Genomic DNA, 109,828 nt, shown 5'->3' with positions numbered 1-109,828 from the left:
TGGGTGACAGTCCCTTAGCCAATCTGGGCACAGCACATGATGCGAGGTTTGGGAGACGGGGTACACCCTGAACTGGTTGCCAGCCAATTGCAGGACACATAGAGACAGACAACAGTCACAATCACACCTAAGGGCAATTCAGAGTCCCCAGTTAATGCATGATTTTTGGGATGTGGTAGGAAACTGGAGTGCCCAGAGAAAAATGTGTGTGTGTGTGTGTGTGAGAGAGAGAGAGAGAGAGTGAGTGAGAGAGAGAGAGAGAGAGAGAGAGAGAGAGAGAGAAGGGTTTTTCCAAACCAGAAACTCTGGATGACAAGCCAGGTCCAAACCTCAGAGCTGTGATGTGACACAAAGAGACACAAGCAAGTCATTGGCAGAGGAGGTCAACAGCTTCTTTGCTCACTTTGAATCATCACAGCAACACTTAGCTGCTCCAACACCCCATCCACCCAGTTCTAATAAATACCCAGTGTACAGGAGCACGATGTGAGCTGTTTGCTCCTTGCAATGAACCTCAGGAAGGCTGCTGGCCAGGATGGAAAACCAGGCAAGGGGCTTAGAGTATGTGCCCACCAGCTGTTCAGTGTCTTCTGTGAAATGTTTAACCTCTCACTGGTCCAAACAGTCATCCACACCTGTTTGAAAACCTTGACAAGCATTCTCATCCCCAAAACAAAACCCTTGTTAACCGCTGGGCTAATGTGCAAATAGAGGGACAAAAGAGATCTTTAGTTTTCTCATGAGTGGAACGGGTTTGGCTGACCAATTACACCTCCAAACCACGTTCTGAGTCAGGCTCACCATTATGCCTCTTTTTATTGCTTTCTCAGGTCAAAAGGTTATATAGTTACAAGTTCACTCAGGGCGGCACGGTGAATCAGCTGGTAGAGCGTTGGCCTCACAGTTCTGAGGTCCTGGGTTCAATCTCGCCTGTGTGGAGTTTGCATGTTCTCCTCGTGCCTGCGTGAGTTTCCTCCGGGCACTCCGGTTTCCTCCCACATGCAACAATAATTGAACACTCTCAATTGCTCCTAGGTGTGATTGTGAGTGCAGCTGTTTGTCTCAATGGCTGGCAACCAGTTCAGGTTGTTCACTCTGTACAAATGGTGAAACAGATGGCTACACCAACATAAACAATAAGGTAAATATTTCTTCAAGGCTGCAAGAAGTGTCCTGATAAACCCACTAGAGATTAGCATTGTATTATTTTAAGATATGTTTGTGGTGTTCAGGAGCATCCACTTGAGGTTAGAAAGGGGACATCGCCTCCCAGTGTTCGGGAGTATCTGCTTGAGGTCAGAAGGCGGGTATCGCCTTCCAGGCGTTTCTGGGTCACACTCGAGAGGAGAATAATTCAGAGCAAGACTAATGGAAACAAATACATGATAAAACAATAACTATAACATTAGGAGATTCACTCACATTGTGCTAGTCCAATCAGTATTCGTATTAATAATTTATTTTGTAGACTATTGCACAATTCGTCATTTTTAACTGCTTCCTTTGCACACAGGTCATTGCACTGGTCTATAATGGGAACCGCGAACGAGTTAAGGCACTCTGCACAAGCTTAACACAATGTGGGACGTTAACACACTTATCTCATACCTGTTCTAAAGGAGGAAGATTTTACATCTTGTATGACTCTTATAAGGAATAGTTCCTATTAACATAAATGTCTCTTGTTCTTTGTTCTTGTTGCTTTGTTGTTCTTTCTTTGTTTTTCTGTCATAGCAGGGCAGCGCCGACTGCCAGAGAAAAAGTCCTTGTCTGTTTTTACACACTTGGCCAATATATCTGATTCCGACTCTGATAAACAAGCCTCAATGACTATTGCCGTTGCCTTTTAGGTGACAGCAGGAGAGATACAGCCCAGTCAAAACACAGAGAACTGTATTCAAACGATATTTAAATGAAGTAAATATACCTTGTGTGCCACAGACTACTCCTAAGCACAAGGGTAAAATAATAATTCTAAAACACTTAAGTTGGATTTATTAAGTGTGAGCTCTTTAACTGCAAAAAAAAATCTAATCAAGGACTTTATCACTGAGCACACCCTAGATCAGGGGTGCCCAGATTTTTTTTTACCCCAAAAGCTACCGACGGCGCGGGGGTCACCACTTTTTCTTCTATTAATCACATATGTCGACATTCATGGCATCTTAAAGCAACAGGATTTCTTTTTTTACTTTTGCCATTATTATCGAGAGTAAACATAAGCAGCATGTCTAGTTTGTCTTTGCTCTACGTTGCCCAGACTGTGTTGCTAACTAAAGCAGCGGTGGTGGGTGGTGCATAAGGACGCTGTTATTATAAACCACATTGATGCGCTGTGTAAGTACTGTAACATTTGTAATTATGAGTGGACCACTTTAAGAGCGAAGGGGACGGTTTAAGGTTAACTAGGCAGGAGAGTGTCTCGCCGAGCAGCAGGTCATTGTTAGAGAGTGTGCTGCCAAAATATTCATTAAACATCGCCTAAAAGAACCCAGTGACTTCTCCATTTCATTTTTTACAGTACGTATGTAAATTGTGCCACTGGATGTAGAAACTAGTCATCACTCACTCATTGAATCACATTGCAAAATACCACAAACTAAATAGCTGTATGTTATACTTTCAATTGGCATTGGATTTTATTTTATTTTTTTTTTTTGCACACAATGCAGAATACTGTACCTGTGCGCAGAGACAACTTCAGATGTGGGCAATTGCACGTGCGTGGAGTTTAGAGGATTGGCTGCCTTTTTTTTTTTTTTTCATGCCGTCACATGATCAACCAAAACTGCCTCTCGATCGACTCATTGAACACCCCTGCCCTAGATTTTATCTTTTTGAACTTAAATTTGGCTTGGCCGAAATAACAATCCAGCTGCTCTTATTGAGTCAAGTCTTCCTGGTTATACTTTTATCAGGTAGGCCAGAGTGAGCAGGAGAGAAGGTGGAGTGGCAGTCTTATTTAATGAATCATTTAAATGTCAGCAGATATCGCCTGGAAGTTTTCAGTCTTTTGAATATGTGGCTATACAGCTGAAGGCCTCATCCAGAGTCCTGCTTCTCAATGTTTACAAGCCCCCTAAATAATGTGCAGACTTTTTTTATGACGTCAGTGAACTGCTGTCTGTGATCTGCTGTCTGTGATCTGTGTTGATTTTGAATGTGTGATTATTGTTGGTGATTTCAACATCAATGTGGATACCCCCCAGGACAAAGGGACTAAAGGCCCGAGTAACACTCTGGACAACTTTGGTGTGGCTCAGCATGTAACAGAGGCTATGCACAATACGGGACACACGCTAGACTTCCTGATCTCAAAGCGTCTGAGCATTTTAAAGGTTAATGTATCCGATATGGGCCTGTGTGATCATTCCTGTGTTTTCTTTAAGATTACAATTTCAGTTCACACAAACGTCTCAACAGCAGTAATCATAAAATGGTATTTAGCTGAAAACAGCAGAGTTTTCTCTTGAATACCCAGAGGTTCAGTCAATGACCTTGTCAGTAGCTTCAATACTAAAATGTTGAATGCTACGGACACTATTAATCCCATTAAGGTGAAGGTTATCTCTCAAAGGAAGAAGTCTCCATGGCAAAATTCTACGTTGGTGAAACCTGGAAATAGTATCAAAAAGTTAAACGTCGATGGAAGAAAACAAATCTCCATGTTCATTATGACCTCTATAATGATAAACTTTACTCTTATAATCTACAACTGAGAAATGCAAGCAAGTCCTACTTCTGTGATATCACCCAAAACAGTCGTGTCATCATGCTCGAGCCTTATTTGCTACAATTGACAGGCTAACAAACCCTCATGTGTCAGTGGCAATTGAACTTAATTCCACCAAAGCCTGCAATGACTTTGCCAATTTCTTCACAGACTAAATCCAGAACATTAGACAAGCAGTTACTACACCAGCAGCAGGTTCAGCAAATCTACTGTGTCCACCAAAAAATGTTTTAAACACCATGACACAGTTTCAAGCAATTAACTGCAAAGACTTGGAGGATACCTTACATCAGCTGAAGTCCTCCTCTTGCTGTGTAGACATCCTGCGAACAGTTGTTTTTTTGTTTTTTTTTTTAAAAAAAAAAAGGTCTCAAAGATTTTGGAATCAGACCTGTTAATGATTGTGAATTTATCCTTAATGTCAGGTGTGTTTCCAGAGCCATTAAAACCAGCTGCAATTAAATCTCTGGTGAAAAAGGACAATCCCGACAAGACACAGATGAACAACTGCAGGCCAATCTCAAATCTCCCATTTTTTAAGATAATTGAAAATGGTTTTTCAACAACTTAACTACTTTCTAACTCAAAACATGCTGCCATCCAAGAAACACATTTTTTGGGGCACTCCTGTTTATTTCAGTAAGACAATGCCAAACCACATTTTAAAAGTGTTACAATAGTGTGACGTCATAGTGAAAGAGCGGGGGTATTAGACTGGCCTGCCTGCTGTCGAGACTTTTCTCTCCCATTGAAAATGTGCTTTGCATTATGAAGCGTAAAATGGGACACCGGAGACCACGGACAGTTTAACAACTGAAGCTGTGCATTAAGCAAGAAAGGGAATTAATTCCACTGACTAAGCTTAAAAAAATCCGTGCCCTCAGTTCCCAAATGTTTGTTTTATGTTGTTAAAGAAAAGGTACTGTAACACAATGACAAACATGATTACCTGTCAGCTTTTTTGAAATGGTTTACAACCATAAAATTCGAAGTTAATGATTATTTGTTAAAAACAAAGTTTATCAGTTAGAAAATTAAATATCTTGTCTTTGTAGTGTGTTCAATTAAATATATGTAGATTGAATAGGATTTGCAAATCATTGTATTCTATTTTTGTTCAACACAATGTACCAACTTAATTGTAATTGGGTTTGTGCTTGTATAAGATTTTTGTTTTGTTTAATTTCTGTGGAGCGAACATGAGACATGAAGATTGCATCCCACATTTCGGGACTCACCCTGTGTTCCCACGGGAACACAAGGACAAGGAGATGGTACATTTCTTGAGGCACTCCAACGTGAAGTTGATTGCCAAGAAAAACATCAGACAAAAGATTGGAGAGCCATGGCCAGCATGGTGGCGCTAAACTAATTAATCGCCTCTATGGATGGACCCTGCAACCCAGGGGATCTCTTATCCCCTTGAAAGATACAACTTTTGAGCCTCTGAGTCGGGACAAGAGCGACGTCTACAGGCAATGGAGCGCCATGACAGACGAGTCTTACTAATATTAAGAGGGGAGGACAAAAATATTGTATTTCGCTTTGAATTTTAAATTATATATTTTGAACACTGGAATGAACATCACTGGTGACAAACTTGAATATCTGATGTTGAATCTGTGTCAATTGTGCCATGAAAGGAAAGCAAAGAAACGCATGTATGTCATTGTAAACAGTGAGATCATCACAACAATCTAAAGCCATATAACATATGAACATTCAACCATGGAACGAGTGAATGCTAGAGGAAAAATATTCTCATTATCTGAAACCAAATAATACATACTTTATCTACATTTCTATATTTATAAATATATTAAGTTGGACCAAATTAATCTTAACATGAAAACTAACTCCAGACTTTCTTTCAGCAACTTTGAAAAATCGATTCAGTTAGTCCTCAGGAGTTCCTTACCTGGTGAGAGGCCGCAGTCCGGGGTGCATGGAAGAGGCAAAAGCGACGGGAATCGTGGTGGAGTGGAGGTCAAGCTCTCGGAAAAGTGGATTCATAAATATATCTCCTTTCCCAAAAAAATGGACAAGATTCATCTTCTCACAAAGATCAGTAAAGACTTTAGATGTTGAAAATTTCAGACCCCTCCATGATTTCTAAGTGGGAGAACTTGCAATATAGCAGGGTGTTCAAATACTTATTTCTACAACGCTACTGTATTTTGATGTTGTTCATTGTTGATTGTGGTACTTCGAGAGCCAAGAATGTTTTGAGTTGGTACTTGGTGAAAAATGTTTGAGAACCACTTTATTCCATAGAATGCAAAAAAAAAAGCAGCATAGAATCAAACTGTTTTTATTTTCTTGCTTGCACGAATAGAATTTGACAAAATAACCAAACTCCCATTGTGTAGTATCCATGAGATAATGCTCAAATAGGCATGAAAATTAAATTGGTGGGTTGTACTTCTAAATGGATATAGATTTTATTTTGAAGATAACTTTTCCGATATTGTGGAGTCTTGTGGTAATTACCCACTACGTGTGACGTCACGGTGACGATCGCTATTGGTCATTGAGAATGGATGTTGTGTCTGGTAGTAACTAGCTCAGCTCAGTAATAATCATGTCTTGGTGCTGGCTCTTCCCTGTGGTGTTGGGTGTTTTTTTAGCTCATCTTCTGCAGAGACTTTTTTTTCCGTATTTTTGGAAAGACTTCTTTTTTCTGTTACGTTTGAGCCGATACAGTCTGAAACTGGAGCTGTTCAGGCTGACTTGTGGAGTGTGCACCGTCCTGGACAGGTTCATCCAACAGGCGCGACGCATCCCCGACAAGCCTTTTCTGATCTACGAAGGGAGGATCTACACCTATTATGACATTGAGCGGCGCAGCATCATACTGGCAAATGTTTTCCTCCAGAAACTCAATGTGACCAAAGGGGACTGCGTTGCCTTGCTCATGAACAACGAGCCCGACTTCCTCTGCGTTTGGTTCGGCTTGGCAATGTTTGGATGTCCTGTTGCTTTTCTCAATACAAATATAAAATCGAAGGCGTTGTTACACTGCTTCAACTCCTGTGGAGCCAAAACTGTCGTGGTGGGCGCAGGTAAATATAGTCTTTCTTATACATCGCTAATTCAAATACACTGTCTCTCCAACTGTCAACCAACACTGTCATTTCTGGAGGGAAAATGATCAGCAAAAAGACAAGTTTTTCCAAGAGTGATACGGCAGGTCTTGTTCTTTATTTTGAATTCCTCTTTTTGACAATAGTGACATTTCAGGCATATTTAAATAAAGACGTGTTATATAAATCGAAGCAATAGAAGATATAGTTGCAAAAATTCACTTTAGTTTGGTAACTTTTAATCTGTGGCATGCATTTATTTATCCAGTTATTCCACTTATCCGAAGATCCATCCACAACTCTAGGCCTGGCTCTAGAAGGTGGCCCCTGTGACCTGTGTCCAGAGATGGGAAAACTGTTTGCAATGTTTTTATACATCATAGGAGTCTTCTGAGCTGTGTTTTCTCTGGTCCCTCACCTAGGACTTGTTTGTCATGGGTGACCCTGCCAGGGGAATAACGCCCTAGAAAATTTTGCTCCTAGGATCATTGGGACACACAAACCCCTCCAACACGATAAGGTGACCGTAAATGGAAGGGCTGTGTCTTTCATAAATCTGCCATATTATAACTGCGGATGAGATGCCCATTGAGTGCATTCTGCTGGGCAACAAAAAACATGTTCACGGACCATTCTTACCGTGACAGGTCCAGCAAAACGTTCATATATAATTTGTATTGAAACAATCTGCTTCTATCTTGGTTTAGAATTACCTTGCCGGAAACCAGGGGTGTCAAACTCATTTTTGTCGTGGGCCACATTGTAGGTACGGTTTCCTTCAGAGGGCCGTTGTGACTGAACCCTAAAAATCATGAATCACCTCATCATATTTACACATGAAATGTATGAACTTGTTCTGGTATTAGAAATCAAGGGTAATGTCTGTTTCAAATACTGTTGATGTTTGGTAAAAAAAAAAAAAAAAAAATGCTTGGAATATCTAAACATTGTCATTCATGATATGAGAATTACAAATTTTAAACAAAATTAAAATTAAATAAACACAAACCATGGAAGTTTATACACATGATTCGCCTTTACGGCCCACATAAAATCATGCAGTGGGCCGGATCTGGACCCCAGGCCTTGACTTTGACACCTGTGCTGTCCATGTGAGAAGAAAAGGTAATTGCTGAACTAAACAAGCATGTATTGGGTTAAAAATCTTTTATCATTTATTAACTGCATACACTGCGTTCCAAATATACAGTCAGTATATTATAGTACAGTAGCAATTTTACAACTCTACAGGCATTAAACGTGCCTTTTTTAGAGACACTGCTAGAATTTCTTTTGAAGAGTGCATTCCCATGCTTAAACATGAATTTGTTAATGAAACCATGATTCTTCTTTTGATAACATGGAAGAAAGTAGTCAGCTTGACATTGCACACACATTTCAGAGGTCATATTCTCACATTCGGGGACCCAAAAGAGGCAAAAAAAAACGCTCCCCTTGGCCTGTTTCCGGCCAAATACATGACTTTGTGACCACTCCGGAACCTCCTTGGTGACGATGCAGCCTTGTTGCGACCTTCCACTGACCATCCACTACTCGTATTATATTTCTAGTTGTTGTTCATTTGATTCCCTTGTCTTCCAGTTCCCTTGGTTATTGTTAGTGAGGGGGGCTGGCTGAGGTGCATCTACAAGCAATTGTAATATGTAGACTTTACATTGTAGTTTAAAACCCAGCAGCAGTCGAAAGGATTTGTCAGATTATCGCTTTTGCCTCTTGCCCTCGCAATCTTGCTTTCGTTCACAAAATCATCTTCAAGCATGGAAATGCACCAGCTGAAAGAAATTAAAGTCGAAACTCTACCAAATCAAAAATTTAATGGCTGTAAGAATTGTAAAGTTGCTATCAAAAAGGGGTCCTATGTCAAAATGTAACTTCACTTGTGTTTTTTATTAAAATAGCTTTTGATTTAGCTAAATATGACTTCCTAATGCTGCAAATAAAAACAAATTTAGTATCAAATATCTTGAAACTTTTTGTTATAATGTGGAACATTACATTTTATTATTTTTTTTTAAGTTATCATTTGGAGTTTTTTTTCAAAAACATTTGAATTGCAGTATATTCTGATGGTTGATGACTTGAAAATTATTCCGACTGTGTCATTTGCAGCAACTATTTCAGAAATCTGAGGAAAAATATAATTTGCGTAATAATTTGTGATGAAGTTATGTATGAGGGGTACCGATCAATTCAAGATGAAAATCCTTGAAATTGACTACACCTCAAGGCAGATCAACAAAGCGCCGAGCTCAGACCTTGTGTTCCCATCCTGGCTCAAAGTCTGCGCAAAACAACTTGATCCTGTCTTCACAAAGATCTTCAACAGGTCTGGAGAACTGTGTGAAGTACCAACCTGCTTCAAACGCTCCACCATAATACTTCTCCCCATAAAAGCAACAGTCTCAGGTCTTAATGACTACAGGCCAGTTACCTTGATACAGTGAAGAAAATAAGTATTTGAACACCCTGCTATAGTCCAAGTTCTCTCATTGAGAGATCATGGAGGGGTCTGAAATTTTCATCGTAGGTGGATGTCCACTGTGAGAGAGATAATCTAAAAAGAAAAATCCAGAAATAACAATGTATATTTTTTTCAAAGACTTATTTGTGTGATACAGCTGCAAATAAGTATCTGAATAGCTGAGAAAACCAATGTTAATATTTGCTACAGAAGTCTTTGTTTGCAATTACAGAGGTCAAACGTTTCCTGTAGTTGTTCACCAGATTTGCACACACTGCACGAGGAATTTTGGCCCACAAATCTTCGATAGATTAGACAGGTTTCTGTGCTGTCGTTGAGAAACAGAGTTTCAGCTCCCTCCAAAGATTTTCAATTGAGTTTAGCTCTGGAGACTGGCTGCCACGCCAGAACCTTGATATGTTTCTGACGGAGCCACTCCTTGGTTTTCCTGGCTGTGTGCTTTGGGTCATTGTCATGTTAAAAGACCCAGCCACGACCCATGTTCAATGCTCTGACTGAGGGAAAGAGGTTGTTTCCCAAAATATGACAATACATGATCGCGGTCATCCTCTCCTTAATATAGTGCAGTCGTCCTGTCTCATGTGCAGAAAAACAGCCCCAAAATATGCTACCACCCTCATGCGTCACGTAGGGATGGTGTTCTTGGGATGGAACTCGTCATTCGTCTTCCTCCAAATACAGTTAGTGGAATTTTGGTCCATTTTGGTCTAATCGGACCACAAAACTTTCTCCCATGACTCCTCTGTATCATTCAAATGGACATGTGCTGGTTGAAGCGTGCATGATTTCAAACGTTGATGTCTTAGTGTATTATCAACAGTCACTTTGGAAATGGTAGTCCCAGCTCTTTTCAGGTCATTGACCAAGTCATGTCGTGTAGTCCTGGGCTGATTCCTCACCTTTCTAAGGATTATTGAGACCCCACAAGGTGATATCTTGCATGGGTCTCCACTCCAATTGAGAATGACCGTCATGTTTAGCTTCTTCCATTTTCTAATGATTGGTCCAACAGTGGACCTCTTGTTACCAAACTGCTTGGCAATTTCTCCGTAGCCCTTTCCAGACGTGTAGAGTTGTACAATTTCGACTCTGGTGTCTTTGGACAGCTCTTTGGTCTTGGCCATGTTACAAGTTTGAGTCTTACTGATTGTATGGGGTGGGCAGGTGTCTTTATGTAGCTAACGACCTCACACTAGTGCATCCGATTCATGATAATACATGGAGTGGAGGTGGACTTTTAAAGGCAGACTAACAGGTCTTTGAGGGTCAGAATTCTAGCTGATAGACAGGTGTTCAAATACTTATTTTCAGCTGTATCACACAAATAAATTGTTAAAAAAAAACATATATCGTGATTTCTGGTTTGTTCTATTTAGATTTTCTCTCTCACAGTGGACATGCACCTACAATGAAAATTCCCCCCCCCCATGAATTCTAAGTGGGAGAACTTGCAATATAGCAGGGTGTTCAAATACTCAATTTCTTCACTGTATCTGTCATCATGAAGTCCTTTGAACCCCTTGTGCTGGACCACAGCATCACAGGCGTCACAGGTCCCCAGCTGGACCCACTGGAGATTGCCTATCGAGCTAACAGGTCAGCGGATGATGTCGTTAAAATGGGTCTGCACTTCATCCGCGAACATCTGGACAGCGAGGGTACTTATGCGAGGATCCTTTTCGTGGACTTCAGCTCTGCGTTTCACACCATCATCCCTGACCTCCTCTCCTCCAAACTTCTCCAGCTCAGGGTCTCGCCTGCCATCTCTTGGTGAATCTACAACTTCCTGACGGGCAGGACACAGCAGGTGAGGCTGGGGGACACCACCTCATCCACGTGCACTATCAGTATCAGGGCACCCCAGGGTTGTGTCCTCTCCCCTCTGCTCTTCTCGCTCTACACAAACGACTGCACCTCGAGGCATCCGAGTGTCAAACTCCTGAAGTTTGCAGATGACACCACAGTCATCTAGGTCATCAAAGACGGTGATGAGTCTGCGTATCGACAGTAAGTGGAGAGGCTGGAGCTTTTGTGTGGCCAACGCAACTTGGAGGTGAACACACGAAAGACTATAGAAGTAATTGTGGACTTCAGGATGCATCCTTGACCGCAGCTGCCCCTCATGCTGTCCAACTGTCTTGTATCAACCGTTGAGACCTTCAAGTTCTTGGGAATTACAGTCTCACAGGACCTGAAGTAGGAGACAAACATCAACTCCATCCTCAAAAAAGGCCAGCAATCGATTTACTTCGGCCTGCCACGAGAGCTACTGAGACAGTTCTACACGGGGGTCATCAAATCAGTACTCTGTACCTCCATCATAGTCTGGATTGAGGCTGCCACAAAAAACGACAAACTCCAACTGCAACGGACAATCAAAACTGCTTTATGGATTGTTGGCACCACCCTCCCCAATCTTGAGGTTTTGCACGGTACCCGAGCTAGAACAAGGGTAAGCACTACCGATTAAGACAAACCAAAACGAGCTGGCATTCCAACAGCTTCTTGCAATTAAGTACTTAAATTCTTGCACAGCTATCTTACAATTCCTCTGCAATATGCTGCCAGTTTTCTGCCTCAAATTGTTGTTGTCACACACTGCTGGGTCAATCAGTCTTCTTCTTCTTTTCCTTTCGGCTTGTCCCGTTAGGGGTCGCCACAGCGTGTCATCTTTTTCCATATTAGCCTATCTTCTGCATCTTCCTCTCTAACCCCAACTGCCCTCATGTCTTCCCTCACCACATCCATAAACCTTCTCTTTGGTCTTCCTCTCGCTCTTTTGCCTGAGAGCGCCATCCTCAGCATCCTTCTACCAATATACTTACTCTCTCGCCTCTGAACATGTCCAAACCATCGAAGTCTGCTCTCTCAAATCTTATCTCCAAAACATCCAACTTTGGCTGTCCCTCTAATGAGCTCATTTCTAATCCTATCCAACCTGCTCACTCCGAGCGAGAACCTCAACGTCTTCATTTCTGCTACCTCCAGTTCTGCTTCCTGTTGTTTCTTCAGTGCCACCGTCTCTAATCTGTACATCATGGCCGGCCTCACCACTGTTTTGTAAACTTTGCCCTTCATCCTAGCACAGACTCTTATGTCACATAACACACCAGACACCTTCCGCCAGCTGTTCCAACCTGCTTGAACCCGTTTCTTCACTTCCTTACCACACTCACCATTGCTCTGGATTGTTGACCCTACATATTAGAAGTCCTCCACCTTCGCTATCTCTTCTCCCTGTAGCCTCACTCTTCCCCCTCCACCGTTCTCATTCACGCACATGTATTCTGTTTTACTTCGGCTAATCTTCATTCCTCTCCTTTCCAGTGCATGTCTCTATCTTTCTAATTGTTCCTCTGCATGCTCCCTGCTTTCACTGCATATTACAATATCATCTGCGAACATCATGGTCCAAGGGGATTCCAGTCTAACCTCATCTGTCAGCCTATCCATTACCACTGCAAACAGGAAGGGGCTCAGAGCTGATCCCTGATGCAGTCCCACCTCCACCTTAAATTCTTCTGTCACACCTCACCATTGTTCTGCTGCCATCATACATGTCCTGTACTATTTTAACATACTTCATAACGTTACATGTTAGAAAGGGAAATCTGGGTAACACTGCTAAAGCTAGCCACGTGACCCGACCCAGAAAATCGGTAGATAATGGATGGTTACGTTTTATCTTAAATATTAAACTAGGGAAATTATACAAACATTATTTGAGAATGGGCAGATAATTTTTCCAAAGGACAGTATCCCACTTGTAGTTACATGACAATGATTATTTATAAAACATGGTGGAAACCTATAAAAAAACACCAACTGCTATTCTTTTCAACAATCTATAACACCGTGAAGGAGCACAATGATGGTCGAGAGCTCTCAATCAAAGTGTGAGAAAGCAGAACGCAAGTGGAGAAAAACTATGACTTGACTATGACCTCTACAGACAGTCTCTTTGTAATTTTAACCAAGAGTTAGTTCGGGCTAGACAGCAACACTTTTTTTAAATCATCAGTAAGAACCTCAACAATACTCGCGCTCTGTTTGTTGTAGTTGACAAGCTCACAGCCCTCCCTAATCATATAGACCCAGAACTCATAATAGCTGAAAAATGCAATGAGTTATTTTAGTGAAAAAATACAATCCATCAGGTCAAATGTCAGTACAAATCAGCAAAATGTTAAAATGATTTTACATCTGAAGCCACCCAGGGAAAACTGTGTTTTGTCAAAACCTGTCACAATTTCATACAGTTGACCAAAAAACTGGAGAGAAAACTGTTCAGCAGCTGAAACCATCAACAAGCTGTATCGACTCAATACCATCTGACTTTTTCAAAACTATTGTGAAGTCATTGCTACCTGATTTGCAGCAAATACAGTGAAGAAAATAAGTATTTGAAAACCCTGCTATATTACAAGTTCTCCCACTTAGAAATCATGGAGGGGTCCGAAATTTTCATCGTAGGTGCATATCCAATCTGAGAGCAATGAACTAAAAAGAAAAATCCAGAAATCACAATGTATGATTTTTTTAACGATTTATTTGTGTGATACAGCTGCAAATGAGTATTTGTACACCCAAGAAAACCAATGTTAATATTTGGCACAGTAGCCTTTGTATGCAGTTACACAGGTCAAATGTTTCCTGTATTTGTGTGCACCAGGTTTGCACACACTGTTGGAGGGATTTTGGCCCACTCCTCCACACAGATCTCCAAATCAGACAGCCGCGGTCATCCTCTCTTTAATACAGTGCCGTCGTCCTGTCACATGTGCAGAAAAACACGCCCATAGCATGATGCTCCCACCCCCATGCTTCACAGTAGGGATGGTGTTCTTGCGATAGAACTCATCATTTATCTTCCTCCAAACACGGTTAATGGAATTATGACCCAAAAGTTCCATTTTGGTCTCATATGATCACAAAACCTTCTCCCATGACTCCTCTGTATCATCCAAATGGTCATTGGCAAACTTAAGACGGGCTTTGACATGTCCTGGTTTAAGCAGGGGAACCTTCCGTGCCATGCATGATTTCAAACCATGACGTCTTAGTGGATTACCAACAGTTACCTTGGAAACGGCGGTACCAGCTCTTTTCAGGTCATTGACCAAGCCCCGTCGTGTAGTTCTGGGCTGATTCCTCACCTTTCTAAGGATCAATGGGACCCCACGAGGTGATATCTTGCATTGGGCTCCACTCCGATTGAGAATGACCGTCATGTTTAGCTTCTTCCATTTTCTAATAATTTCTCCAAATGTGGACCTTTTTTCACCAAGCTGCTTGGCAATTTCTCTGTAGCCCTTTCCAGCTGTGTGGAGTTGTACAATTTTGTCTCTGGTGTCTTTGGACAGCTCTTTGGTCTTGGCCATGTTACAAGTTTAAGTCTTACTGATTGGATGGCGTGGGCAGGTGTCTTTATGCAGCTAACAACCTAACACTAGTCCATCCGATTCAGGATAATACATGGAGTGGAGGTGGACTTTTAAAGGCGGACTAACGGGTCTTTGAGGGTCAGAATTCTAGCTGATAGAGAGGTGTTCAAATACTTATTTGCAGCTGTATCGCACAAATAAATTGTTAAAAAAAAAATCATACATTGTGATTTCTGGATTTTTCTTTTTAGATTTTTCGCTCTTACAGTGGATATGAAACTGCAATAAGAATTTCAGTCACCTCCATGATTTCGAAGTGGGAGCACTTGCAATATAGCAGGGTGTTCAAATACTTATTTTCTTCACCATAATCAATTGCTCACTTCAGTCTGGCGAGTTTCTCAAAGCTTTAGAGTAGCTGCTGTTAAGCCTCTTCTAAAATACAGCACTGGACGATTCAATGTTAGCAAGCTATAGACCCATCTCAAATCTCCCGTTCATAGCCAAGATTCTTGAGAAAGTTGTTTTTAATCAACTCAGCAATTTCTTGAATTTAATTTGGACTTTTTGACAAATTTCAATCAGGTTTCCAAACACATCACTGTATAGAATCTGCTCTTATCAAAGTGCTAAATGATATAAGGGTAAATAATGACCCAGGAAAGGTGTCAATTTTGGTCCTGTTGGATCTCAGCGTGGCTTTTGATACGGTAGATCACAATATACTGCTAAACAGCTTGTAAACGTGGGTAGGACTAAATTGAACTGTCCTTAAGTGGTTTAGGTCCTACCTGGAGGAAAGGAGCAACTTTGTGACCATCAGAGGTGCTCGGTCTCAGTGAATGGCCTATGGGGGTCCCTCAAGGGTCTGTTCTTGGACCTCTTCTGTTCAGCCTGTATATGCTCCCCTTGGGTCAAAGGGTTATATGTTGACTCTCATGGCAACAAATACTTTCTTCTGTTGTTTTCATGAGTATGCAGCATTTACATGCACACCTGTGGATATGATAAAAAATAAATATTCATATTCACAAACTTCTGCTCAAAGACCCATATCAGCACACAGCCACCATCCGGCCCATTTACACATCTATTTTAACCATTTTGTGCTCAAACAAAACAACAAGATCCCGATTTACAGCTTTCAGTATAAAGTTTTGCAGTTTTGCTCATGACATCTTGGGAAAATTGTGACTAAAATGGGGATGGATCTTTGTGGGGAGTGTCTGGTTATGGCTCTAAGACGAAGTCCCAAGATTTTCACCACATGAAAATATGATTATGGTGAAGTCAGGTATGAACAGCTATTGCACTCAAATTAATGTGACAAATTTTTAAACGGGTTTTGTTCGTTAAAATTCTTATTTTTCTTGCATTATTTTAAAACAACATTGAAAACTTTAGATGTTCATTCAGGATAAGGAAGCCATTTCAATGTATCAGTTTATGGCTAAATAAATAAATAAAAACAACTTCACAAATGTTTACCAGTCAATGTTTCTAACACGAAGCATGTCCTCCTCCCTGGGTCTGACTGCTGTCTTTGCATTTACATTGCCAGCTATTTCGTCTGCATTTTAACATGTGTTCTGTCTGACTGGCCCAAAATTGATACCCTTTAACGCCTTTATAAACCTCGTATTTTTCACCGTCTTTATGGGACCCTTCAGAATCATGTTCATCGCTTGAATTATCGGAAAATTCATTGTCATTCTCACATTGGTGTCAAACGGCAGCCATGTTTATGTGTCTTGTTTTCACGTCACGTTCCTTTTTTTTTCCATTTTCCGCTGTGTGCTCGGGTTTTTCCGGTGAATTCAGCAATGTGCGATTAATTATTGCCAATAATCGAAAACTACAAATGTTTCCTTCATAACTGATTTCAGATTTGAATTCAGCATAAAATGTAAAAAAGTAAAAGGTGCTTTGAAGATTTTTCATACCCTTTAAATGGTTTAGGTCCTACCTGGAGGAAAGGAGGTACTTTCCAACCATTGGAAGGGCTCAATCTCAACAAATGGCAATGACCGATGGGGTCCCTCAAGGGTCAGTTCTTGGAGCCCTCCTGTTCAGCCTGTATATGCTACCCTTGGGTCAAATTCTTCAAAACTTTAATTTTGACTATCATATTTATATTTAGTAGTCTCCAGATGACTACAGTTTAATTGGGGTATTTTGCCACTGTCTAAAGCAGATAAATAACTGGATAAGCCAAAATTTTCTTCAACTAAACCACAACAAAACTGAGGCAATTGTTTTTGGCACTAAAGTAAATAGAATTGCTGTTAGTAATCACCTGGATTCTCCATCTTTAAAAATCATAGACCAAGTCCTAAACCTTGGTGTAATTATTGATTCCGAGCTGACTTCGTCTTCTGACTGGACTCCCCAAAAAGAGTATTAAAGAGCTGTTGCTCATTCAGAATGCTGCAGCTCATTCAGAATGCTGCAGCTCGCATTCTGACCAGAACAAAGTTTCCGGAGCATAGAACTCCAGTCCTAAAGTCCTTGCACTGGCTTCAGGTCAGCTTTAGAATAGATTTTAAAGTTCTGCTACTGGTCTATAAATCACAAAATGATCTAGGTCCTGAAAACATGAAAGAAATGCTGACGGAATACAAACCCAGGAGAGCTGTGACATCAACTGACTCAGGTCAAATAGTGAATCGCAGAGTTAGTTCAAAGCAAACATGATGAAGCAGCATTTAGCTGTTATGCTACACACAAATGGAATAAATTGTCAACAGAGTTGAGGTCAGCCCCGAGTGTGAATATTTTTAGATCCAGGTTGAAAACTCTTCTTTTTACTCGTGCTTTTTAGAGTACAGTAATCCCTCATTTTTCGGGTTAATTGGTACCAAACCCACCCGCGAAAAGTGAAAAACATTGAAGTAGGGGTAAATGGCGTTTTTTTTTTTTTTGCTTCATTGGTTCATGCCGTCACGCCGGGGATGGCGCATTGCCTTCCCCCCATAATATACAGTACAGTACTGTTCTGTCACGACCCATCGGAACGGAGGCCGGACCCAAATGCAGGAGTCGGGAGATCTGGCAGGCAGTCAGGTGCAGCAGCGGTAGTCAGGACGTCGGCGTAGAGAGCAGGTCAGCGGACAGGCAGGAGTTGGTACACGGGAGATCGATCAAAGCAGGCAGGAGTATTAAAGGAGTCAGGCTTACGGGGTCGGTCGGAGAACAGGCGGAGGTCGGTACACACGGGAATATGATCAGAGATATGGGAGTGCTGAACGGGGCTTGAACTGCAACGATCTGGCGCTGGACCAGTCGTCCCCATGATCCTATATACACCGGGGCCAATCAGCCAGCATGAGGCACAGGTGTGCGCCTCCCAATCAGCGCGGCCGTGTGGGAACCCGCACAGCCAGGGCTGGACCGGAATGACCATGACATGTACTAACGTATGCTGGCTTTTTTTTTTTTACTTTTTTATTTTTATTATTATTATTTTTGTTTTGGTTCATTGGTCCATGTCATCTTGCTGGGGATGCCGCATTATACCCTATCAATGTGGCTTCCCTCAACAGTACTGTACTAATGTATGCTGGCATTTTTTTTAATGTTTTTTTTTTCATTTATATTTTTTGCTTCATTGGTCCATGTCATCTTGCTGGGGATTGCACATTATACCCTATCAATGCTGCCGCCCCCCCATATTTATTTATTTATTTATTTATTATTATTATTTTTTTTTTCTTCATTGGTCCATGTCGTAGCGCTAGGGATTGCGCATTACTACGTAGTGATCCGGCTGTTTTGTTTTGTGTGTGGGAGGGGGTTCCAAAATCCGCGATCCACTGAATCAATGATAGGTGATCTCCAAAGTAGAGAAGATTACTGTCTTTTCACTTTTTAGTCCTATTTCTTGCACTGTACACGCTTTTAATTGTACTTATTTTAATATATATATTTTGTTGAGGGCGGCACATTTGGAGCAGCTGAAAAGCATCGGCCTAACAGTTCTGAGGACCCGGGTTTAATCCCAGCCCTCCCTGTGTGCATATTCTCCCCATGCCTGTGTGGGTTTCCTCCTGGCACTCCGGTTTCCTCCCATATCACAAAAACATGGAATATTAATTGGACACTCTAAATTGCCCCGAGGTGTGATTGTGAGTGTTTGTCGTTATGTGCCCTGCGATTGGTTGGCAACCAGTTCAGGGTTCACCCTGGCTCCTCCCCGTCGACAGCTGGAATAGGCTCCAGCACTCCCACGACCCTTGTGAGGATAAGCAGCTAAGGAAATGGATGGATGAATGGATATTTTGTTGTCATTTTTGTTCTTTTTATCCCATTTTAAATTTTTTATCTCTTTGTTTTCAAATACTTTTAATCATGTGAAGCGCATTGAGTTACCTCATATGAAATGCGCTATACAAATAAATTTGCTTTGCTTTTCGATCCCAGTGCAGTTGCTAATCTTGTTGAAGGCATCAAATTGGGGCCAGCTTTATAGTTCTTTGTCCTCCGGATGCTAAATCCACGAATGGTAAACTTTAGACGGTAATACCAACCATGAGAAGTTTGATTACTAATATTCTGTTCCTAAATTAAAGCAAATAATTCTTCTATTTGTGATATAACTTTTCCCTATGTTTTTATTTGCTCTCACATACAAATTCTAATACAAAAACTAAAGTCTTGTCATTGTCTCTGATGGGGTAGTTTCTGTGTTGAAACAGGACAAGGTATAGTGTTTAGGACTTAGTGATGGATTAAAACTAAGGTCAGTTCTAAGGACAGAACATTAAAAATGGCCTACAGTGGAACCTCAGTTCTTGAGGCCCTGTCCACAGACAAATTGGTTTACAAATGAGAATTTTGGATTGACATTGTTTCAGTGCACGAACTATGCTTCATTTGGAGAAAAGTCAGAGCGATCATCCACGATGAATGCTCATTTGTAATTTCTCTCACACTGTCAACATCATTTCCTCCTACTTAATTTCAGGTATCTTTTCTTTTTTGTGTAAAATAGAGCACAATATGTTTCCCAAAAAATTTAAAGGTGCAAGTTATTTGTGCAACTGTGATCCCCTGGAAAGAGCTGGTGGGGCTGGTCGAGTCCCTGGTTGACTTGGTCCATGGGATTTGAATGAATTCATTTTTATTCACTTTATTGGAACATGGTTTTAATTTCACAGAACAAATTAATTATTGAATCAAGGTTCAATTGGACCCATGTTTTTATCAATTGTGACATGGGTGTTTCCTTCTCTTAGATTTAGTAGAGTGTCTTCGTGGCATCATGAACAACCTACTGCGGAACAACATTCAGGTGTTGGCAATGACAAGCCATTGTGAGGACACAAACGTGAAATCCGTGCTGGATCACATAGTTGCTGCACCTGACAAACCTTTACCAGCAATTTTACGGACTGCCACCTCTCTCAAATCCCCTACCCTCTACATCTTCACTTCTGGAACCACTGGTGAGTATCCCCTCCAATGATGTGATGTCAATAGACATGGGAGAACTGTAAGGTCAAACACAATCTTTTCATGGATGTGGGTTGATTTAAAATTTCACAAATATTTACACTGAAGAAAATAAATATTTGAACACCGTGCTATATTGCAAGTTCTCCCACTTAGAAATTATGGAGGGGTCTGAAATTTTCATCGTAGGTGCACATCCACTGTGAGAGGGAGAATCTGAAAAGAAAAATCCACAAATCACATTGTATGATTTTTTTAAAGCATTTATTTGTGTGATACAGCTGCAAATAAGTATTTGAACACCTGAGAAAGCCATAATAATATTGGGTACAGGAGACTTTGTTTGCAATTACAGAAGTCAAATGTTTCCTGTAGTTGTTCACTTTCAATTTCAATTAGCAGCACGTGATCACAAAACCTTTCAAGTTAATACAGTGAAGGAAATAAGTATTTCAAAGCCCTACTATATTGGAAGTTCTCCCACTTAGAAATCATGGAGGGGTCTGAATTGTCATTGTAGGTGCATGTCCACTGTGAGGGAGATAATCTAAAAAGAACAATCCAGAAATCACAATGTATGATTTTTTTAACTATTTATTTGTGTGATACAGCTGCAAATAAGTATTTGAACACCTGTCTATCAGCTGACCCTCGAAGACGTGTTAGTCCGCCTTTAAAAGTCCACCTCCACTGTATTATCCTGAATCAGATGCACTTGTGTGAGCTGCATAAATACACCTGTCCACCCCAAACAATCAGTAAGGCTCAAACTTGTATCATGGCCAAGACCAAAGCGCTGTCCAAAGACACCAGAGACAAAATTGTACAACTCCACATGGCTGGAAAGGGCGACGGAGAAATTGCCAAGCATCTTGGTGAAAAAAGGTCCACTGTTAGGGCAGTCATTAGAAAATGCAAAAAGCTAAACATAACAGTCAATCTCAATCGCAGTGGAGCCCCATGCAAGATATCATCTCGCGGGGTCTCAATGATCCTTTGAAAGGTGAGGACTACACAGCAGGACTTGGTCAATGTCCTGAAAAGAGCTGGGAGCACCGTTTCCAAGGTGACTATTGGTAGTACACTAAGACGTCATGGTTTGAAATCATGCATGGCCCAGAAGGTTCCCCTGCTTAAACCAGCAAATGTCAAGGCCCGTCTTAAGTTTGCCAATGACCATTTGGATGATACAGATGAGTCATGGGAGAAGGTTTTTTGGTCAGATGAGACCAAAATTGAACGTTTTGGTCATAGTTCCACTAACCATGCTTGGAGGAAGACAAATTATGAGTTCCATCCCAAGAACACCATCCCTACTGTGAAGCATCGGGGGTGGTAGCATCATGCTTTGGGGGTGTTTTTCTACACATGGGACAGGACGACTGCACTGTATTAAGGAGAGTATGACCGCGGCCATGTATTGTGACATTTTGGGGAACAATCTCTTTCCCTCAATCACAGCAATGAAGATGGGTCGTGGTTGGGTCTTTCTACATGACAATGACCCGAAGGACAGAGCCAGGAAAACCAAGGAGTAGCTCCGTAGGAAGCACGTCAAGGTTCTGGCGTGGCCTAACTGTGTTTCTCAGCAACAGCCCAGAAACCTGTCTGATCTAGAGAAGATCTGTGTGGAGGAGTAGGCCAAAATCCCCGCTGCAGTATGTGCTAACCTTGTGAACAACTACAGGAAACGTTTGACCTCTGTAATTGCAAACAAAGGCTACTGTACCAAATATTAACATTGGTTTTCTCAGGTGTTCAAATACTTATTTGGAGCTGTATCACACAAATAAATTGTTAAAAAAATCATACATTGTGATTTCTGAATTTTTCTTTTTAGATTATCGCTCTCAGAGTGGACATGCTCCTACGATGACAATTCAGACCCTTCCATGATTTCTAAGTGGGAGAACTTCTCATATTGCAGGCCTTTCAAATACTTATTTCCTTCACTGTATTAACTGGAAAAGTTTTGTGATCACGTGCTGCTAATTGAAAATGAAAATGAGAAGTCGGTGCTTGCAGCCAAATGTCATGTGCAAAAGCCGTATTTGCTTCAATTACGTGGCTATTCAAGGTTGCACTCTGTAATAGCATATTTATTTGGTTATCCCTCACTATTTAAAATTCATCCATCTATCCATTTTCTGAGCCACTTATCCTCAAAAGGGTCACGGGAGTGCTGTAGCCAGAGTGTCCTGTGTCAGAGTTTACTTCCTGTGTGACATGCCTGGCAGGCATCCGAATCAGATGCTCCAACCACCTCATCTGGCTCTTCTGGGGAGCAGCAACGGCTCTACTCCGAGCCCCTCCCGGATGACCGAGCTTCTCACCCTATCTCAAAGGGCGAGCCCGGACACCCTGTGGAGGAAACTCATTTCGGCTGCTTGTATCCGGGATCTTATGTTATAACCCACACCTCATGACCATAGGTAAGGATCAAAACATTGATTGAAAGGTAAACTGAGACCTTTGCCTTTCAGTTTAGCTCCCTCTTCACCAGACCGATGCAAACTCTGTATCACTGCAGACGCTGCACCAATCCACCTGTCAATCTTGTGTTGCATTTATCCCTTGCTTGTGAACAAGACTCCAAGAAACTTGATCTTCTCCTCTTGGGGCAGGATCTCATCCCCAAACTTGAGTGGGCACGCCACCATTTTCCGACTGCGGACTGTCGTTTCAGATTTGGTGGTGCTGATTCTCATCGTAGCTGCTTCACACTCTGCTGCGAACCGTTCCAGTGAGAGTTGGAGATCACGGCTTGATGAAGCCAATTGAACCACATGCTTTGCAAAACGCAGAGATTCAATGCTGAGGACACCAAACCGAACCCTTCTAGACTTCAGCCGTGCCTAGAAATTCTGTCCATAAACATTATGAACAAAATAGGTGACAAAGGGCAGCCTTGGCGGAGTCCAACTCTCACCGGAAATGAGTCCAATTTATTGCCGGCAATGCGGACGAAACTCTAACAGCAGTCATACACTGCTCGTACCAGGGGGTTTGGTACCCCATACTCCCGAAAAACCCACACAGGACTCCCCAAGGGACACAGTCGAACACCTTCCTTAAAACACATGTAGACTGGTTGGGTGAACTCCCATGCACCCTCGAGGATCCTGCCGAGGGTGTATAGCTGGTGCACTGTTCCATGGCCAGGATGAAAACCACATTGTTCATCCTGAATCTGAGATTTGACTTCTCGACGGGCCCTCTTGTCCAACACCCCTGAATTGACCTAACCAGGGAGGCTGAGGATTGTGATCCTCCCTGTAGTTGGAACACACCCTTTGGTCCACCTTCTTGAAAAAATGGGACCACCACCCCAGTCTGCCAATCCAGAGGCCCTGTCCCCGATATCCACATGGTGCTGCAGAGGCATGTCAACCAAGACAGCCCCACAATCTCCAGAGCTTTTATGAACTCCGTGCGAATTTCCTCCACCCCCAGGGCCTTGCCACGGAGGAGCTTTTTAACCACTTTTGTGACCTCAACCTCACAGATGGGATAGCCCACCTCTGAGAACCCAGACTCACAATGTCCCGAGAAGAGGTTATCAGCACCCAATCCTTCCTACACACAGTGTTGACGTTGCATTGTTTCCCCCTCCTGAAACTCAGGCTGGTGGACCAGAATTTCTTCGAAGCCATCTGGAAGTCTTTTTCCATGGTCTCACCAAACTCTTCCCATACCTGAGTTTTTGCTTTAGAGACCACCAAAGCTTCATTCCACTTGGCCAGCAACTACCCATCAGCTGCCTCAAGAATCCCACAAGCCAAAAATACCGGATAGGACTCCTTCTCTTCGACATCATCATTGGTGTCCACCAACAGATTCGGGGATTACCACCACGACACGCACTGAGCATCTTATGGCCACAGCTCTAGTCTGCCACCTCAGGAATGGAAGCGCCGAACAGGGTCCACTCGGACTGAATGTCCCCTGCGTCCCCTGGAACATGAATAAAGTTCTGTCAGAGGTGGGAGTTGATGTGCATTCTGACAGGGGATTTTGCCAGACATTCCCAGTAGACCCTCACAATATGTTTGGGCATGCCGGATTGAACTGGAATCTTCCCCCACCATCGTAGCCAACTCACTACCAGGTGGTGATCAGTTCGCAGCGCCGCCCATCTCTTCACCACAGTGTCCTCAATATGCAGTCTCAAGTCTGACGACACAATCACAAAGTCGATCAACAAACTGTGACTTGGAGAGTCCTGGTGCCAAGTGTACATGTAATCATCCTTATTATGAACATAGTGTTTGTTATGGACAATCTGTGATGAGCACAGAAATCCAGTAACACAACACCGTTCGGTTTATGATCAGGGAAACTGTTATTCCCAATAACGTCCTTCCAGGTCTCGCTGTCATTGCCCACGTGAGTATTGAAACGCCCATCAGAACAATGGAGTCCCCAGCTGAAACGCCCTCCATCACTCCCTTTAAGGACTCCAAAAAGAGTGTGTGTTCTGAACTGCTGTTTGGTGTATAGTCACAAACATTAGTAAGGAACCTTCCTCCCACCCGAAGGGGGAAAGGAGGGTACCCTGTCTAACACAGAGGTAAACCCCAACGTTTGGGCACCCAGCTCAGGGGCAATAAATATATCCACACTTGCTCGACACCTCTCATCATGGGGAAATCCAGAGTGGAAGACATTCCAACCTCTCTGAAGAGGACTGGCACCAGAGGCTAAACTGAGTGTGGAGGCGAGCCCGACTATATGTAGTTATAACTTCTCAAGCTCATATACAGGCTCGGGCTCTTTTCGTGCCAGAGACATAACATTCCATGTCCCTACAGTCAGCCTCTGTAGCTGGGGATCGGCTCACCAATGTCCCTGCCTTCGGCCACCACGCAGCTGGCACTGCACCTGACCTCTCTAGCCCCTCCCACAAGTGGTGATCCCATGGGAAGTGGGAAGCATGTTCCCCTCTCGGGCTGTCCCCGCCCAAACCCAACTGTCTTTACCACTGTCTTCTAAACTTTGCTGTTTTTACTAGCAGACTCTTTTGTCAGCTAACACACCTGACACCTTCCGCCACCCGTTCTGACTTGCTTGGACCTTTTTATTTGATTCCTTACCACACTCACCATTGCTCTGGACTGTTGACCCAAAGTATTAAAGTCCACCACCCTTGCTCTCTTCTCCCTGCATTGTAACTCTTACCCCTCTGCCCTTCACGTTCATTTACATATTTTACCTTACTTTGGGGTAGCGTCTATTGAGTTAAATAAAACAATTATTTCAGAGAAAAAAATAAGGCGGAGGTGGGGCCTTGTGTTACTTCCGGTTTAGTTTTATTATAAACTCTTACCATTATAAATCAAGCTATTTTGTCTAGTAAAGAGGCAGCATGTCACTTTTCATATGTATAACATTTAGAAGAAAGTGATAACATTTCACTACATCAATCAGGGCGAATCTACAAGGGAACTCTTAGGTGCTCCAGTGCTCCCCCCCCCACCCCCACCAAGCTCAAATAATTCTCCACTTACTGTACAGGAGCACAATGTGAGTCATTTCCTCCTTGCCATGAACCCTGCTACCTGTACTGAGTACCAGGCAAGGTGCTCAGAGCATGTGCCCACCAGCTGTCCAGCATCTTTTCCAAGATCTTCAACCTCACACAGGCCCGAGGAGTCATCCCTACCCGTTTGAAATCTACAACAATCATTTCTGTCAGGTTTACCAGTTAGACATTCATTAAACAGAACAAAAAAGGAAGCAAAGACACCAGTTCAACTTTGACAGCTCGCGAGGAGAGAGCAGAGGCACTGTCTCCTACAATTCGCCATTGCACTCTCTGATTTCCTCTCCTCAGCACCTCCATTTATTTTGTTTCAAAACTCCCCTTATTTACATGGATGTTCAGAAAAGGAGACCGGCGAGCAAAACTTTTTTGTGCGCGTGTGTGTGTGTGTGTGTGTGTGTGTGTGTGCATGTGTGCATGTGTGTGGAAGATTGGTGAGTACATGTGTGGTCATCATTTCTTTAACAGACAACAGGTTCCAACAGTTCTGATGATTAGATGTTTTTGTTCTTGTTATCTCCTGCTAGGCGGCTGCCACGTTATCTAGAGCAGAGCAAAGCATTGTTCATTGCAGGCAGAGCAAAGCATTCTTCATTGCAGGCAGGAACAGTAACTGAATTGGACCAGAGCAAAGCATTTCTTCATTGCAGGCAGAAGCAGTTACTTAATTATATTTACAATTATTTCTACATTATCCCCCTGTGTATCCTACATTTGTTCAAATCATCACATCATCTAATAGATCACCCTTTCGGCTTTATTCTACAGAATCATATTTATGGAAACAAACATAGTTACATTCATAGGAAAATATAGTACTAATTACTTCTAATCTTCTGGATCAGAGAATAGGTCTGGAAGAGAAGTCATAACATCATCATCGTGGTCAACAATATCACTGTCATTACCCTGTTGTGCCAATAGTGGATATATTTCTGCCAATTTTGAATTCATCGGGGCATTCGCAGCGGTTACAAGTCAGTTAAGTGATACCCTTATGCAGGGACTACAACAACATCCACACAATGTAATAATAGCTGCAAACACAGCTATAGAAACTAGGACAGAGAACACCAAATTTTTAGATTTGGCAAACTTTTTTTTCCACCACTCAGACCAGGCTGATGTCTTCACACAAAATTGCGCCGTCATCTTATAGTTAAGGGTACGGAGGCCTTGAATGGCCCTTGTGAGTGAACCATCAGGTGCTGTGATATTTGGAATAAAGAACACTCATCACCGAACATTGAGTAGATGCCTCCCTTCTCGGCCAGGAGCATGTCGACCGTTATGCAGTTCTACGCCATGAGTGAGGTTGCAGGTTTTTTTTCCCTTAAGGCAATAAAGCCTGCTTCCGTATAATTACAGTACCTAGTTTCTGTACATTGTAATGTATGTAGTTGATTCTGTCAAAGTTTTTATTCGGGGTTATCCATAACAAGATGGATTCCTATACTGCAGCAATATGGTTCGCCAACTTATACACATCTGGTATGCCTCGTGGGATGCCAATTGCATCAATGTATCTCGGATCTCCATCTTTCCAAGAGGACCTTCGCCTTCGAGAGAAACCGAGGGGAGACCCAAAGATGGATGCGGCCAATTGTATATCCTCTGCTTTGGATGGAAACACAGTCACAGATAAGAGCAGTGATACCAGTGTACACGTTCCTGCTGCATTTACCAGTGTGTCATACAACTTTTGACCAACACACCACCACCATATATCACTCCATGGGAGCAGTGGGGCAGTTTGCAGATGGATATCATGACACCATGTTTTGTTGAGACTTCCCAATTTAACACCTGTCCCTGTAAAGCTAACAGAGGAGAAATTAGCCAATGCAACATTAGTAGAAAATATCAGTTTATTATTTACTGCTTTCGTTGTTGGATAAACACTAATCCATATCTGACAAGTGGTGTTAGGAGTTGTTTTAGTCCTTAACTCAAGGGTACACTGTTTTGGGATTTCTGCGAGAATGACACGTAGTAGTGCCCTAGGGCCCATGCACATAACTCTAATTTACCCTGTTAGCTGCATTCTACATGAATAAAAAACAGTTGTTTCCTATTTGTAAAATAAAGTTCCTCACGCTTTTTCAGTTAAAATACTTCAACTCCCTCCATAGTATACGGACTCTTTTGTATGGCATTCAGGTTTAAGGTAGCATTTAATTGGCAAATGGTGAGAAGAAAATGGGGGTTTCCTTTAGCATAAGCCCATAGATGGAATCCCCAGCACTTAGACTTGGCCAAGGAATTAAAATAGTGTATAACTGATTCATTGGGAGGCACACATGGAGTTGGAGTCAGGTTGTTTAGCTGGTAATATTTCTACGCATTTTGAAAGAGCATTGACAATGACTTAAGCAGGATTGTTTTCCCTCACTTTTGTTTAGTTCAATGAAATCCAGGTCTATTTTCTGAAATGGATATGTAGCCTGAGGTAACCGACCACGTTTTGGATTTACATTCCCTTGTGGATTATGTCAAGCACAGGTCAAACAAGGCCTACAAATTTTTTTTGCATACAAGTTAAATCCATGGGTTTTTTAATGTCTTTGTACGAGGGCTACCATTCTTGCTGTTTAGAAATGAGGCTTCCCATAGCTCAATATTGTTGCCTACTTAAAAAGATTTTTGGTAGAATGGATTTTGTATCTGTGCTGACATAAATCCCACTTTGTAATGTAGCACCTTTATTTTTCTACATTTTTAGTTCTGCTGGTAAGCTTTGTTGTTGCATTTTGTTTAACACATCATCTGAAAGTATGTGTTCATTTCTTACATGATCAGCTAATCCCATAAAGGTTTTGGCTGCTACTTCTTTTGCTGTTTTATCTGCAAATGCATTTTCTAATGATACTTTGTATTTGATGTGTGTTTTTGGGTGTGTGTTGAGCTGGCCAGCAAAGCCATATTGTCTTATCCACAAATTTAGATAATTATTTTATATTATTTTAGTAGGACATTGGCTTTCTACAAACTTCTACTCCTTACACATTATTATTTTTTTCAGATGTTCTGTATCAACTATTTTGCTACGTATCAATTATTTTGCTATTTGATTTTCCCCTGTTGGAGTCAGTGGACTTCCCCCTGAACAGGGTGACAATTACTTTCTGTTTGAGGTAATTCTCAAGCTTCTACCACAAGTGGCGTAGATTTCTTACCTCTGCATCGCCTCAAACAGTTTTCACACAATTTCCTCTTCAAATGAGGTAGCGAATCTCCGCTCACACTTTTCCACATGCACACGTTTCACAGAGCTCAAATACGTACAGGGCACATGTTGCCCTTTTCTCAGTTTTATAGACTAATTTGTCTACTCAACAGGGACTAGTATTCTCGAGGTTTGGTTCTGCCGCAGTCACCCAGACGCGCATTCACTCATTCCTAATGAGTGTGTGAGTTTCCTACTCACCAGAGATGTCTTTACTTCCATTGGCTTTTCGTCAACCCTCAGCCTACAGACGCAAAGTCAAGGCCCAGTCCCGGAAACGCTCTCGAGTGCCGTGGCCACGGTCTTTGACTGGACATAGACTCAGCCCCTGGAAAACCTCAGGTATCTAGAGATTTGGCTCGAAGGACCAAGTACAGCTCACAAGGAGAGGAACTGTTTCATACAATTCACCACTGCACTCTCTGATTATCCTCTCCTCAGCACCTCTATTTATTTAGCTTCAAAACACCCCTTATTTACATCGATGTTACAAAAAGGAAACGGGCGAGCAAAACATAGTTGGAAACAAAGTGTACTTGTTTGTGTGTATATATGTGTGTGTGTGGGGGGAGGGTGCATGTGTGTGGAAGATTGCTGAGTACATATGTGGTCAGCATTTCGTTAATGACAAAAGGTGCTCCTATTTCTAACAGTTCTGATGATTACATGTTTTTGTTCTTGCTATTTCCTGCTAGGTGGCTGCCACGTTATCAAGAGCAGAGCAAAGCATTTCTTTATTGGAAGCAGATATATGATAATTATATTCACAATTATTCCTACAATTTCCATTCCCAAAAAGAAATCCTTAACTAGCGTCAATGACAATCACCCTGTTGCATTCACACCTGTTTTATGAAGTGCTGTGAGAGGCTGGTTCTCAAATACATCAAAGACGCTCTCCCCTATAAGATTGACTCACACCAGTTTGCATACCGATCCAATAGATCAAGAGAGGACACCATTGGCATAGCAACACTGTTGAGTCACCTGGAACAAGTTCAATCCTATGCTAGGATGCTTTTTATGGATAACAACTCGGACTTTAATACAATTATTCCAGACATTCTAATGGCTAAACTGGACATTTTGGGTGTCCCTCCTCTCACATGCACCTGGATCAAGGACTTCTTGACAGACAGACCCCAGACTGTGAGAATCGGCTCCCACATTACCTCCACCCATACACTAGGCTCAACACAGGATTGTGTGTTAACCCCCCTCCTGTAATGTCTCTACTCCTTCGACTGCAGCCCAGTCCACAAAAATAACAATCATTAAATTCACTGACGACACAATAGTGGTTGGTCTGATTTCAAAGGTAGATGAGGGACCCTACAGGAAGGAGGTCCAGAAGCTCACAATCGCATCCACAGAAAATAATCTGATACTGAGCACTATAAAAACAAAGGAAGTAATTGTGGACTTCAGGAGGAACAGAACTGAACTGGCTCTGCTCTTCATCAATGGCGAGCGTGTGAATAGAGTATGCACATTCACGTTCCTGGGAGTCCTGATTTCTGAGGACAGTCTCCTGGACAGAAAACATCAGAACGGACATTAATAATGGTGAACAGCGTCTACAGTTCCTGAGTCCTTAGAAAGAATAAACTGGACACAAAGTTGTGGCTGGCCTTGTACCGCTCATCTATCGAAAGCCTGCTGATATACGGTGTCTCCGTTTGGTAGGGAAACTGCACTGAGTAAGATTATTCGTCGTGACCCATGGGCGTGTTGAAGGCGGTTTTCCACCCGTTCCCCTCCCTAATGCACACCAGGTGGTGTGTGTTCTGTAAGTCCAATTTGGTGAAAATCCGAGCCCCTTGCAGCAACTCGAAGGCCGTAGCAATATAGGGGAAGGGGATACCTGTTCTTAACAGTGATGTCGTTTAGGCTCCGGTAGTCGATGCAGGGGGACAGGGTTTTGTCCTTCTTATTGACAAAGAAGAAGCCAGATTTGGCGGGTGAAGATGAGGGTCGGATAAGGCCCGCTGCCAGCGACTCCTCCACATAGTCCATCATGGCTTGGTGTTCTGGGCCTGTAAGAAAAAGCAGTCTCCCTCGCGGGGGTGAGAAGCCGGGCAATAATTCAATGGCACAGTCATACGGCCGGTGAGGCTGAAGAGACTTAGCCTTTGCTTTAGAGAATACTTCTATTAAGTCAGAATAGCAGGGAGGCACGAGTGACAAGTCCGAATCCAGTTGCAAGTCCCGCGGTACTATCGGAGCAACCGGCGGTTCTCCCTTCTCAAGAGGTGCAAAGCACGCAAGGCCACATTTCAAACCCCGTGGTTTGATTTGACCAGAGCACCAGTCAATGAGGGGTTTATGCTCTTGGAGCCAGGGCTCCCCAGAATGATGTCACTATTCTGGGAGTCGAAGACATGGAAGCTGAGACGTTCGCCGTGTGCGTCAGGAAATGTCATGTCCATAGTATTTGTACGGTGGGTCATACGGCACAAAAACCTGCCATTCGCCGCATAAGCGTGCCAAAGTCGCCGTGTCTTGGCCCAATAAGTCAATTACTTGCGGGTTCAGAAGGTTCGTGTCTGAGCCGGAGTCGATTAACGCTTTAGCCGTATATGACCGTCCGCGAGCGCTTAGAGTAACCTGAAGCAGGGACAGCATCAAACCACCTTCGGTTTAGTGAACACTCACCGCGTGGACACCTTGAGTGCACGTCAAGCGGGATTGAAAGGACACCGAGCCACGAGATGGCCCAACTGCCCACAGTAATAAAACCGACCCTCTCACCGGCGTTGTTGCCATTCCTCGGGGGAGCCGTGGATCCCCTCGACTTGCAGCAGCCTGGATCGGTTGGCTCGCGGCCTGTGGTATGATATTCCGTTGGGCATGTCCCTGTAGCGCGTCAACCCTCCCCTGTATAGCGAGTCTCTGGTTGATCCTCAGAGCAAGGGCGATGATCAATTCCAGGTTGGTGGGCAGTGCCACTGCGACGAGATGAATCCCGGGCGAGAGCCCCTGACAGAACGTGTTGAGGAGTGCTCCCTCGTTCCACTGGCTCTCGGCCGCTCGGATGCGGAATTCAATGGCGTAATCTGACACTCTACGTTTCCCCTGCCGGAGCGAGATCAAAGAACCTGCTGCCTCATGCTCCGGGGACGCGAATCGGAATACCTACGTCATCGCACACAGAAAGGAGGTCCAAGTGCGGCAGGTATCGGAACCGCGGCTCCATTCGGCTGTGGCCTAGGCCTCTGCTCTTCCCGTCAGGTGGGATATCACGAAGGCTAGCCGAGAGTGGTCATTGGGGAAGGCGGAGGACTGCAATTCAAAATGGAGATCATACTGGGCGAGGAAGGGTTTAATATTACCCGTGTCTCCGTAGAACTGCTCAGCCCGGGAGAGTGGCTACACTTGTTCCGCGGACAGACTTGGGCTCGGGGTGGCGGTGGCTGACGTTGAACTGATGTTGGCAGCGCTGGACATGGAGGTGAACCAGGAGTCCAGCCAAGCACATATCTCCTGTAACCGGTTATTAGTCACTTGGAGAGCGCCTTCCTGCTCCGCGATACAACTGACTTGAATCTACAGGGACTGACAGACTGCAGCTGATTTGGCTAGGTCCATGTTATAGCCAGATCATCTTGTCACGACATGAACACAATAAGAGAGACAAGCAGGAGAGTACTTGGTCTGTCTTCTGGTAGGAAAGGGGAGAAGGAGACTTGGTGGTGGAATCCCAAAATACAGGAGGTTATACAAGGAAAGAGTTTAGCAAAGAACAAGTGGGACACTGAGGGGACTGAGGAGAGGCAAAAGGAATTCATTGAGATTTGACGTACACCAGGATGGACACAAAAGAAGGAGAAAATGATCTATACAAGTTGGTAGTGTGGTAGTAGTGTGCTAAATAGATGTAAAGAATATTTTGAGAAGTTGAATGAAGAAAATGAGAGAGAATGAGGAGTAGAAGAGGCAAGTGTGAAGGATTAGGAAGTGGCAATGATTATGAAGGAGGAAGTTAGAAAGTCACTAAAGAGGTTGAGAAATGGAAATGCCTTTGGTCCTGATGACATACCTTTGGAGGTACAGTGAAGAAAATAAGTATTTGAACACCCTGCTATATTCCAACTTTTCACACTTAGAAATCATGGAGGGGGCTCAAATTTTCATCGTAGGGGCATGTCCACAGTGAGAGAGAGTATCTAAAAAGAAAAATCCAGAAATCACAATGTATGATTTTTTTTTAACAATTTATTTGCGTGATATAGCTGCAAATAAGTATTTGAACACCTGAGGAAACCAATGTTTATATTTAGTACAGGAGCCTTTGTTTGCAATTACAGAGGTCAAACGTTTCCTGTAGTTGTTCACCAGGTTTGCACACACTGCAGGAGGAATTTTGGCGCATCCAAGAGAGCAAGTGGAAAGGGAGTAAGGCTAGAAATTTCAGTGCAAGGTTTAAATAATTTTTATCATGGAGTAGATGTGAAGAGAAATGGAGTAGGGGTTATTTTAAAAGAAGAGCTGGATAAGAATGTCTAATAGTATCAGATCAAGTGGTGAGGCTGAAATTTGAAATTGACGGTATTGAGTATAATGTGATTCGCGGCTATGCCCCACAGGTAGGATGTGACCTCGAGTTGAAAGAGAAATTCTGGAAGGAACTAGACGAAGTACTCCTGAGCATCCCAGAGAGAGAGAGAGAGAGAGAGAGAGAGAGACTGTAAGGTTGTGGTGGGGGAGAGTGTAGCTCGACAGCATAGGATGGTGGTGTGTAGGATGACTCTGGTAGTGGCTAGGAAGACTAAGAAGACAAAGGTAGAGCAGAGAATCAAGTGGTGGAAGTTGAGAAAGGAAGAATGTTGTGTGGCCTTCCGGAAAGTGGTGGGACGGGCTCGAGATGGACAGGAAGAGGTGAAGAGAGAGCTTATAACCTTCAAAGACTTTAGATGTTCTGTGGTTCTATGCTTCACGGAGAGTTGGCTTTGTGTACGAGTGCCCGATGCCGCCATCATGCTCCCCAGCTTTAACCTCCATCGTGTGGACCGTGACACCGAGCTAACACGGAAAACGAAAGGTAGTGGAATATGCTTTTATATCAATGAGAAATGGTGCACGGACGTTACACAGCTCAGCACACACTGCAGTCTGCTTTTAGAGTCACGGTTTTATTCGCCACGTGCGCTTGTATCTTTTATCCGAGTCAGTGTTTACATACCACCTCAAGCTATCATGAGTGCCGCGTTGCTAACGCTCGTCAGGCAAATTAACGAGATTGAGAAAAGACACCCATATTCGCCGCTCATTATACCAGGAGATTTTATCACAGCTAAACTTAACCACGAACTCCCTAAACATAAGCAGCACGTGAAATGTCTAACGAGTGCAAATTACACCCTAGATCATTGTCAGCAAAGATGAGAATTTTCTGCGGATTCGCGGAATTCATAGTTTTTTCATCTTTCATCATGTATGTATATATATATATATATATATATATATATATATATATACACACATATATAGTGTAACTTGGAAGTGTAGAAGCCTATTTGATATAAATTTCACTCAGTATACATTTTTATTTGAAGTTTGGCAAAATTATTTTGGTTGTTTCATTTTAAGTTTTCGAAATATTATCATTGCCCTGTATTTACACTGTTAGAAGTGACCAGAGGTCATCATTTAACAGTGTGTTTTATAAAAAAAAAATTGTACCCGAGGGGGAACATCCCCCCCTTTGAGCCCCCCCCGAGGCAGACATTGTCAGTGTTTTTCCAGATTGGTCATTCTCATCCCTTTGTTCTATATCAATTAAAATGGTAAATTGGTAATACACAAAGAGTTCATGGTTTGAAATCATGCATGGCACGGAAGGTTCCCCTGCTTAAACCAGCACATGTCAAGGCTCACCTTCAGTTTGCCAATGACCATTTGGATGATACAAAGGAGTCATGGCGGAAAGTTTTGTGGTCAGATAAGACCAAAATTGAACTTTTTGATCATAATTGCACTAACCATGTTTGAAGGAAGACAAATGTTGAGCTCCATCCTAGGAGCACCATCCCTACTGTGAAGTATGAGTGTGGCAGCATATTTTGGGGGGGTGTTTCTGCACATGGGACAGGACGACTGCACTGTATTCAGGAGAGGATGACCGTGTCCATGTATTGTGAGATTTTGGGGAACAACCTCTTTCCCTCAGTCAGAGCATTGAAGATTGGTCGTGGCTGGGTCTTTCAACATGACAATGACCCAAAGCACACAGCCAGGAAAACCAAAGAGTGGCTCCGTAAGAAGCATGTCAAGATTCCGGCGTGGCCTCGCCAGTCTCCAGACTTAAACCCAATAGAAAATCTTTGAAGGGAGCTGAAACTCCGTGTTTCTCAGCGACAGCCCAGACACCTGTCTGATCTAGAGAAGATCAATGTGGAGGAGTGGGCCAAAATCCCTCCTGTAGTGTTTGCAAACCTGGTGAACAACTACAGGAAACGTTTGACCTCTGTAATTGCAAACAGAGGCTACTGTGCCAAATATTTACATTGGTTTTCTCAGGTGTTCAAATACTAATTTGCAGCTGTATTACACAAATAAATTGTGAAAAAAATCATACATTGTGATTTCTGGATTTTTCTTTTTAGATTATCGCTCTCACAGTGGACATGCACCTACGATAAAAATTTCAGAACCCTCCATGATTTCTAAGTGGGAGAACCTGAAATATAGCAGGGTGTTCAAATACTTATTTTCTTCACTGTATCTGCTTTTGCGTCTGAACTCTTCATCTGTTGTTGACCAATACTTCCCAATCATGTGCTTGACATGTAGCTTCAACATTTGCACGGTTGACACTGTTCCTGATTATCGCACCACTACTTTAAACGGCATAATTCTTTTTTTAAAGGCTGTGCTATTTGCAGAATGGTCACTGGACCAGGCTATTGTTTTGTCAGTTATTTCAAAGGGCTCTAAATTGCTGGAGGACTCTGCATCATTTGCATGGTTGTCCAAAAAAAATCGGCAAAACCACATCACTGGGAACCTTTTATTGCTCAGTGACTATGTTTTTACGTCTCATAAGTATTTTCTGTCAATTGAAAGACTGTAAAGCCCATGGGAACATTTTCACTGAAGGAGTCAGTATCTCTCACTACATGCACTTATAAGTTAGTGTATTAGTCTGTTTAAATATATGACACACCGATATACCCCCCATCCCACCAGTCAAACTGGACTTCATGAAAAAATATTCCTGAGGTCACCTACATTTTGGTTATCATGGTGGAGCAGGTGAAGCATTGGCCTCACAGTTCTGAGGTCCAGGATTCGAGCCCTACCTCACCTGTGTAGAGTTTGCATGTTCTCCTCGTGCCTATGTGGGTTTTCTCCGGGCACTCCGGTTTCCTCCCACATACCAAAAACATGCAACATTAGTTGCACACTCTAAATTGCCCCTAGGTGTGATTGTGAGTGTGACTGTTTGTCTCTATGTGCCCTGCGATTGGCTGGAAACCACTCCAGGGTGTACCACGCCCCCTGCCCGTTGGCAGCTGAGATAGGCTCCAGCACTCCCCGTGACCTTTGTGAGGATAAGTGGCTAAGAAAATGGATGCATGGACATACATTTCAGTTATCCAGCCATCCATCTTCTGCTTCTTCTGCTTCAGATTTACTTATTGTATGTTTTTACCATAAACTGCAGATGTTCGACTGTTAGTAATTTTGAGGAGCGCACATGGAGTAGTTAGATTCTCATCATGCATGAAATTATGCACTAGTAAATTCTTACTTTTCATTAATAAATCTAACGGGGCACAATTGCTGCTGCTGAATTTAATTTTAAAAATGATAATGAAGGCCAGTCTATGTGTGTGTGTGTGTGTTTTTCTCCACAGGGCTTCCTAAGGCAGCAGTGATCACTCACCTCCAAAGCTTGAAGGCAGCAGGGGGATTCTGGGCATTTGGGGTGACGGAAAATGACGTGACGTATATCCCTTTACCGCTTTACCACAGTGCAGCATCACTGATCGGAATAGGGGGAACGATTGAGCTTGGTGAGTAAACTGGTCACAAAAATAGGAGCTAAAGTGGATGAATAATTTCACAATGGAAGTATTGATTGTCATTTGTCATTTAGTTGATAACATGCAAGATGATAAAATACAACAGAGATGTTCTGTGTTTTTAAGTATAGGCTATTTTTCTTCACACAATATGTGCAGGTATTGTCACCATCCATCCATCCATTATCTCCGGCTTTTCCAGGTCAGTTCGTGGGGGAAGTAGCTTCAGCAGGGATACCCAGACTTCCCTTTCCCCATCCACATCTTCCAGCTCTTTCGGAGGGATCCCGAGGCGTTCCCAAGCTAGCCAAGAGACATAGTCTCTGCAGCGTGTCCTAGGTCGACCTCGGGGTCTCTTTCCGGTGGGACATGCCCGGAACACCTGACCAGGGAGGCGTCCGGGAGACATCCGAATGATATGCCCCAGCCACCTCATAAGGCTCCTCTCAATGCGAAGGATCAGTGGCTTGACACTGAGCCCCTCCTGGATGACCGAGCTTCTCACCCTATCTCTAAGAGAGAGCCCGGACACCCTGCAGAGTAAACAATTTCGGCCGTTTGTATCCGGGATCTTGTTCTTTCGGTCACGACCCACAGCTCATGCCCATAGGTGAGGGTAGGAACGTAGATCGACTGACAAACTTCGCCTTTTGACTTAGCTCCCTCTTGACCACAACGGACTGATACAAAGTCTGCATTACTGCTACACATCTAGACTAGTCAGGCGAACTCCCATGCACCATCGAAGATCCGACTGAAGCTGTAGAGCTGGTTCCATGGCCAGGACTAAAACCAGATTGCTCCTCCTCAATCTGAGATTCGACTTCCCGATGGACCCTCCTCTCTAGCACCCCTGAATAGACCTTACCAGGGAGGCTGAGGATTGTGATCCCCTATAGTTGGAACACACTCCCCCTTCTTGGAATGGGGGACCGCCACCCCAGCCTGCCAATCCAGAGGCACTGTCCCTGATGTCCACGCGATGTTGCAGAGATGTGTCAACCAGGACAGCCCTACAACTTACAGAGCCTTTAGGAACTCCGGGCGAATCTCATCCACCCCCGGAGCCCTGCCACCAAGGAGGTTTTTAACCACCTCGGTGACCTCAACCCCAGAGATAGAAAAGTCTGCGTCAGAAAACCCAGATTCTGCTTTGTCATGGGAAGGCATGTCAGTGAAATTGAGGAGGTCTTTGAAGAGGCTGGTGAGGAGAACTATTCTCCCCACTGACTCATAATGTCCCCAGTTGAGGTCAGAAGTGCACCATCCTCACCATACACAATGTTGACAGTGCACTCCTTCACCCTCCTGAGATGCCCCACCATCAGAGCCAACTCACCACCAGGTGGTGATCAGTTGACAGCTCCGCCCCTCTCTTCACCCGAGTGTCCAAGACATGCGGTCACAAGTCCAATGACAAGACCACAAAGTCGATCATCAAACTGCGACCGAGGGTCCTGGTGCCAGGTGGACATGTGAACACCCTTATGCCTGAATATTGACTACGTTATGTACAATCTATGATGAGCACAGAAGTCCAGTAACAGAACACCGCTCGAGTTCTGATTAGCGGGGGGGGGGGGGGGGGGGGGTCGCGTTCATCCCAATAACGCCCTTCCAGGTCTCACTGTCATTGCACACGTGGGCATTGAAACCCCCCAGCAGAATGATGGAGTCGCCAGAGGGGCCCTACCTGCAGGCGGAGGGAGGTTACTCTCTCATTCACTGGGGTAAGCCTCAATTTACAGGCCCTGAACCAGGGGCAATACGCATACCCACACCTGCTCTGTGCCTCTCCCCGTGAGCAACTCCAGAGTGGAACAGAGTGCAACCCCTCTCAAGAGGAGTTGTGCCAGAGCCCAACCAGTGCGTAGAGGCGAGTCCAACTATATCTTGTTGAGACTTCTCAACCTCACGCACCAACTCGGGCTCCCTTCTGCCAAAAAGGTGACATTCCATGTCCCTTGAGATAGTTTCTGTAGCCGGGGATTGGATCGCAACTACACCCCATGCCCAACTCACTTCGTACCTGACCCCTATGGGCCCTCTCACAGGTGAGCCCATGGGAAGGGGGACCCATGTTACTCTGTCGGGCTGCGCCCGTCTGAGCCCCATGGGTGCAGGCCCACCAGGCGGTCGCTTTTGAGTCCCACCACCAGGCCTGGCTATAGAGGGCGGCACCGGTGACCCACATCCGGGGAAGGGAAACCAAAATCCAATTGTTTTTGCTCATCATTGGGGTTTTGGAGTTGTAATTTGTCTGGTCCCTCACCTAGGACCTGTTGGCCATGGGTGACCCTACCAGAGCCATGACACCTCAGACAACTGAGCTCCTAGGAATATCGGGACACAGAAACCCCTCCACCACGATAAGGTGACGGCTCAAGGAGGGGGTTTGTCACAATAGTACTAATTACTTATGCATTTCCACTTGGGAATTCGGCACCCGAGAGTTATTCCTTTGTTCACATCAGAAGCGTTTGTCCGATACAGCTCCACTACATTCAAAAGAAAATGAAAGTGCATCCAAATATACATATATATTAAATAAAAACAATAATTTTTCTAATTTGAATAAAAGTAACCCAACTTGTTTTTTTTTTTTGGAACTACAAATCTAGTGCACCAGTATCTCAAACCACTTAAACTAATAATAATCTTTTTACGGCACAGCAGTGTTGAAGCACAAAATGACGAGGCATCTTCTATACTGCTAATTAAAATATGCAGCTGAGCTGTAGCCCATTCCATCAGCCTTTTGACGAAAAGTGTGGTACAGTCTATGAAGGTCAGCAGCCAAATACTCACACTCAAACCCACGGAGGATTTTCAATTAACCTACTATGTAATGATTTGGGAATGTGGGAGGACATCTGTATCCCAGGAGAAATCCCTCACAAGCACAGGGAAAGCACAGGAAGTCCACACAGAGACTGGATACAAACCCATGACCTCTGAACTGTACAAGTTATGTTTAATATCCTGTCTTAAATGTGACAAAGCCAATTTATCTTAAAATTGTAGCAAGATTTGCATCAAGCCTCACTTGAGTCTCTGCCCCAAACCCCATCTCTGTTCCAGCCAGTGTCCATTGGGTCGTGTCTCTGTACAAAGAAACCTTCCCTGCTCACTCAAAAAAGAACCAAGAAGACATGAATTGTTGTACTTGGCTGGCTGTCTCAAAGTAGTCTTCAGTCAGCCTGACAAGTGTGACAACCGGCTGGAGGAATGAGGAAGGCACCTGTGTCTTCCTCACCTGCAGCTGCCTCACTCTGAGGGCACTGGGAGCACAGAGTGATTCCTTTGTTTCAACTTTCATTGAATTGGAGCAACAGTAGCCCCCTTTTGGCCAACCTGTCTCTTTGTGGAATCATGACCAAAAAGTTCCATTTTGGTCTCATCTGACCGCAAAACGTTCTCCCATGACTCCTCTGTATCATACAAATGGTAATTGGGAAACTGAAGACGGGCCTTGACATGTGCTGGTTTAAGCAGGAGAACTTTCGGTGCTATGCATGATTTAAAATCATGACGTCTTAGTGTATTACGGTCACCTTAGAAACGGTGGTCCCAGCTCTTTTCAGGTCATTGACCAAATCCTGCCGTGTAGTCTTGGGCTGGTTCCTCACCTTTCTAAGGATCATTGCGACCCCACGAGGTGATATCTTCCATGGTGCTCCACTCCGATTAAGATTGACTGTCATGTTTAGCTTCTTCCATTTTCTAATGATTGCTCCAACAGTGGACCTTTTTCACCCTGCTGCTTGGCAAGTTCTCCGTAGCCCTTTCCAGACGTGTGGAGTTGTACAATTTTGTCTCTGGTGTCTTTGGACAGCTCTTTGGTCTTGGCCATGTTACAACTTTGAGTCTTACTGATTGTATGGGGTGGACAGGTATATTTATGCAGCTCACACAAGTGCGTCTGATTCAGGATAATACATGGAGTGGAGGTGGACTTTGAAAGGCGGACTAACACGTCTTTGAGGGTCAGAATTCTAGCTGATAGACAGGTGTTAAAATACTTATTTGCAGCTGTATCACACAAATAAAGTGTTGAAAAAATCATACATTCTGATTTCTGGATATTTCCTTTTTAGATTATCTCTCACATAGTGGACATGCACCTACGATGATTTCTAAGTGGGAGAACTTGCAATATAGCAAGGTGTTCAAATACTTATTTTCTTCACTGTATATATATATATAAAAAAAATAATCAAAACCACATATAGTGCAAGTAATATGATTAAAAATGTGGAAAGACTCTAAAAAGCATGAGAAAAAAGAAGAGATTTCAACCTGGATTTAAAAACATTCACAGTCGAGGCTGACCTCACCTCTGTTGGTAACTTATTCCATTTGTGTGCAGCATAGTAGCTAAATGCTGCTTCACCATGTTTGCTTTGGACTCTGCACTCCACTATTGATATGAGTCAGTCGATCTCAGAGGTCGACTGAGTTTGTATTCCGTAAGCATTTCTTTCATGTATTCAGAACCGAAATCATTTAGTGATTTATAAACCAGTCGCAGAACAACTAAAATCTATTTTCAAGATGACTGGAAGCCAGTGCAAAGATTTTAGGATTGGAGTTATATGCTCTGACCGCTTTGTTCTGGTCAGAACTAAGGCATCATTTAATCAAAGGTTTGTTTGTGAACTGAATTTTGCATGAACCAAGGTGCATACATGTCGAGGAAAAATAATGTGTCACAAATACACATCCACAAGTAGCCAGGGACACAAAGTCTGAATTGTGCAAATAGAGGGTGATTGCTGTTTAACAATGTTATCTTTGTCATGGTGAATATAATGGTGTTGATATATTACAGGTGCAACATGTATTTTAAAGAAGAAGTTCTCAGTATCACAATTCTGGAGTGATTGTCGACAACATAAAGTGACAGTTTTCCAGTATATTGGTGAACTGTGCAGATACCTCTGCAACCAACAAAAGGTAACAATCTGTTTGTTATTTTACTGTGAGTGTTGTAAAATATAGATGGTGTAGTCCACAGGTGTCAAACTCAAGGCTCGGGGCAAGATCTGGTGCTCCACATAATGTTATGTGGGCCATGAATGCAAATCATATGTGACAACTTCCATCATGCTGTATAAAAGCATAAAATTGTATGAATAACAACATTGTTGTCAAATCATTTTTCGAAGTAAAATACATTGAACAATAGTTGAACAAATATTATCATTTGCTTTATTTCATAATATGAAGTGAAGAGAAATTTCTTTAGTTAATATTAATGGCCCTCAGAGGGAAACAATCATACAATATAGCCTGTCACAAAAATCAGTTTGTCATTCCTGTTCTCTCCGTGGCATCGATAGTGCAAAGAGCAACAAAAAACCTTTTCTTTGGGTGTAAGTATATGCTGTATGTGTCAACAGTAGTCAAGTCGAATAATTTTTATGTATGGTTTATATATGGTTAAATAAAATGAGTCATCGAGCGGCTGGTGGGACTGTAGAGCGTTGGCCTCACAGTTCTGAGGACCGGGGTTCAAATCCCTCTGCCTGTTTGGAGGTTGCATGTTCTCACCATGCCTGCGTGGGTTTTCTCCGGGCACTCTGGTTTCCTCTCACATCCCAAAAAAGTTTAATTAATTGGGAACTAGGTGTGAGTGTGAGTGTGGCTGTTGTCTGTCTCCATCTGCCCTGTGATTGGCTGGCAACCAGTTCATGTTGTACACCGCCTCCTGGCCAGCACTCCCGCGACCCTAATTAGGATTAGCAGCTCAGAAAATTTATGGACCTAAGGGGGCCTCCATTTTTGAGTAGGTTCACCCTCTGTTGTTGATCAGAATTAATGTTACGATGACACTGTCAAATGTTGCTTCTCCATATGTATAACATCACGTGGCCAAACTTGGAAAGCAGGTTCGTGGACTCCCCTAGTATGCTGTGATAACTAACCTCACAACAATGGCTGTAATGACACACTATGGTCTCGATTTGATCCATGTCACAATTTCTTTTGTTTTTCTTTAACCTTTCCTTTACATGGCCATGACAATTGATGGATGTATATGTCACAACCCATCAATACAGAGGGAGGACCCAAATGCAGGACTCGGGAGACACAGAGGTAATTCAGGAAAAACGTTTATTGTTCCAAGGTCGGGGATCAGGCAGGCGGTCAGGTGCAGCAGCGGTAGTCAATACGTCGGGTGTAGAGAGCAGGTCCGTGGGCAGGCAGGACTCGGTACACGGGAGATCGATCAAAGAAGCCAGGAGTGTCAAAGGAGTCAGGCTTACGGGGTCGGTTGGAGAACAGGCGGAGGTCGGTACACACGGGTTAACGATCAGAGATACGGGAATGCAGGAACGGGGCATGAGTTGCAACGATCTGGCGAAGGAGCAGTCGTCCCCAAGGTCCTATATACACTGGGGCCAATCAGCCAACATGAGGCACAGGTGGGCGCCTCCAAATCAGTGCAGCCGCGCGGCAACCCGCACAGCCAGGGCTCGACCGGCAGGACCATGACACTAAATGCCTTTTATGCCGGAACTGTTTTGTTGTATAACAGATTTGGAATACTTCTACTTCCAAAAAATCCAAAGCACGCTTTGCCATACTAGACACATTTGACCTCTCTCAACTTATTAAGCCTCACACTCAAATTCACATTTTAGACCTGGTCACCTCTAAGGATGCTGAAATTCAATCAATTGACATATAGGATGGCTATTTCTGACAATTTTTGTGTATTATTCTTAACTACAAATTCTTCCAAAAGTTCAGACAACCTCAATGTTTAGTAAGAAAAGCTATATAAATGAAAGTACTGCCGCTAAATGTATGGAGACTGTAGCTGCGCCACAAATTGTGAATGCTGGGAAAATTGAGCAATTTCACCTCGAAAATCTTAAATGGAACTGTTGCTCCTGTTAAAACCAAGACCATCTTGAGAGCTCTAAATCAAACTGTACGAAAGCAGAAAGCAAGTGGAGAAAAAATAAACTCCAAATTGACTATGACCTCTACAGCGTCTTTGTAATTTTAACCAAGACATAGTCAGGGCTAGATAGCTACACTTTTCTGAAATCATCAGTAAGATCCTCAACAATACTCGCACTCTGTTTGCTCTGGTTGACAAGTTCACAACCACCTGAATCAGATGGCTCCAGAACTCAAAACAGCTGTTAAATCCAAAGAATTAGCCTGTTATTTTAGTGAAAAAATACAATCCATCAGGTTAAATATCCGCACAAATAAGCAATATGGTTGAATGATGCTTCATTTGAGAGCACCCAGGGTAAGCTCAATTACCATGTCAGAATTTGATACAATTGATCAAATAACTGTAGAGAAAACTGTCAAAAATTTCCCAACACCATCTCACAATCTGTTTATAAGTAGTATGTCGCATTAAGCTGAAAATAAGAAAATATGACAATTTCCCAGGATGGGACTTTGTTTGAACAAGCATTGATTAGACACATACTGCTTTTAGTAGGGCGACTGGGAGGAACAGCTGTAAAGCGTTGGCCTCACAATTTTGATGACTCGGGTTCTATCCCAGCCCAACCTGTATGGAGTTTGCATGTTCTCCTGGATGTCCAGTCGGGAGCCCCTTTCCTTTTGCTTGATGACAGCTGGGATAGGTTCCAGCACTCCCGTGACCCTTGTGACTCTAAGCGAAAAAAAAAAAAATGGATGGATGAATGTAAGTGGCAAAAAGCGGGGCTGATTAGGAGAAATGTTTTTTCATTTATTTATTTATTTGTTTGTTTATTTACAAAAATAGGGGCCCTGTAGCTCAGTGGTCAGAGCACTGGTTTGGTAAACCAGGGGTTGTGGGTTTGTATCCCACTGGGGCCTCCACTCCCTGAGAAGGGTTGCGTCAGGAAGGGCATCCGGCGTAAAAATTGTGCCAAACATATGTGCGTTCATCTGAGATGACACGCTGTGGTGACCCCGAAAGGGACAAGCTGAAAGAAACTTACTATTTACAAAAATAGCTCTTACTCATGTTGTGGAAAATCCAGTGGCTGCCGATACTGTTCCTGGAATTGTAAGTTGGCAATGAAATTCCTCTCTCATTTAATAGTGTTTTGAGAAGATTTTTATGGCCAATTGAGAATTTTCAGGGGCACTGGCTTTTTCGCGAGTAACATGACCTACATGTGCGGATGAGATGTGTACCATGCCGCAACAAAGGCTTGATTACAGAGGACACCATTTATGCCCAGTGCTGATTTCTCGGATTTATCCTCATCTGATGAAGAAATAGCAGTATTGGTTGATCGGGAAGATGGAGGAATACTTCTATACACAGCTGTGAGCGGCACAGCCGTGAGCGGCTTGGCCGCTCGGTTGATCAGGATGACGGAGCAATACATCCATACACTTTCCATACACAGCCGTGAGCGGCACAGCTCCGGGATTCGGGGGAACCGTGAACTTGCTCCCCAGCGAGCGAGCTCCATGGCATCGGGGAGGGAGCTCACGGCTCGGCCGCTCGGTTGATCGGGAAGACAGAGGGAAACTTCCATACACAGCCGTGAGTGGCACGGCCACTTTGTTGAGTGGGACACGGGCCGTGCCGCTCACAACTGTGCCACTCACGGCTGTGTATGGAAGTATTCCTCCTTCTTCCCGATCAACCAATACTGCTATTTCTTCATCAGGATAAAGGATAAATCATGAGGATAAATCCGAGAAATCAGAGCTGGGCATAAATGGTGTCCGATGTAATCGAGCCTTTGTTGTGGCACAGTATACGTCACATCCGCGCACATGTTACACTTTAAGGACTGGGGTCATCCAATTATTTGTGCAGCATATTAAAGTTATTTTATATCTGTAAACAGCAAAGAGTACACGTTTTGCTCGCAGCACATAAATAGCATCCGCTCACAGTTCTCACACGCGATACGTTTCAATGTACTGCAGCTTCTTCTGCAAATGAGCTGGCATTGGCCGGCAGCTGCAACACAGCGCCTTCCCCTGGCGGATTACTGTTACTATAAAAACAAACACACTTAAACGAAGCAAATGTTACACATCCAATCACACAAGAGTTGAATTTGAGGGCTAAAGTATTTTTAAAAATGTTGTGTGTTGTGTAGTGAGTGAGCCAAAAATAATAATGTTTCTTACTGTGCATGTCATTAATGTCCAAACACCATGTGCCACACTCTCCCCCACAAGTTTTAATGTCTCCCGACATTCTAATCATTAACACACCAAGGTCGCCATAAACATGTCTGCTCATTACACGGAGTCTCTATTACTTGGCATTGTCTTGAGATCAGTGATGGCTAACTTAGAGTCTCGTAGCTTAACACTAGAGGTGGCTGTCTGTGGGTGTGCTCATACCATCTGGGGTGACTGCTCTCCTGACTCACTGCATTCATGTCGCAGATGTTGCTGGGACTGGTTCATGTTAGTCAAGTAGCACATCAGCGACCCCTTTGCTCCATCGTGGCACATCTTCTTCACCTTGTAGTGGTACATCCTCTTCGCAACGTAGTGGCAAATCTTCTTCGCAATGTAGTGGCACATCCTCGTTTGGAGATGGGGAACCCAATGGAGGCCGGAAAGGTTCGGCCTCAGGATTCAGCACTTGTCTTTGTTGCTTTTTCCCACCGGACCGGAGATGCCACTGGTAGTCGCCGCCGCTGTCGTCATCCTGCTCTCCTGACTCACTGCATTCACGTGCCGCAGATGTTGCTGGGACTGGTTCATGTTGGTCAACTAGCACATCAGCAACCCCTTTGCTCTTTCATGGCACATCCTTTTCACCTTGTACTGGCACATCCTCTTCGCAATGTAGTGGCAAATCCTCTTCGCAATGTAGTGGCACATCCTCGTTTGGAGATGGGGAAAGGAAAGGAAAGGAAAGGTTCGGCCTCAGGTTTAATCACTTGTCTTTGTTGCTTTTTCCCACCGGACCGGAGATGCCACTGGTAATCGCTGCCGCTGTCGTCATGCTCTGACCTGCTGTCCAATGCTGTCTGCTGCTAGTGGTCATGGTGCGATGCTCTCCCTGTGGATCTCAGCACCTTCCTTGGCTGCAGTGGAGGCTGTGTTGGAGGCAACTCAAGGGGCAGATGGTCGCATGGCAGTAGTAGGTTTCTGTGGAAACCCTTTCCCTTCCAACTCCGGTTTCTGGGTTGATTTGGTAGACTGGACTGTCTTCGCCTTTTCTGTTTCTGCAGTTTCTTGTCATAGTTGGCTATTCCACGGGCTGCTCCTTTATTTGCATTTTTGGCAGCAATCTGGTTGGCCTCCTGCATTTTCTCGTTCCACTGAGTCACACAGTCCTTGTAACTTCCATGAGCGTTGTCTCGTTCAATGCTAAAGAGGAGGTCAATTGGTAGGCGAGGTGAATGTCCAAAGATGAGGTAATAAGGGGTGTAGCCCATACTATCGTTCTTTGTGCAGTTGTATGCGTGGACCACCTTGGACATTGACTCCAGCCAATCCTTCTTTTCCTCTTCCTGCATGGTGCACAACATGGAGAGGAGAGTCCAATTCAATCGCTCCACATGTCCATTCCCCTGAGGGTGATACGGCGTGGTGTGCGAGCCTTGGATACCAGAGAGTTCCTTCAGCCTTTCCATCAGTCTGTTCTCGTACCCCCCCCACCGCCCCCCCATGTTGTGGTGCAGCTTGCTGTGGAAAACAAAATTCAGAGTAAAATCATTGAGTTTGTCAGCCATAGTCTTTGCTGATGTGTTCTTTGTGGCGTAGGCCTGTGCAAACCTCGTGAAGTGATCCATAACCACTAATAAGTACTTGTAGCCATGTTTGCACTTGTCCAGATGGGGAAAATCAATTGAGGCTAGCTCGAATGGATAAGTGGTCAAGATTGGGGTCAGAGGTCTGCCTACATGTTTTTTTTTTTTTCTTCACACACTCTCAGACTTTGGTTACGAAGTGCTCTACGTCCTGAAGCATTTGTGGCCAGTAGAACCTTTCTCGAATCAGGTCAAGAGTCCTTTCAACCCCCAAGTGATCCATTTCTTGGTGCAGTTCTTTGAAGATCAGTGATTGGTAGGACTCGGGGATGACAAGCTGTTCTCGTCCAGGGGTCCTACAGCACAGGATGCCGTCTTCGTCCAAGCTGATTTTGAGCCATTGTTTTAGCAGCGTTACAACTGCTGGCTTCTCTACTTTTATATCTGCCCTACTTGGTCTGTGTCTATGGCTCTCGTACCAGATGACCCGTGCCAGTGCTTCATCCTCTTCCTGAACCTCACGGACCTGTGACGGAGTGAGAGGCTGACTGATACTGCTGTTTCTGTCTCTTTTTAGGTTCAAAGCACAGGTCTTGATAACTCCAAAACCCTTGCACAGGTTTCCTTTTTCAACCTTCACATTCTCCATGAATGCACCGACAGTCTCTCCACTGACCTCTCTTGTACAGCTGTTCACGTAGTCCTCAATACCAAGTGGTATCCTAGACAGTCCATCAGCATCATTGTTGTTGTTCCCTGGGTGATAATGTATTCTCAATTAGTCATCGGGCAGCTCCGCCACCCACCTGTGTCCAGCAGCATTGAGTTTTCCAGTTGTATGTACATACGTCAATGGGTTATTATCCGTATAAACCACAAACGACTGGGCATGGGATAATTACTCGCGGAAGCGTTCACAAATGGCCCACTTCAAAGCTAAAAACTCCAGCTTCCCTGAGTGATACCTTTTTTTCTGACAGACTGAAGCTGCGGGAGCCATACGCAATGATTCTCATCTTACCTTGCTGTCGTTGGTACTGCACTGCACCCAACCCATTCTGTGAGGCATCACAGTGAAGTGCAAAAGGCTGGTCGAAGTTAGGATAACCCAGGATTGGGGGTTTAATGAGGGCGTTGATCAGATGATTCAGGACTTCTGGGTGCTCTGAATTGGTGTGCCAGAGGGTAAGTGACCTTTCTTTGTCTTTCTTGGTTTCTTTTGGTTCTCTGATGGTAGTTCTGTGTCTTGTTGTTCAGATTTGGGTGGAGTTAGAAGGTTATCCAATGGCTTGGCTTTCCAGGCAAAGTGAGGAATGAAAGATCGGTAATAGGACAGGAAACCTAGTACCTGGTGCAGACCGCTTACCGTTGCAAATGTCCTCTCTTTCAGGGCCATCACAGGTGCAATCTCTGCTGGGTCCGTGGTGTAGCCCTCTTCTGTTACCATCTTGCGCAGGAACCTCACTTTTCATTTGAAAAGTTTGCATTTCTTTGGTGTCAATTTCACACCATGCTCCTTGTAGTGCTTGAGCACCAGGCGGACATGGTCCAGATGTTCATCAAAACTGCCACTGTGCACCAAGTTATCATCAACGTAAGGGAGGAAGACTGTGTCCCTCAGGCCTTTTAAACAGGGCTCCATGCTTCTTTGGAATTCAGCGAGTGTAGAGCTCAGACCAAAGGGGATGCGGACCCATTCGTACAGTCCCCAGGGTATGATTAAGGCTGTTAATGGACGGCTCTGTTCATCCAGGAAGCCCTGGTGGTACGCCTTCCCTTGGTCCAACACTGAGAACCACAAGCTCCCACCAAGTGTCTCCAACATGTCCCATATTCTTGGTATTGGATGGCGATCAGGCACTGGTATGCCATGCAGTTCTCTGGAGTCACACAAAGGTGGCGAGTGCCATCTTTTTGTCGAAAACATACCACTGGTGACGAGTACAGTGATCTTGAATGTGTGATCCAGCCCCTGTTCAACAAATCATGCAGGTACTCCTTCACTTCTTGATGAAGGGGTCTTGGAACAGCCATGTAAGTCTTTTGCACTGGACTGGTGTCATTAAGAGTAATATGCATCTTTGACGATGGAATACAACCTATATCATTATTGTTGTATGCAAAGGCTTCACATTCTTCTCTCAACATTGTCTTAGCAGCGTCTTGCTGGGCCTCGGGAAGATGGCTGAGGTCAACTGGTGGGTCCAATTCCTTAGGTCTTTCAACCCTGCCACCCTCTGGTTGTGTTTTGCTCAGTGTGTCTTTTTGATTGTTCTCCTTTTGACTGAAAGCCTGAATACACTGTCTTTACAGTTTCTAAATGTCCAATGACTTTGTGTCGATTCAGGTAAATGATGTGGTCAGTCGTGTTGGTGATGGGGACTGGTATGTATCTAACTTTTTGTTCAGGAATACGCACCAGAACTTCACTGATGGACACACCTTCTGTTGGAGGATTGAGCAGGTCTGGTGTGAACATCATGTTCAATCCTTGTGTTTGTGCATTCCCATGTGCTCTGACTTAAATAGTGGATACTTGGTTCGCTGGTAAGGCAATTATTTTTCCCCTAGTGCAGACAACACCTGTGTCTGGACCTAAACCACATTGCACTAACTTGACCAGTGTCAGGTTTACTAATTAGACATTCATTAAACTGGACAAAAAGGGAAGCAAAGACACCAGTTCAACTTTGACAGCAGGAGAGTGGAGAGGAACTGTCTCGTACAATTCGCCACTGCTCTCTCTGATTATCCTCTCCTCAGCACCTCTATTCATTTAGTTTCAACACGCCCCTTATTTTCATGGATGTTACAAAAAGGAGACGGCAAGTAAAACATAGTTGGAAACAAAGTGTACTTGTTTGTTCATGTGTGTGTGCATGTGTGTGGAAGATTGCTGAGTACATGTGTGGTCATCATTTCTTTAACAGGCAGCACCTGCTTCTGGTTCTAACAGTTCGTTTAGATTAGATGTTTTTGTTCTTGCTATCTCCCGCTATGCGTCTGCCACGTTATCTAGAGCAGAGCAAAGCATTCTTCATTGCAGGCAGGAACAGTAACTGAGTTGGACCAGAGCAAAGCATTTCTTCATTGCAGGCAGAAGCAAAGCATTCTTCAATGTAGGCAGAGCAAAGCATTCTTCATTGCAGGCAGGAACAGTAACTGAATTGGAGCAGAGCAAAACATTTCTTCATCGCAGGCAGAAGCAAAGCATTCTTCATTGTAGTTAGAGCAAAGCATTCTTCACTGCAGGCAGGAACAGTAACTGAATTGGAGCAGAGCAAAGCATTTCTTCATTGCAGGCAGAAGGAGTGACTTAATTATATTTACAATTATTTCTAAATTATAATCCTGTTTATCCTACATTTGCTCAAATCCTCACATCATCTAATAGATCACCCTTTCGGCTTTATTCTACAGAATCATATTTATGAAAACAAACATAGTTACACTCGGAGGAAAATATAGCACTAATTATTTGTAATCTTCTGGATCAGAGAACAGGTCTGGAAGAGAGGTCATAACGTCATCATTGTGGTCAACAATATCACTATGCGCTATGCGGTTCTGGAAGCCATGAGTGAGGTTCCAGGCTGTTGTTCCCTTATGGCAATAAAGCTTGCTTCCGTATAGTGACTTAGTTTCTGTACATTGTAATGTATGTTGTTGATCCTGTCAATGTTTTTATTCGGGGTTATCCATAACAAGATGGATTCCCATCCTGCAGTTTGCCAACTTATACTCATCTGGTACGTCACCTGGGATGCCAATTGCATCAATGTATGTAGGATCACCATCTTTCCAAGAGAAACCAAGGGGAGGTCCAGAGATAGATGGAGCCAATTGTATATCCTCTGCTTTGGATGGAAACACAGTCACAGATAAGAGCAGTGATACGAGTGCACACGTTCCTCGTGCATTTATTAGTGTCATACAACTTTTGACCAACACACCACCACCACACATCGCTACACGGAAGCAGTAGGGCAGTTTGCCGATGGATATCATGACACTATGTTTTGTTTAGACTTCCCACCTTAACAACTGTCCCTGCAAAGCTAAGACAGGAGAAATTAGCCAATGCCACAGTAGAAAATATCAGTTTATCCTTTACTGCCTTAGTTGTTGGATAAACAGTATTCCATTTTTGACAAGTGGTGTTAGGAGTTGTTTTAGTCATTACCTCCAGGGTACACTGTGTTGGGATTTTTGCTGGAATGACACGCAGTAGTGGCCTAGGGCCCATGCATAAGATGTAACTATAGTTTACCTTGTTAGCTGCATTCTACATTAATTACAACCAGTTGTTTCCTATTTGCAAAAAAAAATGTTCCTCAGTTTTTCAGTTAAAATACTTCAACTCCCTCCATAGTATACGAACTCTTTTGTATGGCATTCGGGTTCAAGGTTGCATTAAATTGGGAGATGGTGAGACGAAAATGGGCGTTTCCCTTAGCATAAACCCATAAACGGAATCCCCAGCAAGATGTGGTAGATAGCTTAAAAGCCGGGGGAATAATTGAGCATTTAGTTAAATTTACCTGTATTGTAAGGCCTATTTTTGTCTAAAGCAAAGTCATTAGTTGTTTGTGATGCCAAGAATATGATGATGTTCGCCAGGAGGGGGTCCATCTGTTACCTTCATCCGCCACCAGGGTGTTCTACTTAGAGTCTCGTACATTATTTGTCAGATACCATTTATTTGATCTATACCTTATTTTTTTATTGAGTCACTTTGTTTGAGTGTTACAACTTGAATCGGCCAAAGAATTAAAATCGTGGTTAACTAAAATTATCATTATGGCCGTCAACGTTGCAGCCCAACATGCTATCATATTATTTAGCAATTTTAAAGTCATGTCGACCAAGTCACCCCTAAATGTGTCAAGTGTCTTTTAAATCTTCACCAGCCTTCAGGTATTTTCAGATACTATAAATCTGCACCCACCTTATGCTGGACTTAGCTCACCTTTCCCTTTGGGTGACTCAGCTGAGATGATCTTTTATAGTGTGTAAGGTGTATCCACGTGTTTCTTTCTGCTATTTTGCCCATATCATTCAGCTCTTCCTCAGTCTATTCCAGTGTTCAGATACAACTGCACATACAGTAGATGTTAATTCATAAACAGACATAGGATGAATAGACATGTGGTAATATCCATCCATCCCTTTTCTTCACCGCTTATCCTCACAAGGGTCGCAGGGAGTGCTGGAGCCTATCCCAGCTGTCAACAGGCAGGAGGCGGGGTATACCCTGAACTGGTTGCCAGCCAATTGGAGGGCACATTGAGAAAAACAGACACTCTCACAATCACACCTTGGGGCAATTTAGAGTGCCCAATTAATGTTGCATGTTTTGGGGACGTGGGAGGAAACCGCAGTGCCCGGAGAAAATCCAAGCAGACACATGGAGAACATGCAAACTCAACAGAGGTGGGGCCGGGATTGAACCCGGGACCTCAGAACATTGAGGCCAACACTTTTGTCTTAAACCAGTGGATAAAATATAAATTATTATGTTTCAGGTAGTGAGAGAATCTCTCCTCGAACAATGACTATTCCTACGCTCATGTCGAATTCCAGTGATGAATGTTTGTACATTGTAAGATTGTAGAATATCACAATTACAGCGAAGAAAATAAGTATTTCAACACTCTGCTATATTGCAAGTTCTCCCACTTAGAAATCATGGAGGGGTCTGAAATTTTCATCATAGGTGCATGTCCACTGTGAGAGAGATAATCTAAAAAGAAAAATCCAGAAATCACAATGTAGGGTTTTTTAACAATTTATTTGTGTGATACAGCTGCAAATAAGTATTTGAACAACTGTCTATAAACTAGAATTCTGACCCTCAAAGACCTGTTAGTCCGCCTTTAAAAGTCCACCTCCACTCCATGTATTTTCCTGAATCAGATGCCCCCGTGTGAGGTCATTAGCTGCATAAAGACACCTGTCCACCCCATACAATCAGTAAGACTCAAACCTGTAACATGGCCAAGACCAAAGAGTTGAACACAGCAAGCCATGAACTGGGACTTACCGGTTATAGAGATGGTGAGGGAAATGTGTGCATAGTCGATCCACAGAAGGAACGAACTCCACAAAGCAGGGTGTTAAGCGGCAACAAAGTGTATTTATGTGTAAAATGTGTTTCTACTTACAAACGTTTCATGTTCCTTAGTGACTTCCGGAAGGGATTAATTTCGTAAGTAGAGGTACTACTGTACATGGTTTATTAAAAGATTAAGATTCCAGCATTTACATTCCCATCAGAACACCTTTAAGAAAAAAGGTTTTTTTTGCAAACTTACAATGAAAATGTTGACAAATTTATGTTCTTTTAATTATACAAAAAATAATTGCTAACCAAACCAAGCCGACTGTGAACGATAAGTTTGAAAGGCTGCTTCCAACTGTATTTAATCTATTTATTTTTTTAATCGACAATGATATCCCTGTTCATTTTTCTTGGTGTAAAATTGAATTATTGCTCGCATGATATATTTTGCAATGGATGCTGACAGCTGAAGGATGCTCCCAAACAGTCTTAAAGTTAACATTATCTTGCTCCTTATATTTAAATTTCACCATTTGCTTTTTGTGCACTGTATTGTCTGTGCTTTCACCCTTGATGAGGCTGTGCCAATGCAGAATTTTAACACTACAGACCATCTCATCCTGCACTTTCTACTATGGCTTAGTAATGCATTTTTCAGACCCGACCTTTCTCACTCAAAAACGAAACGCTCGTCCAGTTTCACCGTTTTCAGTTTTGGATTTTTTTGTGGCCCTTTTTGACCACCTGCTCAATTTCCCACATGGCAGCTCCCATGAAGGAGGTGGGCAGAAGGATGAGTTTGGGTTCTGCTCAACTAGAGGGTGGTGAGTGGATACGGGACAGGCCATCAGTATTAGCGTTAGTGGAAATGGGATGGAAGGAGGGACTGAAAATGAACCTGCTGAGGAAGAGGGCCCAGGGAGCTTGTTGGGGATTGAGGCGTTTAGTTGAATGGAGGTAAGCAACGTTTTTATTGTCAGTCCAAAGGATAAACAATTGTTCAGTCCCCTTCAGTCAGGCCTCCACTCCTCCAGATCCAACACTATGGCGAGTAATTGCCAGTTGCCGACGTCATAGTGTCTTTCTGCTCAATATATACAACAGGAAAAGAAAGCACAAGAGTACAATTTCCGGGTTGTGGCGTCCCGATGTGAGAGGACAGCTCCAGCTCCAAAGTCGGTGGCGTCAACCTCCACTACGAACTGGGAGGAGGAGTCAGGGTGCCGCAGAATGTGAGGGTAGGTGAATAGGGATATGTGCTTATTGAATGCTTGAGAGGCTGCTGCGGTCCACTGAAAGGGGAAGCTGTCAGATTGAGGCTGGTGAGGGGAAGTGCGACTTAATTGTAGTAGTGGATGAATACAACGATAGAAATTTGCAAATCCGAGGAAGTTTTGTAGTTCTTTCCGATTCGTGGGGATGGGCCAGTTGATGATAGCTTGGATCTTGGCGAGGTCCGGTTGTAATTGTCCATTTACAATGACATCCAATGATATATCTGGAAAAAAAAGTACTGAGGACAGGTGGAATTTGCATTTTTCCACTTTGATGTATATCTGGATATCGAGGAGGTCCTGGAAGAATTGGCAAACATTGATGAACACGGTTCTTCGGGGGAAAAGGAGAAGATGAGGAACACAAACACAAACTGGTTGAGCATGTCACATAGCGTGTCACTGATTAATATTTGAAAAACTGCAGAGGCGTTGGTTAGACTGAATGACATGACCAGACCCACGAAAGGTCTTAGAGGGAAATTGAAGGGGGTCTTCTATTCGCCCCCGTCTCAGATACGGATAAGATGGCAGGCATTCCTGAGGTCCAATTTGGTGAAAATCTGAGCATCACACAGGGGTTCAACCGAGGGGTCGATGAAGGGAAGCGGAGATTTATTTTTTAGCATATGATTTCATCCTCAGTATCACTGGATAGGCGGAGAGGATTATCTTTCATCTCAATGAAGAAAAATCCAGTCCCGACAGGTGATGAGGGGTGTATGAAGCCAGCTGTCATGGATTCATGGATGTAAGATATTTGGCTTTTTACTCAGGACTGGTGAGATTGTCCAGTCAGCTGGTGGGAAGTGTGGCCCTCTGCAAGAGGTCAATGGCACAGTCATATGTAAGAGGGGAGGGGTGAGAGAAATAGTTAAATCCTTATGGAATGCTGGTGAGAGGCCATGATATTCTTGTGGAACTTGTAAGAGGTCTACTCAGGCGGCAGCAGGTGGTGTGTCTTTGGAGGGTGTAAAGCAGAGAGCAGGCAGTGGGATTGACAATGAGGACTCCATCCAGGGATAAACTAATCCATTTTATGGTGGGGTTGTGAATATGGAGCCAGGGAATACCAAAAAGCAAGAGTGTCTCAGGAGAAGGAATGACAAAGAGGGATTGGGTTTTGCAGTGATTGTCAGAAATGAGGAGTGTGATAGGTACTGTTTGGTGGACGAAAAGGAGATGACACTGCCATCCAGGGCAATGGTACTTTTCAGGAATGGGAGTTGGAGTTTATTAATTCTTCATGAATGAAATTGTCACTGGCACCAGAATCAAGGAGTGTAGTAATTGGATGGTTTTTAGCGGAAACCATAAATCAAGCAGGAATGGTCATGTGGGACAGGGAGCTCGGGGGAACAGATGTTTGGCTCATTGCGACTCGAGCCTTGTCTTTTGTGTTGGAGAGGGAGTGAGGATTTATAATAATCAGGGTGTCCACAATAAATGCACAACTGCTGGGTGACATGATGCTGACGCTCTTGACGGTTTAATCGTGATTTTGCAATTGGCATAAGTTTATCGGATTCAATTGAGTGCAATGAAAGAGCAAAAGGTAACGGAGGAAGCGGATGAGCAGCTGACGACGTGGTACTTAGTATGACTCAGAAACCTTCCAGTATTGCTGGAGTTAACTCTGAAAGAAAAGTGGGAAAGAGAAACCCCTAACCCTTTGGCAGTTACAGTGAAGAAAATAAGTATTTGAACACCCTGCTATATTGCAGGTTCTCCCACTTACAAATCATGGAGGGGTCTGAAATTTTCATCTGAGGTGCATGTCCACTGTGAGAGAGATAATCTAAAAAGAAAAATCCAAAAATCACAATGTATGATTTTTTTTAACAATTTATTTGTGTGATAGAGCTGCAAATAAGTATCTGAACACCTGAGAAAAACAATGTTTATATTTGGTACAGTAGCCTTTTTTTGCAATTACAGAGGTCAAACGTTTCCTATAGTTCTTCACCAGGTTTGAACACACTGCAGGAGGGGTTTTGCCCCACTCCTCCACACTGCAGGAGGGATTTTGCCCCACTCCTCCACACAGATAGATCAGACAGGTTTCTGGGCTGTCGCTGAGCAACACGGAGTTTCAGCCCCCTCCAGAGGTTTTCTATTGGGTTTAGGTCTGGAGACTGGTTAGGTCATGTCAGAACCTTGATAGGCTTCTTAAGGACCAACTCCTTGGTTTTCCTGGCTGTGTGCGTCAGGTCATTGTCATGTTGAAAGACCCAGCCGTGACCCATCTTCAATGCTCTGACTGAGGGAAAGAGGTTGCTCCCCAAAATCTCACAATACATGGCCGCGGTCATCCTCTCCTTAATACAGTGCAGTCATCCTGTCCCATGTGCAGAATAACACCCTCAAAGCGTGATGCTACCACCCTCATGCTTCACAGTAGGCATGGTGTTGTTGGGATGGATCTCATCATTCGTCTTCCTCCAAACACGGAACTTGCAATATAGCAGGGTGTTACTCATACTAAATACTCATTTTCTTCACTGTATAGCAAAAGTTTGATTTCTGTTTATGCTGCTGAGGGTAGCACAACCAGTTGTTAGATTTAGTGGGCAATTAGTTTTTTTGACACCAGTCCAGGAAGCTTTGAATGCTTTTTTTATTTAACAAATATAATAATGGTTTCAAAACTGCATTTTAATTTTCCTTGGGGTATCTTTGTCTGATTTTTACATTTGTTTGGTAACATGAAACATTAAATTGGGGAAATAATGAAGAAATATGACTTTCAGAAGGAGGGAAATGCTTTTTCACAGCACTATACATTTTCTAAGCAAAGACCACTGGGATTTTTGTTTTTCTATGATTCACAATGTTTGAGTTTCCAAGGATCAAGGTTCATATCATATGTTGTTACATTGTGCTAACAATTATTTATTTTGTGAAAATTATGCACTATCATCCGTTTTCTAGTCCATGATCACTGATTCATGAATCACGCTATTCCCTGCCGAGGAAAGAAAAATGTCCTTTGTTGCCTTTGATTGCCTTCCCACAGTGGACACGACATGCACATACACGTAATATGATGGCAGACCTCCGTATTGATGCAAGACTGAAAGTCCTCTGTCCTTGGTTGCTCTACCACTTTGTTGTGTGGGTGAAATCTTGGCCATGGTACTGTCCTCATTAGTGGTCATCTGAGTATCGGTAATTAGAAAATTAACGATTACACACATGAATGAATCCCAATTGAGTTCTAAGCAGGACACCCTCCGCTACAATACAACTGGTCACACAGAACACACTCATTCTTGCTTCTTCTGTGTGGATGTCAACCTCGACAATATAGAATCGATATAGAAATCTTAAAAAGACGACCCATTATTTTGTAAACCCCAGATAGCGTTTGCTGCTTTCACATTTTAGTCACTGTCTCTGTGAGCAGCACCTATCCACCTCTTCCCCAGCTCACCCATGTCTTTCCACACTCTTTTTGGTTTCACCTACTTCTTTGGAGTGAAATATGTCAGCAGGAATTGAGTTTGAATCATCGACGGTATCATGAATTTGAATTGCCATGCTAAAATTGCATCAAAAACAGAATTTGGAAACCATAATTGAATTTCTATTGTTTAATTTGAAATGTACCATTTACAAATGAAAATCAAATTGCAAATTAAAGGAGTCCATGATGGTTTAGTGGTACACATCCCTGAGTTTGATGTGTGCGTCATAGAATAAAAGATCAAGGGCACAATACTGCGCCTTTGTGACGCAGCGCTGAGTCCCATGATGTGTGTATGCCAGTTAACCGAGATGTCGGCTCCGGCACTCCCTGCGACACTTGTGAGGATAAGCGGCTAAGGAAATGGATGGATGGATAAATCTTTATTTCTAAAACTTTGTGGTGCACAGTAACGTTTCTATTGCAGTACATACGTAATTAACATTCATCACTCTGGGAATCTTCTGCTGGAGGTGCTGATGGTGTAACTGAGGTTTTTTTCCTTGAGAAAAATGTGGTGATGGTAGTTGTCTGTGTTATTTCTTCTGCTTCAAAATTCCCCTGTACAGGACATAGTCCCGTCAATACGATTGCTAAACTTGACAGCTTGTACCATATTGTTGTATTGTGCAATTTATATATATATATATATATATATATATATATATATATATATATATTGTTGGAGGACGCTTTTTTTCCTTGCCGCGTGTTCGTTTAATTTCGGGTAGTGAGAATATTGGTTATCCAAATACAGGCTGGAGATGATGAACAGTTTCTTCAAAGCTTTTACTTACAGAATATTCTGGGCACAAATGAGTGACAGACAATGGCTGCAGCAGATCAGAAGTGCAAAGCTTCAGAGGACCTACCGCATTCCCCCAATATTCAGCAGGGTCCACATCACAAACACATAAAGGAAAATAAAGAGCATCACAAATAAACAGCATCACAAAGAGAACCGCATCATAAAATGAGAGCACCACAAACTATCCTCATCATAATGACCAACGTGGTAATAACTGGCACATTCCCATGCCCCGGTCTCTCCAGTAAGGTTAACTGATTTGGCATGTGTGAGCAATGTGAGCAAAAGATACGCATCAATAAAGAGATACACATCAATAATAAAAGAGGTACACACCGATAATACACTTAAATCCCCCTTTCGGACTCAAAAGAGTCCGACACCTGAAATAAACAGAAAGAAAAGTTCCAGCCGCGTCATCGTCTGGAGCTTGTGGTTCAACGAACGGGCCGGAAGGAGGAAGCAATTCAGCCATCATATAGGGTGGAGGAACATAAATGTCCTTTTTCTCAATGGCAGCAGTAATCACCAAGAACAAGGGTAAAATTTGCATGCATTGAATTCGAACGTAACTCGAACATTTCCCGTAACCATGACCCCTGACCGCACCAGGATGGCTACGACCCAGACGATGGCCATCCCTGCCAATGTCTGTGTCGAAGAGGGACTCATGTTGAACATCACGGAGATGGGACCTTTTCCTCTGGGATGAGTCGAGCTGGGGCACACTCGGCTTCTTCAGGACCTTGGGGTTAGACTACCTGGTCCCAGGTTGATTCACCGGGATTATTGTGCCCATGTACCGTGAAATCAACCCTTATAGAATGATGTCATCAAAGGGTGCCAGGCGGCACTGGAGACGCGGTTTTCCGGTTGTCGTCAGGTGGAGGGATTGCTCAGCCTGAGGCGGACCTGGCGGGTCGTGTAGACGAGATGTGGAACCACGTGTCCCCCTTTCCTTCAAGACGTACAGCAGTGGCTGTCCGCTCAGTAACTTGAAAGGGACCTGTCCACCTAGGTTCAGACCATTGTCGTTTAATCACTTTTAACCAGACAGATTCACAAATGTTCATTTCGAGGGAACCGTCTGGTAGTCTTTCTGTTAAATGGGAGAAATTAATGGTTAGTTGCCTGAGCCCAGGTGGGCCTGGAATGTCACCCACAGCCTTTGGAGTTGTGGGTGCAGGAAACGGTCTGTTAGTATGACACTCGAATGGAGTCCACCCTTTAGAAGAATTTAATGACATCCGAATGTTCATCAATGCCAATGGAAGAGCTTGCAACCAATTGAGTGTGGATGAAGCTAAAGCCTTAGCTATGTTTTCCTTCATGTTCCTGTTCATGCGCTCAACCTGACCTTGCGATTGTGGATGATACACAGAACCAAAATGATGTTTCAAACCTAATGTTTTTTCTACAGCCTGGAGATGTTTGTTTTTGAAATGAGTTCCATTGTCTGATCTAATTTTCCTAGGGAACCCGTACGTTGGAATGTAATGATGAACCAAATGTTTTACCACTACGCTCGCTGTTTCAGATTTGCAGGGATATGCTTCCGGCCATCATCCTGAAAAGGAATCTACTATAACTAGCAAATACCGGTAACCTGACACTGTTTTAATCATCAGTAAATCCTCAGTAAAATCCATTGAAATCACCTGACCAGGAGCATCCACGTCCGGATCGTGTACTCCCTGCGGTGGTTTTGTTGTAGGTCTACTGTTATACCTACTTTGCAGTAGGTTTGCACGCTGCAGTCCTGCAGTTCACCTTTAACAATTTGTCTCATAAAAGGATGCCACCAGCAGTGGAGTCATCTCAATGTTTCATCCACACCTTCATGGCATGTTCCATGGTCTTCAGAAATTAGATTTTTCAATTGTGGCTGAGATGGAATGCATTTACCTTCTTTTCGCCATATGCCATCCTCATCTTTGACACCCCCTTTCGACTTCCACACACTCTTTTCTTCTGGACTTGCCTTTTCCTGCCACACCTTAACTGTTTGTACTGTCACCTCCTGTTGATTTTCACATTCAGACTCACTTACAATTAGTTGGAGTGTTGGTCGGTACCCTGCAGCCTTTTTTGCTGCTTGATCTGCTGATTCGTTACCTGCTGACACAAAATCATTAGTTCGAGAGTGACCTTTGCATTTTATTACTGCTCCCGCTGTTGGGAGCAGTAAAGCATCTCGCAATTTGAGAATGTCGTCCTGATGTTTTATGGGTGTATTGGTTGCAGTTTGGAAATTGTTTCGCTGACATTCTTTTAATGCAACATGAACTTTCATGTGTGCATACGCTGAATCTGTGTAAATGTTTACTGAGTGGTTTTCTGCTAACCTCAAAGCTGCTGTCAATGCCAAAATTTCTGCTCTTTGTGCTGAATGTGAGCCTAAAATTCTTACAGCTTGGACTTCTTCAAAACCTGTTTCTGTGGGTTGGGTTACTGCAAATCCAGATTGTAGGCCATCGTTGCCCTTGAAGCAACATCAATCTGTGAAAAGAATGAAGTCCGGGTACTCAAGCGGTGTCTCATAGAGTTCAGTCCGAAGTGAGTCTTCTTCCTTAGTTCTTTGTACACAACAATGTGGTTCTCCTTCAAGCAGACCTTCAGCCATGTTTACTCCTTCATGTGGTTGTGTTAAAATTGCCTGAATTTTCCTCTGTCTTCCTCCGGTCATGGTTGCTTGACTTGTGACGTACTGGACTGTACTGTGTGATGTTCGCACAGTCAGTGGGTGATGGAGAACAATGTGAGATGTTTTCTGAATCACTCTGGCTAGAGCAGATGCAAAAGCAGCACATATTGGATGTCTTTGCTCGTATTTTTCCAATGGAGTGGATGCATACATACAGACTTGTCGACTTCCTCCTTCCCCCTTCTGATAAAGGGCAGCAGACAAACTGCTGACCTTTTCAGATGCGTCTAGATAAAACATGCGGTTGTAATCAGGAATCGCAAGAGCCGCAGCAGCGGAAAGATGCTGTTTCAAGGAAATGAAGGAAGTATCTGCTTCCGTGGTCCAACAAAGAATATTAGAAAGGTTCCGCATACCCTGGTCATTTACCATCTGTCGGAGCGGGTAAGTAAGTTCAGCAAAGTCTGGAACATGATGTCTGGAGTAGTTGCAAAGAACAAGAAAGGCCAGCATAGTTTTGACATTCATTGGTTTTGGGTGATGAAGGATGTCGTCTTTGTGAGAGGGAGACATTCCTGTGCCGTGGCGTGAGATCAGTCGTCCGAGAAAGGAAACCTGTGGTCGGGCAATCTGAAGTTTGGACTTGGAATACTTCAGGCCAACAGAGGCCAAATGAGAGAGCAAAGACCTGCTGGCTTCAAGACAAGAAGTTTCAGATGGAGCTGCCACCAAGAGGTCATCCACATACTGCACCAGGAGAACTCCATTAGGCAATTCAAGCGGAGACAGGAACTGACGAAGACAGTTGTTGAAGAGTCCGGGGGAAAGGACAAAACCTTGAGGCAGGCGATTGTAGGAGTAACAAAAAGTGAAAGCAAAAAATTGCCTCATTGAAGGATCGAGAGGAATGCAAAAGGAAAGCATTAGCCAAGTCAATGCAAGTGTGAGTGTGGGCTGATGTAATTTGGAACTGTGTCGAGTGAGGGTTCGGGACTGGCAAAGTGGGAGTTAAAACAACCGCATTAATTGCTCGCAGGTCATGGACCATGCGAAACTTTCCAGTGTCTTTCTTTTCAACGGGTAAAATTGGTGTGTTATAATCAGATTCAGGAATTTCACATAACACCCCTGCTTTGAGCAGGCCGTCAATTGTGTCCGAAATGCCAACCATCCCGGCCTCTTTTACAGAGTATTGGGGAACATATATTCGTCCTGGTTTCATCAGAAACGCAACAGGTGAGACATTGCAGAGACCAACATCAGTGGGATTCGTAGACCACAGCAACGCAGGAAGGGAATCAAGAAGTTGACCAGCAAAGTCACTGTCGGTCGTTTCACGTCCATGGTGCCTATCCAGAAGCTTGTGCTCCAAAACAGAAATTGGCAAAAATGTGTTAGACTGAATCCAATAAGCGTCAAGGGATGAGGAATAGAGCAATTGAGAGTGAAATGAATTTTGCCAATCTGTAGCCTGTGTCCATGTCAGGACAAACGGACCAAGATCCTTCGCTGTGTGCTGAGGCGAAACCATCAAGGAGACATGTGGGTGACAAGGAGGCATAGAAGGATCCGGAGGATCCGCCATCTTATACCATTCTAGTTGTTCAGGAGTCAAAAACACCGAAAAGGCAACACCTGGTTTGCCCACAAACAGATCACCCATGTTCAATTCCCATATGTTGTTATCAATGTCCTGAAATGCCTCGCTATAGATCTCTTCTCCTGATCTGTCATAGTACAGAGTGCAATGCATACAATCAGTTACCATATCTGAGATTAGGGACCCAAGGTGACCAGAGAGTCCAAAGTGCTCAGCCTCGAGCCAACCACTGGAGTCAATATCCACTCTTACCCAATAGATGTCGGCAGTGGCGCATGCCACAGGGCGTTGTTCAACAAGCGGAAACTGGGAGTTGGCACCAGAGGCAGAGGCGGCAGAGCAGCAGTACGTGTTACCATCCGGAAATTCCAGGATAAGTCCATCAGGGCTGCATTTGATGAGAGGGCACGTGCCGATGAGGAGATCTCTGCCCAAAAGATTGACTGGACAGTTAGGTGCAAACACAAAAGAATGCAAAAAAGTCCGTGAAAAACATTGAACAGTCACTGCAGTGGTCAATTGCAGGGCAGTTTCTTCACCCTTGAATCCAACAAGTGAGATGGTTTTCCTGGTAAGCGAGGTATCAGGTGGCAGGGTTGTGATAGTAGAATCCCGAGCTCCTGTGTCAACCATAAATGATAAAGTTAATCCTCCTACCGTCAGGATCATCAAAGGCTCCTGCAGGCCTAAACATGTGAATTCAGGGCACCATCATTGCGGAAACTGTCCACCAGAGGGCGGTAGATACTGCTGGTTTGGCACTGAGGGATATCCCTGTTGCTGCTGCGGTAGCTGCTGCTGCTGTCCAAGATGTCCTTCATCTCGGGATTGGTTGTAACCTCGTCGATTGTAGCCACGTGCAGGTTGTTGGCCTCTGCTTCTGCCTCTCCATCCGGACACTTGAGGTCACTGTCTGCAAGCACGGGTCCAATGACCGGCTGTCCACAATTGAAGCACATGTCATGGCCACCAGGGGGCGCACCTCGACCTATGAATGAACCTGCTTGATACATCATGCACTCGGAACCAACAGAGGGAGATAAGATCACAGCATGAGTGGTTTATTCCTGATTTTTCAGATATTGCAACTGCAACATAGCAAGTTGTGTTTCTGTACTTTTATGTTTGTCTACCTTAGATTCTTTCTCTTTAGCATATCTCCTCAAATGATGTTTAAGATGTGACAACCACCGGTCAACCTCAGCACCAGGAAGGTCTGGATTGGCCTCCATGGCCTGCGCCACAGACTTGGGAACGCCCTTCAAAATAGCTGCTCAAAACACTTGCGAATGCAAGGCAGAGGCCGTAGGAGCGTGTCCTGTTTTCAGAGAATAATCAGTGAGGGCATGGACAACAAAAGCCGCGGCCTCCTCATCTGCTTTGGGAGCAAACACAATATCTGAGATAACACACTCGGGAAGTGGAAACAAAGCGTCCAGTGCTGTAGAAAAGGTCAAATAATTTTCTTGTGTAAGAGTCTGATGATCGGGGAGAGAAGAAAAACCTGAATTTTGCATCAGAGTATTCAACTGTGAAAGTGGACATGATTCTGTAAGAAGGACACGGATATCACCTACTGTTAGCATTTGTCCTGTAACCGCTCTCTGCACTGCTTGAAGCCAATTTACACCACCAGATCGCATAGGTGCAAGTTTCTGCATCAGCACACTCACATCAGTGGGAGAGAAAGGATTGTAAAACATAGCAGAGTTACCAGTAGCCGGATCAACTTTGGCCAACATGGGAGCCTGTAAGATTTGGGAATGAGTCACAGGCCGATGAGGAGAAGCTGGACCTTCGGAAGGTTTCTCGGGGTCTTCAGGACCTCCGGTTTGATCCAGAACAGAGTCGTGGTGGGAACCTGAAAGATTCTGGACATGACACTTTAAATCTGTTACTTGGTTCTGTAACTGATCAATGTACAACCTGTTTTCCACTTCCCCACTTGAAGGGCCTCTATGAGCGTAGACAGCAAATTCCTGTTCTCTCTAAAGTCGGGCTGCTTCTTGTTCTTCACTTCACCACTTTCATGTTTAGTGGTGATTCTCTCAAGTTGATCTCTAATATTTTGTGGAACCTCTTGGTGTATATTTAATTCCGCCTTGTACATCCTAGCTGATTCAAACGTGTAAATGGGTTAGCTCTTAAATCTACAACTTTGTCCAATTTTCCTTCTAATTCTTTAATGGCGGCGGTCACTCCAGCAGCCAGAGTTACTGCAACCGTATTCATGTTTGATGTTTGTTGTGAGTGAGTGAGAGACTTTTGATCATCTACATCTACTTCAAGTCGACCGGCAGTTACATTCATCACTGGAGACTGAAATTTCCTGGTAAGGTGTTACATGGTTAGGTGTCATGATAAGGTGTTACACATGGGTCATTTGGAGACAACGCCCAAGGTCGTTTCTCCTCCAAGTAAGGAGGCGGCGCGGAGGGCAGTTTGGGTGTTGAAGGTACCAGACCAACACTCTCTTCCTTGACAGCCAAACGGGACAACTTTAACCCACATCCCATCGCCATCATCTTTGCTCTCACTTTCATTTCCACAACTTTCTCAGCATTCTCTCTCACCTTTCTACCTTTTGGAGACAACCTGTTAGTTTTTTCCACTTCCAATTTGAGAGCTGCCACTCTTTTAGCACAAGCCTTTTCCGTTTCCCTCATTAATGTCACCAAACACGCAGTTGAAGACATTGGAGGAAGCCATCCATTCTCACAACATTTCCTCATCCATTCTTTCAACTGTTCTTTCTCTCGTTCATTTTCAGGCAATCCTCCTACAAACACATCACATGCATTCCTCACTTCTTCACTTAGCACCACTTGCTCAGAATGGTTTGGTATTTGCCGCAAATCAAACCACTCACTTTCCCTGTCAAACTCTCCCTGCATTTCTGTTTAAATTGTCTTTTGTCAAAAGTGGTCGAACCTCTTTGATTTTTTTTTTCAAAAGTACTCTTAAAATCTCATTTTATTTGAGGAATTCTAGTTTCTAGGATTCTTGAAAGAACGAAACAACCTCTCCTAAAAGAAAATTACAATGCGCAATTCACTGTTCATCCGGGTATCTCTTCTCAACTTTTTATAGTGCACACTTTGTCCTTTGATTCGGAATGAAGAATTCTAGTCTCGGGGATTCTCCGAAAAGAACGAGACAACCTCTCGGTTCAGAAAGTTTTGTACACGCTCCAACCCACTGGTCTGTCTGCCAGTCACGGGATTTACAACCTTTTCGTGTCGGATCAACCTCCGATCACAGGGCACTTCTAAACCCTTCTTAGAGTGGTACGCCCACACACTCTACGGCTTTTCAACCATTTAGGTGGGACGCGACGGTGTCCCACCAGGGCCTCTAACCCAGGACTATACCACCCACAATTTCCCCACTGTTCAACCAGCCAGAAATTTCACACTGACACAAATTCAAATGTGACACGGACCTCAACACCAGTTAACAAACAGAAGATCACTTTTGGAGGATAAATGTCCTCTCACCTGTCAATTGTTGGCCGGCCGATGTTCTGTCTGTCAACCAACACCTCAGTCCGAAATCACGTCAGGGTCACCAATTGTTGGAGGACGCTTTTTTTCCTCTCAGTGTGTTCGTTTAATTTCGGGTAGTGAGAATGTTGGTTATCCAAATACAGGCTGGAGATGATGAACAGTTTCTTCGAAGCTTTTACTTACAGAATATTCTGGGCACAAATGAGTGACAGACAATCGCTGTAGCAGATCAGAAGTGCAAAGCTACAGAGGACCTACAGCATTTCCCCAATATTCAGTAGGGTCCGCATCACAAACGCATAAGAGGAAAATAAAGAGCATCACAAATAAAGAGCATCACAAAGAGAAGTGCATCATAAAATAAGAGCACCACAAACTATCTTCATAATGACCACCGTGGTAATAACTGGCACATTCCCATGCCCCGGTCTCACCTGTAAGGTTAACTGATTATTTGGCATGGGTGAGCAATGTGAGCAAAAGATACGCATCAATAAAGAGATACACATCAATAATAAAAGAGGTACACACCGATAATACACTATTTGCAATGCCCTTGCCATATTGCACAATTGTTGCATGTTCTCCAGGGTAAGGCCACTTTTCACTTTCTTCTTCATCTTTGATCATGATCATGTTGGTGTTCAAACTCACCGCCTTTTTTCTGCAATCCACTATCCACAAAGTTCATGCAGCTTCCAGTCAAACAATTTTCTTATTTCACATGGTCACCACACATTTCGCTTCCTAATTAAAAGTTGTTGAAGCGGTTTTACAGTTGTTTGCCTCATCCCTCTTTATGTAGCGCACCATGGATTCATTCATGCCATAATGGCGTACCACAAAAGCGTAACATCTGCCGTGTTTGATCATATCCAAAAATTTTACTTTTATGCTAATTGTCATTCTCTTCCTCTTCCTCTTCCTCTTGGTGCTTCGGAGGAAGCTTTTGCATCAGCACAGTACTTGTGCTTGTGAAGATGAGTTTATTGCGCAGACAGCGTAGAAAAAAATGGTGGAAAGGAAGGATGAAGAAAAGTATGGGACAAAGCTACAATGGAAGTTGTAGGGTGAGGCTTCGATGATGCGCAGCCAATAATCTTACGAGATAAATCCACACATGCTCTCAGTGGTCGATGTCACGCCGGGGACCAATCACCGCACTTTGTATCAATGCGTCTTCCCACAATATGCCAATATGGCTGTATTTTTCCAAGTTTATTTTTATTAAATTTTTTTGGGCGGGGGGTTGAAAAAAACACGACGCACTGAAGCCGCAAAAAGTGAAGTGCAAAGGAAGCAAGGGAACCCTGTATTTGGAGAAGTGATCAACAATAGTAAGAGTGATCGAGTTACCTTCAGAGGGCAGTAGGCCGGTAATGAAGTCTAAAGTGATGTGGGACCAAGGGAGGCTTGGGATGGCCAAGGGACACAGTAGACCAGCTGGGAACAGGTGTGAAGACTTCTCTGCCACTGAAGGAGGAGGCTTGGACAAACCCCTGGGGCTGTGCAACCTGAAGGGCTGCTGGATGAACTGAGTGGTGCGGGTGATGCTGGGATGACAGATGAGCTTGGAGTTGTGGGCCCACGTAAGGATGTTAGACCATGCAGAATTATGTAAAAACAGACAGTTCGGAGGTCCGGTCTTAGGATCTGTTTGAGTCTTTTGAGCCTCTTTCACCACCTGTTCGATCTTGTAAGTGGCTTCTCCAATGAAGCACGAGGAAGGGAGGATGGATTCTGGTTCTGCAGGACTGTAAGGGCATCAGAAAATTTGTGACATGGTGTCAGGTTTGCTGTTGCGGGATACAGGATAGAAGAAGTAGAAATTAAATTGCCTCAAGAAGAGGGCCCAATGAGTTTGCCAGGGCTTAAGGTTTTTGGTGGTATGGAAGTAGGCAAGGCTCTTGTGGTCACTCTTGTGGAAAATAAATGGTAAAACCATCCCCAGCCAACCAGTGCCTCAACAATTCCTCTAATGCCCAGATGATGTCCAACAGCTCTTGGTTTGCAGATTTTGTGATTCCATTTGGTGGGGGATAGACAATGGTTAAGGAAGGCACAGGGATGAAGTTTTTTTGCTGTGGAAGAACGCCCCCGGCCCTAGTGTCTGAGGAGTTGACCTCCACCATGAACGGGGGGAGGGGTCAAGGTGGCATAGGATGGGAGGACTGGTGAAAAAGATCTTAAGTTGGGCAAAAAACTTGAGATGCTGCCGGGGTGAATGTGTTAACAATTGTCCAGTATATCCGCTCCTAGTAAAGATGACTGAGCCTTTTTCCACAAACTGTTTTCACACAATTAATTTGTTAGTGCAATTCCACAATTATTATGGGAGGTGACTTTAATCCCATTCGGCTAAGTCAAACAAAAAGTATCCCTTTTATGACAAATAGTTTTACTGTAATGTAGCAAAGTTTTTAAAATGTCAACAAATAAAGATTTATCCATCCATTCATTCATTTCCTTAGCTGCTTATCCTCACAAGGGTCGCAGGCAGTGCCAGAGCCTATCCCAGCTGTCAACGGGCAGGAGGCGGGGTACACCCTGAACTGGCTCCCAGATAATTGCAGGGCACATAGAAACAAACAGTCGCACTCACAGTCACAGTTGTGGGCAATTCAGAGTGTCCAATTAATGCTGCACGTTTTTGGGATGTGGAAGGAAGAGAAGAGAAGAGGAGGAACCAGAAATGAAGATGCTGAGGTTCTCGCTTGGAGTGAACAGGTTGGATAGGATTAGAAATGAGCTCATTAGAGGGACAGCCAAAGTTGGATGTCTTGGAGACAAGGTTTGAGAGAGCAGACTTCGATGGTTTGGACGTGTTCAGAAGCGAGAGAGAGCGTATATTGGTAGAAGGGTGCTGAGGATGGAGCTGCCAGGCAAAAGAGCGAGAGGAAGACCAAAGAAAAAGTTGATGGAAGTGGTGAGGGCGGACATGAGGACTGTGGGTGTTAGAGGAAGATGCACGAGATGGGCTTAGATGAAAAAAAGATGACACGCTGTGGCGACCCCTAACGGGACAAGCCGAAAGGAAATGAAGAAGAAGATGCAAAGTATAAATACATATTGTACGTTTAACATATTTTAAACATTTTGGTACCTACATACACACACAAAACAACTCCCAATCTCAAAGTTAAAATCGAAGAGGCAGGTTCATTCGATCGTGACGGCTTGCCAAGAAAAGAAACAAAAAGAAATCAGTCGTATTTTTTTTACTTTAGCTCACTGTGCATCTGCAAATAACGACTGTAGAGGAAAACACGCTGTCAGTGTGTCTCTCCCCTCCCCCCTCCATTTTAAGCTCTCACTTAAGAAATCTTAACAAACATGAGTATGGATACTACTACTTTACTACTACTGCAGTAAAGAAGACAAAAACGTATCACTTTCATACAGAATTGGAGGCTGACTTTTTTTTTCACTTTGTCATTTTCGAAGTCCGTTTGCCTCATCTGCCAGTGTAGTGAAATGCGGAACGGCATTTTCAAAGTGTTTAAGGAAAATACGACACAGACATTCCGCCGAAAAACAAGGTGAGAATGAGAAAAGTGAACGAACTAAAATCCGAATCTGGCACACTGCAGTAACCGAAACACCGTTTTCCGGGTTCGTCACATCACACAAAAAGGGGCATAGCTGACTTGTTGTTCCGATCTTTTAAAAATAAGGCGGGAATATTATCTTCAATAAAATTTCTGCAGCTGTAAAGGAGTACAGTTACACTGTGAAGCCATGGCTGATGTGTGGATCGACATCGGAGATTGTGTTTCTCACCGCAGTTGGACGAATCCACTAACGTGAGTGACACAGCCCAAGTGTGCATTTTCATTCGTTTGGTGTTTAGTGATCATCAACGTCAACTCATGTCATGTCATTATCCAAGCTGCTTATCCTCACAAGGGTTGTGGGAAAGCTGGAGCCTATTCCAGGTACCTTTGGGCGAAAGGCATACTACACCCTGAGCTGGTGGCCAGTCAGTCACAGAGCAGAAATTGAGACCATCACTGAGCGGGAATCGATCCCACGCTGCCTGCACCAAAGGCAGGTGTGTGTACCAATACACCATCAGTGACTCTACCAAAGTGAAAGTAACATTAAGCTAAGCACTACTTAGCTACTTAGCTAAGTGAAATGATACAAAATAAGTCCAGCAAAAGTGAAAGAAAAACAAACTTGTTGCAATTAAGTTTACAGACAGTGTAAAGAAAAGACTGATAAACCATCTCCTCCACAAACATCCTTCCTCTCCCTTCTTCACACTCCACCTCCACCAGTATCTTCTGTAAAAGTAATCTCATCTCCAAGCTATGTACACATAATAAAAGCAATTCCTTTCTTTCCATTTTCTTTTATGTTTTTATACAATATAAACAATATTTGTTGTTTAAAAATACACTTTTCTTATTTAAAAATGTAGAAAAAATGGGGTGGCATTTTAGGGGCTCGAACGGATTAATGGCATTTACATTAATTTTAATGGGGAAATCTGCTTTTTCATAAGAGCAACTTCAGATAAGAGCACAGTCTTGGGACGATTCAACTCATATCACAAGAGACTATAGTACTGTTAATATTTAAACATTCTGGTACCCGCATAAACATACATGTGAATTCCTAGACGTAAGCAAATATTACTTTGCGGTTTTTCACTTTTCGGGAGTGGTTCTGGTCCCAATGAACCACTAAAAACAAGGGGTAACTGTATGTCCACTATGTACCCCTTCCCAAACTATCATCTGCATTTGAAACTGCGAACCTCCTTACTCAACGTGTCTTTAAACTCCACAGAGTCTCCATCAATACTGTCTCTGTCCAAGAACTGCAATTTTCTTCCCTTTTCTGGAAGGAATTCTGTAAAGTGATTGGCGCAGCATCCTACTTGTCTTTGGAATATTATCCACACAACAATGGGCGGATGAAGAGTGCAGATCAGTCCCTGGAATCGGCCCTTCGCTGTTGCCGCATGCAACCCCTCCTCCTGGAGCTCATTCCTCTGGTGGATTGAATAGCTGTATAAAAATTTTTCCTGGCCAAAATCACAACGTCATAGCATGGAAAAAATGATTTTACAGAGATAAAGATGTCACAGACAAGGAAAGAGTGAATGCAAGATTGCAAGTTAAAATGAATATATTTGAAGATAGCTGAGATAGGCTCCCCACGACTGTTGTGTGGATAAGTGGTTCAGAAAATGTATAGATAAAATATGGATACCTGTGATGCAAGAAACTGAACATTTATTTAAACCTAAAGTTTTATTATATTTTGTTTTGGTACTTTGAGTTTGCTTGGCGTTCAATGGTTATGTAATTAGGGTTAGAAAAGATTGTTTCAAAAATGTATAGATACAATAAGCTGGATAGAGAATGGATGGATAATTAATTGTGATGTTTTTGTAATATTTTGGACTGTATAAAAATAAAGAAAACAATCTTGAAGTTTTTGTTTTTGAGTTATAAAGTATATAACTTGGTATATTTACTGCTTCGGCCAGCTTGATAATAGATTTTCCTCAATGTGGCTCCTCTAGAGCTAGAATGAGTTTGACACCCCTGCTAAAGATAATTGTGTATCCTCTACCCTGTAAATGTAAAAGGAGGACAATGGAAAAACAGATTCATAATTAGATTCATAGATAATTTTGAATGGCAATCAAATGTACGTTGATTATAACATGATTTTACCACCCTCAGACAGAGATGGACAAGGTTCACACAGTCCGGATGGGAGTCGGGAATGGGTTGCGTCGGGATGTCTGGCAGGAGTTCCAGAGGCGCTATGGAAACATAAAAATGTGTGAGGTATATGGCTCCACTGAAGGAAACCTATGTTTCATGAATCACATTGGCAAGATTGGCACAGTGGGGCGTTCCAACTTCTTCTACAGGGTGAGTTGAAGGTAATTCAAATGTCTGTTGGAGTTGTACATTGGTATACTGTATATTATTGCGCCCCAACACATGTATGACTATAAACTGCATTCAATAAAGTGCAGGATCAGCTTCATTGACTAAAGTTGTTTCTTAATTCTGAAAAGATCAAGATAATGTTACAGTATTTGCAAATGCCAGAAGGTGGGGAAAACAACAAAATGTTAATTTTTCAGATAAAAAAACCTTTACATCTCACACTGAAAAGATTTGAATAAGGTTATCCTTTCATAACAATTTTTCGCCCTTTCAGACCATTATCTTAAGAGAATGACAAATTGCTCACTTACAATTGCACATACTGTATAATCACAGCTTAACTGTCCTTTTTGTCAATTGAACAACTGGCATGTTTTTTCTTATTCTGATAACACCTACTTAGAAATCTAATTTTCAGAGCTTATTGAAAATCATACACAATAAAAAAAAATACATACTTTAACTATCGTACAAGCTAGTGGTGTGTGGTGAAGGCTTCCGAGCATAGATAGATCTATTCATCCATCCATTTTCTGAGCCGCTTATGCTCACTAGGGTCGCGGGAATTCTAAAGCCTCTCCCAGCTATCTCTGGGCAGGATATATATATATATTTATTTATAGTATTTGACTCCCTTGAACTTTTCAACCTTTTGCCACATTTCAGGCTTCAAACATAAAGATCCATCCGTCCATTTTTTTAGCCACTTATCCTCATAAGGGTCGCGGGGGGTTCTGGAGCCTTTCCCAGCTGTCAATGGGCAGGAGGCAGGGTACACCCTAAAATGGTTGCTAGCCAATCGCAGGGTACACCGTAAAATGGTTGCCAGCCAATCACAGGGCACATGGAGACAAACAGCCACACTCACAATCACACCTAGGTTAGACCATTAATGGTGCATGTTTTTGAGATATGGGAAGAAACAGGAGTGCCCGGAGGAAACCCACGCTGGCATGGGGAGAACATGCAAACTCCACACAGGCGGGTCCGGAATCGAACCCAGGACCTCAGAACTGTGAGGCCAAGGCTTTACACCTGAGACACTGTGCCACCAAACATAAAGATATTAATTTAAAATATTTTGTCAAGAATTAACAGCAAGTGGGCACAATCGTGAAGTGGAATGAAATTTACTAGATATTCTAAACTTTTTTAAACAAAAACCTGAAAAGGGGGGCATGCAATATAATTGAGCCCCCTTCCATTAATACTTTGTAGCGCCACCTTATGGTGTAATTACAGCTGCAAGTCGCTTGGGGAATGTCTCTATCAGTTTTGCACCTCGAGAGACTGAAATTCTTGTCCATTCTTCCTTGAAAAACTGCTGGAGCTCAGTGAGGTTGGATTGAGAGCGTTTGTGAACAGCAGTCTCCACCTCTCCCCACAGATTCTCTGTTGGATTCAGGTCTTGACTTTGACTTGGCCATTCTCACACCGGGATACATTTGGGAACCATTCCATTGTAGATTTGGCTTTATGTGTTGGATCATTGTCCTGTTGGAATATACTGTATATGTCATAATAATATTATGTCACATTGTAGGGTTTATTGTACATGTGAATTTTGGGGAGAGTCTTCCTTTTAGTTCCGAACCATCCATCCATCCATTGTCCAAGCCGCTTATCTTGACAGGGGTCACAGAAGAGCTGGACCCTATCCCAGCTAGCTTCTGGTGAAAGGTGGACAACACCCTGAACTGGTCATCAGGGTTGATATCGACACCAACACTTAGCGAGAATCGATCCCACGCTGCCCACACTGTGGCGTTTACATCGACAAGTAACGCAAGGTGGACAACATTATGTTTCTAATTGCATTCATTGAAGACAAATACTTATTTTCTTCACTGTAAATCTCTGTCCCAGTCTCAGGTCTTTTGCAGACTCCAACAGGTTTTCTTCCAAAATGGTCCTATATTTGGCTCGATTCCTCTTCCCATCAATTTTAACCATCTTCCCTGTGCCTGCTGAAGAATAACAGGCCCAAACCATGAGGCTCCCACCACCATGTTTGACAGTGGGGATGGTGTGTTCACGCTGATGAGCTGTGTTGCTTTTATGCCAAACATATTTTTTTGCATTGTGGGCAAAATATTCGATTTTGGTTTCATCTGACCAGAGCACCTTCTTCCACCTTTGGTGTCTCTTTCAGGTGGCTTATGGCAAACTTAAAACAAGACTTTTTATGGATATCTTAACGAAATGACTGTTTTATTGCCATTCTTCCATTAAAGCCATATTTGTGCAGTGTACGACCGATTGTTGTCCCATGGACAGACTCTCCCACCTCCGCTGTAGGTCTTTGCAGTTCATCCAGAGTGATCATGAGCGTCTTGGCTGCATCTGAGATCAGTCTTCTCCTTGTTCGAGGTGAGAGTTTAGAGGGTTCGCCAGGTCTTGGTATATTTGCAGTGGTCTGATACTCCTTCCATTTAAATATGATTGCTTGCATAGTGGTCCTTGCGATGTTTAAACCTTGGGAAATCTTTTTGTATCCAAATCCAGCTTTAAACGTCTCCACAACATTATCTCGGACCTGTCTGGTGTGTTCCATGGTCTTCATGATGCTCTCTGCACTTGAAACAGAATCCTGAGACTATCACAGAGGAGGCGCATTTATATGGAGACTTGATTACACACAGGTTGATTCTATTTGTCATCATCAGTCAACATTGGATTATTCAGAGATCCTCACTGAACTTCTGAAGTGAGTTTGCTGCACTGAAAGTACAGGGGCCAAATAATGTTGCATGAAATATCTAATAAATTTCATTCCACTTCACGTTTGTGTCCCACTTGTTGTTGATTCTTGACAAAAAAAAATAAATGTTATATCTTTGTTTAAAGCCTGAAATGTGGCGAAAGGTTGAAAATTTCAATTGGGCCAAATACGTTCAGAAGGCACTGTATATATATATATATATATATATATATATATGTATATATATATATATTCTTCTTTTCCTTCCAGCTTGTCCCGTGAAGGGTCGCCACATCGTGTCATCCTTTTCCATCTAAGCCTATCTCGTGCATCTTCCTCTCGAACAGCCACTGTCCTCATGTCTTCCCTCACAACATCCATCAACCTTTTCTTTGGTGTTCCTCTCGTTCAATTGCCTGGCAGCTCCATCCTCAGACCCCTCTACCAATATACTCACTCTCTCGCCTCTGGACATGTCCAAACCATCGAAGCATGCTCTCTCGAACCTTGTCTCCAAAACATTCAACTTTGGCTGTCCCTCTAATTAGTTCATTTCTAATCCTATCCAAACTGCTCACTCCGAGCGAGAACCTCAACATCTTCTTTTCTGCCACCTCCAGTTCTGGTTCCTGTTATCTCTTCAGTGCCGCTGTCTCTAATCCGTACATCATGGCCGGCCTCACCACTGTTTTATAAACTTTGCCCTTCATCCTAGCAGAGATTCTTCTGTCACATAACACACCAGACATCTTCCGCCAGCTGTTCCAACCTACTTGGACCAGTTTCTTCACTTCCTTACCACACTCACCATTGCTCTGGATTGTTAACCCCAAGTATTTGAAGTCGTCCACCCTCGCCATCTCTTCGCCCTGTAGCCTTAGATTCCCCCCTTCCCCTCTCATTCACTCACATATATTAAGTTTTACTTTGGCTAATTTACATTCCTTTCCTTTCCAGTGCATGCCTCCATTTTATTAATTGTTCTTCCACCTGCTCTCTGCTTTCACTGCATATCACAATATCATCTGCGAACATCATGATCCAAGGGGATTCCAGTCTAACCTCATCCATCAGCCTATCCATTACCACAGCAAACAGTATGGGGCTCAGAGCTGATCCCTGATGCAATCCCACCTTCACCTTAAATTCTTCTGTTACGCCTACGGCACACCTCACCACTGTTCTGCTGCCCTCATACATGTCCTGTACTATTCTAACATATTTCTCCACCACACCAGACTTGCTCATGCAGTACCACAGTTCTTGTCTTGGTCGGCTGTCATAGGCTTTCTCTAGATCCACAAACACACAATGTAGCTCCTTCTTCTCTGTACTTTTCCACTAGCATCTTCAAGGCAAATAATGAATCTGTGGTACTCTTTCTAGGCATGAAACCATACTGTTGCTCGCAGATAATGAGTTCTCCCCTGGGTCTACCCTCCACTACTCTTTCCCATAACTTCATTGTGTGGCTCATCAACGTTATTCCTCCATAGTTGCCACAGCTCTGCAAGTCTCCTTTGTTCTTAAAAATGGGAACTAGCACACTTTTCCTCCATTCTTCAGGTATCTTCTCACCCACAAGTATTCTGTTGAATAAATTGGTCAAAAACTCCACAGCCACCTCTCCAAATTGCTTCCATACCGGTATGTCATCAGGACCAACCAACTTTCCATTTTTCATCCTTTGTCATGCCTTTTGAACTTCCCCTTTGCTAATCATTGCCACTTCCTGGTCACGCACACTTGCCTCTTCTCCTCTTCCATCTCTCTCATTTTCTTCATTCATCAACTTCTCAAAGTATTATTTCCATCTATTTAGCACACTACTGGCACCAGTCAACACATTTCCATCTCTATCCTGAATCCCCTTTACCTGCTGCACATTCTTCCCATCGCTATCCCTCTGTCTGGCCAACCTGTAGAGATCCTTTTCTACTTCATATGCCTCCTGTTTAGCCTTCGCCACCTCTACCTTTGTTTTACGTCGTATCTCAATGTATTCCTTTCGCCTCTCCTCAGTCCTCTCACTGTCCCACTTCTTCGCTAATCTCTTTCCTTGTATGACTTCCTGTATTTTGGGGTTCCACCACCAAGTCTCCTTCTCCCCTTTCCTACCAGAAGACACATCAAGTACTCTCCTGCCTGTCTCTCTGATCACCTTGGCTATAGTCTCACCTCTTTGCAGAAGGCTGCATAGCATTCTTCCTTTCTCAGCTACCACCACCTGGTTCTCTGCTCTACCTTCCTACCCACCACCAGAGTCGTCCTACACGCTCCCTACCACTACTTTGCAGTCAGTAACCTCCTTCAGATTACATCACCTGCACAAAATATAATCCACCTGCTTGCTTCTACCTCCGCTCTTGTAGGTCACCATATGTTCCTGCCTCTTCTGTAAAAAGTGTTCACTACTGCCATTTCCATCCTTTTTACAAAGTCCACCACGATCTGTTTTTCAAAGTTCCTTTACTGGATGCCGTACTTACCCATCACTTCTTCATCACCAACTCTCTATCTGGGATGCTCAGAACTACTTTATCTAGTTCCTTCCAGAATTTCTCTTTCAACTCTGGGTTACTTGTGGGGGATAGGCGCTAATCACATTTTACATAACACACTCATTTTCAGATTTCAGCCTCATCATTCTATCTGATACTCTTTTCACCTCCAAGATGTTCTTTGCCAGCTCGTCCTTTCAAATGACCCTACTCCATTTCTCTTCACATCTAATCCATGGTAAAATAATTTAAACCCTGCTCCAAAACTTCTAGTTTTACTACCTTTCCATCTGGTTTCTTGGATGCACAATATATCAACCTTTCTCCTAATAAATATATATAGTTTTATATATATATGGGGGGGTGATGCTGGGAGGTATCCTATCCTCTCAACGTGGAGGAGCATTGGCTCGACACCGAGTCCCTCCCGTATGACCAAGTTTCTCAACCTATCTGTAAGGAAGAGCTTGGATACGCTGCAGAGGAAACTCATTTTGGCTTGTATCCGAAATCTTGTTCGACCCATAGCTCCTGACCATAGATGAAAGTAGGAATGTAGATTGATTGATAAATTGAGAGCTTCACCTTTTTTTGACTTTTTCACCTTTTTAGCTCCCTCTTGACCACAATGGACTGATAAAAAGGCCACATCACTGCAGATGCTGCACCAATCCGCCTGCCACTTCATTCTTCCCTCACTGTGATCAAGACTCCAAGATACTTGAACTTCTCCACTTGGGGCAGAATTTCATCCCCAACCCCGAGAAGGCACGCCACCCTTGAGGGCATTCTGTGCATATTCAATCCATCGCTCCACCAATGAAACAGAGGCTGGAAGAAGGTTCAGGCTCTGCTGCACTGGGGGGTGGGGGGTGAGTGGATATGTGAGAGGGCATCTGCTTCTGTGTTCCGCGAACCTGGACAGAAAGAGAGACTGAAGTGGAACCAGATGAGCTATAGTGCCCAGTGAGCTTGTCAGGGGTTGAGTCGCTTCGCTGAGTGAACATAAGATGTGGTCAGTCCAAATGATGAAGGGCTGTTCAGTCCCCTCCAGCTAGTGGCTCCGCTCCTCCAGTGCCCAGATTATAGCTAGCAGTTCACAGTTACTGAGGTCGTTATTTGGCCCAGCAGCTGATAGGTAATGGGAGAAAAAGGCACGGGGATGTAGTTTCTGAGTTTGTGGTTTCGCTGCGAAAGGACAGTTGTCAGCACTGGAATCCAAGGCATTGACCACTACAAAAAACTCGAAATTTTTCCAGTTTCACAGATAGCTGGTTCTCAAGAAGACTCCGGAAGACTTGCCGTTCATGGGAGCGGTTTTCTTCAGGGGAACAAGGAAATATCTCGGAGGACATCAGTAATCAAAGTTTGAAAAAGAGCAAGGGGGTTGGTTAACCCAAACAGCATGAATATGACCGAGAATGGTATGGAAGGGAGTTCTCCATTCATCCCCCTCTCAGATACGGATGAGGTGGTAGGCATTACAGAGGTCTATTATGGTGAAAATCATCATAAAGGGGCTCAAACGAGGGGTCGATGAGGGGAAGTGGATATTTGTTTTTCACTTTGATGTCACAGTTACCTTGGTAGTGAAATTATGGCTGTAAAGTAGTGTCTTTTTTACCGCACAACGAAGAATCCAGCCCCAAACAGTGACGAGGAGGGCCGTATGAGGCCAGTAGCCAGGGAGTCATGGATGTAATCCTCCATGGCTTTCTTCTCGCGACAGGTGAGGTTACAGAGTCGGCTGGTGGGAAGTGGAGCTTCTGGCAAGAGGTCAATGGCACAGATGACTGCTAAATCCTTGCTGAATACTGGTGAGAGGTAATGATATTCAGCCGGGATTTGTGAAAGGTCCACTAGGGTGGCAAAAGGTGATAGGTCTTCAGAGGGTGTAACAGTGGATAGAAGACAGTAAGAATGGCAATGAGGACTCCATCAGGGACTGATTAATGGGTTCAGTCAATAGTGGGGTTATGAATCTAGAGCCACGAAATGCCATAAACTAAGGGGGCCTCGGGAGGAATAAAGTGTTTCGTAGATGACAGATGAGATGACTCTGCTATTCAGTTTTGTGACAGTTTGATGATGGGAGTGGTGGGAGCGGTAGTGGGGTGTAATTTGGAGGTTTTGTATTAATTCTTCTTGAATAAAATTATCATCGGCCCCGGTATCGATGAGGGCAGTAATGTGGTGGCTGTTGGATTAATTGAACATAAAGTTATCAGATATTTGCTCTCGGTTTTTATTTTTGCTCTTTTGCTTAAACAATGTGACGCAATCAAGAGGTACATTGGGTGCCACGGAAACTTTTGCTATGATGTTATTAAACAATGTGATGCAATCAACAGGCACATTGGCTGCCATCTAAACACCAGAAATTTGGTCCTTTGGAAACACCAGACAGTGATGCAGCAGAAAGACTGGCGATCTCGAGAGGATGGTGAAGACATCTCAAAGACTCTCATTGGCTATTTTTGTTATGGTTGCTTTAGGTTGGAGATGGTGAAACAGACACATTCCACGTTCGCCTCGCAAGCAAAAGTTCCTCTTGTCTTCCTTCCCTGTGAAAGCGTACTTTAAATGTCCTAGGTTGTGGCAACCTGGCACACTGCTGACGTAATCTCTGATATTGTTCCACTGTCATCGGTTGCATAAACCAGACATTGGTTTTGAGTGGAAACTAATGCAAGCGGGAATGATCATGCGGGAGGGAGAGCTTGGGGGAACTGTCTTTTGGTTGGAGAGGGCACAAGGAAATTATCAGACTGAGCACAATAAATGCACAGCTGCTGAGAGAGACAACGCTGACGCTTTTGGGGATTTAAATGTATTTTGCTAATTTATGTGGGCTCTTTGGGTGCAACCGAGTGTGACAAAAGTGCAGAGGACAACAAAGGAGGCAGGTGCACATCAGGTGCAACGGAGTGTGAACAAAGTATCCAGCTGATGTTGTGGCGCTAAATGTCAAAAAGTTTTCTCGCATAGCCTATTATCTCCAGCAGGGGTGCTCAATGTGTTGATTGTGAGGCAGTTTTGGTTGTTCGCGTGATAGTGTGCCAAAAAAAAAAAAGATGTCAGCCTATCATCCATCTTGTCGCTTCATTCAGGTGTGGCAGATACTCGATCACACACACATCAAGGTGCGTTCTAGCAAGATAGCCTCCTATTTACGGTCTCTCTTTTGCTTTGTACACAGCAGTTGCGGCGATGTGCGTGTCTCCCCCGTCAGGAGAGCGCAAGAGGCTGGCTGCTTGAAAAGTAGAGCTTTGGGTAAAAAAAAGTCCTGGCACCCCTGATCTACAAGGATAGCAAGTGCAATTATAATCTCAAGCAAGAGGTGGATTCATTCCAGACAGTGAGCTCGTCTTTTATTTGGTGGGTCCATTTTTATTTATTGGTAGCGGCATTGTGGAGGTTGGGTGCGGTCAGTATTGCCTCCGGGGGTTGCTGGGTCCATGATGGCCAAAGTATTCTGTCATCGAAGGAGAGGAGCTGGACCCAAGAGCAGGGGGAGGCAGTTATAATGTGATGAACAGATAATTAATGGAAGATAATCCGGGATGTGTTGGGAGGTGGTGGCCTGGATAGGTTGGCAGCGGTGGTTTGACCAAGTAGATGGGTAGGTGGCAGGAATGATGTGGGACAGGAACACAGGGGAGCACTAGGAATATGGAGACACAAGAGTTACTGAGGCAACAAGGAGTGGTGAGACCTCCAGAGTATGTGGACTGTGGTACCACTAGGAGAGACTGCAATACTTTAATGAGCATCTCAGGAAACAGGCAGGCTGATAGACACGCGAGGTAACGAGGTAATCGCTGACAGGGGCTGGAAACAGAGAGGGGAGAGAGAAAGAGGATGCAAACGGACGCTCCAGGCGCCAAAAGTGGAACTCCATGGCAGAATATGACAAGAGTATTTATCCTAAAAGGCATATGTTATAAGGATGTTTTTCCACTGTGACCATGTCTACACAGTTCTTATGTACCGTATAAACAAACAACCATTCGTGCTCACATTCATACTTAAGGACAATTGATAGTCTTCAGTTAACCTATCCTGCATATTTTGGGGATGTGATAAGAAACTGGAGTACCTGTAGATAACCCACGGAAGCACAAGAAGAACATTTAAACTCCACAAAATTGCTCTAGATTTGAACCCGAGTTAACAGAACTATGAGACAGATGTTGTAACTGGTTTAAAAGTATGTTACCTATGATTAATTATTTTAAATATGATCTTAGATTTCACATTTAGTGACATTTTCTCTTCTAAATAAAACAATGGTCAAACAATGCTATTTCAGAATCAGAATCGGCTTTATTGGCCAAGTGTGTAAAAACAGACAAGGAATTGGTCCAGCAGGATGTGAGGGTGTCTCCCAACAATGGCACAAGGCAGAAAATTGTAGAAAACAGTTTGAATGACTGCTAGTTATGACTTGCATTGATTGGTAGAGCTTACCCGACGGAAGGAAGTGGAAGAGCTGGTGGCCAGGATGTGAAGGATCCGAAAGGATCCTGCCTGCTCTGGACCTAGTTCGAGTGGCGTGCAAGTCTTCAAGAGTGGGAAGAGTGGTGCTGATAATCCCTTCAGCGGTTTCGATTGTCCATGGCAGACAAAGTTTGTCCTTTTTTGTGGAAGCCCCAAACCAGACTGTGATGGAGCTACACGGTACTGATTAGATAACCGCTGTGTAGAACAGTCTCAGCAGCTCTTGTGACAGGCCATGGTTCCTCAGAAGCCGCAAGAAGTACATACTTTGCTGGGCTTTTATGAGGATGGAGGTTAACTGAGACTGTAATTCCCAAGAACTTGAAGGTCTCAACGTTTGACACAAGACAGTTGGACAGCGTCAGGTGCAGCTGTGGTGAAGGATGCCTCCTGAAGTCAACAATTACCTCTTCAGTCTTTAGAGTGTTCAATGCCAGGTTGTGTTGACCAGCCCAAGCCAATTCCTGTTAATATGCAGAATTGTCACCGTGTTTGACCATCAGGTGTCTCGAGGTGCAGTCGTTTGTGTAGCGGGAGAAGAGCAGAGGGGTGAGGACAGAACCTTGGGGTGCCCCGGTGCTGTTAGTGCGTGTGTTGTGTCCCTCAGACTCACCTCCTGTGTCCTACCCATGAGGAAGTTGTAGAGCCACTGGGAGATTGCAGGCAAGACGCTGAGCTGGAGAATTTCGGAGGAGAGAAGTTCAGGGATGATGGTGTTAAACGCAGAGCTTAAGTCCACAAACAGGATCCTTGCACAGGTTCCCTCGCTGTCGAGATGGCTTGGTTGGTGTGGTGTGAAACTGTCCTTTTCAAATCTGCAATAAAAGCTATTGAGTTCATCGGCTAGCCCGCTCTTGTTTTCTACGGTGGGGTAAAGTCGTTTGTAATTAGTAAGCGATTGTAATCCATGCCAGACTGATTTGGAGTCATTAGTACCAAGATGTTTTTCCAGTTTAGCTGCATAGTCCCTCTTTGCTATGTTAATTTCTTTAGTCAGCTGGTTGTGAGTGTGACTGTTGAGGGCCCTATCCTCACTACGATATACAACCTCTTTAGCCTGGCGGAGTTGCCTAAGTCTGGCTGTAAACCACGGCTCATTGTTATTGAATGTACGAAAAGTTTTTGTTGGTACACAACCTCCTCACAGAGGCTGACATGCGGGAACAGTATCCTTAAATTCATCAAGGCTGCTTGCTGAATTTTCAAAGACAGTGCTTGGACAGGGACAATGCCTCATTTCTCCATTTACCAACTCCAGTTTTTAATTATAGCGTGAAAACTGATTATGGGCACCAGCAGGATCCTGAGGTTGTTAAAGCCCAAAATAAGTTCATTGGGCTCTGACATTTCAGCATTTCCTTTGGTGCCAGACCATAAGACCACCAAAGTACACAAGTAGAGCTGTTTGAAGTCTATGATCCGAGAAACACACTAAGGCCATACATCTGAGTGATAAAGAGGAGGTTTCTGTATAATCTATAAACTTCTTAGCGCTAATTTTAGCACATGTAAAGAGATTGGACAAGGTATGATAGATACAGTAGCAAAACCCACAGTATCTGATATTAAGTGATCAAGCTAATAGAGCAAAAAGGCGAACACACAAAAATTATGTTGTCGACGAGTCTTTCTGCTTCATGTTCCAGTCAAAAAATCTAAAATGTTAGGGCAATCTTTGATTTAATATTTTCAGAGAGTGAAGTGGGCTAGAGTACAGATGTCCACATACATTTAGGTGACAACTGATTGCAGTGACATTTAGCTTTTGAACTCTCAGACCGTCCATTTGTGTCATGTCACTTGTCCTTACGCCTTTGGAAACACTGATTACTTTTTTTTTTAAAGCAGCTGAGTAGCTCTTTTATAGATTTTTTTTTTTTTAGTTACGGTATAAGATCGTAAATAAATTCACGTAAATGTGTCATTTCTCTGGTGCAGTAACAACAGATATGCTAACAATATCATTATGGAGGCATGCAGAAGGAAGTCGTGCTTCTTGGGTGAACAGCAAAGATTTACTGTAACATTATATTGGAATGAAGTTCAGTTTCACAACCCTTATTTACTGATGTTTATACAATGTGTAAGATTTTTGTTTTTCTGTACCTATGTATAGGTATCGAAAAATACTTGTGTACCAATACCTATATATGTATATATAATGTGATTAAAATAATTAATTCACATTTTATTATTCATTAATCCAAATTCTAATGTGATTTAAAATGAATACAAATTTAAAATGTACAAATGTTTTCATTTTACAATTTTAAATACATCAGAAAATAATTGACCAGAGATTTATTCATATATACAAAGCATTGTTAAATGTACACGTATTTCATTAATATTCAAATAGTCAGTCAATCACCCTATTTAAAAAGAGAAATTATGATAAAAAATGTAAAAACATTAACTCATTTTAGGAAAATTACTAACATAAATTATTAATCGCTCACTAACTACAAGCGACGTTCTCCCCCGGTAGAAAACATGAGAGGGCTAGCCGATGACCTAAATAGCTTTTACTGCAGATTTGAAATAGACATTTCCACACCACACACAAACCAAGCCGCACCCCAAGCCCCACCACCTTCCACTCCACCGTTTAACATCCATGAAAGGGACGTTCGACAGATCTTGGATGGATGGATGGATGGATGAATTGATTTCTACATCCATCATTTGCAAGCCTGCGGAATTGTTTTCCTCACACCATTACAGTAAGCAGGTGTACTTTTATGCAGTATGTGCTGCATCAACACAAACCTCCAGGGGAAAAAGAAACCCCAACCTCCAATCAGCAAAAAAAAAAACCCAACAGTTTTCAATTATTATAAAAAAAAAATATTCTCTTGAGGTCAAGATACATAGAGGAGTTTGCTTAGTGAATGAAGGTGAAATCTTCAAAGACGCACAGAGGTTAGATCAGCAAATGCCATCGAAATATATAGTTTGGGAAGTTCTCCTGTTATAGAGTGAAAACAGTATCAATCTATAAATTTTAATGTAAAAATCAATTTTTACCTTATGAGTCATGTCTTAAACAGCTATTGAATCATTTTTATTGTAAGCATCTACAGGGATGTAGCCCCCTTAGAAGATTGCAGCAATAAAGAAAAAAGGAGACGCAAAACGAGAAAATACCTAACAAGTTTCAAACAAAAAGAAACATACAAAGCTCAGAGAACATTAGTAACAGGTTCAAAATCTTTTATCGTAATTACATTTTTTTAAAACTTTTTTTTTTCCCAGCTGCACGGTGGTTGGCTGATTAGCACATTTGCCCTCACAGTTCCGAGTTCTTTAAGGGTTCACATCCTGGCCCCCCTTTCTGTGTGGAGTCTATATTCTCTCCCCATGCCTGCATGGGTACTCTGGTTTTCTCCCACATCCCAAAAACATGTATTAATTGAAGACTTTATATTGCCTGTAGGTGTGAATCTGTGTGAGAATCGTTGTTTGTTTCTATGTACCCTGCAATTGGCTGATGATCAGTTCAGGGTACACCAATTCTTTTGCCTGAAAAGAGCTGGGATAGGCTCAGGCATGCCCGCAACCCTAGTTCCAGTGATTTTCAGTATTCGCCAGGTTTTACGTTGTCATTATTAGGATCATTGAGACCCCACAAGGTGATATCTTGCATTGGGCTCCACTCTGATCGAGATTGACTGTCATGTTTCCATTTTCTAATGATTGCTCCAACAGTGGACCTTTTTTCACCAAGCTGCTTGGCAATTTCTCCGTAGCCCTTTCCAGCCATGTGGAGTTGTACAATTTTGTCTCTGGTGTCTTTGAACAGCTCTTTTGTCTTGGCCATGTTACAAGTTTGAGTCTTACTGATTGTATGGAGTTGACAGGTGTCTTTATGCCGCTAACGACCTCACACAGGTGCATCTGATTCAGGATAATACATGGAGTGAAGGTGGACTTTTAAAGGTGGACTAACAGGTCTTTGAGGGTCAGAATACTAGCTAATAGACAGGTGTTCAAATACTTATTTGCAGCTGTATCACACAAATAAATTGTTAAAAAATCATACATTGTAATTTCTGGATTTTTCTTTTTAGATTATCCCTCTCACAGTGGACATTCACCTACGGTGAAAATTTCAGACCCCACCATGATTTCTAAGTGGGAGAACCTGCAATATAGCAGGATGTTCAAATACTTATTTTCTTCACTGTAATTGTTACTCGATAATATTTTTTTTCCTGTAGCTCCTCTTCAAGTATGATCTGGTAAAGTATGACATGATGAATGACAAGCCAATAAAAGATCAGGATGGGTTCTGTCAGCGAGTGAGAACGGGTAAGATTTGGTAAGATTTCAATTCACAGTGTGGCTTTCATCTCATTTGCTTCACTACTGAGCTGTATTTTCCTTTTCTTATTTCACAGGTGAGACAGGGCTTTTACTTTCTAGAGTAAGTGCCCTGACCCCTTTCTTTGGGTACGCTGGAAGCAAGCAGCTGACCGAAAAGAAGCTGATAAGGAATGTGTTTGTCAAGGGAGACACCTACTTTAACACAGGTGACCTGATGGCTGAAGACCACGAGGGCTTCATCTCTTTCAAAGACAGAGTGGGAGACACATTCAGGTACAGTTGTATGATTTGATTTGATTTTTAGTCAAATGAAACTTTTTCATCAACAATTGTATTAGCGTCTCTAACAGTCCAGATTTCATCAAAGAAAATTATGGGTGGATGGAAAAATCACAATGTCAACAGCATATTGTTAATCAGTCAGAAAATACAGTTCAAAATTATTTTCCACAACAACCAATTGAGATGAAAATAAAGGCAATAGAGGAAAAAATGGATTTCGGAAGGGTGAAGCAAGTAATGTCGAACAAACATTGTTTGCGTGAGCAACAATAATGTAATGGCCAGGAGCAGTATTGATATTATTAGCATTTTACAATTAAGGATAGGAGCTGTAATAGGAGATGTAAAATGTTACGCTGAGGGTGTACCTCTGGAAGTGCAGCCGTCCTTTAAAAGGGATCGTGAAAAAACGTACTGTAGTAGACTGTACTGTAGAAGTTGTATTGTTGCTGTCTGCCACACAACAGTGGCAGTTCTAGATCATTTACAATGAGAGATGAGAGAAGGGTCATCACAGTAAATTGTGAAGAACGTGTCTAACCACAGTGACAGAAATCACAAGAAAATGTGTTAAATGTCCATCATCACATAGATTAAAGACAAGAATAATAACATATTTTCAGATGGTGTGGGGGGTGAAGATGGCTGTCTGAATGTGGATAGTCAACTCTCTGGTAGGTAAAGAGCCTGAGTTTGTCTGTGATTTCAGGTCTTGGGGTCTGATACTCTCTAGTAGTGTGGTACTCAGAGGAGTTGGACTCTCCATTTTGGATTTTCCCCCGGTGAGAGGTGCTGTGCAGGTGTGGGCATACTTAGTGCCCTTTCCAGGTCAGGAATGAGATCCCTGCCCAAGTGAAAGAGTTCAAGTATCTTGGGGTCTTGTTCACATGTGAGAAAAAAATGGAGCAGGAAAGCAACAGGTGGATTGGTGCAGCGCTTACAGTGATGATTAACATTTAAAACCCATCTCAGACATGAGTCCACTAGTAAAAGAGTCCAGTGTGAAATGCTCACTGCATAAAACAGACTCCTGACTGTGTTTAAAATTAGCTCTCATTTGCACATACCTGGCTTCCTCATTTCTGAAGCTGGAGACTTTGGGAAAATAATGTAAACTTTGACCAGAATCATTCAAATTGTGACAAAACTGAACTACACACTTCTTCACCATTAATAAGGATTGATTGTAGCTGACAATCACTGAGAAATGAATGGGTTTTTCTTCAGCGTCAACAAGCAATGCTACGAGTAATAAAGCCATTGCACAAATCCTCGTTGTGACATCAGAGGTAACCCACACGAAAGGGGGTGTTTGTCAGATACAGGAAACTAGGTCAAAGTTTGCAGACTTTTATTAAAAATACTTGTGTTTTTTGATAAAACAAACAAATATGCATTTTATGGTACAGCTGAACATATATTTTCGTCTCGATAAGATAACTTGTGCTCGAAAATTGACGTTAAGTGCACTTGAAGTAATTTTTTTCTCATTAACAAACAGAGACCACTCCATTATGACAGAAATATTGAATTGTTGAAATATTTGCATTTATTAAAAAATTAAAAACCGAAATAGACGGCGGCACTGTGGGAAGCCCCCTAGCTCAATTGTTAGAGCACTGGTTTGGTAAACCAGGGGTTGTGGGTTCGTATCCCACTGGAGCCTCCACCCCCTGAGAAGGGTTGCGTAAGGAAGGGCATCCGGCGTAAAAATTGTGCCAAACATATATATATATATATATATATATATATATATATCTATATATGCGTTCATCTGAGATGATACGCTGTGGCGACCCTGAAAGGGACAAACCGAAAGGAAAAGCAAGACGGCGGCACTGTGGCTCAGCTGGAAAACATTGGCCAACAGTTCTGAGGTTCAATCCCAGACCCACCTGTTTGGAGTTTGCATGTTCTTCCCGTGCCTGCGTGGATTTTCTCCTGGCACTCCGCTTTCCTCCCACATCCCAAAAACATGCATTCATTGCAGACTCTATATTGCCCCTGGGTGTGATTGTGTGTCCGGCTGTTTGTCTCTATGTGCCCTGCGATTGGCTGGCAACCAGTTCAGGGCGTACCCCGCCTTCTGCCCGTTGACAGCTGGGATAAGCTCCAGCATTCCCCTTGACCTTCGTGAGGATAAGCGGCAAACAAAATGAATGGATGGATGAAATATCAGACAGCCATAAGTATTCAGACCGTTTGCTGTGAAACTCAAATATTTAACTCGGTGCTATCCACTTATTTTTTATCATCCTTGAGTTTTTTTTCCACAGCTTCACTGGAATCCAACTGTAATACAGCCCTATGAGGGTACAACCCAGTGCATGAAGGTGATCCAGTGTAAAACTGTGCCAAACAAATGTGAGCGTTAGTATTTCATAATACCATACCGGATCGGTCGTGGCCCGGGTTAACAATGCCCACCTCCGGCACCGTTAACCTGCAGGGCATTGATGGAAATTCAGCTGTGGGTCGAAGACAAAGAAGAGGAGGAGAGTGGATTCGTTGGCAGAAGAAGAGGAGGAATGCACAGAGCCTACAACTGAGTAAAGGGACTTTGAATATTGGAACTATTACAGGAAAAACTCGGGAATTGGTTGACATGATGAGAAACCTTGACATATTGTGCATCCAAGACAGCAGGTGGAAAGGTAGTAAGGCTTGAAGTTTGGAGGCAGGGTTTAAATTATTTTACCATGGAGTAAATGGGAAGAGAAATGGAGTAGGGGTGTTTTAAAGAAGGAGCTGGTTAAGAATGTCTTGGAGGTGTGTTAAGTTTATTACCTAATTGCTGGAAATTACCCGAATTGAGGTCAAGGAGCCATCATGTTTCTCATGAGAGAGAACATGAGAAACCAGTAAGTTATCAAAGACATTCTTTGATCACAATGTGTGTGCGTTGATTAACTTGTCTTTGGCCACTTCTCGGAAGATCAGGAGTCGGCTGGTGCACTGGGTTGGTGCTGCGCATCCTGTGTGCAAAGAATCTTTGAAGCAAGGATAATACTTTGGCTTTGTTGTAAATCCATAATAAATATATTAACAATTATTCTAAAATTTCCCTCCCGTTTATTATGTATTTCCAAAAATTCTTGTATCATCTAAGAACTTCTAACGATTTTCAGTTACTGAAACATTTTTATGAAAACAAATACACGCACACTCAGAAAAATGTTTTTACTCATAATCTGGATCTGTAAACAAGTCAGGCAAGTTTAATGGAAAATTGTCATCGGTGTCACTGTCATGGACATTCTTCATTAAAGGCTACATCTCCGCCACCTGTTCTTTGTGGGTAAGATAGCAGTATTAAGTTTAGCTCGCAGACAAGGAATACATCAACATCCACACAAGGTCAAAGTTTCTGCAAAAACAGTGACTGACACCAAATTTGAGGACAACAGGGCTTTGTATCTTCCAAAGGCATTCATCCAGGTCTCTCACACACGGAGGTGTCAATATTGGAATGAGCCGTTAAGGGTTCAAAGCCCCTCGGTGGCATGGCTCTCATCCGCGGCTGTGTGTTGGGCTTCACTGTGCAGCAATGTTCTCTGAACATAGCACAGAGTTTTCATCTCAGCCAACATGTCAACAGCGACTCTGCCTTGGAATGCGATAAATGAGCAGATAGCTGTTCACGTAAAGTTTCAAACCCTCTCTGTGTCCAATTGCCCAATTTTTGTACATTGTAATGATTGTAGTTGATTCTGTCTACGTTTTTCAAATCCTGCTGCCAATTGATCAGACAATTTATACTCATTTGGAACATCAGTAGCGTCGATGTATGTTCACACTTTTGCTGTTCCCATTCTGCTGCTCTTTCGTCTATGCTGGTGTTTGGGTAAAATTGCATGTACAGTAGATTTTAATTAATAAACAGACAGACAGATGACTGCACAAATGGAAATAATTTACAATAACAAACAAAAGTAACCTGAAGCTTTTTTTTTTATCAAGGTCAATTTATCAAAAAGACTGTTAGCGCCGCATTACCACCAGATGTCAGGACACGACAATCGCTTAAATGAATTATCAACCACAAAAATTGTTTTGCAAATCAATGCTGATAAATTTCCCAATTTGTTTCCAGTTCCTATTTGATTGATGTGAAATTTCCTGGTGAGACCTCATTAAAAAAACTTTTTTTGTGTTTGTTTTTCAAAAGTATATGGATACACATGGTCTGGGATTCTGGGATCTTTTGAAGAAGCTGCTTGTTTTAGCATTCATCCATCCATTTCCTGAGCCACTTATCCTCACAAGGATCATTGGAGTGCTGCAACCTATCCCAGCTGTCATTGGCAGGAGGCAGGATACACCCTGAAATGGTTGCCAGCCAATCACAGGGCACATAGAGTCAGACGACAGTTGCACTCACAATCACACGTAGGGACAATTTAGAGTGTCCACTTAATGTTGCACATTTTTAGGATGTGGGGGGAAACCAGAGTGCCCAGAAAAAAACCACGCAGGCAAAGGAAGAAAATGCAAACTCCACACAGGTGAGGCCAGGATTTGAACCCCTGTCCTCAGAACAGTGAGGCCAACACTTTAGAGCTGTTCCACCGTCCCAACTTTGTTCTACCTTGAGAAGCCAATTATTATTTTGTCCGGAAATGCCTGTTGGAATTTGAAACCAATTTTCTACATCTAATTTAGTGTTTAAATAAGCAGTCACACCCTTTTGTTCTCAAAACTGTCACAAAGGGAGGTTATTGTAGTTTGGGAACTTCACAAATCTACACAGGGAATTGAGGATTTTTGAAAGACACATAAGCCCTAGTGCATTTCTGGGTAGGATAGGTTTGTTGTTTGGTCATACATAGATGTCTTAATGTAATGCTGCACCATTTTTCTTGTTCAGCTTTGGGATTTAGTTGTTGCATATCTTCTTAATGTGCCTTTTATACAAATTTGTGGCTGTGTCAATTATCATAATTTGAGGGTTTTTTTTCGATGCAGCTTCCTTTAGAATTCTATCAGCGAAAGTATTTCCCAATGAAATCACATATTTGTTTGATGTATGTGTGACACATTTGCATACAGCAACTATTTTATGGCAGTTGTATTGCATTTAGTAATTCAACTAACAATTGTACGTGTGTTTTTTTCCAGTACTGTGCAAAAACATTCACTGTTGCAAAATGCACATTGGCTGTCTGTATAAATTGTTACATTTTTCTTTCCTTTCATTATTTACATGCATTTTCTTGGATGAGCCATCGACAAATAGCACTTCTCTTATTTCTAAAGGTTGATCTCTCAGGACACTCACGCTTTTTTCTGGTATTTGTCCTAACTTTTGACAATCATGTTTTGGACAATCGTCGTGACGTAGTAACAGTGTTTCGGTGTTCATTGTCAAGATAGCATTGTGGCATGCTGCATGATAAATGTATTACTGGTGAAAAAAAAGTCATGTTTATCTGTAAAAACAATGCAGAAACTGTATGTGATACTCTTAAAATCAGAGGATGGAACAAAACTATGGTTGAACTTGTTTCTAAACCAATAGATGTTGCAATAACTGCTCTAGCACAGTGGGGTAATGCACATGCTCTGCTGAAGCTCTATGTTGTTGCACTAAAACTGAGGTCATAAAATGACCTTTACAATCAACCATCTAGATAAAGGATTTGCTATAATATGGCAAGGCTAATGTTGTGCTTGACAATAGTTCCTTCTTTATCACACAGGAAGCTTTTTCTGATTCTTCTGTCCATTTTAACAATGACGTCATTAAGAGGTCTTCCTCATAAATTAATTTGGACAAGAGCGCAGTTATTGTAGAATTTATTACCCATGCTACAATAATTAGTCAGTCCTAAAAATGACAGCATTTGTTTCTTTGTTTGGTGCTTTAAGTACAACTTTTTTCCTATCATCTAAAATTGTGGATGCGTGGATTGGTGGCAGACCTTTTCTAACATTCTATATTCCAAATGAGTAAAATATGCATGATTATTTGTGATATCAGATCAGACTGATATCGGTATTGGCAAAAACTCAAGGCTGTAATATCAGTATCGGATCAGAAGTGAAAAAGTTGGCTTGGGGCATCCCAAGTTATTATGCAGTGCAAATTGTATTTTTGTAGCACGGTTATGACTATGACTAATATTTTTTCTTTATTTAGATGGAAAGGTGAAAATGTAGCAACAACAGAGGTGGAAGAAACTCTTCGGTCTGTTGATTTTATCCAAGAAGTCAACGTGTATGGAGTGGAAATACCAGGTATGCATTTATATGGACCGGTTCTAAATCTTCTTTTCCTTTTGGTTTGTCCCATCAGAGGACACGACAGCTCATCATCTTTTTCCATGTATGCCTATCTCCTGCGTATTCCTCTCTAACACCAAAAGCCCTCATGTCTTCCCTCACATTATCCATCAACCTTCTCCTTGGTCTTCCTCTGGCTCTTTTGCTTGATAGCTCCACCTTCATCATCCTTTTCCTAATATATTCAGATTCTCTCCTTTGGATGTGTCCAAAAGTCTGCTCTCTCTAACTTTGTCTCCAAAACATCCAACTTTGGCTGTCCCTCAAATGAGCTCATTTCTATTCTATTCTATTCTATTCTATTCTATTCTATTCTATTCTATTCTATCCTCAACATCTTCATTTCTGCCACCTCCAGTTCTGCTTCCTGTTGTCTCTTCATTGCCACTGTCTCAAATACGAACATCATGGCTGGCCTCACCACTATTTTATAAACTTTGTCCTTCATCTTAGTCGAGACTCTTCTGTTACATAAGACACCAGACACCTTCCGCTAGCTGTTCCAACCTACTTGGACCCGTTTTTTTTTTCAATTCCTTACCACACTCACCATTGCTCTGGATTGTTGAGCGCAAATATTTGAAGACGTCCACCCTCGCTATCTTGTTTCCCTGGAGCCTCGCTCTTCCCCCTCCACCGCTCTCATTCATGCACGTATACAGTAATCCTTCTCTACTTCGCAGATCACCTATCACGGATTCAGTGCATCGTGTTATTTTTCTCAAACTCCACCCCCGCAAAAAAAGAGAAGTCGTCTCACACTGCGTACTATGTCACTTTAAAGGTCAACTGACAGCCATATATGCATTTTAAAATATTGTTATCAAAACTACATATAATAGTATTCACTTCAATGTCTATACGAAAAATGAGCAGAGAGCATGTCATTAACGCGCAAAGTTGCAGGAGTTTCACTTGACATCCTAGTGGTGGCCATATTGCCTGCAACGTCATTTGCGGATGTCACACTGGGACAGTTGCCATTGAGAAGATGCTGTGCCACCTGCCATCGGAGATGAACAAGAGAGATTTTGGGATTTTTTTCACGTCCCTTCTGAGACAGAAGCTCATTTCAAAGAAGAGAAGATCTCAGAATTGAGTGAAGTGACCGGGGCAATATTACCCTATCGTTTCGAGCCATATTTAGATGATATGTGGATCACTTCTAAATAAAAACAGACTCCCTGACAGACGGACGAGAAACCCGATGAAATATTCAAAATGACAGGCCTACAATTGTTTGATTTACTAACTCTTTTACAAGTCTTGTGTATGTTCAGTGAAGAAAATAAGTATTTGAACACCCTCCTATATTGCAAGTTCTCCCACTTAGAAATCATGGAGGGCTCTGAAATGTTCATCACAGGTGCATGTCCACTGTGAGATAGATAATCTAAAAAGAAAAATCCAGAAATCACAATGTATGATTTTTGATTTATTTGTGTGATACAGCTGCAAAGAAGTATTTGAACACCTGTCTATCTGACCCTCAAAGACCGACCCTTTAAGTCCAGCTCCACTCCATGTATTAACCTGAATCAGATGCACCTGTATGAGGTTGTTAGCTGCAAAAAGACACCTGTCCACCCCATACAATCAGTAAGACTCAAACTTGTAACATGGCCAAGACCAAAGACCAGTCCAAAGACACCAGAGACAAAATTGTACAACTCCACAGAGCTGGAAAGGGCTACGGAGAAATTGCCAAGCACCGAGGTGAAAAAAGGTCCACTGTCAGAGCAATCATTAGAGAAATGGAAGAAGCGAAACATGACGAACAATCTCTATTGGAGTGGAGCCCCATGCAAAATATCACCTCGTGGGGTCTCATTGATCCTTAGAAAGGTGAGGAATCAGCCCAGGACTCACAACAGGACTTGACCTGAAAGAGCTGGGACCACCGTTTCCAAGGTGTCTGTTGGTAATACACTAAGACGTAATAGTTTGAAATCATGCATGGCACGGAAGGTTCGCTTGCTTAAACCAAGACATGTCAAGGCCTGTCTTAAGTTTGGCAATGACCATTTGGATGATACAGAGGAGTCATGGGAGAAAGGTTTGTGGTGAGATGAGACCAAAATTGAACTTTTTGGTCATAATTCCACGAACTGTGTTTGGAGGGAGACAAATGAAGATTTTGTTTTCAAAACGAGACATAGGCATTTTTTTCAGATTTACAAAACTCGCGCCAAAATTATCCAGCTCCGAATGGCAGAGACTCTTCTGTCACATTACACACCTGACACCTCTGCCAGCTGTTCTAACCTGCTTGGACATGTTTCTTCACTTCCTTCCCACACTCACTATTGCTCTGGATTGTTGACCCCAAGTATTTGAAGTCGTCCACCCTCGCTATCTAATCGCCCTGGAGCCTCACTCTTCCCCGTCCACCCCTCTCATTCACGCACATATATTCAGTTTTGCTTCAGCTAATCTTCATTCCTCTCCTTTCCATTGCATGTCTCCATCTTTCGAATTGTTCCTCCACCTCCTCACTTCTTTCACTGCATATCACAATATCATCTGCGAACATCATGGTCCAAGGGGATTCCAGTGTAACCTCATCTGTCAGCCTATCCATAACCACTGCAACCAGGAAGGGGCTCAGAGCTGATCCCTGAAGCAGTCCCACCTCCACCTTAAATTCTTCTGTCACACCGACGGCACACCTCACCATTGTTCTGCTCCCATCATACATGTCCTGTACTATTCTAACGTATTTCTCCGGCACACCAGACTTACACATGCAGTACCACAATTCCTAATACCACAAAAACACAATGTAGCTCCTTCTGACCTTTCCTGTACTTTTCCAAGAGCATCCTCAAAGCAAATAATGCATCTGTGGCACTCTTTTTAGGCATGAAACCATACTGTTGCTCCCAGATAATGACTTCTGTCCTGGGTCTATCCTCCACTACTCTTTCCCATAACTTTATTGTGTGGTTCATCAACTTTATTCCTCTTTAGTTCCCACAGCCCTGCAAATCTTTTTTATGGGAACTCGCACACTTTTCCTCCATTCTTCAGGCATCTTCTCGGCTGCTAATATTTTGTTGAATAAGTTGGTCAAAATCTCCACCGCCACCTCTCCAAATTGCTTCCATATTCTGAATGTCATCAGGACCAACTGCCTTTCCATTTTTCATTCTTTGTTGTCCCTTTTGAAATTCCCCCTTTCTAATCATTGTCATTTCCTAGTCAATCATATTTGCCTATTCTTCTCTTCCTTCTCCATCCATCCATCCATCCATCCATCCATCCATTTTCATCACCACTTATCCTCACAAGGGTCGCGGGAGTGATGGAGCCTATCCCAGATGTCAACCGGGAGGCAGTGTACACCCTGAACTAGTTGCCAGTCAATCGCAGGCCACATACAGACAATCAGCCACACTCATAAGCACACCTAGGGCCAACTGTGAGTGTCCAAATAATGTTGCATGTTTTCGTGATGCAGGAGGAAACCGGAGTCGCCAGAGGAAACCCACGCAGGCACAGGGAGAACATGCATACTCCACACAGGGAGGGCTGGGATTGAACCCGGGTCCTCAAAACTGTGAGGCATACACTTTCAGCTGCGTCACCATGCTGCCTCCTTCTCTCTCATTTTCTTCATCCATCAACTTATCAAAGTATTTTTTTCCATCTATTTAGCACACGACTGGCATCAGTCAACACATTTCCAACTCTATCCTTAATCACCCTTACCATTGCATGTCCGTCCCCTCTCTATCCCTCTGTCAGACCAACCTGTAGAAATTCTTCTCTCCTTCTTTCATGTCTAACCTGGTCTACATCTAGTCATATGCCTCTTGTTTAGCCGTCGCCAAATCTACCTTTGCCCTCCATCGCATCTCAATGTATTCCTTTTGCCTCTCAGTTCTCTCAGTGTCCACCTTCTTCACTAACCTTTTTCCTTGTATGAATTTATTTTGGGGTTCCATCACCAAGTCTCCTTCTCCCCTTTCCAGCAGAAGACACACCAAGTACTCACCTGACTGTCTCTCTTATCACCTTGGGTGCAGTAGTCCAGTCTTCCAGGAGCTCCTCCTGTCCATCGGGAGCCTATCTCACCTCTTTTCGGAAGGCCGCACAACATTCTTCCTTTCTCACCTTCCACTTGTTCTTTGCTCTCCCTTTGTCTTCTTAATCTTCCTCCCCACCATCAGAGACATCCTACACACCATCATCCTGACAGTATGTAACCTTCAGATGACATTGTCAGCACAAAATGTAATTCACCTGCGTGCTTCCACCTCCGCTCTTGTATGTCACCCTATGTTCCTGCCTCTTTTGGAAAAAAGTGTTCATTTCTGCCATTTCCATCCTTTTTGCAAAGTCCAGCACCATCTGTCCCTCAAAGTTCCTTTCCTGGATACCGTACTTACCCATTACTTCTTCATCGACCCTGTTTCCTTCACTGACATGTCCATTACAATCTACACCAATCACAACTCTCTCTGTTTCAGGGATGCTCAGAACTGCTTAATCTAGTTCCTTCCAGAATTTCTCTTTCAACTCCAGGTTACATCCTACCTGTGGGGCATAGCTGCTAGTCACATTATCCATAACGCCATCATTTTCGGGTTTCAACCTCATCACTCGATCTGAGACTCTTTGCACCTACAATGCATTCTAAGCCAACTTTTCCTTTTCCTGCTCCATTTCTCTTCCCATCTACTCCATTGCAAAATCATTTAAATCCTGCCGCTAACCCTCACCCTTACTGCCTTTCCACACGCTCTCTTTCTCCCAATTATGTCAACCAAATCCTGAGCTTTTCCTGCCATTGTCCCAACATTAAAAGTCCCTACACTCAGTTGTAGGCTCTGTGATTTCCTCTTCTTTTTCTGTCAAAGAATTTTCTTCCCACCTCTTCTTAATCTTCAACCCACAGTAGCTGAATTTCCAACAGCGCCCTGAGGTTTTACGGTGCCGGGGTTTGACATTAACCCGAGCCACGGCCGATCCGGTGTGGGATTCTTCAAATGAACGCTGATATTTGTTTGGCAAAGTTTTTAAGCAAGGTTCCATTCCTGATGGAACCGTCTCCATCTATCAGAGTTTAGGACTGGCCTTCAGATTGCACTGGCTTGTACCCCCATCGTGCTTCATTGGGACCATTTCTGTATGATGCATCTAAATATCAGCCTTTGCAGTGCTCATAGCTCATATTTACAGAACCCACAAAAAAGGGATATCAAATGAAAATATTTAAATCCTTTCAAGATGTTTAAAAGTTTAATGCTCATGAATGACATCTCAATACTGAACAATATAGGGCATGAGGGAAGAGCTGCAATGACTTCCATTATATTAAGACGAGATGTCACTTTTGATGCGGACAAATTCTTTGATATGGTGATGGAGCTACCCACATATGCCCAACCTCTCTTCATAAGACTTCAGGTAAGGAGCCTCACCAAAGGTACCCCTGTGAAATAGTTGCCATTTTCCAGGCTGTCACTTGTGATTTGTTTTCCACTTCAGTTTGATATATTTCATTACGTTTTCATAACTGGAGTGAATCATTCAACAACATCAAACTGTAAAGTCTAGGTTAAGTTGTAGTCATGTTTATTCTGTAAGATGGTATTTTTGAAACATGACAGCAGACAGATACTGTACATCAGTTTTTTTCAACCATTGTGCCATGGCACACTACTGTGCCGTGGCGTAGTGTCTGTCCAATTTCCGCTAACTGGGGAAGATGACTCCGCAGATAATTTGGAGCCATCGTGTAATATGCTTCTATATCAGTAGGGGGAAACAGGTAGCTAATTACTTTGATTAGTGATGCATCAGGTGATGACAGTGGCATTGTTGCTCGTAAAGCTATACGGTGACAGTGATGGATGGGTTTTTGAAAAGGAAAGATGCTAACTCAGAAGTGTACTCTAGAATAAATTCTGACTCAGATGAACGCCCAAGTATGAGTGGAGATCAAAGATACCAAAGACAGTTTACTCACGGAATGTCTCTGGCGTGAGGCAATATAAAAGCTATCTTTGAAAGCTATCCAATGGTTCTAAGTAAGCTTAAATGGCATCTCCAAATGAAACTCTCTTCACTTCATGCATAAGGGGAGGAACACTGACGAGAAAAAAACACAAAGATAAACGAGAAAGCCCTTAAAAGCTATCTTGTTGTTTAACTTGTAGCCAAATGTAAAACGTTACACACTGTGACAGAGCAGTACTTCCTGCCTGTAAAGCCATTGTAAATGAGATGCTTGGACTTAAAGAGCGACTTAATAAATAGCCATAGTCCCTCTTTCATGAAACACGATTTCCAGACATATTGGTGACATGTCTGCTCATATAGAAAATTTACTTTTGGAAAAGGTTTGTATCAGTAGTCAGTTTGCATTGACATTTGCATCAATTTGACAAAGTCAGGAAATGGGTGCGGAACATGAAGCCTTGGTTCATGCAGAGGTCTAGTTGTGCCATTGTAAGGTACTGGTACTTAGGTGACAGAGATTCATATTTACGTTTTTGGGGTGTGCCATGGGATTTTTTGAATCAAAAAAGTATGGTTGGGCTAAAAAAAAAGTTGAAAAACATTGCTGTACAGTGGGGTTGGGGAAATCAATTTTCCAAAGAGGCCATTTGTGTCAGGTTTGAATTTTCAAGGTGTTGAAGGTAAAAAAGTGGAGGACAGAATTGCAGGGAGGGAAGGAACGATTACAGAAATCTCCCAAAAAGAATTTTAAAATATGCGACCAAAACAGAAATATCTAAATACTAACTTCAAAGTCCCAAAAGTGAATAATCTAAGTAACAAAGAAACAGTTGGAGTCCACCCCGGGGCCCCCCCCCCAATAAATATATATATGACTGATGGTAGTTAGATAACAATGGCTGAAAGAAACGAGGGGCTAAATACAAACAAACTGAGGAAACAATGAGGAACACCTGTAAAAGGCACAAGTGGCTGGAGGGATCTGACAGGTTAACACAAGGTAGAGGACTGATGAGAACAGGTGGAAACAATGTCCAAATGAGCAGCACAAGACGTGAATATTGTCAGGGGACACAGGGGACAACATGAACATGAAACAGAACAAACAAAATATATCCTAGACAAAAACAATACCAGTAGTCCCCCCCCCCCACACACACACACCCACACACGTACAAAGATGTCCCCAAAAGTCACAACAAAAAGTTACAACAGGGTGGGTAAAGGGGGGGGGGTGGCTATTCTAAACAATAACAATAGTTGCAGCCCACCCCAGGAGCAGCTTTGAAAAATAATCCTCAAGACCATTCAGACCCGTAAAAAAAAAAAAAAAAATATAAAATAACTTTAAAATGGATCTTCAAACAATGGAGGCACACAGTGCATTGGTTTTAAAATTGGAGTAATGATGTTCACCTTCTGGCCTTCGTTAGTGTGCTGTTCATTTCTATAGTAAGTTTAGGGCTGATAGATTTTGGGGGAGACGATCCAAAAGGAGAGCTTTACAGTAGTCAATCCAAATGAAAATAAAAGCATTCATTAGCATCTCCATGTTAGCCCATGAGAGAATGGGCTCACTAGAGCCCTTAGTTAGATATTTTTATGTGATTGAAAAAAACTGTGGTTTTGATGTGTGCAATAAAGTGAGTTCAAAGTCTAAAACAGCGCCCAGGATTTTTACCACCGGTGAAAATTTTAAGGACAACGCTTGTCGTTTAGTCAGAGGTTTCTCGCTTAGGGCCTTGGCGGATGCCAGCCAGGATTTAATGTCTCAAATGTCTTCAAATACAGTATAAACGAGTATCCAGTGAATCTGTCATCAGGAGACATGGAGATGTTAACCTGGATGTCATCAACGTAGGCTAACCAGGTGTTTAAGTCTGTTTAAAAGGATAGTATGGTCTGTCGAACACAGTGCTAAGATCCAACAGACCTTTCAGGTACGTTTAAAATCAGCATGTGTTTGCTGGCACGAAATGAAATCGGTCCATGTGTGATGATAATTTCACTTGATATACCTCCTTCAAGTTCAACTTGTAGGCCTTGAGGTATTCCCCAGCCTGCATTCCTTGAAACACCTCAATAGTAAGGCATCCAAGAAGCATAAATACAGTAGATACCAGAGCCAGCTCGAGGCTGCAGGCCTGTATTTTTGACATAAAACCGATTGACAAACCTAGCTAAAACAGGCTAAATAAAGCCTTATTGTTGGATCTTTCCGAGTCCTAGAGGACCAAATAAATCAAACCAATGGATTGCACTCCTGGAAAACCCATACAGGTCACTGAGGGATAGTGTTCAAATATATGTTTTAAGTTTACAAAGTATAAGAGGAGTAAATGGGCCAAGGTCTATGCACCCCTCAGTACTCAGGTGAAGCTAGCTGGTCTAGTGTACATACAACAACTGGGATGAAAACCTCATTCTTCCGTCAGACTCCAAGGTTCATATTACAATCTAATTGACAGCACTGCTCATAGTATGTAAAATCTTTTCAAACTAAATATTCAGAATTGTATTTTCTATGACCTTTTGTTCTTGACACACTTGTTTTGTTTTTCTCGTCAGGTAGTAATGGAAATGACCAGCACCTTTAAACAGCAGAAGTTCCATCTTGTTAAGAGTGGATTTAATCCCTCAACAATATCAGATCCTCTTTATGTGTTGGATTATCAACTGAAGACCTATATCCCTTTAACAAAGAGTGTCTACCAGAGCATTCTCTGTGGAGAACGGAAGCTATAGGACTGTGAAGACTCGTGAGAGTAACTCGTGAGAGTAAAGGTAGAGATCAAAGCACAGTAGGATTGGATAATCATTTAGCCTTGTTTCTTGCAATTGTTCAAATTTCAAGATCAAATAAAGCATATTACAAAAAGAAAGAAAAAGTAAAAAATCAGAAAATAAAAATGCTGAAAGTTGTTAAAGATTAATATTAAAGGACAGAATGTTTTAATAAAGTGTATGCAGTATTGAAGTTGTTTCATTTTTGTGGACCTTAATATTCTGGGTAGATGCTCAATCCAAATAAATGCTCAATATAAAACAGGCCGAACCCAAATGGAATTTAATTTGGTCTCACAGGATCAAATATTCCTATCCCAAAACCAATTGGAATTATTTGTATTTGATGTAAAAGGTGAATTTGAATGCTGTCAGCCAGTGTTCTGTCTGCGTATCATTTACCTACTCAGCTGTACCTCCAAACCTCATTCTGAGTCAGCCTCAGCGTACTTGTGCACACGGGAGGCTGAAGGAGGAACATGTACAGCAGGTTAGTCCACTTTTGAAGAATCCCATTCTCTTCAGGAAGTCTCAATGTGTCTTTCCCTTCCCGTGGATGCTATGTGTGTTGTCTGACCCGTCAATTTTGTTCTTGAGCTGTAACAGCGGGTATTTACAGTGGGTACGCAATTGATTTGACCACCTTAAAATTTTCACTTTGTTATATTGGAGCCATATGCAAAAATCCAACCATCCATTTTCTTACCCGCTTATTCTCACAAGGGTTGCGGTAGTGCTGGAGCCTATCCAAGCTGATCTCGGGCAGGAGGCCGGGTAAACCCTGAACTGGTTGCCAGCCAATCGCAGGTTACATGGAGACAGACAACAGTCACACTCACAATTACACCTAGGGGCAATTTAGAGTGTCCAATTATTGCATGTTTTTGGGATGTGGGAGGAAACCGGAGTGCCCAGGGGACACATGCAGGGCCAGGATTGAACCCGGGTCCTCAGAACTGTGAGGCCAACGCTTTACAGCTGCATCACCGTCCCGCCTATGCTAAAACCATTTAACTTCATTATGTTCCCCATTAATGTACACACGGCACCCCATATTGACAGAAAAAAAACAATTGTTGAAATATTTGCAGGTGTATTTAAAAAGAAATTGAAATAGTCCAGCTATAAGTATTCAGTATGGAGGTATGGTTGTGTTCCTGTTGTAAGGTGTTTATGAACTGCTGGAGGAAATAGTATTTCTGACAAATGTGAGGTCTGATCGCACAAAACTGCTTGGAACTGATGAGTTGTGTGCAAACTTGGCATACCTAGTGGACATTTTTCATAATCTGAATTAACTAACCTCATGTATGGTAGGCTGAAATGAAAACCTGCTCATAAATACAGATCAAATAAATGGATCTCGCTCAAAGTTGCAACCCTGGAAACAACTTGGAAAATGGAAATCTTGAAATGTTCATACTCACCAAGCAATAGCAAAATGTCAACACAGCAGCATTATGTGAGATTATAATGAAACAATTAAAAACACTTGAGGAGAAGATATCATTTTATTTTTCTTCAGCCTTCATTCAATCCCCTAACTGGGTGAAGAACACATACAGTTCAGCAGGGGTGCCCAGACTTTTTTACCCCATTGCCATTGTTATCGAGAGTAAACATTAGCCACGTTTGGAATAGTTTATATTGCCTTGCATTCTGTTAGAATTATTGTTTTATCATGGATTTGTTTCTATTGTTCTTGCCCTGAATCATTCTCTTTGCGAGCAGCGTGCGTGACCCAGATTGTGACCCAGCGACGCCTGGAAGGCGATGCCCCCCTGCTGACATCAAGCAGAAACTCCTGAACACCATAAACACGTTTTAAATACAACACCCTGTTAATCTCTAGCAGGTTTATCAGGACACTGTTGCAGCTTTGAAAAAAATATTTACTTTAGTGTGTTGGTGTTGCCATCTGTTTCACCATTTGTACTTCGTGAACTTCTAACCGTGAAACTTTTTGACTTGAGAAAGCAATAAAAAAAAAAGGCACAACAATGAGGGTGACTCAGAATTAGGTTTGGAGGTACAGCTGGTCAGTCAAGCCCGTGTTCCTCACGCGACAATTACAGATCTCTTTTTGTCCGTGTTATTTGCATATTAGTCCAGCAGTTAGGTGATAAAGCTGATACATTCACATCGTATTGACTAGCCAACATGTAATCAAATCTCTTTTGCATTTGAACGTGAAACTAATTCAGAAATAAAATGAAACCTGTTGTTCCCACAGTTCGACTTCCATAAAAATTACTACGATTTTGAATGCATTTCGTGAATTCTAGAAGATCCATCCATCCATTTTCTTAACCGCTTATCCTCACGAGGGTCGCGGAGAGTGCTGGAGCCTATCCCAGCTGTCAATGGGCAGGAGGCTGGTACACCCTGGACTGGTTGCCAGCTCATCGCAAGGCTCATCGAGACAAACAGCCACACTCACAATCACATCTAGGGGGAATTAAAGTATCCAATTAATTTTGCATGTTTTTGGGATGTGGGAGGAAACCAGGGTGCCCAGAGAACACCCACGCAGGCATGGGAAGAACATACATACTCTAGACAGATTGAACCCCGGGACCTCAGAACTGTGAGGCCGACGCTATCAAGCTGCGTCACCGTGCCGCCCAATTCTAGAACAATACACAATAAATGGTAAGAAGTACACTGAAACCAATTGTTCAGAATCTTACATCTATGTGTTATTTTCTACACTTCTGCATTTGGATTATACCCCATGTTGTATGCTCATGACACCTTCAGTTAATTACAATACATTAAAAGATGTTACAGGATTGCATGAGAATTCTGAAAAAACTTGGTAAACTCTTTGAAGTTGGGTTATTCATGTTTCCTTCGAATGCTTTGGTAGATTTCAATTCCAATGAGATGTCACCCAATCAGGGAGTTTTCAAAGCATCCTCTGATTCTCTTCAGAATCATTTCAAATTGGAAACCTTTAATGTGTGGCATGGCATTGCTACAAGTATTCAAAGGTCTAATCCAGAGGACCTGTATTTTATTTGTGTATCATACAAATGTAGCTAAAATTTCATTTTAAAAAAACAATGTTTTAAAAATTCTCAACACAAGAGAAATGAAATTAATTAGCATCAAAGTCAGTCTCAAGATTTTGTTCAAAATTTCACATAGATTCGGCAGGTGCCGTAACGTCACATCAAGACATTTAGCCAAAGAGTGAAAAAGCTAGCAAAGATGGTGATGTGTGTTGTATACAGCTGTTCTGCGTCAAGCACTGACGGAGTCAGCTTCATGAATGGCCGAAAGAAGAACAGATGGGCAGGTTATGGACCAAGTTTGTGAAGACAAAACGGGCACATTGGACTTACAAATCAAAGTCGACAGTAATATGTTCAACGCATTTCACGGAGGACTGCTTTGAAAACTCTGTACAGTGTTCACTTGGCTGCAGTAGCAAGTAAGTATCTATGTGTTCAATTGTTTAGTATTGACAAGTATCTACCTCATTTTAAATGTAAGTACAATACCGATACCGATATATATGTCAGCTAATATCCGTATCCATGTGATGTTTAGGAGGTGACGAAATTTGAACACTGTTTAAAGTTAGTGTACTGTTGACGCTGAGGTCTTTCTGAAATTCGACTATGGCAGTGTGTGATCTCAAGTGTTAGGTGCATTATTTAAAATATGGGCTAAATGCATGGAAATCACGCGAAGAATGGGCTACAAACGTGATCTTTAAACGCAGAATGATGCCGAAGGTTTTCTATTTTTGTTTACGCCCATTCAGTCGCTAGGACAACAACAAACGACTCACTGTCGTGTGCAAGCAGTATCAGACGTTTGCATGACGTACGTTAGACGTAAGCGTGTTTGAATTAGATTATTTCGTCAACAAGGTGTACGTAGATTTCTTGAGGCACCTACCAGTCTGTGTTTTGGGTGCAAAGTTCCACTTCAGCTCCGTCAGTTCTCTCAGAATCCTGTCCTTGTGTTGCATTCGTCAACTCAGGTTCGAACATATGTGGTTGAATTACACTTGAATGGGATGTTTTTAAAAAATGGGAAGAATGAGAAAATTCCTCCTCTTCAGTTCCCATTTCTTCCACAGAGCATCTCATAAAAACCTCTGCATCACAGTTCTCTATCTCCTCTAAATCCCACTCGCAGCGTGTATGATTGTCTGTATAGGAGGCTATTGTCTTTACTGGGGTTGTCTTGGTGTGACGTCACACAGCAGCAGCTTCAACAGAGCCTCAGCATTCGGATTACAAAAAAAATGTGCACTTTAACGCTAATTTATTTCACTTCTGTTGTGTTGAGAATTTTTTAAATATTTTTTTATGAAAAATGAGCTACAGTTGTGTGATTTATAAATAAAATATAGGTCCTCTGGATTAGACCTTTAAAGGGTACGGAAAGTCTTCAAAGTGCCTTTTGTTTATATTGTACATTTTTTTAAGCTGAATTTGAATCTGAAATTAGATATGAAGGAAACAAATTTATATATCGATTATCGGCAAACATTGATCGTACATTGCTGAAATCCCCAGAAAAACACTACGGAGACACCCGAGCAGGCTTGAGCAGGCTGACATGATCCTCATGGACTTCGGGAGTTCTAATATCATAGTTACTGGATTGATTACCTTTGTCATCGGGAAGGAAGCAACAAACCTGGGAGTGAGCTTCCGTGATTCCACTCCGAGTGGGAGGCCTTTAGCCGATAGCCAGACTCGCTGACCCGCCCTGTAGATTGGTGCTGGCGCCCTCTTACGGTCCGCCCCGGCCTTATAAGAGCGCCCCTTGCACAGTAGCATCTGTCGGACTCACTCCCAGGTTCCCTTGCAGCGCCTCACAATGGCCAACTCAGACGGCACTGACGAGTTGGAATCTAAGGATGGGAAGAGAGAGGGTGGTTAACCGTGCACTATGTGAAAGGGGGACATGCCAGTGGACGTTGAGGGAAGAGAGTTATGCGCGTATTCGATCCAGATCAACTGTTGACTCCACAAGTGCAGTTCACGTGAAGCGAGACAGCGGAGCCCCGCTTCCAAGTCCTGATTTATGCACTTTGTCTGGCCACTGGTTTCCGGGTGATGCCCGAGCAAAGACTAACGGTGGCCCCTATAAGAGAAATTTTTTTTTTCCAGAACCGGGAAATGAACTTGGGCCCTCTGTCAGAAACCACATCAGTACAGAATAGTTTATATTTCATAAGCTGGGCCGTCTGTTTTGCAGCGGGGACTTTAGGTAGCTGAATGGAATTAACTATTTTGGAGAAGCAGTGACCCTGCGAAACCGGTGACCCGGTCACGAAGTCCAGAGAGATACGTGACCACGGTCGTCAAGGAATATACTGAGGGCGCAACTCCCAGAGGGGCATTGCCAGAAGGGCTTATTTGCTGCGCAAACAGGACACGCGTTGATGTATTCCCTGACATCTTTTTTTATATTCGGACACCAAAAACGTTGCTCGATTACAGTGTGTGTTTTGGCCCTGCCCGGGTGGCACACAGTGCGATTGGATTGGGCCCAGTCAATTACTCTTCCCCTTTGCCGGGGAATGACATGTAGCCTGTCACTGGGGTACCCTTCAGGACTGCGAGAGTCCTTTAGCGCGTCTTTGACTTGAGTTTCAATTTCCAAGGTGAAGAGTGAGACGAAACAAGTTTTGGGGAGGATAGGTGTGGGTTGTTTCCTCTTCATGCAGACATGACAGCGTATTGGGTTTTCCGTTCTTTGTTCCCGGCCGAAAGGTCATCACAAAGGAAAACTATGAAAAGAAGAGTGCCCACTCAGCTTGCTTGGCGTTAAGCCTTTAGGCTGACCTAATATATTCAAAAGTTTTGTGGTGTGTTAGAACCAATAACGGAACCTGCGCCCCCTCTAACCAATGTTTCCATTGCGACAAAGCTGCCTTGACTGCTAGAAGTTCACAGTCTCAAATGTCATAATTTGGTTCTGCTGGAGTTAGTTTTTTAGATAAGAATGTGCAGGGGTGTAATCTTCCATCCTTGGGACTTCTCTGTGAGAGAACCGCCCCTATCCCTGAGTCAGATGCATCAACCTCAACGACAAATTGCCTATCGGGATCAAGCAAGCTGAGTATCGGAGCTGAGGTAAAGCTGGCCTTGAGCTTACAGAAGGCCACCTGGCATGTGTGGTTCCAAACGAAGGAACTGCGGGGTGAGTATGTAATGGGGCCGCAACCGTACTAAAGTTTCAGATGAATTTGCAGTAGAAGTTGGCAAACCCAATAAATCTCCTTGCAGGTAGTCGGAGTGGGCAAAAGAAGAATGGCCTCGACCTTGCTAGGATCCATGTGTATCTCCCCCTCCGCCAAGACAAAACCTAAGAATGAAACAGAGGGTTCGTGGAAATCACACTTTTCAGCCTTGACAGGTCGTGACACAAGAATTGTTGTAGCACCACATGAATGTGCCTGACATGGGACTTTTCGTCCGGGGATAAAATCAGGATGTCGTCTAGGTACACAAAAACATGTTAAGCATTTTGCGTAAAACATCATTGACAAAATTCTGAAATACGACTGGTGCATTTGTGAGTCCAGAAGGCATCACTAAATATCCATAATGCCCCGTGGGCATGTTGAATGCAGTCTTCCACTCATCCACCTCTCTTATCTGCACTAGGTGGTACGCGCTCCTCAAGTCCAGCTTGGTAAAAACCCTGGCCCCCTTCAGAAGTTCAAAGGCCGTGGCAATGAGGGTGAGAGGGTACCTGTTCTTTATCATAATGTCATTCAGTCCCTGGTAATCGATGCAGGGCCGCAGGGTCTTGTCCTTCTTTTCTTTGAAAAAGATGCCTGCCAAGGCCGGTAACAATGACGGCCAGATCAGTCCTATAGCCAGCAACTCCTCCACATATGCTTTCATGGCTTGATGCTCCGGCCCTGAAATAGAGTATAGTCCCCCGCATGGGGGTGAGGAGCCGAGCAGCAGCGGGTCAATGGCACAGTCATATGGCCTGTCAGGAAGAGACGACTTGGCCTTACACTTGGAAAATACTTCCTTCTGGTCATGGTAACAGGAGAGGACTGAAGACAGGTCTGGCTCATCCTGCAGAGTTTGAGCGGCCTCTTCCCTCTCCACCCCCTGGGACAAGAGGCACGTAAGGCCTCCACAGGACCTGATTTGTCCGGTCGACCAGTCGGTATGGGGGTTATGTAATCTCAGCCATGGACCTCCCCAAGACGATATTATGGGCCTCAGTGTCAAAAACATGGAAGCTGATGCGTTCCGAATGTGAATCTGGAAATGTCAGAGTGACCGTCTGAGTGTTGTGGGTTATTTTGCAGAGGAAACTGCCATTTGCTGCGTATGCATTACGGAGGTGCTGTACTTTGAAGGTCTCTAGACCCATCCTTTTGACCAGTTGTGAATTTAAAAGATTGGCGTCTGAACCAGAGTCAATGAACCCAGTCTCCCTGAGTGGCTGTCCTCCTGAACACAGGGTGACAATAGGAAGTTCTTAGTCCGGACTGTCCAGAATGAGGTTGAGACACACCATAGTCAGGGTTCGGGGTATGGTACCAGCTGGTTTGACCGGGCAGTGGG

At 43.0% G+C, this 109,828-nt stretch overlaps 2 protein-coding genes across 2 annotated transcripts; one reads left to right on the top strand and one right to left on the bottom strand.

Moving 5' to 3' along the window:
• Nucleotides 1-6,299: 6,299 nt before the first annotated feature.
• Nucleotides 6,300-103,713, top strand: slc27a6 (solute carrier family 27 member 6). Its single transcript, XM_061847511.1, has 10 exons — nucleotides 6,300-6,795; nucleotides 19,938-20,147; nucleotides 36,782-36,940; nucleotides 41,781-41,905; nucleotides 72,708-72,902; nucleotides 86,846-86,936; nucleotides 87,026-87,224; nucleotides 93,373-93,470; nucleotides 98,800-98,927; nucleotides 102,051-103,713. The coding sequence occupies exons 1-10, from the start codon at nucleotides 6,315-6,317 to the stop codon at nucleotides 102,225-102,227; spliced, it is 1,863 nt and encodes a 620-aa protein (XP_061703495.1). The 5' UTR covers nucleotides 6,300-6,314; the 3' UTR covers nucleotides 102,228-103,713.
• On the bottom strand, nucleotides 50,541-70,708 carry LOC133515222 (uncharacterized). The gene is given in 6 exon segments (XM_061847506.1): nucleotides 50,541-50,811; nucleotides 51,408-51,503; nucleotides 59,248-62,817; nucleotides 62,819-63,945; nucleotides 64,042-64,122; nucleotides 64,212-70,708. Coding segments are annotated over 4 exon segments (2,580 nt in total). The 5' UTR covers nucleotides 64,519-70,708; the 3' UTR covers nucleotides 50,541-50,811; nucleotides 51,408-51,503; nucleotides 59,248-61,752.
• Nucleotides 103,714-109,828: the final 6,115 nt, after the last annotated feature.

The sequence above is a fragment of the Syngnathoides biaculeatus genome, chromosome 17 (genome assembly GCF_019802595.1).
Source record: "Syngnathoides biaculeatus isolate LvHL_M chromosome 17, ASM1980259v1, whole genome shotgun sequence".
In the NCBI taxonomy this organism is placed as follows: Eukaryota; Metazoa; Chordata; class Actinopteri; order Syngnathiformes; family Syngnathidae; genus Syngnathoides; species Syngnathoides biaculeatus.
Note: the sequence above shows the minus strand (reverse complement) of the source record. Positions and strands in the feature narration are given on the sequence as shown.

Coding starts and splice junctions, on each gene's coding strand:
- slc27a6 (XM_061847511.1), top strand. CDS start 6,315: ATGTCTTGGTGCTGGCTCTTCCCTGTGGTGTTGGGTGTTTTTTTAGCT. Junction 41,906..72,707: donor ACCTCTGCAACCAACAAAAG/GTAACAATCTGT, acceptor TACCACCCTCAG/ACAGAGATGGACAAGGTTCA. Junction 98,928..102,050: donor CTCTCTTCATAAGACTTCAG/GTAAGGAGCCTC, acceptor TTTTCTCGTCAG/GTAGTAATGGAAATGACCAG.